Raw genomic sequence first — 144,179 nt, 5'->3', positions numbered from 1 at the left:
TAACTATGACGCCCATCAGTACCAAAGCAGTCCAGAACTGACATCTTCAAATCAGATTAGCGTAGTACATCCTGCTCCACATCTGAGGAGCTTGTCACGCGGTGATTCACGTCCAGAAAACCTCACACGCTTTATCCAATAAGTATTGACAGACACATCCACTTAAAATCTTCTAAATCAAATATAGATTCCAGTGAGCTTCTTCCCTTCCAGGACAGCTCAGCTACAGTCCCTGTGAACACCCAAGTGGAACTTCTGACCCAGCCGCTACCAATGACTATCTCCCAGGTAACGTTCTGCTGCCCCTAGTCACCCTGATGAAGGAACAGAATTTCCTGGCAGCTAAGTAGCTGAGCAGGGCTCTCAGCCCAAAACAGTCTAATCAATGCTTTCACTTCAGCCTTCCCAGGGGATCAACTAAGCAATCACTCCATAGCTAGCGCATAAGGATTTGTAAGACTGAATAAGGATGCGTGGTCTAAAGAGTGGCGGAAAACCACTTGTCATCAGTAATAAACAACAAAAGGAAGCCAAACAGAAACCAGCTCACAGTAGCTCACGGTAGCTCACGGTAGCTCACGGTAGCTCACGGTAGCTCACGGTAGATCGGTGCAATCCTCAAAACTAAGACCGTGTCCCATGAGATTTAGAAGATATATTTTTTAAATAAAAAGAGGATGACAGTACCTCTCCATGCCTGATATTAAAAAAAATTATTAAATGCTTCTAGTCACTCTCCGAATAAGGCAAATGAACCCTGCTTTCTGCCTGATGCCCAGTGCTGCCACGGACCAGCCTGGCTCACAGCCCCTGTCCAGTCACTGAGTTGCAGGAGCCTGGCTCAGTGTGGACAGGGAACAGGGATTTTTTTAACCTGATGTCACAGACAGCAATGAACCAGTCACTGGTTTCCTAAGCAGCTTCCATACTCGGCATTTTTAAAAATCGGGATTGTTACTAAATCAATAGATAGTAGACACGTGGTAGTTGTTTTTTTTTAAAGGACATATGTCTGCCACAAACAGAAAGTAATTATTTTTATATAATCAACGACAACAATAAAAATCACTGTTGCCAATTTCATTTTCTTCTGCTGGTAGACCAGTAGTACGTGGTCTAACTAGCAGTTTTCATTTAGTCCTTGAGAACGTCCTGTGGGTGGTGACTGTTCTATCTGTCAGCACACAGCACGAAGGGGTAACATTATTTATCCTGTAGGCAGAATTTTCACAGTATTCATTCTTAATGCATTTTTGGCTTTAGGATAAGTCCAGACATTATTGTAGCATCTGATTGATACCAAACCTCGCCCCAACTGACATTTCTTTTGTTGTTGTTGCTGTTGTTTTAAGATTGTTTGCTTATTAATTTGTTTATTTATTTTATTGAAAATAATTTTTATGTGTTATCTTCTGATTATGATTTTCCCTTCCCAAAGTATTCCCAGATCCTCACTTCCCCACCCACACAAATACATACCAAATCTTTCTGACTCACATTAGAATACAGACATCTAAAATTAATAATAATAATAATAATAATAATAATAGTTAAAATATAAAAACAAGCCAGAAATAGGACAAAACAAACCAACAGAATAAAAAAGATCCAAGGAAAAAGCACAATAAACATGTATTCACACACAGAAAACTCATAAAAACAAAATGGGAACAAATATATTAGCGAAAAAAATCTGTAAAATAGAAGAAAAGTAGTACCCATACACAGCATTGTGAGGCAAAAAAAAAAAATTTAAAAAAAATGAGTTCACTATATATTGGTCATCTACTTCTGGACACAGGCCTACCTGTAAGTGTCAAATTCCTTTGGAGAATACTCAGTTTTTCTTTGCGAGCACTTACCTTTTGGAGATAGCCTCTGTTTTAGGGATGAGAGCTTGTGTCTATCTCCTCTCTCAGCACTAGGACCCCATCAGTCCCAGACCCCTTGTGATGGTTTGTATATGGTTGGCTCGGGGAGTGGCACTGTTAGGAGGTGTGGTCTTTTTGGAGGAATTGTGTCATCATGGGCATGGGCTTTAAGACCCTCTCCTAGTTGCCTGGAAGTGAGTCTTCTCCTAGCTGCCTTCAGAGCAAGAGATGAAATTCTCAGCTCCTCCAGTCCCATGCTGGCCTAGATGCTGCTATGCTCCTGCCTTGATGATAATGGACTGAGCCTCTGAACCTGTAAGCCAGCCCCAATTAAATGTTGTCCTTATGAGAGGTGCCTTGGTCATGGTTTCTTTTCACAGCAGTAGAACCCTAACTAAGACAGAAGTTGGTACCAGAGACTAAGGTATTGCTATGATAGGCCTGGCCATGCTTTTGTTTGGATGAGTGTGGATTTTGGGATTTTGGAAAGCAGTGGAATGCTTTAAGTGGGGCTTAATGGGCTACCCTAGTAGGAATACAGAAGACTTTGTTGCTTAGGGAGACTTGAACTGTGGAAGCCTGGCTCTAGAGGTCTCAGAGGAAAAGAACTTTGGTAGATAACTCTTATGATATTTTGGTGAAGAATGTGGCTGCTTTTTTGCCCTTGTCTGAAGAGTCTACTTGAGGCTAAAGTAAAGAGATTTATATTAATTGCATTGACAAAGGATGTACCAAAAAAAAATCCCAACAGAGATTTTGTTCTCTGGTTAAGTCTCATAAAGAGTGTTTTTGAACAAGCGTAGCAAGCTTAGAAAGGAAAAATACAAAATGTATGGTTTGGGTGTTAAAGGGACACCAGGAAATAGAATGGAGCTACAGAGCAAGTTCCAGGGCAGACAAACTTTAGGCGGTGAGAGAGTTGGAAACAGAAAGCTGCTGAGGTAGTGAGAGGGATCATATTCCAGCCCCAGCGAGCATAAGAACTTGGCAGCTTTGGCCACATGGCCCTGGCTTTAGAGTCTAGAATAGAAGGGACTACTGGGACAATGGATGCTGGCCAGCTGGAGCTAAGAAATTTGCAGCGATTAAGAAGAGACCAACATCACTGAGGAGTTGGAGGTCTGACGACCACTTTGACATCAGACATGGGGATACAGAGTTTGGAGTTTGTCCAGCTGGTTTCCTGTCTTGCTTTGGGGATTACAGTTAAGTGATTAGATGAATCTCAGAACAGACCTTGATCTTTGGACTTTTAACATTGTTCAGAATGCTATAGACTAAGGAGACTTTGGAAGTTGGACTCAATGTACTTTTTTAAAATTATGCTATGGCTAGGTATGGCCCCAAAGACTCATGCATTTGAACAAGCCTTGGGGGCCACGGAGTAGAATGTGGTGGTTTATATATGCTTGGCTCAGGAAGTGGCACTATTAGGAGGTGTGGCCTTTTTGGAGGAGTTGTATCATTGTGGGCATGTTCCTAGCTGTTTGGAAGTGAGTCTTCTAGCTGCCTTTGGAATACAAGGTGAAACTCTCAGCTCCTCTAGCCCCATGTCTGCCTGGATGCTGCTATGCTCCTACCTTGATGATATTGGACTTAAGCTCTGAACCTCTGAACCTGTAAGCCAGCCCCAATTAAATGTCATTCTTATAAGAGTTACCTTGGTCCTAGCACAGTCTCTGTGAGCTCACATGTGCATCAGCCCTGCTGTGAAGTGGACAATTAAGGGTTCTCAGGAAAGTCCGTTGGATGTTGTTTTGCTGGGGCAAACACATGAAGGGGCAAACATGTTTAGCTGAAGCAGACAAAGGTAAAAGGATGTTCTGCTAAAGCAAGCATGTGAAAGGACATGTGATGGAGGATTCTTCACTACCATGTAAGTATTTGTCTGTCTTACATTGCTTAGTTGAACTACATTTGTTGAGACTCCATAGAGAGAAATGTACCAAAAACCTTCTGGTGGTGTGCTGTGGTTTCTTGCCACTTCGGTGGACTCAGGCTGATTGGCAGAGCAATGCCAGCTGAGACAGATGTACATGCTGAGGCAAGACTCATGGAGGACATGTGATGCTTAGAGGGTATAAAAAAGCCTTGATGGACAGTGACAGAGGTCGAGCTAGGCTTGTTTGTAGAGCTAGCTGTGCAATGTTTGTTAGTCTCAAGACTTTGCTGATCTTCACTTCACTGAGAGAAGCATAGCTGAGAACGTCTCCTGGCATCCCTCCTAGTGCCTCCTGCTGACTTGTGCAGAGGCTGAGGCCTGGCTGTCCTTGCTAGGTCATGCCATTGCTGGTGCTGGTGACTGGACTCTACCAAACTGGACTGCTGGTGTATCCATGAAGTGTTTGCGAGTGGATTGAGCTGGTGCTGCTGGCCTGTGAACTGAACTGCTGATTTCCAAACAACACAGACAGGAGTTTCTTCAAAACAATCATTTCAAACAGATGCACTCCCCTCGTATCCTTTCTTTTCTACTACCTCTGGTGGGTGGTGGGCTAAACGGAGGTTAATGCGTTTAATAACCATCATTAAAAGGAGACCTTGAAAAAATTAAAGCTACACTCCTGTGTTTAAAAGGCCTTGTTTTCTGGGTGTCTCCCAGCCCCTCTGCCTCTTACAATCTTTTCTCCTCCTCCTCCTCTTTTGCAGAGTTCCCAGGATGCTGAGTGGAGGGCTTTGATGGCGACATCCCATTTAGGACTGAGTGTTCCAAAGGTTCTCGCTGTTGGCACATTGTCCAGTTGTGGTCTCTGTGTTTGTTTCCATCTACTCGCTCTGTTCCTTTAGCCAATCAGTTGTATTTGGTTTCCCCCTAAGTCCATAGTCTAACTAATCTTAGGTTCCCGGCCACCGGACAGTGCCAGGAACGGGTTCTATCTCATGTAGTGGACCTTAATTTCAACCAGATAATACTGGTTACTCTCGCAACTTCTATGCTTCTTTTGCACTAGAACATCGTGCACACAGCTCACCACTGTAGGTCACAGGGCTGGGTTGGTGTTTACCAACCAACCCACTGTGCAGCAAACCTCCCAGTGCCACGACCACTAGTCAGTAGGAGTGATGGTTCAGGTGGGAACCAGCTCAATTTCTCCACGTTCAGTGAGTTGTGTGGGTGTTGTCTTCAGCAACAGGGCCTTACTATGGACTTGTGGGAAACAACCAACAGCCTTGGGAAGAGCCTGGGGTGTTTGGGGGCAACCATGAGGCCAATAGCTTGTTTAAATGTAACCTATCCCTGCCATTGGAGGTTTCCTTTGGTGGCAACAGATGTCTAATTGGGGTTGGTCTCCCCATTATATATGTGTGTGTGTGTGTGTGTGTGTGTGTGTGTGTGTGTATACATACATATATATACATATACATATATATACATATATATATATATATATATATATATATATATATATATTTCTACTGTATTTCAAAACCAAAACACATCCTTCCTCTTCCCAAGTAAGGACATCTGGATTCAAGTGTCTCCAAATTCAATCTAGGCTTAGCTCAAATTAGAAATCTGTTACAACTTGAATACTACTACTAAAGCTACTTTCTCAGCCTAAAATTTATCTTTCTGAACCTAAAATTTAGCCAAGACATAAAAAAGAAAAATCTCTTGCAAATGTAGAATTTCTTTAAAGAATCAAAAAGAAATCCTCTCATATACATATACATTATATCTAATTTTTAAAAACATAACATTATAAGGAGGGGTAATAGAGATGACTTATCGATTAAGAGTGCTTGCTGCACTTCCAGAGGACCCGAGTTCAGTTCCTAGTACCCACATCTGGCAGCACACTACTATCTGTAACTTTCGCTCAAGAACTGGCATCCTCATTTGGCCTCCCAGGGTACCCATACATAGGTGCACATGTGCACACACACATACACATGTACTCACATGGACACACACTGTCACATAAATAAAAATAAACCTTTTAACAATCATAAGAGACTGAGAAAACGAGACCATGTTTCCCCCTATAAAGCCACTTAGGACATCAAAAAGAGTTGACATTTTCGTTCATGCTTATGCTACCAGGTATGATCTCTAAATGCCCTTGTAGGACCAAGTAGCATTCCCGTGGAATACATCCTTGTCTTAGAACCATGCTTTCAACTTCTAACCTGGAGAGAGAAAATTCAGAAACATTTCTTGAGACTCATAAAAGTCACTGGTGATGGATGAAAACGCAAACCTGTCATTTTTTATGTAAAGAAATTCACTTTTGCTAAGAAGCAGTCAAGAGTGTTCTGTGCAGACCCTGTGGACAGGAAGACAGACACCTGATCCAGTGCTGGGGTATCGGGGTGTGGAGTGGCACAGGTCCCAAGTCCCTTTCAGTGTGCTCAGAAGGAGGTGTTACACAAGGAGAGAAATTACTTTCTACGTGAGAAAGTCATTTCTTGTTATTTCACAAATGCAGACAACTTTTAATCCACTACTGCCCCATTTATGGTCTTTACATAAATATGGTGCTGGTGTGTGTGTAGTATGTATGATGTATGTATGTATGATGTGTGTATATATGTATGTATGGTGGTATGTATGTATGTAGGATATCTTTAGAGACAGCTTTCTGAATCTGTCACTTCTGGTTTTGGAGGTATTAAGCAGAGGTATTGGTCCTTTCATGGTTTATGAACAGAGCATATCCATGACCATAGAGCATGCAAGTTTTAAGAGCTACAGAAAGTCATCTGGCACATTCAATCGAATATAACATTCCTTTCTACCCTGAAAGCTCTGATTAAGTGGCTAAGAGATTGAATCGGGAATTATATCTTAAAGATGCTCCAGAGGACTTTGATGAGACCGTCCTTAAGAAACACTGCTTTTGATGGTTGGAAAATGGTTGTCTCTGATTTTATTTTTCTCATTTAAGTTTTATTTTTGTTGAACTCTGGAACAAAAACGTGTTCTACTGGAGGGCAAAGTTACCTGCAAAATTTCAGAGTTAGTAAGTATGTTACCCAGAATATTTCTTTCTTTAAAAAAAAGTCCTGCAATTACAATTTCCTTTTTTTTTTTTTTCTTTTTTTTGGTTCTTTTTTTCGGAGCTGGGGACTGAACCCAGGGCCTTGCGCTTCCTAGGCAAGCACTCTACCACTGAGCTAAATCCCCAACCTGCAATTACAATTTCCATATTCTCAAGTAAATGCATAGCATCTGGAGAATGGGTCAGACCAGGAGCATCAACAAAACACGGTGCAGATATGTCCATTCCTGTGCCACCCGTGAATGCTAGCCCTCAGTCTGTGACCTAGTGAAATGACACTTGGAAGTCAGCCTCCATTTATAAAACAGAAATAAAACTGTATTCACAAACATTACTGGGATGGTGGGAAGTCAGATACAAACATCTAACAATGGCTTGCGTTCTTGAAACAAATATATTTTACATGGAGTTAAGATTTTTTTAAAATCCCAATTCAATACAGTTGATGTTGGTATTCTGTCTAAGCTCCACCACCACCGCTCCGCCTCCCAGTGCCTCCCAGTCACCTAGCAACAGCCAGCTGTGCCTGACTATGTAAGGGGCTGCTTGCCCTTCCTCCTCCCTCTCTTCCCCCCTCTTGCTCTTTGTTCTTCGCTGCTCTTGCCCCCTTCCCCATTTCCCCCTCCACACACGTGACCATGGCCGGCCACCTTTCTGCTCTTCTACTCTTCTCTCATTAAACCTTTCCACATGGAACCATGGTGTCTGCATGTATTCTGTCCAGGCACAGGCCGAGATTTAAAACCTAACAATTGACACTGTGAAGCAAAGTTAGCAGCAGGCAAGCTCCACCAACATAACTACAGACGCCAAGAAGTAAGTCCACCCCTGCACCATGCAGGAAGGTAGGAAGCTCTGGGCCTCTAAAGGAGAAACAAAGGACTGTATCAGCCATGGGAGGAGGTGATATGTTAGCAGACCAAGCATAAGCATCGCATTGGTTCATATCCCATGAGGACAAGGGGAGGTAGAGCACATGCGGCAGGGTAGTCTCCCAAGCTCAGGAGTCTGTTGCTTTGACGGCAAGCAGTAAGCAATGGTGTTTACCGGAAGGAGTCCAGACAGTGAAAAAGATCACAGTGCACTGTCACCTCTGGATTATCTCATGCACGTGGCCCTGTGAAAGAATGGCCAATGCCCTGGGACTTTTGGCACATGTAGCAAAAAGTAAAGGTGCACAAGAGATCCATAGGAGACCTAAGAGAGTCCTTCAGCATGCATGACATAATAATGCAAAAGAATGGGATGAGTGAATAGGATAAAACTCCGTGGCTCGTTTCAAAGGAGAAGATGTAAGATCGGAGTGTTACAGTGTCATTTTCACTGACTTCGCCCAGAAAAATCCCAGGAGTAAAATATGAAGGCCTGACTTCTAAGTGTCAAATTTAAAAAATGTTAGTAAGCACACAGAGGGTTAGGTATCACTGTAGCATTTTTTTAGCCAAAGTTTATTTCAGTTGGTTCTCCTCCCACCTCACCCATCATCTCTCCACCTCCCCCGAGACCTCTCCACCAGTCTCCTTCCAGTATCATGTTAATGTGTCCCTTTGCCCCAACCCACCAACATCTCTACTTTAGTCTTTTACCATCCCTCTGTCTTATTTCTAATTTCTAAGCTTTACTCACATTTACACATATACACATATGTATCAAGCCAGCTTCCATACTGGAGAGAGAACACACCGCTTTTGTCTTTTAGGTTGAGTCACCCCACTTGATATATATTTCCCAGATTCATCCACTCTCCTACAGTTTTCATCAATCGTTTTTCTTCATAGCTGAGCAAAATTCCGTTTTGTGTATGCACTGCGTTTTTCTGATGCATTTGCCTGCGTGAGGATGGGCATCTACACTGAGTGCACTTCCTTGTTATGGGGAATATAGAAGTGACGAACAAGACTTTTTTGTGTAGGTATTTTGTGGTAAGATACAGAGCCCTTTGAGGACCTATAGGTATCAGATTGACAATCGTTAAACTCTATGGGATTAGACAAAAATATTTTTAAATTGCAGAAGTAGCTGCTGCCTTAGAGAATTATCCTGAAAATAATGGTTGGTTTAATGACCAAAAAAGAGTCTATGGACCCGCTGTGGAGTCAGGTGAACGTGGCCAAGAATGAGGGATGGTGAAAAAGAGAGAGTGCATGTGGCAAGCTGGACTAGAGAGGAAGGCCCGGTGGATGGCAGGACTCCATGGAAGAGTCTGGCTTTCTGGATTTGGTTGGCCTAAAAGCATCACACAGAACACAGGAGGATTGCTCTGCATCCTGCTGTCTCTCCTTCACATCGTGAAAGTGTGGAAGAGGGCCAGTCACTCGCAGCCAGGTTCTGAAGTGCACCATTTGGGAGCCAGATGCCCATTAACGCTAATTGGATCAGTGGCCTCCCCACCCTCTCGCCGACACAAGAATGGCAAGCCGCCCCTTCCTTCTGCAGCATTAAAATTTAAGATTCCATCATCTATACAATAAGCCATAAAATATTCACACGGACCACGCTCTACTCTACATTGTAAGTCCCGAATGGTCTTTAACAGCCTGCTTAGCACTGTGAAGAAACTCTAGAACCCAATGTATTGCTCGGATTTATACATTTACTATAGGCTTCTGGCACATTTGAACCACCCGTGAGCGGAATTTCCTCAGTTTTCTTTTCTTATCGAACCTCTAGACTCAGCTATTCCACTACCTTTCAGTTAGAAAGAAGTTAGAGTATTTTTCAGAGTATAAAATTTTAATACCTTCATTTCAGAAATTAAATACCTTCATAATTATACATATGTCTATACAGATAAGGTTGTGATGTACTCTAAGAGCCCACGGACAGCATTAATTATTTATGACCCCTATTGATTGATTTTTCAGTTTTTCATCTCAACCTAAAAGGATAAGTTTGACTGAACATGAATGTCAATCTTCATTGGGTGAAATGTTGTTTAAGGAAAACAATTCCCCACTGAAATTTATAAATATCCGTAATTTTTTTTAAGTGAGGCAACACTACTAAACTTTTTCTAAGAATGAATCACGTACGAAAGGAATCGGAGACAGTTCTGGCTTGTACAGGACAGGATCCACTCTGGCCAGTTTAAGAAAGGAAGGTCTTATTATAGGCAGTAGGTAGATTTCAGAACATTTGAAAAGGCTCCGGAACTTTTTCTACTTCAAACTTCCTGCAACAACTCGAGAAACACACGGTCCATCCAGGAAGCTGGACCACACAGCTGAGCAAAAGGTCAAATGGCCATTGCCCACGTCTACCAGGAACACTGATGCCTATGCCCCTCTTACAATCTGAAAGAAAGAACAGCCAGGAAACTTCACCCTTTGGTTCTAATCTACATTGGGGTGGTAGGCTTATACTGTGAAGAACAAAAATGTCAGCGGGTACTCAGGCCAGACTATAAATGACAGCCACTAAGCATAAAGTTTGAGGTACTTTGCCTAAGATATTTTGCATGTTTTCCTGGCCGTGTATGAATGTATAACTCATGCCAGCACTTACACAATCTTTTTTGTTCTTTTATTTTGTAATTATATTTATGTACAGAAAACTTAGTGCACATTTATCCCAGTTTAGTGGGGAGTTCTTTAGCTCTGCCTTTTCTAGCTTTGCAATGCGAGCCACAGATTTAGGACCCAGGTCGTTGCCTCCTGTGGTGGTGAGAATGTGCTTGGCCCATGGGACGTGGTATTATTTGGAGGTGTGGCCTTGTTGGAATAGGTGTGGCCTCGTTGGAAGAAGTGCGTTGCTGTGGGGTTGGGCTTTGAGAGCCTCTCTCCTGGCTGCCTTCAGATCAAGATGTAGAACTCTCTGCTCCTCCAGCACCATGTTTGTCTGTCTGCTGCCATGCTCCCTGCCATGATGATAACAGACTGAATCTCTGAAACTTTAAGTCAGCCTCAATTAAATGATTTCTTTTATAAGAGTTGCCTTGGTCATGGTGACTCTTCACAGCAGTGAAACCCTAGCTAACATACCTGGTGTTAGATCTCGTCATATCTGTCATTATAATTGGTCCTAATAGCTTCCACCAGCTTAGCCAGAGCACCCTTGTCTTCCGAGTTAACTTGTGTGAAGGCAGCAGTGGTGCCTGTCTTCCTGTGGACCAGGTGCCCCAGCCTGGCCTTTCTCTTGATGATGCAGTAGGGCACCCCCATCTTTTGACACAGGGCAGGCAGGAAAACCACCAGCTCAATGGGGTCTACATCATGGGCAATCACCACCAGCTGAGCCTTCTTGTTCTCCACCAAGGTGGTGACTCTATTGACCCCTGCTCGGAGGGCAGGTGGTGTCTCAGTTGGGACGTCCCCTTTGCCAGCAGCTTTCTTCTCAGCTCGGGCCAAAAGCCTTTGCTTCTTCTCCTGCTTTGTCTCTGGGCTGTACTTGTGGGCGAGCTTAAGCAGGGAATAGCTCTTTACGTGTCCAGGGCCTGGGTGAACTGGTTAATCGCAGCAGGTTCTTTGAGCCGCTTATAGAGGATGGCTCTTTGCCGCTGCAACCTGATGTAGTGGGGCCGTTTGACGAAGCATGTGAGATCTCCTTTGGGCCGGATGTCCTGCCCAGTGCCGAAGTCCTTGGGCCTTTTCTCAAACAAAGGATTGACCACCTTTTTGGCTTCCTGTTTCTTCATGGTGGCAGGGGCAGGGCCATCTTCTCCCCCTTGGCCATCTTTCCTTTGGGCGTCTTGCTTGGCTAGAGGAGAGAGGCACTTAGCCCGTTTAAAACCTGTTTTTCTACTTTACTTATATGATCTTCCTGTTATTTCAGTTCTACACGCCTTCAAGTAGGTCTGAAAAACTTGCCGTTTAATTACTGACTTTATAACACGAATTTTGTTTGGTCAATATTAAAGGTATAACGTGTCTTTTGTGTATTTCGTTCAGTGTTTGGTTGGTTGGCTTTGCTTTTTGTTGTTGTTTGCTTCTTTTTGAGATCGAATCTCATAGGGTAGCTAGCTCAGGCTGGCCTCTCTCATACTGTGTGATGCAGGCTGGCCTAGAAACTCACGGTGATCCTTCTGCCTCAGCCTCTTATGTGCTGGGGTCACATGCTTACACCACAACACCTAGTTCCTAACATGCTTTTTGTGTCTGAAGTTCCGTTTAACTCTATGCTCCATCTGTCACCTCTCTTCACAGGGAACTGCCAGGACCAGGGGAATATTTTTGTGTCATTTGCTCTAGGTACACCACAGTCTGGTAAAGTTGGAGCTGTGTTTCATCTGGCAAATTGTAAAGATGACCTGCCTCTCTTTTGGCATAGTTGGATTGAAGAAGGAAGGAGGAAGAGGAAAAGGAAGAAGAAGAGGAGGAAGGGAGGGGAGGAAGAAGAGGAGGGAGGGAGGAGGAAGGAAACAAACACATAAAAGCTTAGAAATTGGCAGAGAAATATTATGGAACTCATTCTGATAAACAAAATAAGAATGTTTTTATGTGTTCCCCAAATGCTAGCTTTCTTAACATGATGGATACTGGGAAGTATGATCTTCTGTATGCAGAATCTTCAGAGTTTGGCGTGACCTTAATAAAGCAAAAATCCCCCCTGTGGAAAGGAGATATCACATACAGCAAGAACATGGTCATCCCAGCATCCATGAGCTTCCGCGATGCCAGGTGGCTAATGTCGGTGAAGAAGCTGGTAAACCATCGTTCCTAACTGATGTGTTCCTAACTGTGCTTGCCTGATGTGTATTTATTTACACATTGATGGGACAAAATACCCGGGGGGAAAAAACGCAATTTAAGGGAGGAAGGCTTTCTTAGCTTGTCCAGTGAGGAGACAGTCTATCGTGGTAGGAAAGTAAAGATGGCCGCTGGTCACGTGGCGTTATAGTCAGGAAGCAGAGAGATGATCGCCAATGCCTTGCTTCCTCTTCCCTTCTTCTTTAGCCCAGAGCTCCAATCCACAGGCTCTATGCATCGTTCATGGATGGTCTCTCGTTTCAACGGACCTCACCTGGATAATCCCTCACATGTGTGTGCCCAGAGGTTTGCCTTCAAGGTGGTTCTAGATCCGGTCAAGTTGACAATCAGTATTAACTACCATGCCCAGCAAACGGGATAAACCAAATGCCGGGAAAATGAAATCTTCTGGGGTCCAGGGGTCATTTCATGGAAGACTAGGAGTGAGAAGTTCGAATACGTCTTTTCTTTTCTTTAAAGCACTATGTTCTGCTAGGCATTAATATTGCATCCGACTGCTATTTTTGAGAATGAACTGCGATGGGGCTACTAAATCTTTAAAATGTTTGCATTTTTAAAAGTCTAAAAGGACAGCTCAGAACCTCTAACTTTAACCATGCACAAAGATTAACTCCACCTTCAGGCATCAGCAAGTCGGTCAGTTAGAAACTCCTAGCACTCCCATCCCATCTCAGCAAAATAGAGAATACTCAAAAATGACACCGAAATCCCAGTGAACATCGAAGCCCACGGTGGATACACATGGAACAGAGGGAAAAGCCTTGCTCTGCCACCATGTCCTTCAGGTGGGAGGAGCTCCGGACCAGGAAGGGAAAATGGTAAGCAAGAGGACTCTGGAAGACTCCATCACCACTAGATTCTGTAGCCTTAGATATGGAAGGTTCTAGAAGACGTCACAGGCTCTGAGCCCTCCTGATGGGGCTTCCTGTCTACATGTTGACCTCAACCCAGAAAAGGAGAGCATGCTGATCCCTGCCTATATTGTTGTTGCTCTAAGCCATGGGGACCACAACCATGGCTAGACTGAAGATTGCTCCAAGGGCAAGTCCCCATGTCTTGACCCCACCTGTGATGGTTTGCATGTGATTGGCCCAGGGAGTGGCACTATTAGAAGGTGTGGCCTTGTTGGAAGAAGTGTGTCACTGTAGGGGTGGGCTTAGAGACCCTCCTTCTAGCTGACTGATGATGCAGTCTGTTCCTGGCTTCCTTTGGGTGAAGATGTAGAACTCAGCTCCTCCTGCACCATGCCTGTCTGGATGCTGCCATGCTCCCGCCTTGATGATAATGGACTGAACCTCTGAACCTGTAAGCCAGCCCCAGTTAAATGCTGTCCTTTATAAAACTTGTATTGATCATGGTGTCTGTTCACAGCAATAAAACCCTAACTAAGGCACCATCTCTAAGTTTCAGTCACAGCCTCACTATGTCTACCTAGTACCACATCATCCCTAAGAACAGCTGTTTCTGTCACCCGTGCTTTAGGCCCAAGTTGATGCAAAGCCACTTCACCTCTGACTCATTCCAACCTCTAGAGTAGTCTTCTGTTAGGGGGCAGCCTGATGTGGTATCCTGTTCCAGGAATCCAGAGTTTTAATTAACTACTGGAGCAGCCATACCCTGAAACCGTAGTTAAGACAGCACTTCATGTGTTGGGGACCTGAGACCTTGTGTGTTGATCATCTCTCACCCTCTTACCCCTCAGACACTGGTGAATGAACACCTCCTTCTGAAAATGCCAACCCTCCAGTACATTAGAGCAATGCCACTTCCCAGCACCGCCGTTGCCCTGGTACTGCCTTGTCCTAAGAATCCCAAGATTTTACTGAGTCAAACAGATGCTCTTTCTGGGCCTAAACAGACAAGGTACCTTCAATCCAGGGACTCCGAAACTTGGCTGGGCCTGACCACCTCCTCCTCCATGGTAGCCACAGTGCCTTGTCTGCCTGGAAACAGGCTACAGTCCAAACTAGAAGTTCCCATCCTCCCCAGATGTTGCTGAGCAGCTCCTGGGCTCCTGAAGGCTGAGCTACATTGTTCCCAAGGCGGCTTGAGTATCCTGCTGTTGTAGTTGGCCCTGCAGAATGTGGGCTTCCACATGGCAAGGTCCAGAGTCTCAACTCTGTGGTACCTTGTTCCCTGGAGCCCAAAGTGTCATTGTGTCCCCTTGTTTCTGGGTTCTGCAGCTGCCTTCTGTCCCTTGGAGCCTAAGCATTCTGTTTCCCAAAGTCATGCCAATAGTTTGCCTCTTTTGCAAGGGTCAGAGCCACAGCTCTATGCCAGTCTCCTGGGCTTGGTTTTGCTGGGTAGTGCCTCAAAGCAGAGTTCTACACAAACTTGTTGACCTGAGTTTGATCTCTAAAAGTCACAGAAAAAAAAATGTTTTCTCGAACACACACACACACACACACACACACACACACACACACACACACACAGAAGGGGGGAAGAGGTCAGGAGAGAGAAAATAAATTTAAAAATTAAATCATTACAAATTTGAAAAACCATAAGCCACCTTGAAAAACTTGGAAGAGGTGCCAACAACACCAGGTTTGGGGAGTCAGCCTAGGGACACATGGGAAATATACCCAGAAAGGAAGGAAACATCAAAGGAACACAGACATTCTCCAGTGTCTAACCCCAAAACCAAACTATACAAATTTCCTGAAAATAAATCCAAACCAACAATTTTAAAGAAACTCCATGAGAAGCGGGAGAATATAAACATGTAATTTGATAAAATTAAGAAGGAAATTCATAGCGGGAACGAGAACTCAGAGAAGCTAGGTAATGTGGTACATGCCTGTTAATCCCAGCAGTTGGGAAGCTGGGGAGAAGGTTGCCATGAGTTCAAGGCCAGCTTCAGCCTCACAGTGAGTACCAAGCCATCCAGGAAGGGGGAAGAGTGTTTACTGTGCGCAAGGACCGGGGTTTGGAGTCCCAAGACCCACATGAAAAGCCAGGCAGGCTGTGTGCATGCGTGTAACTCCAGTGCTGGAGTGGTGTGGAGGTGGGGGTGATTCAGATGAGGATCTGATGACAGCCTAGCTCCAGTGTCAGTGAGGGATACCTCAAAGGAATAAAACAGAGAGAAACAGAGTAAGTGTCCTCTTCTGATCTATGCACACATGCATAGATCTACACACACACACACACACACACACACACACACGTGTGTGTGTCCAGTATGCACATGCAAGCATATATACATGTGCATGAATACACACACACACTTACAAAAAAGGAAAGAAAAAATGTTTTTAAAAGATAAAGTAGCATAACAAATACCCAGAGAGAAACCTTAGATGTGGAGAATTCAGTCCATTAAAAGGTATAGTTCAGAGCCTCAGTAGCTAGCTAGATCAAGTATAAATTTAAAAGTCTGTGAATTTCAGACCATATGAAGCTCAAGGAAAAGGAAGACTAAACTGTGGATGCTTCAGTCCTTCTTAGAAGAGAGAACAAAATACTCATGGGAGGAAATACAGGGACAAAGAGTGGAGCAGGGACTGGAGGAAAGGTCATCTAGAGACTTCCCCATCTGGGGATCCATCCCATGTGCAGCCACCAAACCCAGTCACTATTGTTGATGCCAAGAAGTGCTTGCTGAAAGGAGCCTGATGTGGATGTCTCCTGAGAGACTCTGCCAGAGCCCTGCTCATACAGATAAAGATGGTTGCAGCTAACCATTGGACTTAACAAGGGAACACCAATGGAGGAATTAGAGAAAAGACTGAAGGAGCTGAAAGGGTTTGTAACCCCATAGGAAGAACAACAATATCAACCAACCAGACCCCTTCCCCCAACCCCTGCAGAACTCCCAGGGACTAAACCACCAACCAAAGAGTACACATGGGGGAACCCATGGCTCCACTGCATATGTAGCAGAGGATGCCATTGTCCAGCATCAATAGAAGGAAAAGGCCTTGGTCCTGTGAAGGCTCGTTTCTCTGGTGTAGGGTAATGTCAGGGCGTTGAGGTGGAAGTGGAGTAGAGAGCATCCTCATAGAAACAGGGGGAGAGGGAGGGGGTATGGGAGAGGGGGCAAAGGGGATAACATTTGAAGTGTAAATACATAAACTATCCAAGGAAAACAAAATTTGGGGGAAAGGGGGGGGGGAAAGGAAAAAGAATCTATGAATTTAAAGATAGAACTTTCAAGCTAACTCAAAGGGGGAGTCAGTGGAAAAGAGTCCAAACAACCTATAGAGCTTGTAGGACACGATCAGACAAATAAATATCTATCCTGTGAGAGCATAGGAAAAGGGATTTGAGGAAGAAAAGTGACAAACAAGCATTCACAAGGTAATTTCTGAGAACACGGAAGTCTTAAGAGAGACACATGAAGTTCAAAGGTGTACTGTGGATTTCACAAAGAGGGTTACCTTAAGCCACATTATACTTAAGCTGCTGAAAGTCAAAAACAAAAGGAGAATTTAAAGCAGTAAAGGGGTCAGTTCACATAAAAGAAAATACTCAAAGGACCCATGGATTTCTTAGCAGAAATTTCACAGATGAAGAAAGAATGGGATGGTGTATTTAAAATGGAGAAAGGAAGGAGGGAGGGAGGGAAAAGGAAGAGGAGAAGGAAGAGGGGGAAGAGGGGACACACACACACACACAAACACACACACACAGAGAGAGAGAGAGAGAGAGAGAGAGAGAGATTGCCAGCCAAGACCATGCCTAGCCAAGCTGTCCCCAGAAACAGTCTTCTCAGTCAAGCAGAAGCTGACAGCACACACCACCATTGGATCCAGCAAGAAGAGCAGCTACAGAGACTTCCTTAGGCCAAAATAAAAGCAATTACTATCACGAAGACATAGGAAAGTACAAAACTCACCAGCAGAAGAAAATGCAGTCTAATCGTCAATGACCCAGAATTGTAAATTACACATACCCCTAGTATGAAAATTACAAGCCAGAAGAGCCAGAGGCAATTAAGTTATAACAAGCTCTTGAAATAAAGATATGTAAGTTTTGATGACACAAACATAAATTGTTGAGTTCAGGGCAAAAGTGGGGGTTTTGTGTATGACAGAAGTTATAAGCTAAAGACAGTAGATTAGAGGTTTATGTTAGTGCCATGACAGTAGATAGACCAACCACAAAGGGAAGAAATGAAACATGGCACTATAGATAAGGAAGAAATGAAAGAGACAATAAAACACCCAGAAAGCAAGCACCAGGGTGCTGGTGTTAGTCCCTGCCTACCTGTGGTGACTCTAGAGTGAAATGGGTTAAATTCATCAGTCAAGAAAACAGAGCAGCAAAAGAAATTGGAAGGAACAAAGAACCAATTTCATGCTGGCCATAAATGTCCCAGCCAAGCTGGAGGATGTGTGCAGGCTGACAGCGATATGTATGGCAACCAAGGGGTAGAAAGCAGGGTGGCTCTATGGTCTATGACACAATGGACATCAAGTAACAAAACAAAACTGCTACGAGAAATGAAGATCATTACACAACATTAAATGGGTCAACTCAAGAGAACACAGAAATAACAAGCAAACACTCCCCCTACCAATAAAAGCCCAAGACAAATCCATCCCAGTCACACTGTACCAAATATACACGGGAGTGTTAATACCAAGACTTCTTAAACCCTAGAGAGAGTACCTCCAAGTATATCTTATTAAGCCAGCAGCACTTTGATACCCAAGCCAGGTAAAAGCACCAAATAAAGAAGAAAGGTGAGCAGATACACTTCAATCTTGATAAAATATTAGAAAACTGGATTCAATGCAACATCAAGACAGACACTCATCATGACACAGGTCTATCATTGGCATACAAACATTTTTTGAGCTCTTCAAAGTAAGGGCCTCTAAAGTCAAATGCTTCCTATTTACAACAGATACGGATGGAGGCCAAATTTGGGGTTCTGAATACCATTTTCTAATGACGAATATGTATTGATTACAAGATTGGTGGACTCTAGAACTCTAGAACTCTGAGCATGGAAAACATATGGTAAGACTAGTTTATGAATGAAAGTTAATGTTAGGGAGAACTTTTTAAACCAGAGAGATGAGAGCATTTCAATGGCCAGGGCTGAAATAATTTGAACTACACAGCAAACGATAAGGAAGTGTATTAAACTCAAACCATAACGTATCTATCCTGAGCAAATGCTCATGGGTGTGGTCATGAAGTTGAACTGTATGAACAATGGAAGGAACGCAAGATACAATAGAGGGGCAGAGAGAGGAAGGGAGGGAGGGAGAACAGACAAGGGAGACAGGGGGATGATTCTTCCTAACCAAAATCTTAAATACTACATGGAGAAAGAATGCAGAAAGTAGATTGCTACAGTAGTCAAGAGTTACTGAGAAGCACTAAAATCATCTAGTAAGACTTTCACTTGGCCTTGGAGAATCACTCACTCATATTGACCAATACCTGTGGTGGTTCTCACAAGTGTCGATGAATTCTTAAACATACTTCCTCCAGAGGGGGAGTTGCTAGCCCTCAATGGGATCTAACTGCTCCAGTCACTGGGACTTAATAAACTTAAAGATACACACACAGGTCTATGTGATATGAGGGTTCTACACAAACTTAACTGAAGTCACGATTAATCCCATCTCTTTGTTCAAATTGTAAGATCATCGGTTAGCTCAGGACTGCTCATACTCGGGCAAGCATTTCAGCCCATAGCAACACAAAATCAACTGTCATAAGTATGAGCCATGGCTATCGCCACCACCCAGGCAAAAATAACGTTGGTAGAGTCAACAATTTTATGAGCAGAGAACAAAACTACCTTTGAGTTATGCCTGATGCCAAAAGGATGATGGATACTTGTAACATAATGCTTTATTTCTCAGAATACTCCAAAATGTTTTTTATCCTAAAATGTTCAAAAATCAATACTGCCTCTTACCATATTGCCAGCTAATGAAACATATAACCTCTTTTAAAGGCTAAAAACAACAAATATAAATTCAGTCTGCCTAAGCATATTAAATTTTTAACAGAAACACAAAAGGTCTAATTGACCTCTTAGGAACAGAAATCCATGTCTACAGAATGGCTCATTGGGGTTCATGCAAAGATTATAAACATTACAAAATTCTTAACAGGCCAAACACAGTCACGTAGCTCCATAAACAAACTCTTCTCTCAAACACATACCTCAAATGACTCAAAAACTGGGAAGAATTAATGGTCCATGTTTTCTTTCTCTTCAATTTTTTAAAAAAAATTTTAGGTGTCATTATTATTAAAAATTACTTCTTTATAAAAAGTCAAAGAGGGGTGAGTATGAGGCAATTGTAAAAAGTCTGAGAGGAGGAGAGAGAGGTGGACAAGAGAAGTACTACAGAGATAAGGACAAAAGATCATACATTTCATTCATCTATATATCTAGGTGTAAATATACATATTATTCTTTATATACATATGTACATAGTTAAACATATGCATAACATGAAGTCAGAAGGGAAAGTCTTTGTATGCTATGAAGTTGGTTAAACACTCACTTGCTTTACTTACTATAGCATAAGCACACTTCTCCATTATTGAAATTGTTTGCATAACTTTGATATGTCAACTAAGTTGACTGGCCCCCCCCACTCATAGATCTGCCTGCCTCTGTATCCTGAGTGCTGGGATTAAAAGTGTGCACCACCATGCCTGGCAAGGGTCAATATTTCTTTAATCAATGTTTAGAATTAATGAAAGAAAATAATTGCTTGACTAGACCAAAAGAAAAATATGGTTACCTCGTTTTGCTTATAAATCTTAAAAGTCACAGAGGATCAAATAGAATCCATAGAGATGTGAGGAAACATTGTAACATGATGTTGTATTTTGTGTTAAGTTGTTCTTGCTGACATGGTCAGAGAAGCAAAATGGTGGAGCACCGTGCTTTCTGTATCACAGAGAAACAAACATTTTCTTTCTTTACTTCTCAGATTTCCTTGGCTCCACTGCTTGGGTTGAATGTGCAGGAAATCTTCAGCATTTCAGAATCTTTGTTCTGGAATACAAAAAATGTTCACACTGACTGCATCCTCATTATCCCCACGGCCATGGCTTCTCTAACGATCTGGGAAGAAGTTCTAGCCTGGGAAAGATGAAGTGTTGTATGGTCGTAATACTGACCTTTAACTCTCTGTACAAACTTTGTTGAAATAACTTGAGGAAGTAGGCTTGCTTAAAACAACTGAAGCACCCAGTGTAGGACTCATTAGTTACGTGCAGGTGGGTGAGTTTGGCTGAGTTTGGTTATCACCAGAACTACTAAACTGTTGCAGTATGTCATATGTCGAGAACAGTGTGACTGGAGCTAACCACTGTGAGTCACCTGGATCCAGGATCACCTCAGCTCACCAGACACTCACATTTTAGGAACCTACAAAAGGAAGTTGGCATGTTCGAAGACCCTGGTGTTTATCTGCAACTGCAGATAATACAACACCCTAAACATACTGTCCTCTTTCTCAACAGCCATACATACTGATGATAACATTTAATGTATAAAGGAGCACCACAATACATTGAAAATGGTAAACCAGAACAATTGTTGCTCTCTGCAACATGAAAGGTATGTGAATATAGGCTCTTCTGTTGAGAGAGTCAAGGCAAATATTGATATTTGGAGACTAAGTTGGAAGTGGAAGAAAATAGCGCTATGGATAAAGGCACAGTGGCTGTTGATGGTGTAGAGGTTGGGAGCACTTGCTGTTTTTACAGAGGATCTAAGTGGGGTTCCAAGAACCCATATAGCAGCTCATAAGCATCTGTAACTCCAGCTCTATGGGATCCAATGCTCTCTTCTGGCCTACATGCAAATGGGAAAGCATTCATACCATAAATAAACAAACAAACAAACAAACCAATCTCCATCTGTGCCCCAGAGCTAAGGTTGAGCCACAGCTCTCCATATACAAATCCCAGCAAAAGAGAGATGATCTCCAAGGAACGCTGTCACTCCTAAGTTTACAGGTGAGAACATCATAACTGTCCAAAGAGAGATCCACCAGGAGACCACAGGGTACAGGAGCAGCTGGGGACAGGATCCTTCCAGTCTCCATCTACTCCCTGGAGTTAACCCCATGTGTGGCACAGCTCTTATGCCCAAATCTTGCCAGGAGAGAATTGGTCTCCCATGAGTGCTGACAAACTAAGATTACAGGCTCACAGGTTCACAGGCCCACAGGAGGGATAAGCTCCAGGCAGAGACAGCAAGATCAACTAACACCAGAGATAAGCAGATGGTAAGAGATAAGCACAAGAACCTAAGCAACAGAAACCAAGGCTAGTTGTCATCACCAGAACCCAGTTCTCCTACCAGAGCAAGTCCTGGATTCCCCCAACACACTGAAAAAGCAAGATTCAGATTTAAAATCACATCTCATGATGATGATAGAGGATTTTAAGAAGGACATAAGTAACTCCCTTAAAGAAATACAAAAGAACACAGGTAAACAGATAAAAGCCCTTTAAGAAGAAACACAAAAATCCCTTAAAGAAATACAGGAAAATACAAACAAACAAACAAACAGGTGAAAGAACAAAACCATCCAGGATCTAAAAATGGAAAACAGAAACAATAAAGAAATCACAAGGGGAGACAACCCTGGAGATAGAAAACCTAGGAAGAGATTAGGAGTCATAGACGCAAGCATCACCAACAGAATACAAGAGATTGAAGAGAGAATTTAAGGGGCAGAAGATACCATAGAAAACATGGACATAACAGTCAAAGAAAATGCAAAATGCTCCTAACCCAGAACATTCAGGAAATCCAGAACACAATGAGAAGAGCAAACCGAAGGATAATAGGTATGGAAGACAGTGAAGATTCCCAACTTAAAGGGCCAGTAAATAACTTCAACAAAATTATAGAAGAAAACTTCCCTAACCCAATGAAAGAGTTGTACATGAACATACAAGAAACCTACAGAACTCCAAACAGAATGGACAAGAAAAAAATTTTCTCCCATCATAAAATAATCAAAACATGAAATGCACAAAACAAAGAAAGAATATTAAAAGCAGTAAAGGAAAAATGTCAGGCAATATATAAAGGCAGACCTATCGGAATTATACTAGAGACTCTAAAAGGCAGAAAATCCTGGACAGATGTCATACAGACCCTAAGAGAACACAAATACCAACCCAGGCTACTATATCCAGCAAAACTCTCAATTAACATAGATGGAGAAACCAAAATATTTCATGACAAAACCAAATTTACATAATATCTTTCCACAAATCCAGCCCTACAAAGGATAATAGATGGAATACTCCAACACAAGGAGGGAAACTACACCCTAGGGAAAAAAAGAAAGTAATCTTCTTTCAACGTAAGTCCACATCTGACAACAAAAGTAACAGGAAACAACATTTACTTTTCCTTAATATCTCTTAACATCAATGGACTCAATTCCCCAATAAAAGGATATAGACTAACAGATTGGATATGTAAACAGAAACCAGAATTTTGCCGCATATAGGAAACATACCTCAGAGACAAGACAGACACTACCTCAGAGTAAAAGTCTGGAAAACGACTTTCCAAGCAAATGGTCCGAAGAAACACGTTGGAGTAGCCATTCTAATATTGAATAAAATCGACTTTCAACCAAAAATCATCCAGAAAGATAAGGAAGGACACTTCATACTGGTCAAAGGAAAAAATCTACCAAGATGAACTCTCAATCCTGAATATCTATGCTCCAAATGCAAGGGCACCCACATTCTTAAAAGAAACCTTACTGAAGCTCAAAGCACATACTGCACCTCACATGATAATAGTAGGAGACTTCACCAACACACTCTCATCAATGGACAGATCATGGAAACAGAAATTAAACAGAGACATAGAGAAAGTAACAGAAGTTATGAATCAAATGGAGTTAACAGATATTTATAGAACATTTCATCCTAAAACAAAAGGGTATACCTTCTTCTCAGCACCTCATGGTACCTTCTCCAAAACTGATCATATAATCAGTCACAAACAGGCCTCAACAGATACAGGAAGATAGAAATAATCCCATGCATCCTATCATATCCTCATGGTCTTCATAAGGCTGGTCTTCAATAACAACAAGATCTACAGAAAGCCCACATATACATGGAAGTTGAACAATGTTCTACTCAGTGATAACTTTGTCAAGAAAGAAATAAAGAAATTAAAGACTTTTTTAGAATTTAATGAAAATGAAGGCACAACATACCTAATCTTATGGGACACAATGAAAGCAGTGCTTAGAGGAAAACTTATATCTCTGAGTGTCTCCAAAAAGAAACAAGAGAGAGCATACACTAGAAGCTTGACAGTACACCTAAATGTTTGCTCTAGAACAAAAAGAAACAAATACACTCAAGAGGAGTAGATGTTAGGAAATAATAAAACTCGGTTGAAACCAACCAAGTAGAAACAAAAAGAACTATAGAAAGAATCAACAAAACCAGAAGCTGATTCTTTGAGAAAATCAACAAGATAGGTAAACCTTTAGCCGGACTAAACAGAAGGCACAGAGACAGTAATCAAATTAACAAAACCAGAAAGAAAAGGGAGACATAACAACAGAAACCAAGGAAATTAAAAAAAAAATCAGATCCTACTACAAAAGCCTATATTCAACAAAACTGGAAAATATGGAGGAAATGAACAATTTTCTAGACAGATACCAGGTACCAAAGTTAAATCAGGATTACATAAACCATATAAACAGGTGATCTAAAGGAATAGAATCAGTCATTAAATGTCTCCAAACCAAAAAAAAAAGCCCAGGTCCAGACAGGTTTAGTTCAGAATTCTATCAGAATTTCAAAGACCTACTACCAATACTCTTCAAACTATTCCACAAAATAGAAGCAGAAGGAACACTACCCAATTCATTCTATGAAGTCACAATTATGCTTATATCTAAACCACACAAAGACCCAACAAAGAAAGAGAACTTCAGACCAATTTCACATATGAATATCGATGCAAAAATACTCAATAAGATTCTTCAAAAACAAATCCAAGAGTACATCAAAACAATCATCCACCATGATCAAATAGGCTTCATCCCAGCGATATCAGGGATGGTTTAATATATGGAAATCCATCAACATAATCCACTAGATAACCAAACTCAAAGAAAAAAACCACATGATCATCTCAGTATCTCAGTAGATGTTAAGAAAGCATTTGACAAAATTCAGCACCCCTTCATGGTAAAACTCTTGGAAAGATCAGGAATTCAAGGCCCATACCTAAACATAGTGAAAGCAATATACAGCAAACCAGTAGCCAACATCAAACTAAATGGAAAGAAACTTGAAGCAATCCCACTAAAATCAGGGACTAGACAAGGCTGCCCACTCTCTCCCTACCTATTCAATATAGTACTTGAAGTTCTAACCAGAGCAATTAGACAACAAAAGGAGGTCAGGGGTATACAAATTTGAAAGGAAGAAGTAAAAATATCACTATTTGCAGATGATATGATACTATACTTAAGTGACACCAAAAGTTCCACCAGAGAACTCCTAAACTTGATAAATAACTTCAGCAAAGTGGCTGGATATAAAATTAACTCAAACAAATCAGTAGTAGCCTTCCTGTACTCAAAGGATAAACAGGCTGAGAAAGAAATTAGAGAAATGATATCCTTCACAATAGGCACAAATAATATTAAATACCTCAGTGTGACTCTAACCAAGCAAGTGAAAGATCTGTATGACAAGAACTTCAAGTCTCTGAAGAAAGAAATTGAAGATCTCAGAAGATGGAAAGATCCATGCTCATGGATTGGCAAGATTAATATAGTAAAAATGGCCATCTTGCCAAAAGCAATCTACAATTCAATGCAATCCCCATCAAAATTTTAACTCAATTCTTAATAGAGTCAGAAAGAGAAATTTGAAAATTCATTTGGAATAACAAAAAGCCCAGGATATAAAAAAACTACTCTCAACAATAAAAAAACTTCTGGGGGAAATCACCATCCCTAATCTCAAGCTGTATTCAGAGCAATAGTGATAAAAACTGTATGGTATTGGTACAGAGACAGGCAGGTAGATCAATGGAATAGAAGTGAAGACCCAGAAATGAAGCCACACACCTAAGGTCACTTGATCTTTGACAAAGGAGCAAAAACCATTCAGTGGAAAAAGGACAGCATTTTCAACAAATGGTGCTGGTTAAACTAGCTGTCAACATGTTGAAGAAGGCAAATCAAACCATTCTTATCTCCTTGTACAAAGCTCAAATTCAACTGGATCAAGGACTTTCACATAAAACCAGATACACCGAAATAGAAAAGATAGTGGAGAAGAACCTCGAACACATGGGCACAGGGGAAATGTTCCTGTACCAATGGCTTATGCTCTAAGATCAACCAATCAACAAATGGAACCTCGTAAAATTGCAAAGCTTCTGTAAGGCAATGTCAATAGGACACTGTCAATAGGACAAAAATGACAACCAACAAATTGGGAAAAGATGTTTACCAATCCTACATCTGATAGAGGGCTAATATCCAATGTATACAAAGAACTCAAGAAGGTATGCTCCAGAGAACCAAATAACCCTATTAAAAATGGGGTACAGAGCTAAACAAAGAATTCTCAACTGCAGGATATTGAATGGCTGAGAAGCACCTAAAGAAATGTTCAGCATCCTTAGTTATCAGGGAAATGTGAATCAAAACAACCCTGAGATTCTACTTCACACCAGTCAGAATGGCTAAGATCAATAATTCAGATGACAGCAGATGCTGGTGAGAATGTGGAGAAAGAGGAACACTGCTCCATTGTTGGTGGGATTGCAAGCTAGTATAAACACTGTGGAAATCAGTCTGGAGGTTCCTCAGAAAATTGGCCATAGTACTACCTGTGGATCCAACTATACCACTCCTGGGCATATACCCAAAAAATGCTCCAACATATAACAATCACACAAGCTCCACTATGTTCATAGAAGCCTTATTTATAATAGCCAGAAGCTGGAAAGAACCCAGATGCCCTTCAACAGAGGAATGGATACAGAAAACATGGTACATCTACACAATGGAATACTACTCAGCTATCAAAAACAATGACTTCATGAAATTCATAGGCAAATGGATGGAACTAGAAAATGTCATCCTCAGTGAGGTAACCCAATCACAAAAGAACACACATGATAAATGAATATTAGCCCAAATCTCAGAATACCCAAGATACAATTCACAGACCATATGACGCTCAAGAAGAATGAAGACCAAAGTGTAGATGTTTCAGTTCTCCATAGAAGGGGGAACAAAATACTCACAGGACATAGAGAGTGGGAGGGCTTGGAAGGAAGACAGAAGGAGAGAGGAAAATGGGTCAGGATAAGGTATGGAGGGAGACAAGATGGAGATAATATACAGAGGGGGTTTGCAACACTATAAGAAGAACAACAATATCAACCAACCAGAACCACCCACTCCCAGATCTCCCAAGGACTACACCATCAACCAAAGAGTATACACATGGGGAGACCCATGGCTCCAGCTGCATATGTAGCAGAGAATGGCCTTGTCAGGCATCAATGGGAAGAGAGGTCCTTGGTTCTTTGAAGGCTCAATGCCCCAATGTAGGAAAATGCCAGGACAGGGAGGTGGGATTAGGTGGGTGGATGGGGAAGCAGTCTTATAGAAGGAGGGAGATGGGGGATAGGATAGGGGATTCACAGAGGGGAGACTGAGAAAGAGGATAACTTTTGAAATGTCAATAAATAAAATATCCAATAAATAAGTAAATATTTAAAAATAATATTTAAGACATATGAATATGGCTGAAATTAACCTAGTTTTTAAAGCACTGGTTGAAATATATTAAGTAACTTGGATGGAGGAGGTTGCTCAGTCAGTAACATGTCTGCTGTGCAAGCAGACGGACCAGACTTTGGATCACCAAAAGCAACATAAAAAACCAAGTGCGGACAGTTCATATCTATAACCTAGAGCTGATGAGCCTACATTCAAAGAATCTCTAAAGCGCAGCCAACTTACCACAACCAATGAGTCTCAGGTTGTGGCTTACATCATGCCTGTCTCAGACAGTCATGGTCTAGATCAGTAAGCTCAACCTTGGATTATGGACCAACTACCAGGATGTTCTAGGCATCTTCCAGAAAGGAGTATTAACAGGTCCCAGAGACGACTGGAGTGTGTTTTTGTCTTGAACACCAAGAGTTGGTGAGGGGAGACGTACCATGAGAAGTTGAAGAGATACACAAAGCCAGGATGTCTGTCTTAAACCAGGTTGCCTAGGTCTGTGGATGTCATCGCTCTGATGCTTTGGCATGCCATCTCCAAACATTCTGTCCCTCTCTGAACGCTACAGCAAGGTAAAATCTTGAGTTAGAGGCTAGGGTAAAATGAGAAGGGTGTCTCTACATCCAGGAATGACCACTAGAACTGGGACTGTCCCGGTTTGCTTTCTGTTGGTGGGATAAAGGCCATGTTCAAGAGCAACATGGGGAGAAAAGGATTACCACATCTTACAGGTCTCACTCATTACTGAGGGAGCCAGAGCAGGAACTGAAGCCAGGAACCAGGAGGCAGGAACTCAAGCAGAGACCACTGAGGAACACTGCTTACTGGATTGCTTCCAAACCTATATTCAGCTACTGTTATCATAGAGCCAAAGCCCACCTACTAAGGACCGCACCATCCACAGCGGGCTGGGCCCTCCTATATCAGTCAGCAATCAAGAACTTGCCCCTACAGACATGCTCACATGCCAATCTGATGGAGGCAATTCTTCAGTTGAGAGTTCCTCTCCCCAAGTGTGTCAATTAGACAATCAAGCCTAGCTATCACACAGAGTGTGGACCTGAGGCATGGATATCCTTGAAGATCCCCTTTGAAGGGCTAATTCTAGAGCTGTGGTTTGGGGTGGTAGGTTTTGATTAAGAGCTTTTATTTTGGTTGTCCAGCTAAAGGGTGACATCATCTCTTAAATGATCCCTCTCATCAGGATGTGCCACAGTCAAGGCCGTTAGGCATGGCTTCACACCCATTTCTTCCCTGGTGAGGCTTCAATTCCCTTCAGCTTCATGGTTTTTTTTAAAAGATTTATTAATTTATTATATATAAATACACTGTCACTCTCTTCAGACACACCAGAAGAGGGCATTGGGTCCCATTACAGATGGTTGTGAACCACCATGTGATTGCTGGGAATTGAACTCAGGACTTCTGAGAGAGCAGTCGGTGCTCTTAACCACTGAGCCATCTCTCCAGTCCCACATAGCAGTTTTGATCAATGATGGACAAAACATGACAATGATCCCATAAAATTATATTATATAGCCTTGCTGATGTTGTACCAACCTGCCTAATGACACTTCCAAGACAGCATGCACTCCTGTTGGTAAGAGATTCCTATTTTAGGAGTCTTGCTTCTATACTATCCCACTGTGCTAATCAAAAGGGAAAGTCTCCTGCTGTCCGTTTGAAGCCAGTGGCTGCATCGCTAGTTGCCAGTGAATGCATAAACCTTTGAAAACTCTACTATAGCAGGTGGTCATCTTCAGTCAGGTTTCACAGAAGCCCGAGGCAAGCGTTCTGATGCAATTGGTTTGAGAACTATGAAGAAGGTGATCAGGCCAGGGAGAGGCAAGAGGTGAAGATGTGAGTAGGATAGCATTCCGGTTTAAACCTGACCCTCCCAGGGGCTGGTGACAGTAAAGTGTGCTTCTCTTAAAGCAGTAAGACTGGCTGAATAGACCCCCTTCCCTGTCACCACCTTCTTCTTCTTCTTCTTCTTCTTCTTCTTCTTCTTCTTCTTCTTCTTCTTCTTCTTCTTCTTCTTCTTCTTCTTCTTCTTCTTCTTCTTCTTCTCCTTCTTCTCCTCCTCCTCCTCTTCATCATCATCATCTTCTTCTTCTCCTCCTCCTCCTCCTCCTCCTCCTTCTTCTTCTTTGGAGCTTCTTCTTCTTTGGGTTGGAGGACCGAACCCAGGGCCTTGCGCTTGCTAGGCAAGTGCTCTACCACTGAGCTAAATCCCTAACTTCTCCCTGTCACCTTTTAGCTAAGCATCACACTACAGTCAGTCTTGAGACATAACTTCCTAGATATTCCACAGCAAGGGCTATTCACACTGAAAGCTGTGTCCTATTGGAAGTCTGGACTGAGAAGCTGAATGGTGGACCCCCGCTGATGAGAAAGGGCCCTAACGACAAGGAACGCGTGTGCTTGGTTCGAGTTTGGCTTTGGCATGCAGTAGCCAGCGTCTCAGTCTCCTTATCTGTAGAAGGAACCAGTGAGAGGAGCTGCTTTGCACACGCCAGTCTCTGTACAAATTAATGCAAGCACTTGAGGTAGCCCTTTATATAAAACCGCACACGTACTTCACTTAGAAGCCCTGACAGCATGAACACTTACCAAACGTTAGTGCGATCTGTTTGCTGCTGTGCTGTTCTGAGAGAGTTCCACACCAGCTGGGTTATTAAGCAATTTCTAGTTGTTCTGCATAGCTGGATACTGAGGGGTGAGATTATCACCCCAGAGATAAACTTAAACATAATCTAAAGAGTCCATATCTAGGAAATTGCTGAGATTTATACCCTCCTTCTTTGGATTTAAAATCAAACAAGATTAATCGTCCATGCGTTTCTCCTTGACGAGTGGGGATGGAGACTGTTAGGTTTCCATGACTACAGCAAGCATGTGAGATGAATCAATTCTTAAAGCCTCCTACATCAATCAGCAATCAAGAAATTGCCCCACAGCCGTCCCACAGGCCAATCTGATGGAGGCAACTCTTCAGCTGAGGCTCCCTCTCGCCAAGTGTGCCAATTTAACAATCAAGTTCAGCTGTCATGTGGAGCATGGCCCTGAGGGACAGACATCTTTGAACATCCTGAGCAACAATCTATGTTCACTGGACCCTGTTTTTCCGGGTCTGGGTTGGTCTGGTACTGCACAGCAGATGCCCCAATGGAGAAGGCCTGTTCACCTAGTGCAGTCAGGGAAGCAGCCAGAGGTATCAATACTCCCTTCCAGGTTCTACCCCACTAGGTCTCACTTCTTCATAGCTCCATGACCTCTCAGGGAAGCCACTTGCTGCAGATTAAGCCTGCAACCTTGGGAGCTGTTGAGTCAACTATATTTACAGAGTGTTTGCTGCTAACTGGTGCGATTTGCTGTGTAGACTCTGTCATCCTTTAGCTATGATCATACCGGAGAGTCTTGGGGATAACCCTCAAGATATTCCCTAACGAGGCAGCTTCCCACGCCAAAGGCAGTTTGTGGTAGAATCTGCCGCTGTGTCCCATTGGGATGCAGGAGTCAGGACAGCTGACGTAGGTGGGCTCCCGCTGCTGGGAGTTAAAGAACTACATTTGTGCCAAGCTATGGCAACACCGGATAAAGTTTTGTGGAAGTTCTCGGTAGGTGGGAGATTCTCCATGTGATCCATGGCAGGAAAAACTACGCAATATCAAAACACTAGAGGGCCTGTTCTTGGGTCTTGCGCCCTCCCAAAGCTAACATGGCAGACCAGGTTGCTGCACTTCTGCTCTTACTTACAGGGAGTTGAGGAGAGGATGCAATTTGGGGTCTCTGCCCCAGACACAACTAGAGAAAGTGGGGTGGGTCACTAGGTAGCAGGCAAGGAAAGAAGCTCTTTTCCTACTAAAAGGGGGGGGAGCAAGTGGGGAAAGCCCACCAATTCCGGGATTCGGATCTCACAGTGATGGTTGAGTCATTTGCATCCTCAGAACCTGCTGGTGGGTTGATAACCAGATCCTGAGCAAAGTAGCACTAGGCAGAGGTTATCAAGATATAGGTGGCTGTCGAAGCTCCCCACTGCTCTAGGCCCTAGATGGGGGGTGGAAGGGAATACCTCAAGGAGCTGTGGTGTTTGGAGAGAAGACCACCACCTTGGCGATTCCTCCACAAGTGCTGTCCCTGGCACAAGAGGATTGAGCCCTCCTGGGAAGGACCAGAAGAGGGGGACTTTGGGGGTCACATCCCTTAGATTGAAAGATCTGGTAACCAGGTTCTTCCTCCGTTTTCCTTGCTGGAGCTGGGGCCACACTCTGAACCCGCAGAATGATCCGTGTGAAATGCAAATTTGTACATACGGTTCTCTTCCGCTAAATTTCCTAAATGGCTCTACATCAGCCTGAGGAATGTCTACCTCGTCTGACATTAATGGGCCTTTCTTTGCCTCTCCACCTCACCCCCACCCCCTTGAGTCTTACACCCTCCTCACCGCCTCCCTCCATCTCTCGTCTCCGGCGGCACTGGTTAAATTACTCTGATTTCCCCAAGGCTCAAGCATGTCTCTTTGATCACTTAGCCTGAAACACTCTGCACTTCTTTCTTCCTGTAGCCAGTTTCTCAGAACACCTCCTACAGTGTCCCCAAACTCCACCTTGTAACCCTGCCACAGCTTTCTAGAACAGTACTTCTCAATTTGGGGGTCCTGATCCCTCGGGGTGCCTAAGACCGTGATAAAACCGGGTGGTTACATTATAATTCATCAGCGTAGCAAAACTACAGTTAAGAAGTAGCAACGAAAATGATTTTTATGGTTGGAGGCCACTTCGGGAGGAACTGCATTGACGGGTTGGGACATTAGGAAGGCTGAGACCCGGGGCTCGTGTACGGCATGTTTCTATTTTCCTTTTCTTCACCCTTACACCAACCAAACTGCCTACCTGTGTGCCAACGGAAGCTGAATGTGGAAAGAGCCTGAGCGTTCCTGTCAGAGGGACCTCGGCTCCCAGCCCCGCCCTGCATTCGCCATCTGTGCAAGGCAGCAAGTCCCTCAGCCTCTCTGCCGCTCAGTTCCCGGTCTGTAAAGGAGACCATCGTAATGGTGATCAATCAGGCAGTGTGTGTTCAGTATTTTGTGTGTCACCAGGCACTTAGGAACTAGTCATCACAAATAGCTGTAAGACTACCTCAAATCTCCTCTTGGCCTAGACTCTTCTCAAGGCAACTACATGGTTCTTATTGTACCAAGTGAACTCAGGAGACCGAAACCATGGTTTTCCCAACCTCAGGAAGGTCCTTTATCACTTGTTCTTATTCAGAGTGGTTATCTGGTCTTTCGGATGCTTCCGTTTCTTTAAACGACCTTGTGTAATTACGGTACTCAGGAAACCATTTTGAACAAGCATGCGACACTAATGTGGCACCATCATTGTTTCTTGAAAGATGTGATTCTAAAAGTATTTGAAGCTGGGCTGGCAAGATGGCTCAGCTGGTAAAGACACACAGTCTGCAAGTCTGTAGGGCTGAGCTCCTCCCCAGGAGAGGACCAAGTCTTTGCATTCTGATCTCCACATGCATCCCATGGCACGCATGCACACACACACATACACACACACATACACACACTAATAAGTAAATATAAATATGTGAAACTAACTGAATGCTGGGAGAACATTACTAATTTAACACAATTAATGTTCACTTTTAGCCAAGACCCTTAACATTCCCTTCTGTATTCTTTCACCAGAAAGGATAAGCTGTCAAATAAGTTTGTCCTAGTCAGGGTCTTACTGCTGTGAACAGACACCATGACCAAGGCAACTCTTATAAAGGATGGCATTTAATTGGGGATGCCGTGCAGGTTCAGAGGTTCAGTCCTTTATCATCAAGGCAGGAACATGGCAGTGTCCAGACAGGCATGGTGCAGGAGGAGCTGAGCATTCTACATCTTCATCTGAGGGCTGCTAACAGAATACTGGCTCCTAGGCAGCTAGGATGAGAGTCTTACTTCTCCCACCCACAGTGACACACGTACTCCAACAAGGCCACACCTCCTAATAGTGCCACTCCCTGGGCCAAGCCTATACAAACCATCACAGAGTTATTAGACATCTCACCACTCTCTCTTCTCCAATTATGTATATATATATATGCTGGTAAATTAGGGGGAATTTATATTTTGTCAAACATAGCCTTCCATGACTGGTCTTAGGGGGGCTAGTTACATCACTACTACCAAAATTTTAGGTGCTTAGATCATTAGAGCTAGAAATATAGAGTTCCAGAGAAAAGAAGATTGAGAGATTGAGCTTGTGGATGAGCTTTCCCAAAAATTAACAAAATGATTACCATAAACCATACAAGGTGAGAATTGGAGAAAGAACATTGTGAAAATGTAATAAATTAAAAATAGTGAACAAGGGATAATTGACTCCTGTATGGTACTTTTATTTTTTGTTGTTGTTGTTGCTGTTGATAAAAATAGTTTTACCTATGGGATGCAACGTGACGTTTCCATACAAGAGTATCTTTGTGGAACCATCGGGTCATGTGATTGACACAGCTATTTATAATGTTTTTGTAGTGAGAATATTTACCTTATTCCTGTTAGACTATACAGTACATTATCATACACTATAATCGTCATGCTGTACAGATGTCATCAGAGTGTCTTTCCCCTACCCTACCCCACTGAAGACTTCTATTCTTCTCAATCAGATGGCTGACTTAAATCTCAATCCTAAACCTGTAAGGAGTCAGCTAAGAAGAGGCATCCTGGTTTTCTACTGAGGATCCTGGAAATCTCTGGAATGAGTAAGCCACACCAGAAGCAAAACTAGGTTGACTAAAGGATCAGGCAATGTGGTGGTTTGAATAAACTTGGCCCAGGGAGCAGCACTATTGGGGGTGTGGCCTTATTGGAGTGGGTGTGGTCTTGTTGAAGGAATTGTGTCACTGTGGGAGTGGGCTTTGAGAGACCTTCCTTCTAGCTACCTGTAACTCAGTCTTCCCTTAGCAGCCTTCAGATGAAGAGTTAGACCTCTCAGCTCCTCCTGCACCATACCTGCCTGGATGCTGCCATGTTTCCACCATGATCATAATGGACTGAACCTCTGAACCTGCAAGCCAGCTCCAATTAAATGGCGTCCTTATAAGAGTTTCCTTGGTCATGGTGTCTCTTCACAGCAGTGGAAACCCTAACTAAGACAGACAATGCCAGGTCTGTGCAGCAAATTGCATCCTTCTCCAGCCCCCAGACACTGGAGGCTCATGTGCTAGAGACAGAAAACAGGCTTTCTGTTGAGGTATGCGAGGCACAGGAGAGGGGCTACTATGTTGTAGCCAGAATTATGAACACAACATTACCTACTGCATTTGAGAGAATACCTCACCATCCCCAATCCCTTTTCTTGAAGAGAAAAGCATGTGCATGGGGTTGTTTCCCCCAAGTGGATAGTGAGAAGATTTGTCCCTAGGTCAAAAAGAGTAGCCTAAATCTACCGGTATGTGTGGCGATGGCCACAAAATGTCCCTGGAAATCACACTCCAGTGAGTCCCATTGTCAGCAAGCACATGGTTTCCAGATAGCTCAGAGCTCTTAAATATGAACTGATGGCCAGCATCATCAGACACTTAGGGTAAAAACATAGCCTAGAAGAGGGACTGACACAGAAGACCAGGATGGGAGCAACTCCGAAAAACAGAGATCACTGTATGTGTCAGGTACTGTATGTACTTGGATAGAAAATGGCTTTTTATTCATAAAAAAGTAGCATCCCTCCCTTCTCTGTGTGTGTATGTTTTTCAGTGCACATGTGTACAGGTGCGTGTGGATGTCAGAGGTTGACTGTTGGATATTTTCTTTAATGTCTCTCCACCTCATTCTTTTTAATACGTTTTGTTTGTTGAGGTTTGAGATTATAATATAATTTTATCATTTCTCTTTCTCTCCTTCCAAACCCTCCCATGTACATATGCAAAAATCTTAGTTTCAATTGATGACCCCCCTTTTTTTTATTGTTACATGTCTGTGTGTGTCTCTGTGTGTCTATATGTGTCTGTCTGTCTTTCTGTGTGTATGTGCCTCCGTGTGTCTATATGTGTCTATATATGTGTCTCTCTGTGTGTATGTCTGTATGTGTGTGTGCATGTGTATCTCTGTGTGTATGTCTGTATGTGCGTATGCATATGTGTACGTGTAGGTATCTCTGTATGTCGGTATGTGTGGGTGCATGTGTGTACATATGTGTGTGTATCTATGTGTGTCTGTATGTGCATGAGCATGCTCACTCCTGTTCTTGCCTTGCTGCACCCGTGGAGGTCAGAGGACATCGTTCAAGAACTGGTTCTCTCCTTTCCTTTGTGAATCTGGAGGATGGAGCTCCTGCAGCCAAGCTCGGTGGCACATGCTTTTACTCACTGAGCCATCTTTCTAGACCCAAATATGCCTTTAAAATAAAATTTCAGGAAACCAAAAATTCTTGTTAAGTTTACATTAAAAAAAAAACACCCTACAGAAAGGAGAGAAGACAAAGTGAGACAAATCTGTCCAAACCGATGGACCCGCTGACCACAGGCTAACACCTCTGTAAGCCAAAGCTGAAATAAAGCCTTCCTCCTTTAAGCTGATGCCCCTGGGTATTTCAACACAGAGAGGAACAGAAGGTTAACACAGAAGAAAAATCTAAGTGGACATACATAAAAGCTGCATTACCCTCCAGATACTTTGCTCAACAATTCCAGTTCTGACTGAACAACTCCACTTCTGAGTATATACGTCACAGAGTCGTGACACTGTCTACATTTAAAGAAAACAGAAAACAAGTGTTGGTGAGAAGATGTCAAAACTAAAACTCTTCTGCACTGTAGACAGAAGTGTGAATACCATATGGTGCCATACTTTGTTTTCTGAATCTCTCCTCAAAAGAACAAAAGAAAAGACTTAAGCAAGTATTTGCACGAACACGTCCAATGAAGCTTTCTTCACAATAATCAAGAGCCAGAAATAACTTCCTTGCCTACTGACAGAATGACAAACAAAATGTGGATTATAATGGAAGGCTCCTCAACCTTTGAAAGAAGGAGGGATTGCTGGTCCATGCTACAGCGTAGACAAACCTTTAATACATCGTGCTAAATAAAACAACCCAGTCATAAAGAACAAATGCCACATAATTTCACTTAGATGAGATATTTTATGTAGTTAAATACATAGATCCCCAAAGAATGTTGACAGCTGGGGTCTGGGGCACAGCAGATGTCCAGTGGATATGGACTTCCCTTTTGAGAGGATGAAAAGGTGAGGTGAATAGAAGTGACTGTCACACGATGAGTGGCACTCCCTAAATGATGAATCTTGAGTATGTTTTCCCATAAGAAAAACCAACAAGTGAAATAGACAATTTACAAGAAGCAAGAAAGTTAAACAGCTCAATAGCTGGGAGTGGAGTGTTTTCCTCCAAGCACGGCAAACACCTTCTTGTCTTCCTTTCTTTTAGTGTGTGTGTGTGTGTGTGTGTGTGTGTGTGTGTGTGTGTTCATGTGTGCATGTGTGCATGTGTGCATGTGTGCATGTGTGCATGTGTGGTTTGTATCTACTTTTTAACATGTTCTCACTGTGCAGCTCTGGCTGGCCTGGAAGTTATTGTGCAAATAAACAAGGCTGGCCTTGAACTCCTAGAGATCACCTGCCTCTTTCTGCCAAGTACTGGGATGACAGGAGTCCAGCAGCACACCTGGCAAGGACAACTGCTTTTTCAAAGAAGTTTGTAGATGATCTTTTTAACCTACATACACAGAAGTCTATATTGCTACAAACAAGTAACATGAAGGGATTATTTAGACAGCCAGTCTTGTCATGAAGAAGGTAAGGTTACCTTAAAACGGTGGGGTCACAGTGAACTAGACTGTTGGGGGGAGGGGGACTATTGGGGGAGGGTGGGGAGGGGAACACCGATAAGAAAGGGGAGGGGGGAGGGGGATGTTGGCCCGGAAACTGGGAAAGGGAATAACACTCGAAATGTATATAAGAAATACTCAAGTTAATAAAAAAAAAAAAAACGGTGGGGTCAGAGTTCAGCATCCTTTCACATTGGCTCTCATAATAGTCTCTTCTTGCAGGCTTGAAGTCTCCTTCAATTACTTGTCTTCATGTTTTATTAAATGCCTAATAACACTGCCGATTTCCCCACCTTGCCTCGTACGGCTGGTTAATGGCGTCCCATGCACACTTTTGAACTAACGAAGTTTTCCTGGTTGTCCCCCCTACTTCGTAATCAAATCAAAGCTGAAGTATCAGGTCCTACATTCAGTGCTGCTTCCCCACTGACTGTAGAGACTTCGTATTTAAAGGATCAGACACACCTTTTTAAAAGTGGAGCTGACCAAATTAACTGAGTCCAAAAGCCTGCCCATGGCCACCTGCCTGGCTGTAGAAAGCTTCTCCGTTTCAACTCAACTCAGCCACCAGTTAAATATTAATTTTAATGTTAATATTTTCCAGTAGAAATATGATATCGTTATAGAGAGCAGTTAGGCTGAGCAATGATATATAATTTACCACGCTTTGGTCTTCAGAATAAAATCTTCATATTCACAGTGCTTCCAACAATACCCCATTAGTTAGCAGCTAACATATATTAATGGGAAGCCATAAAATAATTTTTAAAAGAGCCATCAGGACCAGCCATCAGCATATCCTCCAACACTGACAGAGTGCTTTTTCCCAGAATAGTGCTCAGCAAGTCATTAATCTTAGAACACTAAATAAAATTCCCTATGCTTTTAAGGCACCACTGATTATTACAGCAGCGTTGAACGCCATGCGTGCCTTCTCCTCTGATGTCACTGTCTCAACCAGACGGTGCACTTCCCAAGGACTACTGACATAAGAAGCACTTGTGAAGCATCTGTAAAAGGGAACCAATCAGAAGGTGGTCTTGGGATGCTTAGGCTAAAGCCAGTCTTTTTTGTTTTTTTCCAGAAAAAACGAAGTTTTTATTTTCCCTTGTCACCCAAGGTTGGTTGATGTCAAGTCTGATATCAGGAACCGGTCAGTTAATCATTCATATTCTCAGTGTTGATTTTGAATTAGAGGAATAGGAGCAATTCCAACTCAGTGGGAGACACGAAATCATGCAAACAGAGCAAGTAGCTTGTGTGCAAACTGCAGCCCAAGCTCTGCCTGACAGAGACGAGGGTGATGTACAAGGGTCAGATTCTTGAGCACTCACCAGGCTAAGCAGGTCTCTGATCTGCATTGAAGCATTCGTGAACCTCAAAAGACCACCAAGGAGCCGTTTCTGATGTAAGCACGTTAGGGTCTCAATATTACAAACTCGAGTTTGAGCTTACCGCCAACCCACAGGATGGTTTGGTGAAGCAGCCCTGAACTCTCACTGGGACAAGGTTTGATAGAAAATGGAGGCGAGTGAGGGGGCGTCCAGCCTGGCAAGCATCTAATTGATGGCCATTGTGAGCCGACAGGTGGGTGCTCTGAAGCAAGTCTGTATACAATCATGAGCGGTCTGAATCTACATCTGAAACAATCAGACTAGTCCTTGATTAACTGTTGCTAGTAAGCAGCTAGGGAGTGACTCTGGCCAATGACAAGTCGAGGCTGGGCATCCTTCCTGGTACTTGAGTGAAGCTTGGGCCCAAGATGGAGTAGGTTTGGCCTCTCAGCTGCACAAACCTAGGCAAATGCTGAAAGTTGGGAATAGCATGGACAAGCGAGGTTCCAGACATTCACCAGGCTGGACAAACACAAAGACTGTGAGACCCAGGCTAGGCCTGGGGGTTGAACAGCTTTGGCTCTCTAATGTCGTAAGGACAGAAATAAAGATTCAGTGAGACGAAGAGACAGATCCAAGATCTCAGGTAAGAAAAGACCTAGAATGGAAACAGGCACAGGGCTGTTCTCCCCACCTTCTGCTTCATATTTAAAAAAGACCACTATGTCTGGTATACTGTAAATTTCTGTTCTGCACAGGTTTGCATGGAATCATTCAAGTCACTGAAAGGTCCATTTCTTCCCTCACTTCCTTTTATACTGTTGATTAAGTTTTCATTGTGGAAAATTTCAAAATACACCAAAGTAGTAAAGAGAAGTATAAAACACCCCCACGTTTAACAGTTGTCAACGTTAATCAACACTTGTTAGTTTTATTTCAGTTCACTTCCTACATGCAGTTTTCCCCCTCTCAAATGTTTTAGGGCAAATAATTTCAGATCAGATATGTAAAAGAGCCCAATCAAACTGACTCTAGGTGGTACTAGCTAACATCAAGACTCGGCAATACCGTGAGGAAGTCCAGGTCAAAGGAAAAAAAAAAAAAAACAGAACCAAACCTTCACCTTCAGTCAATATTAAGCTACAGCCTCTGCTTCTAACCCATTCTTTGACAACTGGTGTAGCAACTCGGGCTCTAGGACTGTACAAACCTGGGTTTTGCACCAGCAGTACGATCTTTACGCCCCTGGAGCCTCAGGGGACTAGGAGCAGAAGGAGAGACCTAGCTGAATATGGTGGGTTGCTTTCTCTGAGGCTTCCTGCCCCTGTCTCATCCCGGTAGGCACAGTGCCTTCCTGTAGCAGCACTAAGACCTGTTTATAGCTTTTCCCAGCGATTGCAAAACTGGAAATTTCTTCCGCCATATCCTCATCAGGATGAGTTCACTTCTACATGGGTGAGTTGAGGGGCCCTTGTCCCAGCCCCAGGCTCCAGGCCCAGGGTTTCAGGTGGGGAGGGATCAGAAACAGCTTACCCAAACAGCTGAGCACTTCAATGATTTAATCATGTCAACCTTTAGCTCCCACTCCCATCCCAAGTAGGACGGTCCTTGCTTCTCTCAGAGGCTTCATTCATGAAGCAAGGGTATTTTCGTCTTTTTAATGAAAGGCCTTTTGGGTCCAGTCAGTTTTTTTTTTCTAGATAACCTTTGTGTTTTTGTCTCTTGAGAGACCTCTCTGATGAACATGGCATTTTAGGTTCAAGCCCAGCACTTTGGATTACATCAGAGTTTAATAATTAATTAGTAGCTTGAGAGATACTGTCGAGGTTGGGGACAGGTTTGTATGGAATCATTAAAGTCATTAAAAGGTCTATACAAGCAAGGAGATTCAGCCTCCTGCGTGCCATTCTCGGGGAAATGGTACTAAGTTCCTGGCACCTGCAGATTTCTCAACTCCAGTTCAATCTTTAAGACATCAATACCAGAGACACATCCAAGTATCTTCTGTCAATAATGGCCATGACACATCTCTAACATTATGAAAATGGAGAGGCCTTCAAACACACATACAGTGAAGAGCATATATTCTGCCTGGTTGGAAAGCTCCCAAGACATTTACCTTCCTCCTGGACTCAATCATGCTTGGTGAGTGTCTTAGTTTCATTTCCTATGGCATTGATGAAATAGCCCGACTGAAGCCACTTACAGGAGGAAGGGCTGACTTGGCATACAATGCCAGTTTACAGTTCATCATTATGTGGAAGCAGAAGCGGTAAGAACTTGAAGCAACTGTGCACACCCCATCCACAGTCGAGAGCAAAGAGAAATGGATCAATGCACATATACCAGTGCATATCTCTTCTTTTAGTCCAGGGTAGAGCTCATCACACAGGGCTGCCTACAGTCAAGAAAGATTTTCCCTCCTCCATTAACCCAGGTGAGAACGTCACCAGCAGGCCAACCTCATCTAGATAATTCCTCATTGAGACTCCTATCCAGGAGATTCTACATTGTGTCCAGTGGACGGCCAAAGTGAATCCTTACAGTCTCCTTCCAGAAGACGGTAACTCACTTAACCTCTGTTTTGTTGTCAGCTAGGGTTATGAATTCTGCTTATCCTGCCTATCTACAGGATTACTCAATTCACTCAGTATTGATCATCTATAGGCAAGGCCTTCAGTACCTATCCCAAAGAATACAAAGAAAAGTCAAACATGGTTCCTGCCCGAAGGGAACTTACAAGTCATTATTATTCTATGTATCTTACAGGCAGTTAATGGCATACCAGCTAGCAGACGCAGCTAGTAGCTGAGAGTACAGCAAGGCCTAAAGTGCAGTTTCTTCCTACAAGGGTGTAACAATTGAGCAGGGAGAGAGACCGAGACGGAGAAATAGATAGGGTGGGAGAGACAGAGTTGGAGAGATGAAGACAAAGATGGAGAGACAGAAAGATAGGGACAAAGATGGAGAGACAGACAGGGAGGGAGAGACAGACAGACAGAGACAGAGATGGACAGACAGGGAGGGGGAGACGGATAGACAGGGACAGAGATGGACAGACAGAGAAGGAAAGACAGAGACAGAGAGACAGACAGGGAGGGAGAGACAAAAGGACAGAGAAAGGCAGAGGGAGGACAGGGACATGAAGAACAGGGCTAAATGTGAACAAGGAGAGTGAAGCCAGGCTTGCAGTCAGCTACTCTAGAGGCAGGAAGATCATGAGTTGAAGGCCAGCCTGGGCAATCTATGGAGACTTTGTCTCCAAATAAACAAGCAAACAAACAAACGAAATGGGTTGGGGTGAGAGCTCGGTATAGAACATTTGCCTAGCATGCACAAAGTCCTAACCAATCCCCAGTGTTACTAAGTAAGGACAAAATGAATCAGCCTGGCAGTTGAGGAAATCAAGACCTCATTGAGAGGATCAGGTGAGATTGGTGGATTTGACATTTGATGGTAAGCAAAGTTTAAAGACTGAACAAAGCAGGATGTACCTGCCCTTTCAGGGTGCCCAATGGCAGGCTGGCTGATGACACATGAGCCGTCGGTAAACTCACTCAGGAGGACAAAAGGCAGAAGTGGAGTGTACTAGAGTGGGTAACCACCCTCAGAGAGAACCAGCAGAGGGAAGCTGTCTGCAGAGACATGCTAAAGCATGACCCCTAGGAGCTTCTACAGGGCAATGGGAGAGCATCTCTACAGCACAGCGTTCTGGGGTAATTGTGGTTGGGCTTATCTTGTTTAGCAACAGACAGGCCTTAGGAGGTCGGCTGTCTTGGAGTCAGAAATGGCTTCTACATCCACTGCCTACCTAAAGTGGCATCCACACTTAGCAGTTGACCACACTTAGCTTTCTGATGAGATTACAGTCCTGCTGAGAGACAGCAAAGACCTGCCTTTGAGATTCCCCGCTCTGAGGCAGAGCAATTTCGCCCTGAGGGGAGGCTGTCTCCACACAGCCACCTGCTTGAAAACAGCACTCAAAGTGTCCAAGGAGTCTGGGTAGCTCACAGCTGCCTGAAGGGGCGTGGAGCTGTCAGAATCAGAGAGGGGCCTGCCTGTGAGTGACAGAGGCTTGGAAAACTCTTGGGCGTGGTTATGTTTGGGAATGCAGGTCACTCATGAGGCTGGATCTAGGGTGAGTGAGTGCACATGGTCTAATTTCAAGTTAAACTATGAGTAGGAAAACACATTTCCACAAGGCTGTCTTTTACACTTGATCTTAGCCAAAAGGCCGAGAAGCGATAAGGCAGCCTTTTAAATATAATATGCTGACAAGAGACTTAAAGGTCGGTAAAGCGCCTGGGTCAGAAGACGGCTGCCATGAGGAAGATGATTCTGTGAAGGAGTTAGCCCTGCAGGGTCATTGAAGTGTTAGATTATAGAACATTAAATAAGCGGTCAATAATATTTCCTTAAAGCAGGGCCAGTACTCAGCTTTAAGTTCCTAATGTCTGCCACAGTGATGCATACCTAACAAATATCGGGAACCCCAGTGTCTGCGGGATGCTCAGATGGTTGTAGACCCTCCCTGAGCATATACCTAGGAGACAGGACAAGCCTCAGCTTCTTTCAGTAACCTGTCAGTGCTCACTCTCTCAGGGAGATCTGCTCTACTCCCTCAGACAAACACAGGTGGACGTTTCAGTGCATGGCCTGAGCCCCCTTTAATGAAGGCAGGCTGACAGCAGACAGCCGTCAGGGATCGCTTTTTCTAGATGATAAGAAAACCTTGAAATCTTTCAAAGGAAATTAAAGGTGCTGAATGAATAAAAAGGAAGTAAAAGGTCATAACTGCTCCCAAGGGGTTGCGGGTTTTATTATAGGTAAAAGGGAGAAAACAATCCGAGGCAGAGACATATGGGAGAGTCCACAGTGGGCATGGGTGGGGAAGAGGGGACCCAGGAGCAGTGACCAAGAGGGCAAAAAAGTCTGTGTAACCAAAATGACTGAGTTACATAGGAATCAGAAAGGCTAGGGGAAGGGAAAGTAGGGGGCAGCCTATGCCAGCCCGGAGGAGCCTGAAGGGACTGAGGGATGCTAGGAGAACATGGAGACCAGCATTGGCTTTGATATAATAGGTACCTCAGTTAGCTACTTTGTCCTGGGTTTGAGACCTAACAGGTAATAGAAAGAAGAAGAGGACTGGGATGTCTGCTGTGAATAAATTCATCTCAGAGAGAAGAAGGCAGAAGTTTATTAGGTACACTGGGCCACAGCCACAGCGAGCAAATCAACAAAGGGAAGCCGTTTGCAGAGCCAGGTTCAGGATTACCTAAAAGGGAGCCACTCAGCGGGGCAATGGTCAGTGTTTCTCTTTCTGTCTGTCCGTCCATCTCTCTTCTCTCTCTCTCTCTCTCTCTCTCTCTCTCTCTCTCTCTCTCTCTCTCTGTGTGTGTGTGTGTCTGTCTGTCTGTCTCTGTCTCTGTCTCTCAGTGTAAACAATGAAAATACCAGTTGACAGAGGGGGAAATCTGAGAGAGAGGGAGAGACAGAGAGAGACAGAGACAGAGACAGAGAAGGAGAGAGAGAAAATCAGTCTTCTACAGGAATGAGCCTCTACGTAACTATCAATACCAGCCCTAAAAATATATACTTATGAGCAACATTAAATAAACACAAAAGGATGTATGTATAAATTATTCATTTATTCATATGTAAATAGACATTATATATATGTATGTATATAAATTTTTAAGAGGCCATTAATTTAAGAGGGAGTTTGGGAGGAGTTGAAAGGAATGGGGGGGGTGTAAACACAGCACACAAATATGAAGCATTAAAAATAAATTCCATATGTAAAAACTGAAAAGTGAGTGCTCGTTATTTTGAAGCAAATGTACTTTATTTTATAATGAATATTCTTGAATTTTCAAGAGAAGCAGTGAATTCACACTTAAGGAGGTGAAAGACAGCACAGCTCACAGGGTAGAGTGGTGGCGTCAGGCACGGCTGTATCCAGGAGCTCCCAGAGATGCCCACGGGATGCTCTGTCCTCATCTGTCTCGAGTCTCCTTTTCTCTCTCTGCATGAGCTCATCCTCTCTTTATTCTATACTGAAAATAGCCTCTCAGTTATCAGGGACACTGGCTTCAGGCAGTCCCTGCTCACTTTACACTTTAAGCTCCTGATACAGTAGGAAGAAAGAAGAGAAAGGCTGTCTTTATTTTTTTTTCTAGAATATTTTTTTTTAAAAAAAAAATCAGAGAGGACAATTATTGGCTGTACATCAACCAGGATCAGATGGGGTACGGAAGCCCAACTGCTTACCTGAACAGGAAGAATTTAATATATCCTATTTCTAACTAGAAGTGGGTGAAAGGTTCTTTACCTGAAAGTTAGTCCCTCCTCCTCTATTTTTTGTGACACCAAAGTCCCTAAAAGCATAGGAAAAGACTCATAACAGCGTGGAGAAAGTGGGTAGAAATAACCATCTCCTAGCTCCAGGTTCCAGGTATTAGAACCACAGAAGACAGAAGGCTGTGTGCTCACTCTCACAAGCTGAGTCAAGCCTCTAACTGGTAACTATGTGTCCAAGTGGGAGTAACCAGGAGCGAGGCCAGGAAACTACAAACGGCTCTTGAGACTAGGGCGGGATGATGAGGAGCAGGGTGGGACGGCAGGAAAGCTAAGTAGGAGTTAACACTCGGTGTGTAAGAGAACAACCAGGAAGTGGGGCAGGGAGGTAGAAAACGCCAAAATGAAAGAGGAACGGAAGCTCCGGGGTAAAACCTATTACTTGACAATCTAATTTGATGATGATATGATGAGGATTTAAAGATCCTAAGGTACAAAAGCCAAAATAAAAGATGACGGAAGAAAGCTGGAGAGCCTTCGAAATGGTGCAACTACATGGAAAAGAGGGCACGGCCAAATAGGAAGCATTCGCTGCTGTTGGTAAGGACATTTGCCACAAGACACAAAGAGTAGTCTTCCTATAAAGAAAGGCAGCTTGCTATTCTGGGAGGGCATAGCCGAGATGAGCTACACTGGGTCCGCAGAAGTAGCCACCCTGGCCGGAGATTCTGCGTAATCAAAGTCTATGGGATAAGGTTACTGATGGAGTGACAGTCACATGACATGACACCCACCCAACGCTAATGAACTCACAATGATAGCTGTCGTCAGTTGGAGCCATTTGGCAGGCACTAAGAGCCTCACAGATGTTAGCTGATTTCATCCTCCTGACCCTAGAGCCAGCAGAGGCTGTAAAGGGAGCTCCCGCTGGACAGCTACAAGGCTCTCACTACCATGGTAACAACAGAGGGGCAGAACTAGAAGGCTAGTTATCATGTTTCCTTACAGGGCACTCAATCCAAGTCCTCCCAGGCTTCCTCTCACATTCACGGCCTCTTTAAAAAAAATGTACTATTTTAAAGTTATGTACACGTAAAGTGAATATATGTGAATATATTCTCTCTATATATATCTAAAAGTGAATAAATGAATAAATCTATAAATACAGAGGTGACTTACCATTCTGCTTGCAGACAAAGCCAAATTCTAGGGCTCAGTGTCCAGGCCTGGCTTACATATTCGTTGCTATGGTTAAGCCCAATGCAGAGCCAGCCTCAAAAGTGGAATGGCTTCTTCCTGGGAAGGGGGTTTCTCCCACAGGCAAGGGAAGGAGGTTAGAGAAATACTGGGCTAGTTGGTCCTGATTGAGCTCCTTAGTTAAAGAAAGGGGAAATCAAAGCCTTTAAGATCAAAAGCCCTGTGTCCATTCACTCAAGGTTTATTAATCAAACCTGGCTAGCCCTGAACCATTGACATGCCCATGGACTCAATCGGAACTGGGAAGTCCAGACAAGAGAGGACCACTGAGAAGGTTATGCTGAGAACTGGTACGTCGGGAAGCTACAAAAAATTACAACTGCTCCTTCGGGTTTCTGAAGAGGCTGGTCCGGCCATGATTGTTTCAAACAGCCTGCACACTTGCAACCATTTCTGCCCAGGTGGGGTCAGATAGAAGTCCCCATTGGCCTAGTGGGTCAGTTGTGACTGCTGCAAAAGGTATCCTGTCATAATTAGTGGGAGTTCCTACCTCTGTCTGACTAAAGCGTCACAGTAATGGTTTATCTGGCTGGACGATCAGACTGCCTCACATGGTGAGCTGGCTGGAAAATACCTTCCCTGTGCTGTTTCCCCTAGTGTTACAACCCTCCAAAAAAGACTCTTTTTCTCTTTCTCTCTCTCTGACTCTCTCTCTCTCTCTCTCTCTCTCTCTCTCTCTCTCTCTCTGACTCTCTCTCTCTGGACCTGAGTTCTTTTCTCAACAGCTATATGGCAGCTCATGTAACTCCAGGTTCAGGAAATTCTATACCGTTTTCTGGTCTCTATGGTCATCTTCAGGTATACACACACACACACACACACACACACACACACACACACACACACAGAGTGGGGGAGGTGTGGGGGGACTTAAATCTTAAAAAAAAACTCAAGTGGTCTGCTTCCACCCCTACCTTTAATAGTGTGGTTCGAGCTACTCCTGTGAAGAAAGAGCTGCAGCCCCAGGTGAAGAGAGGACAGAGAGCGGCTGGCATGGGTGACAGCCAGATGTTCATACCTAGACCCAGATGCTACAGCATCAGCTGCTGTGGAGGGCTGAGGAATCTCAGCCTCCCAGGTCTACGCAGAAGCCTGTGCTTGTAGGGCCATAGGCACAAACACTCCAGGCGTCTACAATAGCAGAATTACTTGTTGCCGAGGGTTGAGGCTTCTGGGTGCTTAGCTCTGGAAACCCACTGCCTCCGTTTCCCTGCATTCTAAAGGAATTAAGATTAATTATGAGATAAGAATAGTAACATAACAAGTAGTATTAGAATGCACTCATTTGGAGTCTGGCCAGAGGAAGAAGAGAAGGAGTTCATTCTTATTCCTCCCCACCCTACCTGGTGCCTGTAGCCATCTTGCAGTTGGGATAAAGCCCTATAAGACAGAGGTCAGGATGTAAATAAAGTCAGATCCAAACTGGTCCTGTCCTGGGGTTATAGGACCCAGAGCCCAGGCTGCCTTCATGTCTCTGTTCCCTGTTTATTATTAGAGACACAGTATCATCATCATCATCATCATCATCATCATCATCATCATCATCATTCATTCATTCATTTATTCATTCATTCAACTCTAGTCTAAGGAAACTGGGACAGACATTAAGCCTTAAAGATTTCCCATTTTTGAAAGAGAAAAGAGTCTTGGGAGTTTTGTAGAGTGGTAGAAGTAAAAGCCTGACCTGAGACAGGCCTGGTAGCTCTCTGTCCTCCTGGGTCTATTTGTTTGACAGGTTCACAGTGGGAGCCCGCTGTATCTTTGCATGGGAAATCACCTTGGCCTTTGACTTTCTTTTGAAAGCTTTTGAAACACTTTAACATTGCAAGTGAAAGTGAGCATTAATCCGATGAAGGGAGGTGTGGTGCATCTCTCTTCAGAATTCTCACTTTCCCAGCAGGGCTTCAAGCATAAGATTCCCGTTAATGCTGACAGGCCAGATAACTGAGACCTGCGGTGCCTCACACCAGGGCACCCTGCCTGCTGCTGCTCTTGCCTGTCTACTGCTGTTGGTGACATTTGAGGAGATGCAAAAGCTGCCAAAGGCTGGCCCTGGTTGAGCTTCCTCTTGCCTTCTGCCTTGCCTTTGTTTCCTGATGCTGCGATGAACTATCCCTTTAAATTTTTATTTTTTTATTATATTTTATTAATTTGTGGAGGGTTTTTTGGAGGGGTGCATTCAAGCTGGTCACATCCAGTCAATAGCAGAGAGCAGCTGAATTCGCGCAAGCCTGTGCACAACTCACTCTCTTCTTTTCTGTGGAGTCCAGGACTCAAGCTCTAGGAATGGTGGGGCCCACTCTTAGACCGGATCGGCTAACATCAGTGTCTGTAAACAAGGCAGACGCCCCCGCCCCGCGGGCATGGCCACAGAGCCACTTAATCTAGGCGATCCCTCACTGAGACTCTCTCCCCAGATAATTACGGATTGTGTCAAAGTGACGGTTAAAGTAACTCCGCACAAAAAGACCCCTAACTGCTGGCTGCTAATCCGGCAAGGGCTTTAATTCTCAGACTTTTTAAGCAAACAGATAATTGTTATGCTTGCAAATGAAAGTTAAAAAAATTAGCAAATCAAAACAACCCTGAGATTTCACCTCACACCAGTGAGAATGGCTAAGATCAAAAACTCAGGTGACTGCAGATGCTGGAGAGGATGTGGAGAAAGAGGAACACTCCTCCATTGTTGGTGGGATTGCAGACTGGTACAACCATTCTGGAAATCAGTCTGGAGGTTCCTCAGAAAAGTGGACGTTGACCTGCCTGAGGATCCAGCTATACCTCTCTTGCCCATATACCCACAAGATGCCCCAACATATAAAAAAGACACGTGCTCCACTATGTTCATAGCAGCCTTATTTATAAGTGCCAGAAGCTGGAAAGAACCCAGATGCCCTTCAACAGAGGAATGGATACAGAAAATGTGGTACATCTACACAATGGAATATTACTCAGCTATCAAAAACAATGACTTTATGAAATTCGTAGGCAAATGGTTGGAACTGGAAAATATCATCCTGAGTGAGGTAACCCAATCACAGAAAAACACACATCGTATGCACTCATTGATAAGTGGCTATTAGCTCAAATGCTTGAATTACCCTAGATGCCTAGAACTCATGAAACTCAAGACGGATGATCAAAATGTGAATGTTTCACTCCTTCTTTAAAAGGGGAACAAGAATACCCTTGGCAGGGAAGAAAGAGGCAAAGATTAAAACAGACACAGAAGGAACACCCATTCAGAGCCTGCCCCACATGTTGCCCATACATATACAGCCATCCAATTAGACAAGATGGATGAAGCAAAGAAGTGCAGGCCGACAGGAGCCGGATGTAGATTGCTCCTGAGAGACACAGCCAGAATACAGGAAACACAGAGGCGTATGCCAGCAGCAAACCACTGAACTGTGAATAGGACCCCCGTTGAAGGAATCAGAGAAAGAACTGGAAGAGCTTGAAGGGGCTCGAGACCCCTTATGAACAACAATGCCAAGCAACTAGAGCTTCCAGGGACTAAGCCACTACCTAAAGACTATACATGGACTGACCCTGGACTCTGACCTCATAGGTAGCAATGAATATCCTAGTAAGAGCACCAGTGGAAGGGGAAACCCTGGGTCCTGCTAAGACTGAACCCCCAGTGAACTAGATTGTTGGGGGGAGGGCGGCAATGGGGGGAGGATGGGGAGGGGAACACTGATAAGAAAGGGGAGGTGGGAGGGGGATGTTTGCCCGGAAACCGGGAAAGGAAATAACACTCGAAATGTATATAAGAAATTCTCAAGTTAATAAAAAAATAAATAATTAATAAAATAAAATAAAATATAAAAATAAATAAATAAGTAAATAAGTAAATAAATAATTAAAATATGAAAAAAATTAGCTTGGGAAGCAATTAAATCAAGATTCTACACATGAAGGAAAGAAAACCCATTTTGTAGTCTCTGAAAAGGGCAATGTTGAGCTTAGCCCCCGCGAGCATAGCTGTAGCCATTTTGATCCAAGCCCGCCGGCTATTCCATGTCTTTGCCGCAATCTGCCTGCCAATCATTGACGCAGAAAAATAACTTGACTGAAAGCAGGGTCACGCTAACCACACACCTTGTTATGTTCTGTATGTGATGAGGTTTGTTAATCTGAAGAAATTCCACAACCATAAGCTTCACATAGGACCCATCAAATTAATGGTCAATATGAACTGTCATGTCTAAAATGGCTTGAGTCGGCGCCGACCACCGGGCAGCACTTCCTGCACCTGCATATGAGTCCATTTATGGTTTTGGCAGTTTTAGCCTTTATAAGCTGGCCCTGAGCAAGGTACAGCACGCAGCTTTCAGCTGTTGCCCTGGCTGATCAGTCTTTAGGTGTGTGTTCCTTAACCCTCCCTGTCTGACCGAGATCCGGTGGTTTGTGGAGTGACTCCTGGACCCTGGCAGGCAGCAATGAGGATGAAGTAACCTGGACGGTCTTCACAGTCAGAGTTCATTGTTGACTCCTCTAGTTGTCTTTCAGGAGTGAGCATTCGGTTCCACAGCTGACACTAATCTCCAGAGGCTACTTGCGAGGAGAGCTTCTGTCCTGAGTAACTTGGCTCCCTCAGCACCAGCTGGGCTGTGTCCCCAAAGCCATAGGCTTTGCTTCTTTAACCACGGAGATGGGCTGGCTCGTCCTCGCTAAGGCAACAACCTGGGAGGCTTTTAAATGCCACTTTTCTCTGTCTTCCCCTTACCCTCACTGACAGTTGCAGAGCATCTCAGGAAATAAATCTTCAGACTAGAATAGTATTCATCTGTGTGGGAATAACGCTAAGAACCCCTATTAAATATTGCCGACATCAGCGAATGTGTTTACGTATCTCTTTAGTTTTCTATAATCTTTATAATTTTAAGTTTCAAATGTCTAGGGGTTGGGGATTTAGCTCAGCGGTAGAGCGCTTGCCTAGCGAGCGCAAGGCCCTGGGTTCGGTCCCCAGCTCCGGAAAAAAAAAAAAAAAAAAAGATTTAGCTCAGTGGTAGAGCGCTTGCCTAGCAAGCGCAAGGCCCTGGGTTCGGTCCCCAGCTCCGAGAAAAAAAAAAAAGTTTCAAATGTCTAGTGTCTTAATTTCTCTACAAAATTAAGGTCTTAACATTTTTCTCTATTTCTAGTTTCCTGAGTTGTTCCTTGCAAGTGCTTTTAAAGTTTAGGATTTAAAATCATTTAACTTGGACGAAGTCCTCATGTAGTTTTCTTTCAGAATTATTCAGGATGTTAACGTGTTTAAAAACATTTAATATGCATTTATCATCTTTTCCTTGTGTCTGCAAAACAACTGACACTACCTATGGAAAACATAGGAATATTCAACACAGTGCAAATTTACTTCTGGACACAGTTGATAGAAACCATTGTGTTTTGGAATGTGTGAGCAGCGTGTAGCAGCACACCTGTGATCCCAGCATTCAGGAGACCGAGTCAAAAGGATTACCACAAGTTCTAGGCCAGCCTGGGATACATGTCAACACTTTGGTTTAAAAAACAAACAAACAAAAAAAAACAAAACAAAACAAAAACAAAAACAAAAAAAACAAAGAAAATAATAAAAAAAAACCAAAAAGACAAAAAAAACACCCCCCCCAAAAAAAAACAGAGGGCAGGCAAGATGGCTTAGCTGTTAAAGAGTCCGTTGCCAAGCCTTATGATCTGATTTCCACCCCTGGGACCTACACGGAAGACAAAAGGAAATGACCCTTGAATGTACCCCTCCAAAAACCCTCCACAAATTAATAAAATATAATAAAAAAATAAAAATTTAAAGGAAAAGATGGGAAGCCATATTTACCCCATGAATGTGTTTGCCTCTTGCAACTAAAGATCAAATGGTGGTCTTGATCTTGATATTGACCTTGATAATGATATTGATATGTGTTTGGTAAGACTGTCTACTCCTACTGTGGAAATGTGTCACTGCAAAGTCACTCACGCAAAGAAAGTATTAAATGTCCATTGCATGACTCAGCTCTCGGCACCAAGATGTAAAGACCGTCTGCTGAGAAACATTTACTGCGTTAAAGGAAAGAAGAACCAAAAAGGGATGCTTCTTCCTCTCTGTCATAGCAGCCTAGAGGTCAGAAGAAAGGCCGAGCTTCCACGAGTGGATCTGGAGACTGGAGAGCACGCAGGAGTCATGTCAGCTCACCTTAGGACCTGAGGATCTCTTGTCCTTAGAGATCATGGAGTCATGAGTCACGCTTCTGCCACCTGCCCCTGAATATGCTACCACTTCACGTTCTGTCTACCACTGAGCTACACCGTGCAAAATCTAGCTTAGCTTCCCTGCCCTTCCCCTAATTCATAGACCTGGGGGTGGTACATAGTGTCCTGATAAATACTTGTCAGTTGAATAACTGAACAGTCGAAAAATCTCCATCAGTTCTCTGCTCATAGCAAATAAAGCCCGAAGGGTTGACCCCACATCAGAGGCACACACTTTTGCCTTGTTCTATCTTTCATTCTTACCTTCTCCATTCACACACTCTGTGACTCTGGAGAGTATGAATATCTCCTATTCACTCCTACACCCTGGATTAGCTGTGCTGCTTTAACAAAATACCAAACATTGGGTAATCTTTAGGGAACAGAATTTATTTCTCACAGTTCTGGAAGCTTGGAAGTCCAAGGTCTAGGAACCCGAGGGTTCAGGTGTCTGATGAAGGAGTACTGCTCCAAAATAGGGGTAGGGGTGGGGGAGAATATGTTTTAGGAGGGAAGAACACTGTCTTCAATAGGCTGAATGTCAGGGAAAAGACATAGAAAGCTTCTTTTCTAGAACCCGATCTCTTTCATAAGGGGGGAAGCCCTTAAAGCTACCATTAAAGGTACCACCTGTTAGATTTCCGAGGCAGCATCCAGAGACAGAAGGCAAAAAGCAGCCTCAGCAGACAAGACAGTTTATTTCAAACAACGAAGGAAATACACAGCCGAAAAAGGGGTTCCTGTCTTTTTTTGGGGGGGGTTCTTTTTTTCGGAGCTGGGGACCGAACCCAGGGCCTTGCGCTTCCTAGGTAAGCACTCTACCACTGAGCTAAATCCCCAGCCCCAGGGGTTCCTGTCTTGAAGATTATATTGGGGTTTGGGAAAAGTGCAGCTGAAGGGGACTACATGGGAGTCTGCAGTCTCTCCTTCCTAAAGTTGGTTGTCCAGAAACAGCCTTCTGTGGTGGCACACACCTGTAATCCCAGCACCTGAGGCAAAGGTAGGGGCAGGGGCAGAGGCAGGGGCAGGGGCAGGGGCAGGGGCAGGGGCAGGGGCAGGGGCAGGGGCAGAGGCAGAGGCAGAGGCAGAGGCAGAGGCAGAGGCAGAGGCAGAGGCAGAGGCAGAGGCAGAGGCAGAGGCAGAGGCAGAGGCAGAGGCAGAGGCAGAGGCAAGGTATCTTTGTGAGTTCAAGTCCAACTTGATCTGCGAAGTGAGTTCAGGACAGCCAGGAGAGAGAAACCCTGTCTCAAGAAACAAACAAAAACTAATAATAATAATAATAATAATAATAATAATAATAATAATAACAACAATAATAAATATAGGAGGCGGAGGCCTTGGCTACCAGGATGCAGTCCACAGTGGATGACCGAGTTTGGCAATGGCAGTGAGAGGCTGGAATTTCGGCATATGGCGAAGGATTCCAGCAAACCTTAGGGGAATAGAAAGCTCCTTGGTCAGGGTCTAGTTGAGTTTGTTCAAGGTTTATTCTGACACCATCTCTTAATGCAATGGCTTTCGACAAAAAAAATTTTCAAAGATTGATTATATTTATTTTATGTGAATTGATGTTTGCCCACATGTATGTCTGTATTCGACATGTGTGACTTCTGCCTGTGGATACTGGAGGGCTTAGGATCTCCTTGGAACTAAAGTTATAAATGTTGCAAGCCAACATATAGGTGCTGGGAATGAAACCCACTGGGGAGATGTTGGCATGAAGCTGTGTCATGTGGGAGAGCAGTTAGTGCTTTTAACCCAGCCCCCCACCTGTGAATTTGGAGAGGAAGCACTCCCTCTGGGTTTACTGATGTGAGGCTTCAGCTCCTCCTCCACCTCTGTGCTTGCCTACCAGCCTCACTCCAGGCCCCTCACGGGCCACTTCCTCAGACCCTTGCTGAGGAGGGTTTGGATGAGAAGGAGCCTCATGGGATGATATATTTGAATGCTTGTTCCTTAGTTAGTGGAACTATTTGGGAAGCATTAGGGGGTGTGGCCTTAATGGAGAAGGTGTGTTACTGGGTGTGGGCTCTGAGGTTTCAAAAGCCTATATTAGACTAACGCACACTCTGTCTCCTCTCTCTGTTTCTGTCTCTCTCTCTGTCCCTTTCTCTGTCTGTCTCTCGTTCTGTCTCTGCTTCTCTCTCTCTCTCTCTCTCTCTCTGTCTCTGTCTCTATTTTTCTGTCCTTCTCTGTCTCCCTATCTCTCTGTTTTTATCTCTTTCTGTCTCTCCCTGTCTCTCTGTCTCTGTTTCTCTCTATCTCTCTTTGTCTCTCTCCGTCTCTCTGTCTCTTTCTGTCTCTGTCTCTTTCTGTCTCTCTGTCTCTTTCTGTCTCTCTGTCTCTTTCTGTCTCTCTGTCTCTTTCTATCTCTCTGTCTCTTTCTGTCTCTCTGTCTCTCTGCCTCCTGCCTGTGGATCAGCTCTCAGCTACTGCTCCAATGCTATTCCTGCCTGCCTGCCGCCTCACCCCCTGCCAGGACAGTCATGAACTCATCTCCTGAATCCGTAGGTAAGCCCCCAATGAAATGCCTTCTTTTATAAACCGTGTTGATCATGGTGCCTCTTCACAGCAACAGGACAGTGATGACGAGGCTTCGTGTGGTCACCCTCCCTCTCTGCTCTTCTGTGCCGTGTTCTCGCTTTCATGGTTCAAGTACTTACTCCGTGTAACGCTCCCCTACCAGATCATAAGCTCCTGCAGAACGGGAAATCCATCCTCCCGAGAAGCAAATGTAATGAACGCTTCGCTCTAGCAGGTGCCTAAATATACTTTCGTTTGAGTGGAGGCACAAATAGAATTAAAGTGGACCCATCTAAATGTCCATTTTAAAAATAATTGAGACCCAGGGATTGGCGCAAACTCTTGGACGCAAAGGCTAGAGTGCATTGCAGGCTGGCAGAGGAAAGAGAAGGGGAGACTTGTTGGGAGCATTGGGTGCAAGCGCAGATTTTTTTTTTTTTTTCTGGGCAGTGAAAGCAAAGTTCTTAATGGAAGACGATCCCAATCAATAGCGCTAGACAGCTGATTTATATAATGGTCTCACGCTGAGGTAGTGGCCTTTCTCTGCATAGTGCTGCTGTGAGAGGGGAAAGGTTGCCGACCCGGGGACTCCCCGAGTAGATCTGTAGCCATCTGTCAGTGTTCATCAATATGATCTCCCATCAGCGACCCACAGGATAGCTCCCAGAGAGGAGCCTGCGGCAGGGCGGATGCTGAATGAAGGAGATGACGAGGGGGTTAATACCGGGTTTGGGTTGCTGAGGTGGGGCTGCCAGTGAGCAGGCACCCGCTGGCAGGAGCCTGGCCTTTTGCTACCAGTAAGAAGGGAAAGAGAGTGGGAACCAACCGGGAGGCTCGCACACCTAAAGGAGACATCTAAGCTGCAGCAAGCAGCAGCAGCAGCAGCAAGGGAAGCGTGAGCTTGAACCCAAGCTCGGGACCAGGAGGAACTGGAGATGTCATCGCTGGTGAAGGAAGACTTGGAGAAAAGACTGTTCAAGCCGCTGGCACAGAATCTCTGCGAGTTCATTGAGATCGAGGTCTCTGTCCAGGACAGGTATTACCTCTGTGTGTCAGGTGAGCAGCACTTTCTGATATCGTTTCAAAACGCAAAGAGCTCAAAGGTGCACACGGGGTAGAAGGGAATCGTGGCTGCCTCCCTACCCAACTTGGACGCGCATGGCTCTTCTCGAGGGTTTAATTAGCCAAGGAAAGGAATCTGCATTCTACAGACTTTTAAAGCACTAAAGCGAACCTAAAAACCGTGTTAGACATCATGAGCAGTTCAGAAACAAACGTGGGTCTGTACTTCTCTTGGTTGGATCAGGGGGTTTTCCCTCCAATTCTTCGTCTGATTTGCTTCATAGCATATAATTGTGTTGTATAAAGACTTACTTTTAAAAATTCAATAGCATCCAGAATATGGTTAAATGCATGGCAGAACCAATTATACAGTCATTGCTAATGACTTTGTGTCCTGGGACATAAACAAACCTCGGACTTTTCTTCCGAGGAACTATTGAGACTTCATGGTAGTTTATTTTGAAGAAAGAAATTCTCTTTTAAAAAAGATTCTCCTGCAGAATAACAATACCAATACTTTAATAATAGAAATTAGTCCACGAAGACAGAACTTTACAGATGAGGGGACAGTCCCTAATGTAGATGTCTGATATATACAGTATTTAGTAAAAAATAGATATTTCCTTCCTGGTTTTAAAATGTGTGAAGGGTTGGGGATTTAGCTCAGTGGTAGAGCACTTGCTTAGCATGCGCAAGGCCCAGGGTTCGGTCCTCAGCTCTGGAAAAAAAAATGTGTGAAAATTGTCCATGTTCTGGCTTTTGCATTAATTATGATTTTCTAAACCTTTTATGAATTTAGATGGAAATGTCGGTGTCCTTACTGAGTTTGACTGTAGCTCCCCCCTTTCCCGGCCCATGCATCCTGGTACCCTTCAGGGGCTCAGAAAAAAGTGACTGTTGAGTGTTCGTCTTTAAGGCAAACATGCATTTTCAGACAACTATTATCTCAATATACCTGATAACTGGTTTAGAAAAGCTTTTTGAAGATGTCGAGAAGAAGCCAAGCATCCTGAAAGTTCTAAAAATTCTTTAAAAGTTTATAATTCCCAAAACACGCAAAACTATGTATCCAACAATCAGAATGGTAATACTTATCTAATACCTAAACATATTTTACTACACATATGAAATATGGGGATTTGGCATATCAGCCAATAGAAAGGACTTAATCAGCTCATAATAATGAATTACATAAAAAGTAAATTAAAATTACTTAATAGACCAAATCACTGAGTCAAGAGTATTTTTATCCACTATGCTAGAGAGGACGTCCATTCTAACATAAAGTATAGGGATTTTTACCTGTTATGAGTCCTGCTTTGTCTAAGTAACTTCTCATTAGGTGGCACTGACAGTGTTTTAAAAGAAAAAATTTAAAAATAAAAAAGCCAGAATATGTTATGGATTTAATTTACCAAATGTATCTTAGTGACTCCCTTCAAAAATTATATAATTAACTAAATTTGTTCTAAGTTTAGAATACATGTACATATATGCATATTATATACATACATGTGTGCATTGTGTGTATACATATATACATATAAACATATGTATATATACACATATATGTATATATATATACGTGCCATACATATATACATATATACTTACATGTGTGTGTGTGTATATATATATATATATATATATATATATATATATCTTACATTTAAACATTTGGAAGGTATTCAGTGGTTCTGATTGTACCAAGAAAATCAAGCTCTTCTCTGAGATGAGGAAGAAATGGTTTCGTGAGTTTTGCTGTAAAGGTAACACACTATTATCCCCTTGATTTCCCACGCATCGGTCAGGGAGCACTTTCCAAAAGTGTAACTCTTTTTAAAAATGACTGTTACAAAAACTGTCAACAAAACAGCAGTTTCAACGATGCTTGACACTCCCACGCTTTACCTGCAAAACATCTGACATAAATCAAGCAAGTCATTGGCTATGACTCCATACTTGGAGCTCTGTCTGTCTACCGGGAGGAGAGTCACGTGACTGCCTCGTCATGCTCTTTAATCCAGGGGTTCTTCTTGTGAGACCTATTGGTCCAAAGTAGTTACATCCATCATGCATTTTTCTGATGAAAGAGAATGTAATTTATTTAAACATGGTTGAACTGCCTTCTTATCTGAGTAGTGGCCAAAACAAGGGTTGTCTTCTATTAAATCTTAGTAATTCTGTGACTGGTCTCAAAATAGGCCATTATAAACTCAACGTCCCTCTCAGGAGTTGGCTACAGAGTACCTGAGGAATTCATTCTCGGAGACCTACTACAACCCTTTGCGTCTCAGGCTTTCCGTGGTAATTTCTCCCTGGGACAAGTCTATCCCCACTTAAAACACCGCTCTTTCCTGGCAAATAAAGGCAGTATCTTGTGGTGAAGGAGGTCTGTCGCCTGCAGGTGGGGGGAAGAATTAGTCACATGTGTGAGGAGAAGAATGGAAGCCCGTGTCATAGCTTTAGCTACACCTAGGTGGGAAGGAAAGCGGCACGGTGGGACTCTGGACTCTGGAAACTCTGACATCAGAGCTCACTGTGAAACCTGGCCCTGGTTTGTTGCCTATCGGCTGTGAAACGGAGGATAAAATAATGATCTTTTATGGGCTCGTTGCTGACAGTTGCACACATGAACTCAGTGTGGTTATGATGGCATGTATAAGACCTGCACAAGCTCATGCTAGATAAAATCCCACCATAGAAAGGGGAGGTGGCCATGAATCCCTTCCCTAGCTGAGGAACTATTGCCAACTGATGGCTGCTGGGAGGAGAGTCAGTTCTCTTTAAGGTAGCCCTTGGTCCCAGAATGCTCTCTGGTTGGTGCTTCACCCTCTGGGAGGCCTTAGGGGCCCAGGTTAGTTGATTCTGTAGGTTTTCTGGTGGTGTCCTTGACCTCTCTGACTCCTTTGAGCCTTCCTCCCCCTCTTCCATAGGAATCACCAAGCTCTCTGCCTAATGTTTGGCTGTGGTCTCTGCATCTGTTTCCATCAGCTGCTGGGTGAAGCCTCTCTGATGACGGTTAGTCTAGGCTCAGCACGTTTAGCAGGATAGTGTTATATGCAAGTATACCATTAATACTGTCAGGGCTAGACTCTCTCTCACGGCATGGGTCAAGGCCAGTCATTGGCTGGCCCTTTCCTCAATTTCTACTCCATCTTTTTATGCCTGCACATCTTGTGGGCAGGACAAATTGTAGGCGGAAGATTTTGCGGCTGGATAATTTTTTTTACATTTCTTTTTTAATTAAAAATTGTTTTTCCCTACTCCAACTCCTCCCGGATCCTCTCCACCTCCCTACCCTCTCGGCTTCATGTCCTTTCTCCTCCACCCCTCTCCTTCCCCCCTCTCTCCCTTCCCTCTCTCATGCTTTAAAAAAAAAACAAAAAGAGATGACAAAAAATAATTAAATCAAAACAAATAAGCAAAACCAAAAACAAACAAAAAAAAACCAGTAAGACCAAAAATGCTGAAACAGAGTGGGGAGGGGAGATTCCACAAAAATACCAGAGTTCATTTCAGCTTGGCTATCCATTCCTGGGCTAGCTCTGGAGCATGGCTGATATTATACCAGTGTGACTCCATTGGAGAGAACGGATTTCTCCTTTGACAGCAGGTATCAGTTGCAAATAGGGGAAGTAACCCATGTCTGTTTCCGCCTGAGTGCTGAGACCCCATCTGTCTTGAACCTGTGCAGGTCCAGTGCCTGCTTCCACAGTCTCTGTGAAACCCTCTGCATCTTGGTGAGCTTCTGTATAGTCAGAGTGGCCATTCTGAAGCCATGGGGCTTCCCCTAGGGTTTTACGTTGTCACTGTCAACTACATTTTTATGCACTTATCCACCACAAGAAAAGAAGAAAACCATGACAGAGTAGAAACAAGAAAAGCATTTTGCTTCATAGCCTCTTTTGTGCCTCGGGTATCTTTTTGCCTGCATTATGTCCTTCCTCGTGACCTGATGTTACCCTGTCTTAGTCTCTCTGCTAAATGTTGTGCTGTACCCACATTTACGGCTGTTTACTTAGATGGACTTAGAATGTTTAATATTAAGTGAGGTAACTGAGCCTCAAAGAGATGAACAGCATGCCCTCCCTCTTGATGATCCCAGACTCTAGGGTCGGCACGCTTCGTGAGTCTTAATTTGAAAATAAGTGACACTGGGCAGAGTTAAGAAGACAGCAAACATAACTTTTTCTTTTTTCTTTCATTTTTCTTTAGAAGGGTTTCTGTGTGTAGTGTCCTGGAACTGGCCCTATAGACCAGGCTGGCCTTGAACTCACAGATGTACCTGCTTCTGCCTCCCAAGTACTGGGATTAAAGGTGTGAGCTTTAAATCTTTAAATCTAAGCATAGTTTTTCTACTCATTAGATTTTTATGTCACCCATAACATTTTTCTCTATGTCCCAAAGAAAAGAACAACTGAGTCACATCCCTTTTAAAAGAATGTTAAGGGGTTGGGGATTTAGCTCAGTGGTAGAGCGCTTGCCTAGCAAGCGCAAGGCCCTGAGTTCGGTCCCCAGCTCTGGAAAAAACAAAAACAAAAACAAAAACAAAACAACAAAGAATGTTAAATAAAATAATACACAGAGGAAGCTGCTTTAAAGCACTTTCCAGGGCTTCCTTCAGAACCTCTGTGGGTAAATTCGTGAGTTCCTATGATCTTATTCACAGAGAATGCAAATCTAAACAGTGCTAAAAACCTTCAATCTCACCAAATAGCTTAAAGTGTCCAACACTAACTTGAGAGCCGCCCTGCTGGTGGATAATTAGTGTAAGAATAAAGCATGGATACTATTTTGAAAAGTTTTCATATATGTAAAAGTGTTATCGTCACGGCGTGTAACAATTCGTGGGCCACGATATATCCAAACTGCCATGGATACCTTCTCAGCACAGCACGGAGCGCAGCCGGTCTGTGCACTGTTTTCATTCCAGAGTGAAGCTAAGAGCGCACTTGATTCTGCAAACACTATAGAAATCCGCATCCCCAACGAGAACACACTTGGAGACATCATTCTTGGACTGCCCTTCCATTGTCTGCTGTGAAAAGAGGGGATTAATACAGAGGGTTTATGAAACAAATGTACATCTTACTAAAATTACATAAAACAAGTTATCACATAACTTGGTTACAATCAAAATTATAATATATGAAATCTTGATTATCAAAGTAAATTCTCTCTATCTATCACACACACACACACACACACACACACACACACACATGGGTGTGCCTAGGCACAATCAAATTGCATATGGATAAATTTAAAGATATTCTCCTGACTTTCCAAATCAGAGTACACAGTGCAGAAAGTGATGCTCTTCTGTGTCCTCTTGTTTCCTTACAGTTACACAGTTATACAGTTACACAGTTATACAGTTATACAGTTACACAGTTACACAGTTATACAGTTATACAGTTATAGTTATACAGTTACACAGTTACACAGTTATACAGTTATACAGTTATACAGTTATAGTTATACTGTTATACAGTTGCAAAGTTATACAGTTATAGTTATACGGTTATACAGTTAGCTATACAGTTATACAGATATACAGTTATACATTTAGTTATACAGTTATACAGATATACAGTTGTACAATTACACAGTTGTTAGACAGTTGTACCATTGTACTGTTATACAGTTATATAGTTATACAATTGTTATACAGTTATACAGATATACAGCTATAGTTAAACAGATATCATCTCTGTTGGTGAAATGCTTGCCAAGCCAAGCTGATGTGTTATCTTTATCATTAAGCTCAACAATTGGGCTCAGGAGCTAGCTCAGTGGGTAACCTGCTTGCCATGTGAACATCAGAACCTGAGTTCCATTCCCAGAATCTCCATTACAGACCTGGCATGGCTGTGTGCTCTTGTAATTCCCATGCTTGGGAGGCAGAGGAAGGGCTATCCTCGAATCAGAGAGTTTTAGGCCAGTAAGAGACCCTATCTCAAAAATAGGATGGATGGGGTCCTGGAGAATGATGTGATATGAATCACATACGTGTGTGTGTGCGCGCGCGCACACACACATACACACACACACACGCAGAGAGAGAGAGAGGTTTATAATGGTGTAAACACAGTACACACACACACACACTAACCAAATAAATAAAATCAACAGCACAGAATATACCCTCATCCATCAGTTACCTGAGACAGATTTTTACATCATTAGTCGAGCACTTTGGAGATGTCAGAATCAAAATGATCTACCAGTCCAAGCTACATCATTTGCAGCATGCATAGAAACCTTAAAGTTTTGAAGAAGGAAAAAAATACATCATCTTTTTTTATGATTAAGATGAAGCAGTATGGACGAGACCAAAGGGAGAGTGGTGTGGGGCGTGCCCACGCAGGGTCAAGATTCACGTAAGGCCATTTCTATGACGTATTCCTTTTCAGCTCCATGTTGCCGATGAGGAGACCCTGGTCACAAGAACTTAGCAATTAGCCTAAGGTTCCAGGCTAACTTTATGATCAGATTCCTTAAGATTAGAATCATTCTAATTCTGAACTTAAGGTTCTTTCTGCTGTCCCACCACTTCTAACTGGGAAGACTACCTGAACCTCTTAGAGCATGCGCAGACACTCCAAGAACGTCAAGCATGTTAGCACATTGGTCACTTCTTATCGAAGTCAAATTATGGTTCCCCAAGATCACAAACCGGTAGACAACAAATGGAGACTTCAGAGCCAGTCCATCCATCCCCAACAGTTCTGCTATGTCGCTTTCAGTGGACACAGCGAGAATATTCTAGAATGGAGCCAATAAAACGGATCTGGTATAAACCCCGCTGGCACTTTTGTTCCTACAAAATCAGTTTCTTTCTCCTCCACATGTGTTGTTTTTCCTGTACATTCACCAATAACACAGGCCCTAAGTTGCTTAAAGCCAATCATTTTAATATTTTGAAGACTCACGCTGTAGTCTGAAATGGATTTTATAGCTATTTCTAGAAAATTGTATTTGAAAATAGGATTTTGGCGAAATCAACCATAGCTTTCTCAACAACCGCGAGACATTGGCAATGCAGTGTGGCGTTTCACCGAGGCTTCTAAGGAGTATTTCACGATAACTTCTCCTATTAATTTAAATGGTGAAAACCATTATATAACACTGGATTATGAAACAAAAGAGGCATCTATTTATTTAGTGCACTTCTGTGCGACTTAATTGTGAGTTCCACATTTCCTCGATCCTGACTAATTATTTTAAATCAATTGGCCAGCTCTTCTCCCGTTAGCCTCCCAAATACTGGTAGCTCTTTTTTAAAGGTGATGGAAGAATTTATTAATGACAAAGCCTGCATTAAAATTAAAATAATGATGGCTACAAAGATCGGCATTCTGAAAATATCTACTAAAATATAAAACCGGGGCGGGGGGGGGATAAAATCTTAAGCCCAGAGCAGGTTGCTTCTGAAGTTTCCCAGGGCTGTAGATATCACTCTCTAAACCGTATTTACAAAACGGATCCTCTGAGGAAGAGGAAACAGCTCTAACGCTTACACTTTATAAACACATTTGGGTTTTTAAGACGCTGTGGTGCGGTTCCACTCTGCAACTGCGTTAATGTGGAGATGGCCACTTAATTCCAGTTGGCAGCAAAGTTCAAGTACGGAGATTAGGGATTGGGTCAACTCCAGCCTCAGCAGACTCCTTTGGCTTACGGCTGGAGAACTCTCGGAACAGCCTTAGCGCTAAGGCAGGTTATTTTGTCGAATTAAGGAGGCTGTTCCCTCTTGGCCCCACATCATCTTACCTTTAGACCTAACCTTTAGACAGGCCCTGTGTTTTCTGAATCTAGGTTAAGGGGAAAAGGGCTGTTATAGATGACTGGTAGGGCTTTCTTTCTTGACATCTCTTTTCCGTCCCCTTCCTCCAACCCATCCTTTCTGTAACCTCCCAAGAGGATGTTTTAATGTTTTCATAACTGTTTAAGGTGCTGAGAAGACATGACTACTGAATGTGCGTCCCTAAATGGGCCACAAGCCCTGTGAAAGCTGAGAAACTGCAGGGAGATCAGGAAGAAAGGTCCCGAGAGCCAGAGGCTGGGCGGGCTGCTGTGGGATATGATCTTGTGAATGTTACAGGGCTGCGACATTCACCATTCACCAGCATACCACAGCTGTGGCTACCTACACCACACACACACACACACACACACACACACACAGAGGCACACACAGGCACATGCATGCACACACACAGGCACACAGGCAAACAGGCACACACACTCACAGGCGTGCACACACACAGGCACACATGCATACACATATACACACACAGGCACACACATATACACACACAGGCACACACATATACACACACAGGCACACACAGCATTAAAGGAGGAGGTGGTGCTTGTCAGGGAGAGTAAGGAAATTAGCAGGAGTGGAAAGGGGAGAAGTCAGGGTCGCGGTAATAAACATGACAAATACATTTGTACATGTGTGTGAAACTGACAAAAGTTAAATAAAAACACAGACTATAAGATATCATGTTAAACATATTTAATTTTAATCAACAAATTTACTTGCATATATATATATATATCTTCCAAATAAATCTAAAGAATAAATATCTTTCTTCATTCAAAAAAACAATAGAATGTTCTAAAATTTAAACCACAGCCTCTCCACTTTTTAAAAAACTTTCAGTGACACCCTCCATATGTACACAGTTTTCAGAATAACTAACATCTGTATCTATTCTAGTCCTTTCAGGGACTAACTCCTCCCTAACCTTCTTCCTACCAACCCGTCTACATTCTTGCTCCATGCCAACAATACCAAATGCTTGCCATGGCTCGAAAGTGCTGTGTGTTTCATGCCTGGGAACCCACACACTCCAAAAATGCCTTTATCCCTTCTTCATACTAGTAAGTTCTATTGTCTTTGTCAACTGGGATTATTACTCCCTCTGAGCCTTTCCTCCTGTGGAGAGATAGCCACGCCCCTCCTCTGCTGTCCTGGCCACGCCCCTCCTCTATTATCCTGGCCACGCCCCTCTTCAGCCTTGTCCAGGTCTCATTCTTAACACTGTTGACAGCACCCTTCACATATTTTCCTTTGAAGCCTCCGTTCTCTGCAGTCAATGAGAGCTGGGATGATGCCTTATGGGAATTCATGTCTTTTCCCCCCCAATTCCTAGCACAGTGCTTGGTTCACAAGGGACCTTTAAATATTTATCAGCTTAATGAAGTGAACGAGTGGCTGAGTGGCTACACAGCCAATCGGCTGGCTTTCCTAACTTGTAGGCTATGCCGTGGGATTTGCTCCTTCGAATCATGCTTTCATACGATGCCTAATTAGTTCTCCAAATCTCTTTACCCTCATTGTCTCTCAGTTCATTTCTTGCTAGTGAGACAGCAAGCTGAGGCAACAACAGTCCTGAGGTGGATCATCTAACTGAGTGGTTCCCAACTGCTCTAATGCTGTGATCCTCTAGTACAGTTCCTCACCCTCAGCTCTACTGACTGGTTTTGTGTGTCATCCTGACATCATTGAGGATGGAACCTTGGTTGAGGAAGTGTCTCCATGAGATCCAGATGTAAGGCATTTTCTTAATTAGTGATCAAGGGTGGAGAATCCAGCCCTTTGGGGTGGTGCCATCCCTAGGTTCTATAAGAAAGCAGGCTGAGCAAGCCAGGGGAAGCAATCCAGTAAGCAGCACCCCTCCATGGCCTCTGCATCAGCTTCTGCCTCCAGGATCCTGCTCTATTTGAGTTTCTGTCCTGTGATGATTTGTATATGCTCAGCCCAGGAAGTGACACTATTAGGATGGGTGGCCCTGTTGGAGTAGACATTTCACTATGGACATGGGCATAAGACCCTCACCCTAGCTGCCTGGAAGTCAGTCTTTCACTACTGACTCTCAGCTCTGCCTGCACCGTGCCTGCCTGGACACTACCATTCTCCCTCCTTGATGATAATGGACTGAACCTCTAATCCTACTCCAATTAAATGTTGTCTACGAGTTGCTTTGGTCATGGTGTCTGTTCACAGCAGTAAAACCCTAACTAAGACAAGTCCTGACTTCCTTTGGTGATGAACCACAATGTGGGAGTGTAAGCCAATCATCCCTTTCCTCCCCAACTTGCTTTTTGGTTGTGCTGTATTGTCGCAACCATAGAAACCCTAAGACACCAACCATGAAAGTATTTTCATTTCTCCTTCATAACCATAAGTTTGCTACTGTTATGAATTGTAATATAAATATTTTTAGAGGTGGGTGTGTACCAAAGGGGTCGGGACCCGCAGGTTGAGAACCACTAACTTGACAGACACAGCTGCCTCTGACTGGAAGGTATGACATTTCACTGCCTTCACTTCAGCCCACCAGCCCACTGTCTGCCCTCTTGTCTTCGCTTTTCTCCAAAGCCAACATCTAGGTCTATGTGCACGGATCGTCTCTGGGACTAGAGAAATATACAAGTGCAGAAACCCACCCACTTCTGTATGATGTTGGGAAGATTCTAGAGTCTCAGCCTCCATTGGCCCAAGTTAAGACTTATAATTGATGTCTTTTCCAGACATGACCCTCAATTACTTCCTTGAACCCCAAATTTGTCATCCCTGTTCTTCTCTTCTAAATCCCTATGTAGTTTACATCATACCCTTTGGATTCCGTTCTGTTAGCCACTAAAATCTTACCTGGCCCAGGGCTTAGCACTCGGTGTACATGAAATTAGTGCATGGAGCCCTCTGCAAGCCACTTTCTCCAGTCACTGTAGAGGAACAATCAGTCTTCAGGACAGGAGCCAGTGATCTTCCCCAGGTCAGATTCCTCAGGTTAGATTCAGACACATGCCTCTCTGTCTTACCTCCACAGATCCCCATGGTTGTTTTGCAAACTTCGAGCTATCTCCTTTTCCAGTTTCCACGGCATCACGCCATTGGGCCTGCCTCTCCCTTGCTCTAGCCTCTCAGCTGCCGTCTCTTTTCTGCACTGTCTCACTCTTTCCTTTGAAAACGTCCCCACTAATCTATCCTTGAAAGCCATTCCACACACACAAACCTCAGACCATTCCAAAACTATGAAACTTCCATCTCAGCCCCTTCTGAGGAACCTTGTAGATGCTTCGGTGTACATCAAAGTTCCTTATCCCACGAGTGGGCCTGTCTCCCCCACACCCTTTCCATTTGGAGTCAGTATTGTGGTCCGGTTTCCTTTCTGTAGCATCCTAACCCGTGTCACCAAAGGCTCACCTGAAACTTTACCTCCGTTTGTTGATTTCTGTTTACCAACCACACACCATTTACCCTGAGGCTACCAACATCCTCTGGCAAATGAAAGAAAACTGTCCAGCCATGAATTTCTGCTGGGCACGTTCCTGAGTCACGTGTGTGCTTTAATTTTTCCTTATGAGTCAGATTTACTCTCATGTTTTCTTCATAACACCGGTGAGTGATATTTCTTCTTTAGAGATTAATGAGCTCACGTAAACCACACTGCACTATGCCAGGATTTGGCTCTAGAACATCGAACACCAAAGCTCACAGAGTATGAGCTCTCCCAAGGCTCTTCACCTCCTTTTCCCTCTCTAATGAGATCTACACACTGTGTTACCAGAAAACTTCTTTCAGAGGGCACCATTTTATTGATCCCTGGATCACAAAGGGAGGCCAACTGTTGACTAGGGGTCACCATGTGTGATTGCCCAGAGGTCTGACACAACGCCCCAGTGTTGCACATGTCACTTACCTCAGTCTCTCTTCTCTAGGAGACGGAACCCATTTCTCATCAACTCTGTGTTCAGCTGGTCTCCTTTGGATTCCCAGTTTTAGACTCTCCAGCTGACGGATCTTAAACATCACAACTCCAGGGTGATTTTTCTGCCTCCTTTGAAGATCAAAGTCTTTCAAAACATTTTAACAACTTTCCAAACCTAGTTAATCTTATTGTCTACCATATCTTAATAGCAGCCAACCTATATAGTTCAGCTTCTCTCTTTTATCTGGTAAAATGTAGCCTCCACTGTTTCCTCATGCTGACCTTCCCCTGGGGGCGCCTACATGGTGATCCCCCATTTCCAGATCAGACGGTCTGCTCCTGCCACGCATCTATGCCTGTAACTATGTTGTAATTACTTTATATCTTCATAGCTAGAAGCTCATACATCTTAGTGTGTTTTGTGCTACCACAACAAACTACTTGTGCTTTAGTGATTTATAAAGAGCAGAGGTGGGTTTCTTAGAGCTCTGGGAGGATGAAGATTCCAAGACTGAGGAGCTCGCCTCTGGTGAGAGCCTTCTTGTTGCATGGTCTGTAGGGGAAAGCAGCCATGAAACGATGTGAGAGTGAGAACAGGAGAGGAAGCAAAGGCATTGGAGCAAGCACCCTTTCATTAGGAGCACACTCCCACAGAAGCGACCACTGATCCTTTCACGAGCCTCTGATCTTGTGACCCAATCGTAAAGGCCTCGCCTCTTAACATTGTTTCAGTGCTGATGAAATTTCCAGCACAAGAACATGGAGGATCTGTTCAGATCACAGCAGCATGCCAAAGGGAACCTTCCAGAATCAGAAGGAATCTTTCCTCAAAACAAATTCCAGTCTCACTCAAAGACACCATCAGTTTACAGCTCTCTGGGTAACACTAACCTCCTGAAAAGGAAACTTTAAGCATCTTGCCCCCTCTCCACCTCGCTATAATAATCCAGTAGATATGACCTAGGGACAGTCTTGTCTTCTCACTAAAATCCTGAGCATCTTCAGGGCAGAAGCCAGGTTTCTTACGTGTCTCTCTGTAGCATTTATAATCTACTCAGCAAATGCAAATAGAAAGGACTCAGTAGATACTCAGTAGTTACTAGCGCAATAATTTTTTAAAGGTATGTTTACTTTGGGGCAGGAGAGATGGCTCAGTGGTTAAGAGCACCAACTGCTCTACCAGAGGTCCTGAGTTCAAATCCCAGCAACCACATGGTGGCTCACAACCATCTGTAAATCAGATCTGATGCCCTCTTCTGGTGTGTTGGAAGACAGCTATAATAAATAAATCTTTAAAAAAGATATATTTACTTTATTTATATGAGTACACTGTACCTATCTTCAGACACACCAGAAGAGGGCATTGGATCCCATTACAGATGGTTGTGAGCCACCATGCGGTTGCTGGGAATTGAACTAAGGACCTCTGGAAGAGCAGCTGGTACTCTTTTTTTTTTTCTTTTTTTCGGAGCTGGAGACTGAACCCAGGGCCTTGCGCTTGCTAGGCAAGCATTCTACCACTGAGCTAAATCCCCAAGCCCTAGCTGGTGCTCTTAACCACTGAGCCACCTCTCTAGCTCTCATTGATAATTTTAATAGAAGAACTCAATATTCCAATGGGACCAGAGACAAATGATTTTAGGAGCAGGCAATTATTATTCTCATTTTGTTCACATTAAGCAGGGAAAGACTCCTTCCAGGCCTTTCGAAGTAGAGTGTGAGAATGGCCTATGCTGGGGGCACATTCCAAACACTGGACTTGGAGAGGCACATGTGAGAGGGCTGACAGCCTCAAACGTTACCACACAGGTCACTGGATGCTGTGTCTCAGGCCCTTCTGCTCAGTCTCACAGTCTAGACAGAAGTGTCAGCGCTCGGCTTGGTCACTGAACTGCTGCCCAAGCAGAGCTCTTTGCTGTTTGTACCGTTTTTTCTCATATCATCGTCCACTAAAAGTCTAACTTGGGCCAGTGAACATCCTGTCCTCCGCTAGCTGCTTATGCTCAGCCTTTCATTTTCTGCCCCAAGTTAGACGTCCTTCCCCCAAAAAGCTCAGAGTTCAAAGTGTGTTGCTTGGACAGACAATTGTCCCAAAATAAAGTTAAGTCTTGAGCAAATCTGGGGCCACATTCAGTTACACCAGGATTCATATGAGGAGTGTACTTATAAGTTGTGTACAAGGTCATTAAATAAAAGGGAGATAAATAGATACTGAAATTTGACTTGGGGGCTTTATAAAGTAAGAGTTTGCATAAACTAAGTGTTTTTTCTTTCTGTCCTACAGTAACCAAAACTGATGAAGTAAAAATCAGCATGGTAAAGCACTACCGAGTAGGGCTAGATGAAAAGTATGAAGTAACAAAAAGGTGGTCCCTGAATGATCTGCGGATGATTGACGGAAAGGAAGCAGATACGGTAAGTGTTAGCATCTTAGAAAGGCAGGGCAGGATCGATACACTGGAGATCATTACGTTCGATGTCCTACTTTATAGATCCTTGGCATGTACGAAGTGTGAAGATGACATTTTGTTGTTCTTAAGTGGTATGGATTAATTTCTTGGGGTGATCTATATTGGCTTTTATGATTTGCTTTTATGAGTTGGAATCAGAATTTTGTCTATTAAATTTAAAAAGCATCTCTCCTAAGTTGTTCTTGACAGGTTAAACGCCATCTACCAGTCAATCCTGCAACTTTCTCCAGCAGATGACATTTCTGGTGCCCCCTTTCTCAAACCCGGCTTTGGTTTCGTTTGCTTTACTGTTTGTTAAGTTTGAAGGATTCCTTCCTTCTGACAGCAAGTATACAGTCAGCAAGCTCCCTTTGACTTCCAGAAGGATTCCACTGAAAACCTACAGACTTAGCGTTGAACGTTGAACAGGGACAGAGTGGCTGTCCCCTTCTCCTCCCCTGTCACTTGGTCACAAGTGCTTGCATTTGTCTGTTGATCGAAAGCTCATTCCTCACTGCTGACCTCTGTATGTCTACAGAGCTTGCTCCCTTACTGTTAAGTCCTGTCACTCCCAGCTCTTAGCCCAGTCCCAGATTTTCCATTGAATAAATCCTACCCACAATTGCCCATCCACATAACATATTCATAACGGGTGCAAATGCATGGTTGGTGGGCTACCTCATTCCCCTTTGGATAGGAAGCTCCTAAAATTCTGGGACCATGACCTCATTCTTTATCTTGGCCTTCTGCCTAATAAAGGACTCAGTAAATATCTGTGGTGCTGAGGTTGAATGAGTCAAAACTTAAAGTAATTTGTTATGTTTAAGAATAGCATACTCAGGGGTTGGGGATTTAGCTCAGCGGTAGAGCGCTTGCCTAGGAAGCGCAAGGCCCTGGGTTCAGTCCCCAGCTCCGAAAAAAAGAAAAAAAATGCTCAAGAAGAATAGCATACTCTTAGCGCGTCCGCTGTTCTGAGCTATTGAGCGTCTTCATAGCTTGATGTTTTACCGTTGCTATGTTGTAATGCAGACTTAATACAGCCTTAAAGACTTGGTCAAGTCAATGACAAACTGGTAAAGCAGGTAGGGCCAAGCACTCACCTGTGAGGAATAGATGGTTATTGTTGCTACTGCTCTTAAATCTGTCATCAGCCATCACCCTACTAAAGAAGGGAGACAGAAGCCAAGCTAAGTATTGTATAATGTATAATACACAACTGTATTTATATAATGTGTAATTTACCACATCATTAAGCTCCATGGATTAAATTCTATCACTGCTACTCTTTAATAGATGAAGAAGATAAGAGATTAGCTGACTTGCTGTAAGTTACACAACCTTTAAGTAGAAAGTCTAGTCTCATCCTCTTTAGATCAGTTGTTTAACCCACAGGACTTTGTATACTCATTCATTCTTCACTTATGTCTTGAGGATTTATAGACTATCAGGACCTACTAGGCTCTGAGGCTACAGTGAGTATGCAGACAGCCGTAATTTGATGCTGCTGTTAACTGATTGATTGCTCCAGTCAAGATGTCTGAACGTTGTCCTTTTTTAGACTATCATGTCCTGTTACTACCTCTGTGCTCACCTAGAAAGCCCACTTTTAAGTGTATTTGAAAAGATGTTTGACCAAAGAATTGGGATATGTCATTGTTTTGGGTCCTAACTATTCACACATCTTCTGAAAATATATTTTACCTAAATGTTGAGGACTTAGAAACTAAGTGTATTATGGCATGTCTACAAGTTAGATTAATTTACAGCCTATACAAAATGTTAAACCTTCTACTTTACGTGTAAGTATACACATGTGTATATGCACTGACATATGAAACAAACTCTAATGTGATTTCCTGAGTGATAGTGATTTTTTTCATTATACTTTTCTGCATTTACCAGATGTTTGTATAGCATTGACTGTGATGTTTATCTTATCCGTGTCATGTTTACCAATCTATGGTGTAGAAATTAGCCATTCTCGTTCATTTTTAGCCCATTTGTCTTTTGTCTTTTCCTTCTCCCATTCTCAAATACTACCTACGTCATAATTATTCCTGCCCAGCTTGGCCTGCACCAGGGGACATATAAATGAAGCTTGTCAACTTGGATCCCCTGGAATCTGTTAACTGTGTTCTATTTCTTCCCTACTTTTCTTGACCTTTAATTTCATTGCAAAGTTTTGGTTCCCCCCTTTTCACTGTGAAGATCCTGGTCTTTGATAGTGGAGCAGATACAGAAGGAAAGCTCACCATGTCTGCTTCTCACGTCACGTCACAAGGACCGGCAACACTGAATTGCCGGGAGACAGACTACAATACCCAAACAGTCGTTCTCTTAAAGATTTCTCTTCCTGGATGCTTGGGAAGAGCAAATGTGCCCCTCCTTCTCTTGGGATTGGAGTCAGTACTCATTGTGATTTTATCAGCAGCAATGATAAAGTGGTCAAGCTAGTTGTCAACTTTAAAATAGGCAGGACTGACATTAAATTCAGTTTGTAAAGCATAGACAGAAGTAATCTGGGATTTGGAGAGTGACTGGTGTGAACAAGAAATGACTGGCACCCTAGCGCTGAGCTGTCTTCAGCTGACTGGGGTCTTCATTCTTGTTCTGGACTCTGCCAGGCACTACCTGGGTCACCTGAATGTCACCTCTTTGAAAACTATTATCCCAATTATACATAAAGGGTTACAACAAATCCACGAGTTCCTTTCTCAGCTCTAGAATTTTAGCAGAGAAAAAAATGGGAAGGAAGAGGGGAGAAGAGACTGTATTCTCTGCATATGCCTACTCAGCCTCAACTATTAGGCTAAAGGAAAATATTGGTCTTTTCTAAGTATTTCAAAGGCATGAAAGACTTTTTTCACAGGTTGAGATTCAAGTGTTGGGAGGGAGAACTACCTGACGGTGCAGTCAGTGTGATTCCCTTTGGTTGGGATTCTCTGTGACTGTCCAACTGTCAGAAGGACGGCTAGCAAACAGCTGTGAGGTGTGCCTTGCAGAGAGCTGCCTTGAAACCGAGGTCTCTCTATACATCGTGTATCTTTGCTTTGTTAACAGAGTCTTGCTATGTAGCTCAGGCTATCCTGGAACTATTCATGAGTATCGTACTGGCCTCAAAGTCACGGATAGCTTCCCCGCATCAGCTTCCCAGGTGCTAAGATGCACTGCTGTGTTCAATCCAAATATTAACTTTTTAAAAAGCATTGGTGTGTGTGTGTGTGTGTGTGTGTGTGTGTGTGTGTGTGTGTGCAGGAGGCTGCATGTGTACAAGTATGTGTGTAAGCACACTTGTCATGTACGTGAGGCCAGGAGCTATCCTTGGGTTCCAACTCTTTTTGTTTGGTTGGTGTGGTTTGGTTTGCTTTGGTTTTGGTTTTGGGTTTGTGTTTGGTTTTTGGTTTTTGGTTTTTGAAGACAGGGTTTCCCTATGTAGCCTTGGCTGACCTAGAATTCACAATGCACACCAAGCTGGCCTTGGACTCAGAGATTCGCCTGCTTCTGCCTCCCAAGTGCTGGATTACAGGTGTGCGTCACCACTGTCTGGCTGCTCTTCCTGGGACTTACCATTTTTGGCTACACCAGCCAGTATAGTCCCATCAGTCCCCAGCTACTGAGCCTTTGGAAGTCACCTATCTTGGTTTCCCTGCTTCTCTCCCCAGCACTGGGGCTGTAGGTGCATGTTACCATGCCTGGCTTTTTACACGAGTGTTGGGGATTTGAACTCATGTACTCATGCTTGTACAGTCAGCACTTACCCAACAAGACACTTCTCTAGCCTCTAGTGAGTACGACTTCGTTTTGTTGTTTGTTTGTTTGTTGCTTGTTTTTTGCTTGTTCTAAACATTGACTATATAAACTAAGGGAGTGTTTTAGCATCAGGTTACAGAGGCTGAGCAGATCTTAGGAAGGGACCTTCCATTTATTAAGTCGTGTACTAGCAGCTTATGTAACTCACAAAAATGTCACAGTAAACCCTTTCTAAAATGATGGCCTAATGGGAGGGTCAGATCACATAAATAATTCCCTGGGGTTATAACAGGAACTTAAATGATCTGTGTTCTCCAGTGGTTTGGACCCTGTCAATTTCTTTGTTATTTAAGGAAATGCTTAACCCCATTCCTCCACTCACAGATGCACTTCCTATCAGCCCAGCACACATCTGCCAAGAACTTAGTAGTTGCAATAGATAAACACTAGGAACACAGAAACAAAGAATTTAAACTTGTTGCCCTCCAGGCTAATTGGAACAGTAATGTATTTTGTAAATGGAAATGCATTTTGGACACTGCCACAAAGCATTTCTTATTCAAAGAGCGGGATCGCCATTGTTTTAACACATAGCCAAAAAAGATCACTAGAAACGGCATGAATTATGTCAGTTTGGGGCTTTTGTCCACGTCAGGCAAAGGATTTGCTGTCTCTCATTTTCCTGCCAAAGCTTATTCCACACTGTTAACCTCAGTAAACAGTAAAGCTATCGAGTTGGTAAGCAGTACAAATCAAAGGGTGAACCAGCTATCCTGTGTCCCCATTTGCCTGCAAAGTGGCATGAAGGACCCACTTCTTAATCCACACAGGGAGACACATATTAGGTCCTCCAGAAGGCTGCTCGTCTATCCTCACCTGTGCTCTAATATTTACTGGAAAAACTTGACAACTACTTCTACGACGATTTATTTGTACAACTGAAAAAGGCGTGCATGTTCCAAAGCCTTTGGTTCTGTTTACTTTTTCTTTTCCTTTTATTGAAAATAGATGTTTTTTCCCCGTATACTATATCCTGCTTACAGTTTCCCCTCCCTCTACTCCTCCCAGTTCCTCCTCCCCTCCCCTCTCATCCAGACTCACCCCCTTTCTGTCTCTCACTAGAAAACAAACAGGCTTCTGTGGGATAACAATAAAGTAAGACAAAAATGAGATAAGAATAAGATAAGATTAAAAACAAAGCTAACACATCAGAATTGGTCAAAATAAATAAGCAGAAGGAAAAAAGGACAAAGAGAAGGCACAAGAAAAAAGAGACTCACTCATTTCCACACTCATGAACCCCATGAAAATACTAAGAAGAAACACATAGATAATATATTATTATCACATTTATATAATTAATATACAATTATTACATTAATATAGTAACTTTTTTTAAAAAGTAGGAAGAGCCCTGACATGATATGATACAAGGAACCTTCAAAGACACCACTGAGTTTGGCATCTCCTGCTGGGCATTCAGCCCACCCTTAAGAGTGACGTCTTCTCCACTGAGGCTCCCTTGGGGGAAACCAAAGTTTCAATAGCACGATTAGCAGTCAGAGATTCTCCTTTCAACTCTGGTGCTGAGCCATGCATGCCGTTCAGTGTCTGTGACTTCATCATTCTGATCTAGAGTGCCTTGTTTTCTTAGTGTCTTCTATACTTTTGACTCTTAACACTCTTTACATCTCTGTTCCTTGGAGCTACCTGAACCCTGAGGGGAAGGATTTGACAAAGACACCCATTTAGTGCTGAGCAGAGTACTGATCTATGATTATAGCAGGATATCATCAGGAGTCACCTCCTTACTAAGTTTGGGTTTCTTGTTATGCATTTGGTTGGTTTGTTGGTTGGTTGGTTGGGTTGGGTTTTTGTTTGTTTGTTTGTTTTGTGTTGTATTTTTTGTGTGTTGTTTTGTTTTGAACAGTAATATTTAGTTTCACTGTAGGCTATCTAATCTCAGGTTCTTGGTCACATGACCAGTGTTAGGTATGGGTTCTATACTGTGGAGTTGGCCTTAAGTCAAACCAGATACTGGCTGGTGACTCCCACAGACTCTGTGCCGCCATTGCCCTAGCCTCTCTTGCAGGCAGGACACCACTGTAGATCAAAGGGTTTGTGGCTGAGTTGGTGGTTACATTTCTCCTTTGGTAGAATACAGAGTATCTTCCTACAGCAAAGATACTAGGAAATAGGGGGAAAGGCTCTGTGTAGGCACTAGCTCAGCTTCTCCCTAGTCAATGAGTTGTGTAAGTGTTGTTTTCAGCAATGGGTCCTTGCCACCCGCTGTGGGGAGTAATCTATAGTTTTGTCAATAGCTTGAGTTGTTTGCGGATTCCCATGGGACCCCTTTGGCTAACAACTCAATTTGATGTAACTTAATCCAGTACCGGAAGCTTCATTTGGTGACAAGAAATGGCCAGTTGGGGGTACATCTTCCTGTTATTTGATGATTTAATTTATATCACCTTCATATATGTACATGTTTTAGGAAGCCTCTACTGTATGAGGTTTCCATACTACCTCCCCCATGGTCCTCACTTTTAGCTGCCTCGCCCTGTAGGATCTCCTTTGATCCCCTCTTCCCTCCCTCTCTCCATTTGATCCTCCCATTCCCATCTCTGCCCCACCTCATCCATAACTACCCCTATTTCTTTTTCCTTGGGGATCTATCATATCCTCACCACCCCAGTCTCTTACTCTTTATCAAACTTCTGTGGTTCTATGGATTGTACTTTGGTTATCATTGACTTAAAAGCTAACATTCACATATGAGCGAATATATATCATAATTATCTTCAGGATCTGGGTTACCTCGTTCAAGGTGGGTTTTTTTTCTTGTTTCATCCATTTACCTGCAAACTTCATGACTTTTTTTAAATACTCCATTGTGTAAATGAATCACATTTTCTTTATCCTTCTGTTGAAAGACACCTGCATCATCTGCAGTCTCTGGCTGTTATGAGTAGAGTAGTGATGAACGTGGTAGAGCAAGGTCTCTGTGGCAGGACGAAGCATCATTTGGGCGTACACCCGAGAGTGCTACTGCTGGATATTGGGATAGATCCATTCCATCATCCTGAGCATCTGCCAAACTGGTTTCCACACAGCGTGCACATGTTTGCTTTCCCACCAGTAATGAATGAGTGTTCCCCTTGCTCCACATGCTTGCCATCATGTGCTGGCACTTGTGTTAGTGACCTTAGCCACTATGACAGGTGCAAGATGAAATATCAAGGGAGTTTTGATTGCATTTCCCTGATCACTAAGGATATTGGACCTTTCTTCAAGTGTTTGTTGGCCATTTGAATTTTCACTTTTGAGAATTCTCTGATTAGATCTGTACCCGTTTTTAATTGTTTTGGGCTGTTTTTCAATATCTAGTATTTTTAAGTCTTTATATATTTTGGATATTAGCCCTCTGTTGATACATAGTTGGTAAAAATCTTTTCCCATTCTGTAGGCTGCCACTTTATCCAAATGACAGTGTCCTTTGCAGACACATCTCCATTTTATGAGGTCTGACTCATTAATTGTTGATCTTGGTGCCTGTACTAACAATGTTTTGTTCAGAAAGGCATCTCCAGTGCCAGTGAGTTTAAGGCTATTCCCTACTTTCTCTTCTAGCAGGTTCAGTGTATCTGGTTTTAAGGTAGGTCTTTAATTTATTTGTATTTAAATTATTTGTAAGGTGATAAGCATGAAGAGTTCTATATGAATTCTTCTACATGCAGACATCCAGTTTGACCAGCATGGTTTCTTGAAAGTGTTGTCTTTTTTTTTTTTCTGGTATGTATTTCTGGCTTCTTTTATTTTAAAAAAAAAGTGTGTTAATTAATGTCTGGGTCTTTAATTCAAATCCATTGATCAATGTGCCTGTTTTTATGCCAATACCATGCTGTTATTATTACTGTAGCTCTGTAGTACAATTTGAGGTCAAGGATAGTGGTACCTCCAGTCTCTCTCTCTCTCTCTCTCTCTCTCTCTCTCTCTCTCTCTCTCTCTCTGTGTGTGTGTGTGTGTGTGTACGAGTGTACATGTGTTTCCATATAAAGCTGAAGATTGTCTTTTCAAGATCTGTGAAGAATTGTGTTGAAAATTTTGATGGGGATCGCATTGGATCTGTAAATCACGCTTGGTGGGATGGCTATTTTTACAATATTACTCTTACTGATTCTCGAGCACGGAAGATCTCCTCATCTCGTGCTGTGTTCTTTCATTTCTTCCTTTAGTGCCTTAAAAGTTTTCCCTTGCTGGGCTAGAGTTACCTCGACATTTTGTATTATTTAAGAGTTTGTAAAAGGTGTTGCTTCTCTACTCTCACTCTCAGTCAGCTTGCTGTTTTTCTCTAGGGAAGACTGTAATTCTGGGTGCTGAAATCTGGAATTGTCTTTGTCGGGTGTGTGCTTTGTTCTTTGGTTTCTGTTGCCCTCTCTGATGCTCAGGAGAGGTTGGTGGCAGTGTGCTGCCTGGTAGAAAATTCTTCTGGGATCCTAATAGGTGTGGCCATTAAGGTTTCTGATTAAAATATGTTCCTAGGGATTGGAGTTGACACTTAGGAAAGGGATGGATTAGGGATGGTTGATGGGGGTCCACAAGAGGGAGGAAAGCAAGGTGCTCTGTAGGAGACAGGGAGGTCCTTGTGCTCACCACAGTTAAAGCTCCAGGGAAACTAGGAATGTTAAACACTCACAGGTATCTCTTCAAAGGGAGATCTATACCTGTTTTCCTCCCAGACAGCTGGGAGTAGATGTAATTAATATCTGGGCGACTTTTGCACTATCTATGTGACTCAAGACCACACCAGATTCTCCCTTGGACAGGTTGCCTCCTATCTTGCATTTGTTTCCTCAGTCAATCCCTAGGGCTTATCTTTATGAAAAATGTCACTTGTACTTTACAAAACGTTCCAATGTAGTCATGTCTTAAGCTTTGCTGAACATGTGGGATTGAGTTAACTATAACCTGGAAACATTTTACCAAATTTTGCTGTGCTTAAATATGTCTAAAATAAACTAGTGGAGGTCAGACTCTCAATATTTGAACCAACACTGGCTACTGAGTCGTGTTCTACTGAACTGTCTTCTTGCCTTTGGGATAGTCATCAGCAGTGCTCCTCTGGGATCTATAGAGAGGCAGAAAGTGAGGAGAGGCCAGGACAGCTAGTTAGCTACAGAGCTGAGGATGAGACTGGGGGATTGGACAGAGGAGAAGAGGAGGAGTGAGGATCTGAAACTTCCCTAACTGCTTTGCTGGCCTATTTGCCTTTCTGGTAGGCTTGACTGGTGGGTTCCCATGGTGTGCCTCATCACGGGATGAGTGGAGAAGGAAGTTGAAAGAGAACATCTGCTTGATCCTCTGGAGATAGGGGTTGGGGAGCCACACAGATGGTCTTCTACAGAGATGGGGTTAGACTGGAGGGTTGGATTTGGAGAAGAGGAGGAAGTGGTGAAGATCTGCAGTCAGGCTACCTGCTTTTCTTGCCCAAGTGGCCTGCAGATTCCCAGGGAATGCCCACTGTAGTTGGGAGCTGGGATAAAGTAATGACTGGGCATATAGGGGTTGTGGGTGGAGTGGAAGATCTGTGTGATACATTGGAGATGGGAGGAGCCTAGAGCAGGTGGTCTGCTCCAGAGCTGGGGATAAGACTGGGGTCTGGATTCAGAAGACTGGAGGGAAAGATGAAGAGTTCCGGTTAGACTTCCTGCCTCTCTGGTTGGAGTAGTCTGTGGGTCCAGGAGTTCATCTGGAGCTGGGGGTTAGAGTAAGAGCAATGATTGCACTGTTGATTTTAAGAAGTAAGTCCATTTGTTGCCCCCAGCTTTGGAAATCCGGTTTGTAGACTTTAGAAATAAGTCTGATGGTGATACAGTTGACAGGCACACCGGCAGAATACGGGGATCCAGGTAATGTCCTTGACTAAAAAGTAAATCAGGTCCCTCTTTCTTTTCTAGGACAATCCATTTTTTGATCTACACTTCAAGAAAGTATACAGCTTGGAGGCCTACAGCTGTGCCTCCAAGTACTCCTTTGCTCGCACAGTGAGCAGGCTGAACCACGTGTACCTTAAGAAGGACTTACACATCGTGAACTTCGATTCTACCTACATTAACGATGACTCCATTTGGTCCTCCAACAACAAAGACTGCCTGGTCCTCATGAGAATATGCTTTTATGCTTTCAATCTTGTGTGCTTGTCCTTGTGTCCCCTGCCACTTTGAAGATGTAACCCAAAGTCCTTCATCAGTGTCTGAAGAAAATGCCTCCCCGACTGAATACTGATAGTCAAATGTTTGTTTTGCCTCTTCACTGAAGGGTATTACTTACACTGAAATAAGACAAGGCTTTGAGAATTGAAATAAAATGTGTTTTAGTGCAGTCCTTCAACAGTTGAGACTCTTGGTCCACTGTGTTCTTTAGTAACTTTGGAAGGTGGTGTTTGGTTTGAGCTAAATTAGAGTCAAGAAAAACCTTAAAAGATATCCTAGGTTCATAAATAAGAAAATGTCATCTTTTCAAGATATCAGTTCTGTTCAAAAATGTTTTTCAGATCCAAGATAATTCCTCTAGAAACTTTAATAGTCTGTGTTGTAAAAATGGAAAAGTCCTATTTTCAAAATTCATTCAGAACTGCAAGCAGATCAAAATATGAAAAGAAGCAAACAAAAAACTTAAAAGTAAGTATGAAGTTGGAAGACTAGAACTTCCTGCTTTTGAAACTCACTCCAAAACTATTAGAGATAAAACAGCATGGTATTAGCAGAAGTACAGTCCCAGAGCACAAAGCTATCGAGTTCGTCCAAGGGAGAAGGAATAATCTCTTCAACTGATAAGGCTGTGGTAACTGGACACCCACACAAAAGAACTGAGCTGGATAAGTACCTCACACCAGGTCAAAAATATAATGAACCAATAACCTACAATAGTAACTAAAGCCATAAATTATTAGAATGAAATATAAGGATAAACCTTAAGGACTTTGGGATTGACAATGGATTCTTACAGTCCTAAAAATCTATAAACAAAAAAGAAGGGAAAATTAACTAAACCAAATTTCATAAAAAGAAAAGATATCTTTGCACCAAAGAGTGTTACCAAGAAATTGAAAACAACAAAAGCAAACAGACCTTCAAATCATCTGTCTGAAAAACTTAATACCCTCCCACACAGAGAGAACTCAGTGGCATAAAACAACCCCTTTAAAAAGTGGGCAAAGGATGTTGACAGCTATTTCTACAAATACACACATAACCAAAGAGCATGAGGAAGATGGTTAGCACCACTAGTTCACTGGGGAATGTCAATCAAACCCCAAGTGTCAAGTCAGTTCTGCTTTTGCATTTGCTGGGATGACTAAATCTTTAAGAAACCAATGTGGGAGGTAGGAGTTAATGAGGGTGTGGAGTGGCTGGAGAGCTGGAGCCTCTTCCATTGCTGTTGGGATGCAGATACTACTGCCCTGTAAGAAGTGGGTTTGACCGTACACTGGAGCAAGCTACTCCCAGTGTATGAGAACCAGCCCCAGGGAGTCATGGGAACAAAGAAACAATGCAGACATACCCAGGGTTGCAGAATACAACCTACTGGGGACCTACAAAGAGGAAAGATATCTTTGCAATGAAGATATTACTGTAGGTCTTGGTGGCCAGGGAACCATTCTGCTCCCTGCCATTTGGGTGAGGACAAAGTGAATTCGATTAAGCTGGAGTGTACCCTATTAAGTCACACTCAGTACTAAAGTGTCCCTTAAAGTACTTGTACTGATGGCCTCATCATTCTGGGTTCAGTCATAAAACACATCTTATTACTCTATGACTTGTTTATTTATACTTTCTGGGAAGCAAAGAGAGAACTGAACAGCGCTATTCAAGGACAGTTGTGAACAATTCAGGATGGCTCCTTCCATAGAGGCATTTCCTTTAGAGGCATTACCAAATGACTAAATGGTTAGCTCCTAGGTGCAGGCCCAAGCACATTCAAAACAGTGATTTGAATGGGCAGTTGTATTCCAATACAATATTGTAAGTTTCTTACCAACATGACATTATAAGTTGGCTTATAATTGTGTTTGCACCATTCTTTGTAATACGAAAAGAAGAAAATGCTGTGTGTCCATCAAAAGATGAATGAATTAACGAAATATGACAAATAATGGAGTATTGTTCAGCATTTCAAGGAATAAAAGTTTTGATGGACGCTGCTGTGAGATGATGTCACAGGTGAGGCAGGTACAAGATAGAAGGAGGCCTGACATTGGACAAGAAGGAAGGCTGGGCAGAAGAAAAGTTTGAAGGAAAAGGAGGAAACTGGAAAGGAAAGGAGGAAGAGACAGGAGGGACAGAGAGAGGAGCCGAGGGACAACAATGGAGGCTGACGTTAAGATTCTGCTCTGTGTATTTACAGGTTGTTATTAATGTTCTTAAGGGATGGATGTATACAGGTTTTTGTATGTTTAGGTGGGCAATTATATCTTATCAATTGGGCCAAAGGTTATTGTGCTGTGTGTTCTTTCATGTGTAGATTTAAGTGTAATGGAGTGTGGGGCGGCTGGTCTGGGCCACCATGGAGTTTGGGATGTGTGTTTCTGGCATGGAAACCTGCCTTGGGAGCTAGATAGGTAGGTATTTTTTTTATATATATATTTTTACAACATGCTGCAATGTGGCTAAGCTTTGAAAACATCGTGCTAAGTTAGATCACCCACAGAGGAAAGGGCAGCTGCCGCATGATTTGACGTTACAAAGTATTTGGAGTAGATGCATTCAGAGACGGACTGGAGGGAAAGCTAACAGACGTGAGGGGAAAGAATGGAGATGCTTCTTGTTTGTTATCCAGCTTCTGTGATGAAAAAAAAAAGTTTTAAAAATGGTTGAACAACTCAGCAAATGTGACTTCTCCCACCACCTTCTCCCGCCACCTTCTTGTACATTGGTTAAAGTGGCCAGTATAATGTTATAAATTGAGCGTGACTAAAATAAGTGGTGAACGAACAGTCTATACTGCACACTTTACATGGGTAGGTTATCGGTAAATGCGCTGGACAATAATAAAGATATAAAAGGAAAAGGGATAGCTTTGAGTCTGCTAGATGGAAAATATGTGAACTCTGTACAAATTAAGAGTGGGGAAATTTTTCCTGGATATTACTCAAAATCTGGAAACATGGTAAGTAATATTAACTATATAAAATAAAAAGCAATGTTACACACACGCACACATACACACACACACACACTGCAAATCCAAAACAAATTGCAACTTGTATAAAACATGTATCTATGTACTCCTAAAGTTGAAGAGTTTTTTTTTTTTAAAGACCAGAAACAAATTGGAAAATGTATGAGCAGACAGCTCACAGGAAATGAATTATAAATGGTACTGGGAAGCTTAAAAAGGTGCTCAAAGATGCTCAACCTTATCCAGGAGAGAAACTGACATTATATCTGTGGGGTGAGCTCACTTCTTGTCTTATAGGAAAAAGCCCAAAATATTGATAGTGTTTCACTGAGGTGGCAAATTAGTCCTTGTGTTTATTACTGCATAGAAAAGTTCACATTGGTTTTCATAGTGTGTGTGTGTGTGTGTGTGTGTGTGTGTGTGTGTGTGTGTGTGTAGTGTGGTGATCTTGAGCCCAAAAATGTATCGGAGCAACTACAAAATGACATGTATGCACATATGTCTTTAGAAAAATGTTTACATGAGCTCAAGTATACAACATTGGAAGATGAATAGAATAAACTATTACATATAAAATAAAACTGTGTGCAGGTGAAAATAGGGAAGGCTTCAGAACACACTGATTGGGGGTGGGGATGGGATAGATAATTAAAAGCAGAGAATCTTTTTTATTATTTAAAATTATTGGGGTTGGGGATTTAGCTCAGTGGTAGAGCGCTTGTCTAGAAAGCATAAGGCCCTGGATTCGGTCCCCAGCTCCAAAAAAAAAAGAAAAAAATTAAAATTATTGTTTATTTTAAAAATCTAAGTTTATTATTAAGACTTAAAATGTGGTTGTGAATCATTTGAAAAATAGTTACCATTTCAATTGCTTAAGTATTTTTATAATTTGTATGCTAATTCTTATTTATTTATTTATTTTACTTATTCACTTTACATCCCACTCACTGTCTCCCTCCTGGTCAACCTCTCCCACAATCCTTCCCCCTCCTCCATCCCCTTCTCCTCTAAGCTGGTAGGAACCCCTTGGGTACACCCCAGCCCAGAAGTAAGGAACTTACATGATTACTTAGGAATACATATGTGGGTTCTTCAGTTTGGCTCTAAGTTTTAAGGAGAAGTCAAGAATTAGAGAAGCCATTAATTATTAAGCCTGGCTCTTGGTTAGTTTTCTCGAATATGTAGTACGCATGGTGGATACGTGCATGGACTAAGTACACATGGTGGATATGTGCATGCACTAGTTACTGCACATAGCATGCTGGTTCCTGGGCTGTGTGCTGCAGGTTGTAAGGCAGAGTTCTGTTTCTGTGTATTATCTGGCCATTGTCAGGATACTAAGAAATATCCTAGTTAGGATGGTAGTTACAGCTATGTATATGGTTTTGGTCAAACCTAAAACCATACTCAGATTGTGGTGGTTGAATGAGAATCCCCTTTACGTGGAACTTTTGGAAAGATTAGGAGGTGTGGCCTTGTTAGAGGAGGTATGTCACTAGGGGCTACCTTTTTAGGTTTCAATCTCTCTCTCTCTCTCTCTCTCTCTCTCTCTCTCTCTCTCTCTCTCTCTCTCTCTCTTTCTGCCACTATCTTACAGATCAGGTGTAAACTCTTAGCTGCTGTTGTGGACAATCATGCCTGTTGTGGACAAACTCTTTGATATTAAACCCCAAATTAAATGCTTCCTTTTAAATTGCCTTGGTCATGGTGTCTCTTCAGAGCAGAGAACAGGAACTAAGACACACAATAACATTCCCTGGCTCTGTTCACTGATACTCTGAAGCAAACTGGTCAGTGGATACTGTTGAACATGCATCTTACCATGTGGGGTGGAGTGTGGGTCCCACTGCATACTGCCCTCTTGGAGAAGCTCATGACCACCTAGCTGGTGAGGATGTTTAGTCGCACCCGCTTTGCTTAATGATCAACAGATCTGGGAAATGCATGAAATTCACTCACATTAGTGAATTTATAATAATGTCTACAATTAAAATGCAGCAGCCTGGGGCTTCCTCTCCTTTGACTGTCTGTCTTTTATTCTCTCTCTTACCGTTGGTTCTTAATGACACTAATATTTGCCATATGATTTATCTACCATACCCCCTAACAAAGCCAAAGTGTTTACAATGTTAAATCCTATTCATATTTGTACATCTGGCTTGGGGCACTTCCTCTCCATCCTGTGCTCATCATTGTCACCCATGCCACGTTCCTCTCATCCAGCTGCTCCCAGGCACTCTCTCTCTTTATGAGAGACAGGGAAGTCACGTGATCCTCAACTTGGTTTTCTTTTCTGGCTCTGTCACACCTACCTCACCAATTATTTGAGTTTTTTTTTCTTCCTGAAGATGTTCCCTTTCTCAGCCCTCTCATCAAAGGGAAGCACAACATATCCAGTCACGTTTCCTCTGTTCATCCATGTCTATCACAATGATGACAAATAGATTTTTTAGTATTATAAGATCCAAGGACTTACATGTGGCCAAAGACAAAAAGGAGAAGCCTATTTTTCAAGGACCTTTCAAATTCCTGTTCATGTCAGATCTACTAGCAACCCATCAGTAAAAACAAGCAAGTCAAGCCCAAAGTCATCCACCTACCGGGGGATGGAACCAAGACTGTGAGCAGACACCGTTGGGCAAAATCTGGGCCAATAGATTATCAATTGACACAATTACTTCCCAGATATTATAGAGCTGCATAAATAAATAGTTACTTACAACAATATTTATAAAATTCTCTATCCCAAAAATCCTATTGAAAGGAAATACCATACATGCAAACAGAGAGCAGGGAGCAGGAGAGGGAAGGAGACTGAAATGTGGCTGTGACTTGGAGTAAAGAAAATAGGGGAAGTTGTTTTTTTGGATACAGAGCTTCAGTTTGGATACAGTGTTTCAGTTTGGATACAGTGTTTCAGTTTGGATACAGTGTTTCAGTTTGGATACAGAGCTTCAGTTTGGATACAGTGTTTCAGTTTGGATATAGTGTTTCAGTTTGGATACAGTGCTTCAGTTTGGATACAGTGTTTCAGTTTGGATACAGTGTTTCAGTTTGGATACAGTGTTTCAGTTTGGATACAGTGTTTCAGTTTGGATACAGAGTTTCAGTTTGGATACAGTGTTTCAGTTTGGATACAGTGTTTCAGTTTGGATACAGAGCTTCAGTTTGGATACAGTGTTTCAGTTTGGATACAGAGCTTCAGTTTGGATACAGTGTTTCAGTTTGGATACAGAGCTTCAGTTTGGATACAGTGTTTCAGTTTGGATATAGTGTTTCAGTTTGGATACAGTGCTTCAGTTTGGATACAGAGTTTCACTTTTGTGACATAAGGACCCTTCTGAAGTGGATAGTGATAACATCACACAATATTATACATGATATCATTGCAGTTTTTCTCTTGAGACAGGGTCTCACTCTATATCTCAGCCTGGCCTTGAACTCACAGAGATCTGCCTGCCTCAGCCTCCTGAGGGCTGGGATTGTGGTATGTGCCTCGGTGCACAATGAATGTACTCAAAAACCATGCTGAATTCTATGAAAACAGGGGACTAAATTGAGGTCAGGTGTAGTTATGCATACCTTAATCATAGAACTTTGAGGCAGAGGCAGGTGGATCTCTGTGAGTTCAAGGCCAGCCTCATCTACACATGTAGCCAGGCCAACCATGGCTTCCAGGTGAGACCCCATTTCCAAAAATAAATAAATAAATAAATAAATAAAATAATTAAGCGAATAAAATTGTTAGATTTTGTTATATAAATTCTAACACAAAAAATGAAAAAAGAAAACACAGAAAATAAACAATGTATTGTGTTTTCATTTTTTCTACCCATAACCAAATGATCAGTTAATAGAAAAACTGTAAGTTCTCCTAAAAATTAACATTGATGAGACTATTAAGGCAGTAAAACCACATAACACATAACTCTCTGCCAGAATGGATACCGATAAACAAATGGAGCCTATAATTTAAATTTCCAGATGAGGAAAATGAGGATCAGAAAGGCCAAGTAACTTAACTGGTGGCTGCTGACAGTAAAGACTGAAAGCATATCAGAACCCACAACTGTGTGATGTCGTGGACCACGGAGTTTCTACCCGGTTTTGGTCTTTTTTGTTTGTTTGTTTGTTTGTTTGTTTGTTTTTCCCTCCTATAATACACTTTTTAAAAAATGTTTTATATTTTTAAGTAAAATTTGCAGAAAAGTAAATTCATAACGATCAGAAATGGCTTATTTCCACCACACTCTTGGATCCTTTCTAGATGATTAACTTTTTATTGATGTTTTGTTCTGATCATGAGATTTTGGGCAGCTCTCATTTACCTGTTCTAGCTAGGAGGGTTGGTGTATAGGCCGGGCTCTGATTTTTGCCTAAGTATGTGCTGATCCATCTGACTGTTTAATTCTCCACGTTGGCTCACTACTGACTTTCAATATTTTTCCTGAAAGACTTGAGTCTGTGCAAAATAGGTTTCAAGCTTTTACAGAATTACTAGATTCACATCAACCCTAAGGCAACTATACTCCTTAGGATGCATCTCGCCTCTCTCCTCTCTCCTCTCTCTTTGTGTAGTTTAAATGCCACATTCTATTGTTTCTATTGTTTAAATGTGGGTTACTGAGTTTATAGGAGACTACATTCTCCAGCTGAATAATATACAAAACAAATCATAATTTAATTCCTCTTGGAATTAGGGGGGAATTTAAGCTCAACATAGTTAGCATACTTAACATGAAATCTGATTTTCAGTAAAAATTAATATGTTGGCTTGCTTACATTTCTAGGGAGTGGATCTGGGCTGGCCAGTGGCATCATTACCAAGTTCCCCATGTGCAGATTAGATCAAATGCTGAACCATGTGTTCGATCCAAGTGTGACCAAAGACAGAAAGTCTAGAGGGACATGCCACAGAGAAATCCAGGAAGGATGCGGAAAGGCTGGAGAGTGGTTAGATTCAGCGAGCATCTTGGTGATAGAACAAGATTTCAAGAGTCACCAGATGTAGAGTGTGAGAGATAAGTCCAGGATCGGTTTGGGCAGCTGAAAACATGGAGAAACCATTACTTCAAAGAGACACTGAGGAACCAGCAGTGTCTATTTCCTTGAGTGTCACTAAGCCCTTCAAGCTTCTTCTCTTAGTCTAGGTATCTGCTGCAGTGGTCAGTCACAAGCATCAGTTAGCGTCTCTCAAGAGTGATATGACAACAATGTGCCTCTCTCACTTCCTGCTGTGTCATATTGCAGACAATGCCCTGGCTTGGAACATCTGCATGGTTCAGCTCTGCAGTCACATGAACACTGAAGTATGTGGTGAAATAGTGACTGGTGGCAGGGGAAGCGACAGATAAACACTTCTCTTTTTTCAGTTGTGTGGAATTGTAAGATGATCTCTGAGGTTCTCAGAGAGTTCCACAAAAAAAAAAAAAACAAAAACAAAAAAACCAAAAAAACCCATAGCTAACTGTGATAGTTAGAGGGCCTCTGGGACAGTGGAACCACACTGCAAACTAGGCTGAACTCCTGCCCAAGTGTTTAACCATAAAAGAAACAGAAGCTTAAGGGTTAAAGATGCTCCAAGCTAAATTAGCCGGGGAAACACCCACCATCTACATCAAAGCCTAGAGAAGTAATGGGTCTTTTGGATTCTAGAATGGAGACGTGGTATAGACTCTGAAGGGACTCTGGCCTGCTGGAGTGTGGTAAACATGCCTCTGGCAGGCCTTGCTCTTCTCCCTCATTCTGTCTGCCTTGCCAAACTGGTAGATTACATTCCTGCAGTGAGCCACCGAGGGCCATTCCCTTATTTGGCCATTTCCTCCTCCTCAGGCTGACTACCAAGATGCAGCTATCAAAGTATTGAAGTCCAGCAATCGAAGCCCCTCTTAGCTCACCTAATTAACACGCCCAGTTAAAATTAAACACCTCGTCCTAGCACAGGTTTCCCCCTTTACCTTTAGAAGCCGCTATCTTCCTATACTCTCTGCCTCCTTTCCATTCTGAGGCAGTCCTTTGCCCGCTCTGGGGCAAATACTCCTCCTCAGTGTCCTTTGTCCATCCCTTTCCCCTCCTTCTCTTGTCTTTGTCTCGTATTCCCTGTCCCTTGTCCCTCTGGGACAAGTAAATCTCCTTTGTGCTGAGAACTTGGTCTTTGGGGGTGGGGGTGGGGGTCCTGAGCCAATACTTTTCCCTTCAGATTTCACACTCTTAAACGCTCAGTTTCCTTGACTTCAGTGATTTTTTTTTCCTTTTGACAATGAAGAGCAGACTCCACCTGTCTCAAAAAGTTGCAAAGAAAGTTGCAACAAAGTATAACTTTGCTTCAAAGTATAACTCTCTTTCCAGTTTCTAGCACATTTCTTCCTGGTTACCTCAATTCCACAGCCAAGCTAGGCAAGCACAGCCTTTGTGAGAAATTGCAACCCCTGCTCCAGAGAAAGCCACAGCAGAGGCTTCTCCCTTCTGACCACTGGGGCATTTGGGGATGGATAGTTCTTTGTTGTGAAGGGGCTCTCTTTAATGTTATGGATTGTTTAACACCAACTCTGGCTTGTATCCACTAGATGTCAGCAGATCTCTTTTAGTAATGACAACCAAAATATCTCAAAGCATTGTCAAATATCCCCCCCAAGGACTGAAAAAAATCATCTGAGGTTGAGAATCACCAAACTATGTTAACTCAAAAGATACTGCAAAAATGGGCTAATTGGTGCCAATAGGAACACACAGAATGTACATAGAAACAAACAATGAAAGCGTTAAATCAGAAGAATAAATACAGGTGTAAGGCTGGACAGAGAAAGCAGATGACGTCAGTGGATTTGCCGTTCAATGTTTTGGCAAGGACAGGTGGAGTAAATTCTAACACACAGCCTTTGTGCTTCCTGGTGATGATGACCTATGACAGTTGTGATTAGGAAGTGAGAACCGTGCTGAGAGTTAGAACAATGGCGAAGCAGGAGTGTGAGAATGAATTTACTCTGTGAAGAATGAAGAAGAGTGACTAGACTGTTTCCCAGAAGGAAGAATGTTGGAATGAACTTAATGCAAAATTATAATATTCACCACTTGTCTATGTGAAGGGATCTCATACAAGTTGCCCTACTACCCGACCTTTTGCCCCAACAGATCTGAAGACTTGGGGTCTGTGATGGATAGAAGCGCTGTGTGAAATCTCCACAAAACCACAGTAAGAGTTGCTACACAGGTCCTCACTGTTCTGCAAGAGATGCTTTCTGAAGCAGGGAACAATTCCCTATAGGAAAATGAAGGTCATCTCTCATGAGGCGGATATATTAATAGTTCCACCAACTCCCCGGTGCACAGTTTTAGAAACAACCTGTTGAAGTATGAAAATGGCATACTTGGGGTTGGGGATTTAGCTCAGTGGTAGAGCGCTTGCCTAGGAAGCGCAAGGCCCTGGGTTCGGTCCCCAGCTCCGAAAAAAAAGAACAAAAAAAAAAAAAAAAAGAAAAAAGAAAATGGCATACCGTCAAGTCAAGCAGGTTCAGAAAACACACATAATTTCGAGACCAGATAGTTCCCTAGCCATATAAGAGTTCTTTATGCCTACTAAATACAGAACTAAGGATTTGATTCTGCGCCATAGATGGGTTGACACATCACGTTAACTGATTAGTGACATTGAATTACTACTGTCTGTTACTCTCACTCAGGGATAGCTCTTAGAAATATTTGGTATACCCAGGGAATCTTTCCTTTCAGCAGAGGTCATATAGACATAATTTATTATTCATTTTTATGTAAAGGAAGGAGTGACCTGAAGCATTCTCTCATTAATTCAGCCAATGTCCACAATCACCAAAACTATAGCTTCCCCGATCACTATTACTTCAACCTACAAATCCTTTTTACAGCACCGTCAGGCTGAAGACAGAACTACAAAATCCCTGGACACCACTGTCTTAGTCAGTGTTCCACTGCTGGACACCTTGACCACAGCAACTCTTAAAAAGGAAGTCATTTAACTGGAACTTGCTTACAGATTCAGAGGTTTAGTCCATCGTCATCATGCCCGGTCATCTGAAGTGACTTGTGTAGGGATTTAAATCCAATAGACGGCATTAGCAGATAGAAGGGTGCAAAAGACTGGACTGGAGGGGGCACAGTCTTTGTGCTGTTAGCTCTTCAAATTCTTTCATTACATTTGCTGTTTCCAGCAACCTGTTCTGAAGAGGTTTTATTGAGCTCTGAACAAATGCAACACTTGTCCCCTTGTCCCTCATTCCTGTGTCAACACATCCTTGATGTGAGTGTAAGCTGAGACTCGCAGCTGTGCAATTTCAAACGTGGAGCAGTTAAAGATGGGGGTGTTATTAACTTTTGGTCAAAAGAAGGGACTGATATGCAAATATTCCTTTGTTCTTGCCTGTAGCAGACAGTTCAGAGATTCATAATGTTCTTTTTTTTTTCTTTTTTTTCTTTTTTCTTTTTTTCTGGAGCTGGGGACCGAACCCAGGGCCTTGTGCTTGCTAGGCAAGCGCTCTACCACTGAGCTAAATCCCCAATCCCTCATAATGTTCTTAAAAGGCCTTAGAGATTCAGAAAATATCCAAATATGGTGATGATCAACCAAAACTCCTCTTCTGACTGCATCTTTTTGTAATGTTTCATTTCTCCTCTCATTCCCGCCCTCCAGGGTCAAATCCCCAAACAGAGAAAAATCCAAGGGGAACAGAAGGAGAATTAATATAATTATTAAATATGATCTATTTTACTTTTTACATAAAATAGCTTATCTTTTATATAAATAGAACATAACTTATATAAGTATGTAATTAAATTAGTTAAGTATAAATATAATATAATTTAATATAAACATTTTATTATCATTATTATTACTGCTGTTCTGTTATCCAAACAGAAATATCAGAGGTGGAGAAATAGATACACAAATCTGGAGTTCAGGAGAAGTCTAGCCTTCTAGAATACCACTCACTTCTCAACTCTGAGAATTGTAACATACGGGTAAAAAAAATCAATTAAAAAGACAAAATGACAGCAAAAAAAAACAAAAACAAAAACAAAAACAAAAAACCAACCCACAATCCACCCCCTCCCAAAAAACCACCCAATGGGATTGTCAGTTAAGACATCCAAGGCAAACCCTCTGGAGCTCAGAAGGAATGACATGAGAAATCTACCCAAATATAGAACTCGATCCTGTGAGATTGCTCTCAAATATCTTTGATTAGAAGATAATAATCTCAGTAACAAACAGGTCCCTATTTATTATTTCTCCTAGTTTTCCCAAAAGTCTATCTTTAGACAAATGGTGAAAATACTGTGCATAGCTCATCTCTCATTTTCTTAAGAAATCCATCCTGTGCGCCTAGTCCTAAAGAGATGTGATGTCCCAGGGTGGGTTGGGATCCAAGGGGGTCTTCCCCCTTCTCAGAGAAGGGGAGAATAAGGGAGAGACTTGGAGGTGGGGAATGAAAGGAGGGGCAGGCTGTGATTGGCATGTAAAGTGAATAAATAAATTAATGAGAAAAAACAGCAAAGAAGAGGGGTAAGGGGAGGGCGAGAGAGGGAGGGGGAAGGGGAGAAGGAGAAGGAGGGGGAGGAGGAAGAGGAAAAGGAGGAGGAGGAGAAGGAGGAGGAGGAGGAAGAGGAGGAGAGGAGGAGGAAGAGGAGGGGAGGGGAGGAAGAGGAGGAGGAAGAGGAGGAGGAAGAGGAGGAGGAAGAGGAAGAGGAGGAGGAAGAGAAGGAGAGGAGGAGGAAGAGGAGGAGAGGAGGAGGAGGAGGAGGAGGAGGAGGAGGAGGAGGAGGAGGAGGAGGAGGAGGAGATGATCATCCTGGTAGAGTATGTTATCCTGCCTTCGCAATCACCTTTTCTAGTTCTACCTCATTATGAACTCATTCAGTATAGAATTAAAGCTTGAATGGCCTTTGTACCTGGAAATCAAAGTTCCCAGCACTCAATCCCTGCCAGGGATGTGGCCTAAATGAATCACTTGTCTTATAGCTCACAATCTTGGCATCATTCATGCCTCTCACACTGAAACAAGTATCACCTTTAAAACAAAGATTCTGTTTCAGTATCTGATGTGAGCCGGCGGGTGCAGTTTCTAAAAAGCACCCAGGAAGGTCTGCGCAGTCCGCCCGGTAGAGTATGAAGTGCGTAAGTGACATGGTTCTAGACCTAAACACGTTATGGGAATTAAGTGGGGAGAAATTAAGGATACTAGTGATGTCTAGGTTCCTCTCCCAGAGATTCTGACTTAACTCATTGAAGTGCTCCGAAGAATCTAGAGTTAACAGGATTTTACATATGCAAAGGAGAAAACATTTAATGAGCTCTCAAATGATTTGCCACAAATATCAGAATGGGTACATCTAGAAAAAGAAAATACCACCATTATCAACTCCTCTAATCAGTGGTTATCTATGCTAGTGGTTCTCAACTTTCCTAATGCTGCAACCCTTTAATACATTTCCTCATGCTGCAGTGGGTCCCAACCATTAAACTATTTCATTTCTATTTTATAACTGTAATTTTGCTGCTGTTATCAATTGTAATGTAAATATCTGATATATGGGATATCTGATATGTGACCCCTATGAAGGGATCATTTGACCGCGAAAGACCCACAGGTTGAGAACCACCAGTCTACGAGCTTGCGGGTTCGGTCCTTGCCTTTTCCACGCCCACTGTCTGGCCCGGTCCCACCCATCAAGGCAACGTTCGACCTCCTCCAAGTCCATTGGTCAATCTGTTCCCTTCCATTGTCTCCGTTTCCGGCTCCACAAGATCAACTTCCGGTACAGAGCGGCACGTGACCGGATACGGGAAGTGGCGGCTTCTGGCCGCTTCTTTTCCCAGCTCAATGAAAAGCGTTTCATAGCTGCTCTTGCTGCTGGCGCCCTTGTAGAGTCCGTCTTGGAGCACCAACCTCGGCCGGCCGGCCTCGCGGTAAGCTTCCGGCCGGGGACCGGCGGTCCTGGAGGTGGTAGCCTAAGTGGAGGCAGTGTTCAATCTGCGTCAGGTCGGCCACTCCCAAGTGACACGGCCCACCCACCCTGCTGCCCTCCAGGGCTGCAGAACCGCTGCTGCAGAGCCCGGACTGAGTCCTTACTTCTTCCTGTCCTGGGCTCTGGGAGAAGACGGAGCCCGGAGGCAGCCTAGGGTCAGTCCTCAGTTCCGCCCATCCGGGACAGATTTCATTTTTGCCAAATTAGCGTGGTTTGGGAGAGGAGAACGTGACCTGGCTTCTGCCGGTCCAAATCAACAAATATGTCCTTATAAATCTTCAAAGGGCGTTGCCCAGCCTCTGAGCAGTTTTCGTTTTTTGGACGACAAGTCTTGAGATGTCACTGCAGTAGATGGGCCCAACCCACTAAGGCACTTGCACTGACACACAGTGTAATGATGGCCCTATCAAGGTGCAGGAAGTAAGATACGCGATGAACAGAGGTTAGCTGCCTCTGTAACGGGCAGCCTTGAGGTTTTAGAAGGCGAAGAACTAAAGAGAACCCAGAATATGGGCGTGGGTTTTAGACTTGGTAAATAGTTGTGAAGGCCACTATTAATAATACTGGCATAATATAAAGTTCTGTATAAACATTGGAGAATTCATCACTAACCCCAAAGAAGACTGACTGTCACAATTCTACATCATCCCATTCATGTCTTTCAGATTCTCCACTATACCCCCAGAGTGCTACCTGGCACTTAGTGAATAGTAATATTTGTTGAATTACGTCTAATTTCTTTTATGAGTTATAACCAGTCCTCTGCTGTTTGGCTGTTTACCATGCACGGAGTCTTTAGTATGGTGAATATTGGCCTGAGTTAATTGTTCTGTTTACCAGTTTTTACTGTTTCAATAAAACAGGTTACACCAAGAGGTTGTAGTAAGTACCCAACACACAAACCTGTGTTAGAGCACCCTTCCTCCTCCTCTTCCTCCTCCTCCTCCTCCTCCTCCTCTTCCTCCTCTTCCTCCTCTTCTTCCTCCTCTTCCTCTTCTTCCTCCTCTTCCTCTTCTTCCTCTTCCTCCTCCTCCTCCTCTTCCTCCTCTTCTTCCTCCTCTTCTTCCTCCTCCTCCTCCCAAGAGATGACTGTGGAGACCTAGGAGATGATACTCATGTCCCCATTAGATAGCAAGCACTTGTCTCGTAAATACAGTAAGTACTCTAGACATTTGCATGGGAAGAGCAATGAGGATTAAGACTTTTACTGAGTCAGCTTCATCCAAATGGAGAAATGTACGTTTGAATAGGGAAAAGATAATCTGGCCTGCATGGGAAAGTGCTTAACCAAAGATTTCAAGTCAGAAACAACACAGTGCTTTGAATGCAAGGCATGGCTTGAGAACAGTGGTATAATGAGGACTGGTTTAAAGTTATTTACTAGTTTTTCAGGGAACTTGTAGAAACTTTAAAAAAAGAAAAAGGTAACAGGTGCTATTACTTAAAGGCAGTAAATCTTGGTTGCTTGGTAGCCAGATGGGGGAAAAGTAAATTATATGTAGATGGAGAAGTCACTGCGTACGCTAACAGATTTCACGTTGGCATGGAGGAAGCAATGAACTAGGGCAGAGTTTGAGTCTGGGTTGTTTTCTTATAGATTCGAAAGTTGGAAAGAGGTAACTTGGAGGGAACTATCCCTGGTCTGTTGTTGAGTGCAACAGTATTTCCCTAAATGTTTACTAAGCACTCGCTGTGTGCCTCGTGGCAAATGCTAGGAATATAAAGATGGATAAGATGAGATCCTTGCCGAGAGAGAACTGCTTTTAGTAGGGTCTAGAGTGCACTAGCTAGAAAACACTGGTTGGAGAGCTGCTGCCAGTAGAGGTAAGCTGGGGAACAGAAGAGGAGGAAGGCTTCAAAGAAGATGCAGTGTGTTATCAGAATGGTTGAGGGTGAGTTGGAATTTGCAGTGACAAGAATTTCAGAATGAGGAAAATAGTGAACAAAGCCCAGAGACAGTACAGTAAACTGCAGTGTCCACTTGAGTTTGAGGATAGGATAGAGTATCGCTTTAATGTCACACCTGGGCCCTAGGGCACATTAAGGGGTGTGCCACAAGCTAGAGTCATCTGAAAGAAGGAAACCGCCATTGAGAAAATGCCCCCGTAAGATCCAGCTGAAGGGCATTTTTTAAATCCGTGGTTGACGGGGGCTGGATCATAACAGCAGTTGCATGCCTGACTTGCAGAAGGGACTGCAGGACTGTTCTAAAGCCTCCCTGCCATTTGTGATCCTCCCAGCTGGGTGGGGGAGGCCCCTTCCTCATTGCTTACTGCTGTGTGTCCTGTGGGTTTTTAGCCTTCCCAGCAGTTGAAAGTAGGATTCTTGCCGCAGATGTCAGTCGTATTTCCCAAGTGGTTGATGGTATGAAACCTTTTGGGTTTCTGGTGTGCATCTTTGCAATAGGCAAAGGGCGGCTGCACATGTTTTTCCTTAGCACCATCCACGCCCCCTTTTCTTGTGCGTGGTCTCTCACCAGATTGGCGCTCCAACCATAGGTGAAGTTGTCTGCTCAGTGCACTCCAGGGATCTGCTTGTCTCTGCCTCCCCAGCATGAGGTTGCAGGCAGGCTTCCCCATGCACTGCTTGTTAAATGAGTTCTGGAAACTAACAAGATTGGACTTGTGTCCTCCAATTACTAGGAAACACTTTTCCAACAGAGCTGTCGCCCCAGCTCTATACCGAACATTTTTTCTATATTTATTGGCTTTTTGCACGTGTCTCTGTGTGTATGCTTGCATATATGTATATATGGGTGTGTGTGTGTGTGTGTGTGTGTACTGGTTTCTCTGATTTCATTTCCAAACTTGAAGCTCCATGCTTCTATGTTATAGATGTATTAATATGTTTATGTATTTATTAAGAATTTATCATTCGAGTCATAAATGGAACACTATGAGGGGGGCGGTGCTTTTGTGAATTAGCTCAACACCTTCTCCTAAATGCTTTTCAGCTGAGAGAAGATGACAGCAATCAAGCACGCACTACAGAGAGACATCTTCACGCCCAACGACGAACGCCTGCTGAGCATTGTGAATGTCTGCAAAGCAGGCAAAAAGAAAAAGAACTGTTTTCTGTGTGCCACAGGTCGGTGTTTATTCAGCAAAAATGTGTACTAGATACTTCAGATTTTATTGTGTTTTGGTCGGGATTGCTTTTAAGCTATCATTTAAGTTGTAGGGACTTGCGTTTTTTAATGATGTTTGTTTCCATGAATATGCTTATTTTCTGTGTTGGTAAGCCTTGCTACTTTCTTTTTAAAGTTTTGCACCTTTTTATATTTGTTACAAGGTATTCTTACGTCTGTGTGCTGTTACCAGTTATAATGTAAGATATGATGAAACAAAATTGTATCTTTTTTAAATACACTGTTAGCAATATACTGGTTTAAGACTTTGCTTCCATGTTCTTTATTTGTGTGTAGTTTTCCTCTTGCTACCTTCAGCTGGTTAGCCATAGTTATTAAATAACCAGTGCGTGCCCCTTGCCTTCTCACTAGAATGGTTGTGTGCTTGGAGTTATTCTCTTCTTGAAAACTTTGCAGGAGAAGCAGGTGGCAGTGCTGGACCAGTGTGGGGAGGTGGGGTGATGACACATTTTTGCCCAGCAAGTGCAGTTTAGTGGACATCTTTTCCAAATATTCCTAATCCTGTTACCCTTTAACACAGTTCCTCATGTTGTGGTGACCCCAATCATAACGTTTTTCTTGCTGCTTCGTAACTGTAATTTTGTTTTTATATATCTGTTTTCCGATGGTCTTATGTGGCCCCCAGGTTGAGGACCTCTCCTTTAGTCCGTTTGGGTATGTTAAGGTCTTTAAGAGAGTATTGGGGGTTTGTTGTTTGTTGTTTGGAAAGCCATTGCTTTTTAAATGTATCAGCATTCATTTCAGATCCAAACTCCATTCTGTTGCCAGTCATGTTTTGAAAGTAGAAACTAGAGCATGTAACTTCTCTAATGGCGTCCCTTGCTACCTCCACCGCAGTCCTTGAGAAGCTGAGCACCCATCCTCTGTAGTGACTTCATTCCTGGCCATCTTGTCTTTCTTTGTGCTGTCAGGGTTGACTACCCACTGTTGCTCTTTGTGATGGTGTGAGGCGCTTTCAGGACTCTAGGGACTTAATGTGTCAGTCGTTAGATTTCTCCTCCTGCACTCTGTGAAAGAGGCCTGCAGCTGTACCTCTCAGGCATCTCTCTGCCTCCAGCCCTCTAATCTGACTCAGATGATTCCTTTAGGAGTCTCTGACCTCTGTCCAGGCCCCCGAGAGCCACATTTACAGGAAGACTGAGTAGGTGACTCATGCTAACAGTCGTGTCTGTGTGCTCTGTTCAACAGTGACAACTGAACGCCCCGTGCAGGTGAAGGTGGTCAAAGTCAAGAAATCTGACAAGGGAGATTTCTACAAAAGGCAGATTGCTTGGGCCCTGCGAGACCTTGCTGTGGTAGACGCCAAAGATGCCATCAAAGTATGTTTTCCACAGTCCTTTCTCTTGTGTTCAGGCAGTGTCTTTGCTGTTACACACAGCGTTGTGTGCTGAGGTGATCTAAGCTTTTCTGTGGCTGTAGATCTGCCACCTGCTAGTAGAAAATGCATTCATCTCTACTTCTTCAGCCCCGCTGTTAGACCACTTACAACAATAATAAAACTATGTACATGTGCTGGGACCACTTTTTTACTTTATTAAAGCTACAGTTATGTTTGTGTTCAAACTACAAACTTAGAGACTTAGAGTTAAGTCTCTAAGATAGTCATTGTTTTGGTAAGACTAAAGCATGTCTGTAAGGGAGGCTTCCTTTTTTTTTTTTTTTTTTTTTTTTTTTGATGTTTTTTTGTTTTTTTTTTTTTTTTTGGTTCTTTTTTTCGGAGCTGGGGACCGAACCCAGGGCCTTGTGCTTCCTAGGTAAGCGCTCTACCACTGAGCTAAATCCCCAGCCCCGGAGGCTTCCTTTTTAATCTTCCCGAATGGGGTGAGGAGTCAGCAGCTGATGGAGCCAATCTGGGTATTGGACATTTGTGGGTCAAATAAAGGAAGTGAGACAGGATTACTCACCTTATTTTGAGGTGATTAAATAAAGTTTTAAGGATATAAGCTTTATACCTTTGTTTGTTTGTACTCAAACTACGAGGACATAGCATAATTCAGTAATCCCATTAAAGGGCTACCTGTGTTCCTGGCAGCTCAAGGCAGTTGTCAGCAGTACCCTGTGACAGTCACTAGCGCTCCCTCTCTTCCTCCACTTCCCTGCTGGCCAGCTATGCCCTGGTCACTGCTGTGCGCCTTTGTAGCACAGTGGGCACCGCAGCGCACCCACCGTGCATTGGTGGGTGGTTCAGAGCAAGGCCTGCACCAATGTAACTGTCAGACCTCTGCGGAACTCCACAAGTCACGCCTGCTTGGCAGAAGGCACAAAGAAGAACAAAATGGTAGTGGCATCTGTACATTTTTCTGGTAAGAAAAAATTTTAGTAAGGTAGTCTTTTCCTAAGAAGCACACAGGATTTAGGGAAACGTATAAAGTGGTTTGACAAGTGTGGAGAGGAAGAGGGAGGAGTATTTGAAAAGAAAGTAGTGTCTTTTTAAACTTCAGTACGTGGTTTCTGATCCTGGGGTGGCAGGAGGAGGAAACGTTCTGGGAAGTCTGAAGAAGTGCACAGGTCAGCAGCTTTGCAGACATGCGCCGTGAAGTTCACTCAGCAATGCCCAGCACGGCTCAGACAGACTTCTCTCTGCTGGCTTGTCTGTGTCCTGGGTTTTTGTGTGTTTGTTTCATTTATGTAAGCATCTTGGTGTGTGTTTACTGTAGATGGATATAAAATGGGGAATCTCCATGCTGAGCCTGGGAGTAGCCGTTTCGGATCATGCATTGATTGGTGTGGATGCCACACTGAACACTCGGCCTCATTACTGGCGTGTGGGACTTTGCCAGTGCTCTTGGATAACTTTGTACATAGTAAAGTGACTCCTTTTCATCATAAATACAAGTTTTCACTTAAAATTAGTTTATTCCATTGGGGTGGGGCACATGTGCCATGGTGGCGTGCGTGTGGAGGTTAGCGGACAATTGGTGAGAGCGTCCTGTCCTTCCACCACGTTCAGTAGGTTGTGAGATTGTCAGCCTTTTCCTGCTGAGCCAGCCCACCAGTTCAGGTTGTCAGCTTCTTGGATGTGTAAGCTCTGTTTGTTCAGACGTACGTTGAATACATTGCTAATTTTACCCCTCTCTTATATGACTATGATGTGAAAAGTCAAGTCCTATCCCTTAAAATACCCCATTCTTCAAAGTAATGGTCTCATCTAACTTTTCTTTCCTTGAAAGTCTATTGACCTCCCCTCCCCCTTATCTTTGTAGCCTATAGACCATTAATATGTTAGAATATATTACTGTCCTATCCTGAAGTGCATTTGAGTCTACATTTCAATTCTTTGGAAGTGCACAATACTATACAGTCATGATTGATTTCCACAGAATACTCAAGTAGTCCTAATTGAGAAAGACATACTGCTGTACAGTGGCTGTTCTGGTTAGTTTTTGTCAACTGACACAAACTAGAGTCACCTGGAAGGAAGGAACTTCAACCGAGGAAGTGCCTCCATCCAGTTGGCCTCTCGGCATATCCGGCATATCCGGCGTATCTAGCGTATCCGTATGGCATTTTCTTGCTTGTTGATTCAGGTGGGCGGGCCCAGCCCACCTTGGGTGGTGGCATCCTGGGCAGTTGGTCCTTGGAGGTGTACTAAAGGGAGCCGAATGGGAGCAGGCCAGTCAGCAGCTTTCCTTCATGGTCCCTGCCCTGACTTCCCACTGTGGGAGCTGTGGGATCTTCCTTCCCGAGTTGGTTTGGTCAGAGTTCTATCACAGCAACAGTGAAGCAAACTGAACTGACCCGCAGACTTGGAGCAGGCATAATGTGACTCAGGCTGCCTCGGTCCCCTACACAGCTCTCAGGTGCACTGACACTGTTGCCTTTTGAGAGCCCTGTAATTATTCCATGTTCTCAGAGCAGTAAGCGCAGCCCTTGTTTCTCCCCTTTGGTCTTAGGAAATATATAAGACTTTAGATTAAACTTTTTTCCTTATGTTTTAATCAGGTATATTCTTTCGTTGGGAGTTAGTATCAAAGCACACGTTATCAATGAAATTATGTTACCAAAATTTCATACACAACTTCAAGAAAAAGATACCCATATTAAAGCTAGATAGCATCGCCATGTTACCACGGGGAGACTGAACACAAAGCCATTAAGTGTGTGTAACCCGGCCTTTCACTCCTACACTTTAAGGGCACAGAGAGAAAGTGGTCACTGTGGGATGTTGTCGCTTGGGATGTTGTCGCTTGTTCAGGTTTTGCTATAAATCATATTCCCTAAGGACTTGAAGTCATTTTGTTGATGTGTGTGTAGGAACCAAGCCTGGCCCTGGTACATGTGAGGCAAGTATGTCCCTAGCCATTTACAAGATAGCGGATGGTCTTTTTTGCCTCCCAAGAACAGCCCATTCTTACTTCTTCAGTAGACTTTATAGTAACAGCGAAAGCGACGGGAACAAACCTGTTTCTACACCCTTCATTCTAGGAGAGCCCTGAGTTTGATTTGCATTTTGACAAAGTGTACAGGTGGGTGGCCAGCAGCATCGCAGAGAAGAACGCCTTCATCTCCTGCACCTGGAAGCTGAACCAGCGCTACCTCCGCAAGAAAATCGATTTCCTCAACGTCAGCTCGCAGCTCTTGGAAGGTACAGTGAATGAGAGTCCGCGTAACCCCTGATCACGCTCGACCCTCACCCATCCCGGGCGTAGTGGCACAGGCAGCAGTCCCTCCCTACTTGGGAGGCTAAGGCAGAAGAGTCACAAGTTCAAGACCTGCCTCAGTTCCGAGCAAGCGCAAAGCCAGAGTGAGTCTTTCGGGCAGCTTAGTGAGACACTGCCTAAAGATCAGCAGTGATGGGTAGAGCGCTTGCCTGTGCAAGGACACTGGGTTCAGTCTCAGTACTTAGACAATGCTCACCTGTAAAGGTGCTCCTTGGAGACAACTGCTGTTAACATTTTGACGTATATATTTTTTTCAAGGCTTTTTTTCTATGAATACCTAAATAGAGAAGTTTGCACTTTTGTTTCTTAACATTCTTTTTTCATAGAATGAATTCAGCACACAAAAAAAATTACTAAATACTTACTCCAAATTTCTGTTTAAAGAGCTGTGGGGTAAATGACCCTACAGCAGTACTTTTATGCCTAGCAGTAGACTAACACAATTCTGATGTTATATTGCCCGAGTTTAAATTCTGGCTTTGCCAGCTATGTCCTGGCTTTACATAGTTAATGCAGCCTCAATTTCCCTTATTTGCAAAATAGAGATGATGACAGTATGTAGCCTACAGTCATTATTAATAATACACTCCTTAGCATGTACACATGATGAGACGAGTCTCAGGTGGATAGTAAATGCTCAGTAAATCTCATCTCTTCTTGGCAACAGAACCCTTGGACAGGAGGTTGATGGGGGCATCAGTGATTTGTCTGCCTTTGCAAATGTTGCTGTGGACTGTTTTGTGTGGCAAGACAGTATTAAAGACAGTGTGAAGTATTAAAATGTTCAGTGAGATCTCATACTCTGCACGGTTCTTCCCTAAGGGTGTAATTGATCTATGGAAATGGTTCTTAATGCCCCAGGGATACCTGTGCATATCACAGAAGAAACCAGCTCATTGTTGTTTTGAAGCCGGTGAAGCCCAGGCTAACTTGGAATTCACTGTGTAGCCTGGGTTAACTTTGAATGCCTGGCAGGCCTCCTGCTTCACATTCCTAGTGGGCCATCACGCCTGCCTTTAAACCTTGTTCATGTGTTTACTGGAAGGAGGACATGTGCCTTCCACTGCACTGTGTGGAGACCAGAGGAAAATGCTGTGAAGTTGGTTCTCCTTCCAGCTTTATATGGCTTCCAGGGACTGAATTCAGGTCACCAGGCAAGCACCTGTACACACTGAGTCAGTCTCTGGCCCAGTATTTAATAATTTATGATATACTTTGGAGCAAACCACTTATCTAGCTACTTGCCTCTTTATTGGTCCTCTTTTTTTTATTTGGCTGTGGAAGTTTCTCCCTTCAAAGAGATACCTCTTTCTCAGCAGCTCTACTCTCTCTGGCCTTAGTGCTTAGAAGTGGCAGCAAGCTGGCAGATACATCTGTCAGGCCTGAGCAGCCCCCAGCCCCGCCCCACCGAGACACTGGCCTGGCTTAGGGGCATCAAGGGGCTGCCATGGCCCCAGGGCCTCGGCTGGGTGTGCTGAGGAAATGACCCCCTAGAAATGTGTGGTGGTTTTCCTTGCCTCCAATTACAGATTCATTTGCTTAGAATGACTCTGAAGATTTTTGTTTTGTTTGTTTTACCAATTTAAGTAGGAATATTCTAACTAGCTAATCATCATTGGAAAGCAGGCTATTCTGTTTTCTTCTTTTTTTTTTTTTTTCTTTTTTTCGGAGCTGGGGACCGAACCCAGGGCCTTGCGCTTGCTAGGCAAGTGCTCTACCACTGAGCTAAATCCCCAACCCCTGCTATTCTGTTTTCAAATATTATGTTTCTGGATGTTATGTATCCCTAAGATATATTTTAAGTTGATGTATTTTCAATAGGACAACTATATGAAAAAACGCATACTCTATCACTAAAAAACATTACCAAAAGAAAAAATATTACCAAAAACTATTGCTGATTTTAATGATAAAACTGAACTTTTTTTTAAAGGTACTTAACTTTTCAGTACATACTACCAGTGTTGATGTTTATAAGGATGAGCTCCAGTTGAGACTGGTTTTGAGGATGCTAAAAGTCCTTCAGGATGTCATTTTGGAAAGCATTTCCTGTTGACCAGTAACCATTGTTTTGGTTTAGTGTTCTGGGAAAGCTTTAAAAATGTCTGAAACTAGTTCTCATGGGCCTTCAAGTCACAGCCATTAATCCAGTTTTTAAGAAGTAAATGTCTCCAGGCTTTGGATAAGGAGGGAAACCCTCACTGCAGCCTGCTTTGAAGAGCTAAATAAGCAGCCAAGCCAGTTGGTGCTGTGTAACGCTCGTGCTGCAGCTGCAACTTTGGTAGTTTCCTAAATCACAATGGGTGCTGGAGTCTGAGAGGTGGAGGGGGAAGTTCTTTTTGTCTTAGCCTTCTCTTTTTTTTTTTTTTTTTTTTTTTTTTTTTTTGGAGCTGGGGACCGAACCCAGGGCCTTGCGCTTCCTAGGTAAGCGCTCTACCACTGAGCTAAATCCCCAGCCCCAGCCTTCTCTTTTTTATCCTTTGACTTGCAGCCAGAGTTTTAAACAATCTTCCATTTGAATCCTTGAATGCCTGCTTGTACTACAGTCTCCTGTGTTCGTTTCTTGCCTCCCTCAGTCTTATTCTTTGAAACAGTGTTTTGTGACTAACCCTTTGTGAGGGAGTGTCCTGGCAAAGCTTTGGGCCTTGAGTGAAAATAACTACACTAAACGCATGAGTCAGAACTGACCTAAAAATAATCCCCAGGAAAGGATTTGCTTCCCAGCTTTCCTCTTCAGGACTGGTCAGCACTGTTTCCGACGGACTGAGAGGGACAGGGACATATATTTTGAGACGATGAATAAGAAAACAAACCTGCACGTTTAGCTTCTCAGGATCTTCACGGTGTAGTTGGTCTTGATGTTACCCTGAGACGCCAGGTTTAGCATGAAGTTCAAATGCAATGTGGGTAGTAGTTAAGTTTTAAGTCTGTGTACTTTTCTACCCAGCTAATACTCTTTGCTTCCTTTCCTCTGCTTTCTTCATCCCTTTACTCCAGAACTGCCTAAAGTTGCAGAAGGTGCGTAAGCCTCTTCTTCTATTCCGTGTGTGTGTCACCCACTCTGTCACCCATGGGTTGTATAGTTCATGGATAAATTTATTACCAAGTCCATATAGTAATAAAGCTAATAGCACTACTCACCATTAGCTTCCAAAAGACTGTCTCAGGGAAAGGAAATACTCCGAATGTAGTTTTGATGACGTAAAGCACTTGTTTTTCCCCAATGTTTAGTGTAGTGCACTGTGGTGGGCTATTCAGGCAGTACCTGCCCTCTAGTGGTTAATATGGAATTACATCTGAGAGTTGAGCATCTGCACAGGGTACGAAATCGTCTCAATGAAAAGAGAAGGAAGATAGCCATGTTTCTCTACAAGTATTTCTAGAGTGCAATCTATAATTGCTTATGTCAGAAATTTTAACCTCCTTTCCCCTTTAAGACATAAAGAAATATGCCTAATATATTTTCTTCTTCAGAGTAAATATTGTCTCACTTAGAATTAACAGGTTTTTGTTTTGCGCCAACAAATGTACTTCAAGTCATGCTGACTGGAAATACTCACTCACAGTAAGTTAACAGACACTTGGAGCATGCCGACTTGCGGTTTAACTCCCGCCACAGTCAGCTTAGAGAATCAACAGCTTTTTAGAGCTATAATTAGGGCTAGAGTGATTTCCCTTTCTCCTCTACCCACACACTGTGTGCTCCTTTCCCCACAGTGGATCAAGATGAGGCCCATCGGGCTGACTGACCTCTCATTTGTTAGGAAGCTGGGAACTACACGGTTTTATAATTTCATGTCACCATGTTGCTGTTCTCAAGTTACTTAAGGAAACCCCTGCAGTTTATCTTTAGCTATTCTGTCTGTGCATGTGAAATTTTAAAACAACAAAAAATAGAAAATACAGTCAATATTTTCAGTGTTCACAATTTCTTGTGGCTAATACACCTCTCACTTCAAAGTTATTTGAAAGGGGTGTGTGTGTGTGTGTGTGTGTGTGTGTGTGTGTGTGAGAGAGAGAGAGAGAGAGAGAGAGAGAGAGAGAGAGAGAGAGAGAGAAGGGGGAGATTTAGAAAAAGATGGAAATAGCAAAAATAACAAGAGGAAGTGCTACACGTTCCCATGTTCACAACCCATCAGTGTTTTGTTAGAACAGCTCCGGGGAGAACAAGAGAAGTTAGATTCATTTCTTCATGCTTTCTAATTGAATTGTGTTGAGCGATTGTGACTAAAGCCCATGCTAATTAACACTCGTAAGTCCATGAGCGCACTAGGCTGCATGCTTTCCATTACTCTTAGGACCTAACTTCACATCATTGTGATCCTGTGTGAAAATGAGGTGTGAGACTTCTTTTCATACATTCTGAATCATTTTTCTATCCTTCTTCATCTACTAAATGTGTCCTGTGTGTATAATCGGTCTTAACTAGCTATCATTTCAACGTCCTTGTTATAGTTCTTCACATTTTTTGACCTCTTTCCTTCCTTACCTTTTTATCTTAAGAATCTGTTCCAAGCGGAGAGAATCAGAGTGTGGCAGGAGGGGATGAAGAAGCAGTAGATGAGTACCAAGAGTTAAATGCAAGAGAAGAGCAGGATATCGAAATAATGATGGAAGGCTGTGAATGCGCCATTTCTAACGCTGAAGCCTTTGCAGAGAAGTTGTCCCGAGAGCTGCAGGTGCTCGATGGGGTAAGAACTCCTCATGTGCTATAAATGACTGCTGCAGGGAATTGAGAGGCTGGCCAGCTCAGGCTTTCTGCCTCAGCATGTGAGCTCTGAAGTGGGGTTACTGTGTCTCTGTAAGCTGTTAGCAGCTGTTTAAAAGATGAACCAGGTGCTGAGGAGATGACTCAGTGGCCAAAGCGCTTGCCATGCAAACTGAGGACCAGGGTTCAGACCCCCAGACTTAAGTAAATACCAGGGGGGCATGCAGTTCTTCTGTTGTCCCAATGCTTGTAACTCAGAGATAGTGAGTCCCTAGGGCAAGCTGACTAGACTAGACCAATCAGGGAGCTCACACACACACACACATACACACACACACACACACACACATCTCCCTCCCTCCCTCCCTCTCTCCCTCCCTCTCTTCCTCTCTTCCTCTCTTCCTCCCTCCCTCCTTCCCTCCCTAAAAACCATTTCCAATGAAGACATTTGGCTAAGGCTAAGATTTTAGATTTTGGAATGTTCTTAATATGCGATGGTGGAAGAAAAAAGGTAACCAGATACCACCTTAGGGGTTAATTCTCCTAGGCTCTGAATAGTTCATTATCAAAGAGTAAGCATTTTTTGTTGTTGTTGTTTTTAAGAAGGTAAAAAGGACAAATTATCACGAGAGAAATGTAGCTGAAATAAATGTGGGGAGCAGGGTAAATGTGGGAGAGGGAGCGGGATCTAGAGCTTCATTAGAACAGAGCCTCTGATATCTGCACAGTTTCTGAAGCATGCTCTCAGACCTCAGTGCAGAGGCCAGTGAGCCTTCTACACTCTGTGTAGAGCGTGAACTGGAAACTTGCTGACTAGACGCACAGAGCTCTGGCCGCCCTTCACCTCTGCTCTCGAACACAGTCAAACAGCAAGAGCTGCTCAATTTTCTTTTACTTTGTAGGCCAACATTCAGTCAATCATGGCCTCTGAAAAGCAGGTGAACATCCTGATGCAGTTGCTGGATGAGGCCCTACAGGAGGTGGACCAGATTGAACTGAAACTGAGCAGTTATGAGGAAATGCTCCAAAGTGTAAAAGAGCAAATGGACCAGATCTCCGAAAGCAACCACCTGATCCACCTGAGCAACACGAATAATGTGAAGCTCCTGTCTGAGATAGAGTTCCTTGTGGTAAGCGTCTTCATAGGCGACCAGGGGGGCAAAGCAGGACGACTAGTAATGTCGTGTAAAGCTCATGTATGAACCAACCTCCTTGTGAGATCAGGATTTAGAGTCATTGCAGACTGAGTGATAGGCTTGAGTAGCGAGCGCCCTGCCTCTATTTCCCCCACAATTACACGTGCAAGTGATATGTTTGAATATGTTCCAGAACCACATGGACTTGGCCAAAGGTCATGTAAAGGCCCTTCAGGATGGAGATCTTGCTTCTTCCAGAGGCATTGAGGCCTGCACCAATGCTGCTGACGCCCTTCTGCAGTGCATGAACGTCGCCCTTCGACCAGGTGTGTGCTGTAGCCATAATAAAATCTGAGAACCCAGACTAACACTGGGACTTGGTAGAAATACTTTGACAAGAAGTAACTTGGGCTAAGTGATTTAGGGTTACTTTATTAGCTATACAAATGGGTTTAACAGATTCTCCAACAGATTTCTATTAACACTAACTTTTTCATTTCAGTTCCTTCTAGTGGACCATCTTACCTTCACAATCTATCATTCTGATCTATCTAGTTTTACTTTTGGTTGGGGGCTTAGCATCTCACTACATAGCCTAGGCTGGCCTCAAACCTACAGTGCCCCTGCTTCTCAAGTGCTAAGAGAGCAGGCAGGCACCACCATTCAGGGCTTTACCATAATCCTGTTTAAAATGTGACTTTATTATTGAATGTGTACACACATATATGTGCACGTGTACACTGTGTGTAACAATGTACATGTTGAGGTCACAGGGCACCTTTGTAGAGTCAGTTCTCTTGTTCCACCTTTACGGGGCTTCTTGGGGTTGACCTCAGGTGTCCAGGTATGTGCAGGCACCTTCACCTGCAGAGCCATCTCACCGCCCTGTCAGTCTCTGCTTCTTTAGCAGAAGCAGGCGAGCACACGTAGACGCTGGGCCAGGGCAGAGAAGATGGGGTTTCCTAGGCAGTGGTTCCAGAACCTGACTGTGCAGTCAGATCAACTAAGCACTCATTGAGAAAGATTACCAGGCAGATGCTGAAGAAGAACCAGTATGTTGTGTTACTTTTCCTCCTTTTTAAATTTTATAGAGCAAATAAAAAAGCTTTGGATTCTTCAAAGGTTAAGTCTGGGTATCATTAGCATAGTATAGATCTGAGCTACAGCTCAGTGAGAGACCGTTTGCCTGACATGCACAAGGCTCTGGGTGCCCCGGGGTCAGGGGAGGATGGGCATGGAGGGATAAGCATGGAGAAAGGCCAACAAAATGGTCCTCAAGAAGAGGGGTTTGCTGGACAGCTGGGTGACCTGAGTTGGATCACTCGAACCCATGCAAAGGTGAAGGCTGAGAAGAGAGTCCACAGAGTTGTCCTCCGACCTCCACATGCACACTGGGAGACTGCCTGCACGTACCGAGTCACTGAGGGACTGTTGTTCTGACACAGGCCATGACATGCTCCTGGCCATCAGGCAGCAGCAGCAGCGCTTCAGCGAGCTGAGGGAGCATTTTGCCCGGAGACTGGCCAGTCATCTCAACAATGTTTTTGTTCAACAGGTAATTTTAATTTACTATTAAAACTGACATGTTTCCATTGGTCATTTATATGTTACCCTAAACTGAAATTCCCCCAAATATCGAATGTGTTCACTGGGGCTATAGTGTATTCCTTCACACGTGTCTGTGGTTTTAAGACTTTGAAATCTGTGCATAGTTCCTCACAGAAGTACCTTGGACTTAGGTGAACCTTTACACAGACGCCAAGCTCCTTTCAGCAGAAACTAACCCTAGGAGTCAGGTAGCTCCATTCATAGTTACATAAACAGTTGGCAGGCACCTGTTAACTTTCAGCCTTTGTGTGCTTCAGTGTTTCAAGGTGAGAATCAGACTTGGGTCCTTATCTTTAATGTTTCATAGGTTGTGTAGTCAAATACGGCATGTTCATGTAAGCATAACAGTTCAGCTGTGAATTTTAGTTGATTAAGTCTCCATATTATAAACTTGCCTCTCTTTTTGGAAAGAGTTGTTATAATTATCAATATGGGAGTGATATTTTAATAATGCCACGGGCACCTTATAAAATTTGAACAAAAGATATTTTAATAGTTAATATAATTAGATTCTTGTGGGGGTTTTTTGTCTTTTATATTACCCATATTGAACAGAAAAATCAGGAGAAATCTTAATAATGAATAAATTCTCTCTGAAGACATCAGCTTTTCTTTGAGGTATCCTGAAATGATTGTCTTTATTATATCTTATTTCCAACTAGTTCACTCAGGCCCTCCTTCAGCTCTATAGCAGGTCCTACTTTCTTTCCGTTCCTGTGAGTACATCAAATCCGCTCAAGCTTCTGTCATTTGTTTTCAGATGTCTATAAAGTTTGCCAAAGTTAGCAGCAGAGTATTTATGCTTTCAGCTTAACTTACTGATTGAAGCTACCCATTAACTATAATTGTAATGGTTTTTAAATGTCCCATTTATCCAGACAGGCATTAACCACGTTCTGCTTGCCCTTCTCCCTGTCTCTCAGCTCCTTGGTTTTTTCAGTAATTACTTGTTGGTGGTTGAGGTGCAGAGTGGACACTGCTTTGGGATAAATGCTACTGATCCTGTCCATGAGCAGCCCAACATGCAGGGCAGGGAGACAGACACCCTTGGGAATGCAGCTGTCACTGTGGTTTTATTAAGCATGGGAGGGGGAGATTAGGGCAGACGCCCTCAACATTTCACTGAACTTGAAAGTGGCAAGAAGTCAACTGAAAAGTCACATAGGACACATTTGTCTTAGTTTATTGTTTTTAATGATATTGGCAGTGATGCTGCCCATGTGTGTAATGATGACAAGAATGTCTGTCAGCTGACAGTGGTCCTTTTGCATCCTTAACTATTGGTTATCAAGTGCAGTTATTCATTCCCTCTGCTTCTTTGCCTTTTAAACTAATGGCTTTGTATAAAATGAATGCTCCTCATTCCTGAAACTCTAATATGAAATGTTAACATGTGAGTGGTGCATGTTAAAAATGAGAATGTTGCAACAGCCTGTGATGTGTTGTTGAAAATGGCAAGGAAGATCATCTCTGTCAAAGTTAGTCATCGGGTCACTAGCAGAAGGGCTAAAGAGCATGGAGATTTCCATTCCAGACGGAGGGAAAAAATTGCTGGGAGGTTTGGACTAGCATATGATGGTGTGCCTCTGTCACTCCCACCTTAGTTGCCGTGTAATAACAGACAATGAAAGCATACTCCACTTGGACTAATATTTGGCTGTAGTAGGTAGCTCCGTGGTAACTTTTATTAGAAGTTCTAGTATCTAAGTGGATGCAGGGCACATGCTTTTAATCCCAGTACTTGGGAAGCAGAGGCAGACAGTTTCTGAGTTTGAGACCAGCCTGCTCTACATAGAGAGTTTCAGGCTAGCCAAGGCTACATAGTGAGACTGTTTCGAAAACAAGTAAAAATTATAGTATTGTGTGTGTGTGTGTGTGTGTGTGTGTGTGTGTGTGTGTAAAATCTTATAGCTAACCAAGTGTTTTTAATTTGAATAACCTGTGAACTACGTTAGTCATAGAGTTGTCATCATTTTAGATGAGAAGTACATTACCAAGGATATTGTATGGATTCAAATTCCTGCATGAAAGGTACCTAGGCAGCGGGCACTCAGTAATTCTGTAATTATTGGTGGTAACCTTTTATTTTATATAATAGAAACCTTTAAAATGTTCAGTGTTTTTAAGCATGAAGAGCAAAATTCTTTATATTTAGTGACTTATATTTGATAATTTTTGTAATATTGATTAAATTAAGCAACTTAAACAATTTTACAATTTCATGTCCTTATTCTGGAACATTTTATCTAAAATTGTATTTCTAATAAATCCACTCTATCCTGACAGTAATAATTAAGGGTAACAATAATAGATATGGGAAACACCAGTTTCTTAGTGTTTGAGACATGAAAATGCTGAGAACATTTAGCATAGTAACATCTGCAAAGAGCTTTGTAAACTGAGAGGTCCTCCACAGGATTGCTAATAATTAATTCTTCACTTCCCAGGAGAGATTTTTTTAATCACTTAAAAACTTTGTCAACTTGCAACAATGTAACTTAACATTCAGTAGATGGAGTAAACAGTTATACAAATGTAACTTTGTGTCTTGAGTCACTGAGAAAAGTTATGGAGAAGAATATTTTGGGTGATGAGAGCATTTGCCACAGGTTGCCCATTAGCACAGTATTTAGGACATTTGTGAAAAGGAAACTCTCTTCTCTCTGTCAGCACCACTCGGTAGGTAAGAGACACCAGGACACAATCCTGAACCTGTAAGCGTAGAGTTTATGAACACCTGTGTCTTCAGTGCGATTCTCAGAACTCTTCTGTAATGTGATATTCAATCAGCCATGACAAGTGTAGAGGTGGAGACAGAACAGTGGTTCATAATAAAGTGTATAAATTACAAGTGATAAATCTTTCAAATTAAAATAATTTAATTCTTTAAACTCAGGATGTTAACCAAACTATTGTATTTCAGCTAGTACCTTAGGTGACTTCACTAAGAAATTAATTATCCAGCTCCTCTCTCTGACTCAGCAGCCTTTGTAAATTTAATAGTTTCCCTAAATACAGAAATAGCCTCTAACTAGGCAGCTCAAACGAACTGATGAACACAAATGTGGCTTGTTTGGCCTTTGCTTGCTTGGTGGGAAGTTGTTTCGAGTAGAATCTGCTCTGCAGCTCCTCATCTCTGAGGTGCTCGCTGACTTAAGTCCATCACGTAGGCTGACTGAAGAGGAAGAAAGAGCTAGGCCGTTCAACAGAGGTCTGAGATGTTACATTTGTATAGAGAGATACACACACAGCCATTGCTATAGGCACATACACTCAAGAGCTAGCTGGTAGTTATCAAGTTTTGATTCTGACTCAGTGCTTTTGTTTAAAGGATTGTAAAGGAGGACAGAAGTTAGCCTTGGTTGAGCAACACTCCAGGTACAGCTTTCCTTCTGTGTGAACCGAGTCACTCAACACCCTGAGCCTCGGCTTCTTCCAGAAGATAGGGTTAATCGGCCAATAATCTAGCAGTCTGTATTTTTCTAAAGCAAAAGTTAAGACATAGGATCTAAGACTGTTATTAACTTATTACCCAAAAATGTCAAGGTTTGAAATAGTCATATGCAGTAATTTGACTAGCACATCACTTTAATGGGAAAAACAGAATTATATTGTTATTAGGGTTTATCATAGAAAGCCCAAGGTATGGCCATCTGGAGTCCTTACAAACTTTAAATTTCATATCTTGTGCATTGTTTTATCTGTTGAAAAGTCTAGTTCTAGTGGGAATCTCATTAGACTGTTTTGGAAAGACTTTGGTATGGTTCCTAACACAGTCTGTACTGAGACGTTTATTTGCTTAGTAAGTTGTAATGTGATGTAGAGATAAGCTTTAGACAGCATCCTCAATTCTTCTGCAAAATGAAGTCAGTGAGGCACGATCCCAGCCACCCTTGCCTGTTTGTGAGTATTAATGGTGCTAGGATTCCGAGGATACACAGGACGGTAGAAGTGGACAAGTAAGTACTCAGTTTTCATTTTTCCTTAATTGAGAGGTTTTACGATTACTTGGTCTGTTTAGGATTTCCTGTCCTAACAGTGTTCCTGAACATTCCGTCATACTTACTCACTTGTTTACCCTAGGGTCACGATCAGAGCTCAACCCTTGCTCAGCACTCTGCTGAACTGACTCTGCCCAACCACCATCCATTTCATAGAGACTTGCTCCGCTATGCCAAGCTGATGGAGTGGCTAAAGAGTACAGATTATGGAAAATATGAGGGACTGACAAAGGTATGGATTTGATGGCAGGTACTCACTGGACCTATAGTAGAGTCTTAGGTTATATGTTTTGTTCTTTAAGTTTGAAATACTAAAGAATGTTTTTGACAAAGCAAAAGATAATTGAATTTCTGAGTGCTCATATGTTTACTCAAATAAAAAGAGACAAACTTTGAACTTCACTGTAAAATAGGATTAAGCCATATTATAACTTGAAATATTTGTCTGTTTAGTCCAGTGTTGTCATGAGCAATGCTTTTTTCTGTTTTCTTTTGTGTGGATGTGTGTGCGCATCTGTGTGCACTTGTGCAGAGGTCAGAGGATGACATTGGGTATCTTCCTCTGTTGCCGTCTGCCTCGTTCTGTTTGGATGGGGTCTCTTGTTGAACCTGGGACTCATTTTCACCTAGGCCGGCAGGCCAGCAGACCCCAATGATCTTCCTGTCTCTGCTTGCCCCTACCACTGGGCTACATGGTCCCAGCCAGCTTTTTTTTTTTTTTTTTTTATTGTAGATTTCTTTTTAGTTCCATGTATGTGTCTGAATATGCCAGCATGAGTGCCAGGGCCTACAGAGGTCAGAAATGGTGCATCCTCGTGGAGTTGTAGTTGCAAGTGGTTGTGAGCTACTTGGCGTGTGCTGAGAACCAAGCCCAGCTCCTGTGGAAGAGCAGAGCGTGCTCTGCACTGTTGAGCCATCTCACCAACCCAGATCTTTGCCTGGATGCTGGGTTCTTACGCTTACACACATAGCAAAGCGCTTTTACCCACCGAACCATCCCCTTCACCTCTTCTGGGTGATCTTTTTTATAGACATTTGGAAGTATAAACATATGTAAGGGAATTCTTTACCTCCTCAGAATTTCTCACCTGTTGGGGTTTTTGTTTGTTTGGTCTAAAGAACAGGTGGTGGTGGGAATATCAAGTAGAGGAGCAGCTCCAAAGTCAGAAGAACTGGGATGAAACTGAACTCGGCAGGATTGGTCACTAGAACAGTGTCATGTACTCGTGACTACAGTCCGGGCATCTGAATCATTGACTCAGCATATTCAGTATCTGTGCTAACATTGTTGAGTGTTGGAGATTTCTCAGTGAGAGAAACATGCAAGCACTTGCCCTGTCAGAGTGCATATCCTAGCAGAAAGACAAAAAGACGTTAACTGTGTAAGAAAGCAGCACTGCGAGCTTCTGGAGAGAATTCGGGAGATGCCTGCGTTTGGAGAAGGGTTGGCTTTTCAGTACAGTGGTCAGAGACAGAAGGCGGGGCGGTGTTGGGCACTGATTATAGAGGTCAGAGAGGAGTGAACAGTGGTTCTGCCACAGTGCATGCCCAGTGCCCACTGTGGTGGCAGCAGTTGTGACCTGGGGATGGAGCCTGTGTGGGCCAGCAGATTTTAAGCATCAGAGGGAGTGGTCTTACTGTGTGACATTGGAGAGGGACGAACAGTGTGTGTTAAGGAATAGAATGATGGATCCACCTTAGGCTTAAATAATCCATCAGCAAACTAGTTACCTAAAGCCGGTAGTCTCTGGCATGTATGTATCATCTTCAGAACCTGGATATCAGTGTCATTAGAAAGGCAGAGAAAGAATTGTGATCTACCTGTTATGATACTAGCAAACCAACCCCTTCACGCTGTCATCCGACACCCCTCCCTCACTGTCACAGTCTCATCTGACACCCCACACACACCATCACACTCTCATCCGACACCCTACACACACACCATCACACTCTCATCCGACACCCTACACACACCATCACACTCTCATCCGACACCCTACACACACCATCACACTCTCATCCGACACCCCCCACACACCATCACACTCTCATCCGACACCCTACACACACCATCACACTCTCATCCGACACCCTACACACACCATCACACTCTCATCCGACACCCCACACACACACCATCACACTCTCATCCGACACCCTACACACACCATCACACTCTCATCCGACACCCTACACACACCATCACACTCTCATCCGACACCCCCCACACACCATCACACTCTCATCCGACACCCTACACACACCATCACACTCTCATCCGACATCCCCCACACACACCATCACACTCTCATCCGACACCCTACACCATCACACTCTCACCCAACCCCCCCCACACACACCATCACACTCTCATCCGACATCCCACACACACACCATCACACTCTCATCCGACACCCCTCACACACACCATCACACTCTCATCCAACACCCTACACACACACCATCGCACTCTCATCCAACACCCCACACACCATCACGCTCTCATCCAACACCCCCCACACACCATCACACTCTCATCCGACACCCCACACACACACCATCACACTCTCATCCAACATCCCACACACACCATCACACTCTCATCCAACACCCTACACACACACACCATCGCACTCTCATCCAACACCCTACACACACACCATCACACTCTCCTCCGACACCCCTCACACACACCATCACACTCTCATCTGACATCCCACACACACCATCACACTCTCATCCGACACCCCCCCCACACACCATCACACTCTCATCCAACATCCCATACACACCATCACACTCTCATCCAACACCCTACACACACCATCACACTCTCATCCGACATCCCACACACACACCATCGCACTCTCATCCAACACCCCACACACCATCACGCTCTCATCCAACACCCCCACACACACACCATCACACTCTCATCCAACACCCTACACACACACCATCACACTCTCATCCGACACCCCACACACCATCACGCTCTCATCCAACACCCCACACACACCATCACACTCTCATCCGACACCCCACACACCATCACACTCTCATCCGACACCCCACACACACACCATCACACTCTCATCCGACACCCCCCACACACACACCATCACACTCTCATCCAACACCCCACACACACCATCACACTCTCATCCAACACCCCACACACCATCACACTCTCATCCGACACCCCACACACACACCATCACACTCTCATCCAACACCCCCCACACACCATCACACTCTCATCCAACACCCCACACACCATCACACTCTCATCCGACACCCCACACACACACCATCACACTCTCATCCGACACCCCACACACACACCATCACACTCTCATCCGACACCCCACACACACACCATCACACTCTCATCCGACACCCCCCACACACACACCATCACACTCTCATCCAACACCCCACACACACCATCACACTCTCATCCAACACCCCCCTACACACACACACACACACACACACACACACACACACAGGCACACACCATCACACTCTAATCTGACACCCCCTACACACACACACACACACACACACACACACACACCATCACACACCATCACACACCATCACACTCTCATCCGACTCCTTCCTCTTTGGTTTCTGTTATCACAGTTTTAGGTTCTTTTGCAGTGAGTACCACTGGGTGGGTTTGTTGGAGAAGATGAGTTTGGGTTTGATGGTGAAATTGAGTCTGCTTACACTTCTTGTTTCCATTATCTGGACGTAAGTGCCAGCTCATCTTTTTCGTTTTAAAAATAAAAAAAAAGTATTTTGACTTGCTGGTGACCATTTAAAACTTGGTCTGCAACTCAACCTTTCTCTTTTGTTAATTAAAAAAATTGGTTTTCATACAATATATTTCCTTTTCCCAACTCCTTCTAGATCCTCCCCAACTCTCCACCCCTCCAACTCCACTTCTTTTTCTCTGTAGAAAACAAAAGGGAAGAACAAAGCACAACTTAGAATTTTAAAAAAAAGAAAACCAAAAGAAACAAACCTATATGCACATATGCACACACACAAACAAAACCCATAAGAACAGAACATTGGAAACCGTAATACACAAACAAAAGTCCAGTAGGACAAAACATGCTCTTACCAAGCAGTAGGAGGCAAAAGGTCTACACAGACACCCCTGAGTTCATGTGATGTTAGCCTACCCTTAAGTTTAGTTAAGATACTCACTGAGACGCAATTGGGGAATTGTCCTTTGCAAGTGGATGTCCATTTGGAGGTAGCTTCTGGGTTAGGAGCTCTTGTACCCTTTACCCTGCTGGGATCCATCAGCCTCAGACCTGTGCAGACCCTGTCCATGCTGCCACAGTCGCTGAGTTCCTGTTAGCTGTGAGCTCCTGCTGTGTCTGGAAGGTTTTGCTTTCTTGCTCTGACCCATCATCTCTGGTCACAACAGTCTTTCCTCCTCCTTTTCTCCATGGTCCCCTTACCCCGAGAGGTGGGGCTTGATGAAGACATCCCATGTAGAACTGAGTGTCCCAGGGTCTGTTCCTCTGTGGTCACTGTTCAATTAGGGGCTCTGGCTTAGCTCTGCTCTGCTGTAAGAGGAGGCCTCAGTGTTGAGCCAGACAGGGTGGTCAGGAGCTGCTTCACTGCTGTTCCTCTGTACAATGGTCATGTTTTGTTTTCCCTGAAGCCCATGGCGTAGGGTCTCGGCTTGGCTACCAGAAGAGTGTGAGGCATGGCTTTCACCTTGTGAGTGGGCCTGAAATCCAAGTAGAAATTGTCACTTACTCTCACAACATTTGTGTCACTATTAAACTGATATGTCAGCAGGCAAGTCACTGTTGTTGAAGTGCAGGGAGTGTGGCTGAGTTGGTGTTTGCCTTTGTCCTCTGGAAGGATGCAGAGTGCCTTTGAGCACCAGGAATGCTAGTCCCTCGGGAAGGTTCTATAAGCGCCAGCTTGACTTGTCCACGTCAGTGAGATTTGTGAGTGTTGTCTCAGCAACAGGTTCTTACCATCAAACTGAGATTTCTTACAAAGGGACGATAAATCTGGTAAGCTAAAATGTATTTTCAAACCATAATTTAAAATGTCTTTCAAGGGCTGGTGAGACAGTTCATCTAGTAAAGGTGACTGGTGCCAGTCCCAGCAGCCTGAGTTTAGTCCCTAAGATCCATAGGGTAGGAGAAAACCAACTCTGACCAGTTGTCTGTTGACTTCTTCCCGCTTTCACACTCTCAACTTCTTCTCCACCCCCACAGGCTGTGAGTGCACACAGAAAATTAAAGTGTTCTTCAGAACGAGTTTGTATTCCCTGAAGTGTCTGTGTGCATCCAATCTGGCATGGTAGTGTGGGTACGACTGGTTTTGTTCCTCAGAACGAGGCTATTGAGTGTTAATGCAGTTCTTCTGCTGGGCTATTCTGTTTTATTTCATTCAACAGAATTCTGATTTGAAGGTATGTTAAGTAAAAATATTTATAGTACTCAAAGTCTTTCCTTTTTGAAGTTTTAGGACATTAATATTTTAAATAATTAAGTATGTCATCTTTAGAGTTTCATGCCAACAAGTGGTCTGTCCCTAGTGACCATTCAAATAAGTAATCAATAAGCTTTTTGCCTAGTTGTGTTCTCAGATATTATCATCGGGTCTTTATGTACTATGCAGTATTCATGAGTGTGAGCCAAAGGAAAGTAGGCGAGCCCCAGCCTCCTGATGACCTACTCTCTGCTCTCAGTCGTTGTTTTGTTTTGTTCTTTGTTTGTTGGTTGGTTATTTTGGTTAGAGAGGGTAATTTTGAATGGCACTACTAATGAACTTTTTAAATGAACGTGACATATTTCCCGTGGATGTTACATAGCCTTTGTTTTGATCTTTGATGTACTCGTGTACTCTCACACGCACATACTCCTTATGTGGTCAACATAGTTGCTAAAATATTGTAAAAAGTCAGAAGTTTTGTTTAAAAAGGAAAGGGGAAAATGACCTAAGAACAAAGAGAACCCTAATAAACACAGGCAAAGCCTTGTTTCTGTAAGCACTTGGCTGGTGTGTACAGCTCCCACTCGTTGGAATGAGGAGGAAAGGCCTATTCCAGGGTCTCGGGGGATAGGCTTGTACTTGCACCATCTCTCCCAACTGGACTGAGGCAGGATCTCCACAGTCCTTATTTTGTTTTCATAATTTGGGCCCTCGGAAGACAGGGGCTTTGGTTATCCCATCCGCCTGCTCAGACCCATCTCTCAGGCTCAGCATCTATCTATCTATCTGTGTTTCTGGGCTGTGACTATAGTAGGAGGTGGCAAAGTGTGAGTTTCCCCTGCAGTAGCAACTGAGCCCGTCGGCCTTGAAGATTCTCAAGCGTATCTCGGTTTCTGTTCCCATGCCAAGGTCAGCAGCACATACACTAAAATCGGGCCAACCCAGACTAGGAAGGGCCCTGTCCATGCATAAGGCTTCATACTTTCATGATGGGAAACGCCCCCACACGCATGGATAAGCAGAATCAACTCTGTGAAGGAGCTGTATTACTAGCTCCACATTGAGGAATGTGCATGGTTGTATAAAGAGATAAAAAAGCATAAGAGATCGCGGGAAGACATCTTGCATCAGCATGCAGCATGATTGAAAGGCTGCCTGGGACAGCAGCATTTATACACAATGCAGACTCCAAGTCTGTTAAAGGAAATCCATTTTGTGTGTATTTTAATTTTATGTGCTTCTGAATGTATACAAGGACCACAGGAAATGACTGCTCAGTTGAGTACCTCTTCTCACAGACGCGCTCTACACGATGCAGAGGGGACGGCTCTAAAGTATGTTTGATCCAGCTATTGTTAACAATAGTTCATAGAGCCTGCTCTATAAAATGATAGATTTACCAGAGATAAAGAATCTTGAAGCTAAGATTCTGCCCTAAGTTTAAAAAAGAAAATGACTGGGAATAATTATACTGCTGTCAGTTTCTTTAAATTTATATACTGTGTAACTTGGGACCTGGAAAGACACATGATCCTTAACTGCAGAGTTCTTACTGGGGCAGAGAATTTCATGAAGAATAGACAGGTGTGACTTAAAAAGTCTTTGTGCTAAATAATACATGTTTTCATCTAAGGCTTAATAAATCAAGTCTGCTTTAAGAAAAATTATTTAGAAAACTCTGACCTTTGGGATTGCACATGAAGCTGACACAGGTTCAGTGAAATCAGAAGGTCTCCTGCATCATCACTGGCACTGCTGGGCAGCCTGGTGGTGTGAAGGCAGAGGCATAATGATGCCCGTGGCCTCGAGCCTCATCAAGATGCCTGGACTCTTCCACCCGGTAATCCGCCCATGGGAAATTCCCAAAGGACCTGAAATCCGCAATACCGTCATACCAAACACAGACACGACTTCAGGGTCCTTCGTTAGGGAAGTCGGTTAATGATTATGCTGCACCCCACATAGGACACTATGCTGCCACTCTGGTTCATGTAGCCTAGCAACTGTGGCGGGAACCATAGTTAGAATGTACCAGGGTCACACATAAGTGCGATTGCTTGACTTGATGTTTCTGTAAATTGTAAAGATGTGCCACCTATGTATGTGTGATCTGTTTTTCTCTGCTTCTTTTCAAAGAGAAAATAGTCTAACTTTTATATTCTCTAAAATACATGGAGGTTTTTACAAGCATGAAGGATTTAAGGGGAAGATTATAAAGAAAATTGTTAAGTTAGTTTACTGATAATGGCTTGTTCCATTTATTTTAAGAATTACATGGATTATTTATCCCGACTATATGAAAGAGAAATCAAAGATTTCTTTGAAGTTGCAAAGATGAAGATGACTGGCACCACTAAAGAAAGCAAGAAGTTCGGTAAGCCTGGCCCTGGGCCCAGGGTCTCCCGCTGAGAGTGTGGCTCTGAGGCCCAGGGTCTCCGTTGGGAGTGTGGCTCTGAGGCCCAGGTCTCCCGTTGGGAGTGTGGCTCTGAGGCCCAGGTCTCCCGTTGGGAGTGTGGCTCTGAGGCCCAGGGTCTCCGTTGGGAGTGTGGCTCTGAGGCCCAGGGTCTCCGTTGGGAGTGTGGCTCTGAGGCCCAGGGTCTCTGTTGGGAGTGTGGCTCTGAGGCCCAGGTCTCCCGTTGGGAGTGTGGCTCTGAGGCCCAGGGTCTCCGTTGGGAGTGTGGCTCTGAGGCCCAGGTCTCCCGTTGGGAGTGTGGCTCTGAGGCCCAGGGTCTCCCTTACTGAGGTGTGGCTCTGAGGCCCAGGTCTTCCTTACTGAGGTGTGGCTCTGAGGTTTTTAGAACACTGGGAGGAAACACATAGCTAGAAGGCAGGCATCGGCCCACATGTTCTTTCCAAGCCAAGGTTATGTAGTGTGAGCGTCCAGCAGCATCTGGACACACGCTGTGATGTGAGGTCACTGTGGATGGGGACATCAGAGGTGAATATGACAGTGGAGCTGCTAGAGAGGGTTAGACCAGGGTCAGACCGGAGACTGCTGACTGGGGTTCTGATCCAGAAGACTGCTGCAGGTGGAGACAAGTCATTGCTCTCTACAGAGAAAGAACTAGGTCATTCCTGGCTTCCTACTTCTCACTGGCTGCTTTGAATTTTAGAAAAGTGTTTTTTTTTTCTCTCTGTTTTGCCAAGGGTATATAAAAATGTCACCAGAATCTCCCTTGTAACTGTATCTTATTTTTTTAAAGCAATATATTTGGGGCCTATTGCTTCTTTTCCCTGATATTAAAAGGGACAAGAACAGTGTTGAGAGAAGAGCCAGTGAAAGTACCAAGCTACGAAAGGAAAGCTGAGGCCACGCTCTGCTCTTGCATGTACCCATCTCTGGAGTTCTCTTTGGATGGAGTTCTGTGCCTCGTCAAATCCAAACCTGGCCTTTAAGGGCTACATCGTGCACTCCCTGGTGTGTCTGCGGACTCCCTTTAGAACACTGAGTTTAGCATTGACTGTTGAAAGGAGCCTGTGCCCTAAGCATCTACAGGAAGTAGACAGCATCGTTGAACATCGCTGTCCTTAGATGTCCTAATTTGGGACCCACTGTATTAATTATTGTGATCTGGAAATAGAAATGGTTTGGGTTTGTCTGTTAATAAGCTACCCTTTGTAAAACACTGTCTTGGACAGCAGGCTTTTGAAAACAGAAATGCTAACTCATCCTAAAGGCTAACTGTCCTTACACAGCAGTATGTCTATATCCTTGTTGGTGTTCACTGTGGACATGCTGTGCCTTTGGGGGCAAAGAGCATAAGACACTGCAGTTACATGTTTGATGTTTCCATGAAGTATATCTGTCATCACTTGTTAGTGTGCCATTAATGCTGGGGAAGCCCTTCTGTATGTGAAAACAAGCCGGATACACATAAGACAAATGAAATACAAACACAATAGTATCTTTATAATATCATCATGTTATCCTAGAGCTTAAGCCTTCTCTTTTCCTACCCTGAATTCTTAAATTACCTTGTAAAAATGTTTTAATTTACATAATATAGATTTAGAATGCATTTTATAATTTTAAACCAATGTCTTAACAAAATGATAAATTTTCAATATATCTATTAAATATTGATGGATAAGAGTAATTTATGATAATTCATTATAGAAAATTACAATTATTTTGTTATACAAGAGAAGGAAAACTACAGAGAGTAACAGTGGTTTATTCATCTCTTGAGATTGACTCATTAACATTTTAAATTTACATTCAGGTTAAACACACAACTTCAGAAATTCTGAATTCAGTAGGATGGAGATTTTCCCCAAGAGTTCTTTTTCAATGATCCAGAATTTTAATAGTAATTATAATTAAAACTGAAAGCCCCGCATTGGGAAAGTTAGCTTTTCAATGACTCGGAGTTAATGGTTCTAAACCAAGCTTCTGCTTTGAACTTGCTCTGGAAATCCTGCATCACAGGTCTTACGTGATGTAATGGACATTATGAGAAGGGGGCGGCTCTTGCTCTTTGAAAACTTGATTTTATCTTTAACATCACTTACTTCAAGAAAGTCAAAACAGGTTAAAGATGCCAGGAGGCGATCTCTTCTTTGTGATAGGATCTCTATATAAGTTATTCCCTTCTTTGATTAATAGTTTTATCTCGATACAGTCAGAGGCATAGGATTTTCCTCCTGGGATTGGCACTTTGATGGAGTCTTCTGCTCTCTTCTCCAAATGTACTCAGTGTGATGGAGGCCAAGGAAGTTGAGTGATTACTTTTACAGTTACTACTTTTACTGGTTTTTTTTCACTTCCTCACTTAAAATGGATACCTTAAAGACAGATGTGTCACTAGGGCAGCAAAGTAGTACTTATACTTGGGTCTAGCCTTGGTTTAGCATATATATCTTAACTATAGTAAACCAGCTGAGTTATCTGCAAAAGATACAGGGCTTTTTATATATATATATAGTTACATAATTACAGTGTTCCTGCTAATATTGTAAAATCTTTAATGAAATGTCTAAAATCATCTTACCCTTGTTTCTCACTCTAGCTAAGTAGGCTTTTGATTCCAAAGTAGTTGAATGCAAGACTGGATTAAAGGCTTGGTGGAAGAGTAATAATTTCCACTATACAAATGAGCACAGTTCTGTACTGGGGCACAGGTCCTACCCACTGCTGCTATGTGTTTGTCACCTACTGTGATGACTTAAAGATACCCAGGACTTTACAGGAGAATCTGCTGCTCAGAAAGAGTCTAGACATTATAACTAAGAGGCAGTACTGGTAACTAGTCGTGATCTAAGAGGCAGTACTGGTAACCAGTCGTGATCTAAGAGGCAGTACTGGTAACTAGTCGTGATCTAAGAGGCAGTACTGGTAACTGGTCGTGATCTAAGAGGCAGTACTGGTAACTAGTCGTGATCTAAGAGGCAGTACTGGTAACTAGTCATGATCTAAGAAGCAGTACTGGTAACTAGTCGTGACTGTCCGCTTAAAAAACCCAAATCCTCTGAAATAGACTGCGTTGCGCAGGTGAGGGCCGGGGCAGGGGTGCTTGCCTCAGTGGATATCAGCTGCACTGTGGGGTTTGCTGCACTACTGTCCGGGGCTTCTGGTTTCACGTCCCCTTGAGCTTCCAGGGTGGAAGGTGGGATTAGAACAGCACTGGAGTCACCAGCTCAGGGTGTGTCTGGCGATGCTGTTGCCAGCTGACACATCAGTCTCTGTTTTCAAGACAGTCTTAGGTTATAGTTTATTCTTTAATCATATTATGTGATTTATTTCTTACTGTTCACCTTAACTTCTGAGTTTGAGCTCAGAATATTTCGCAGCATAAGCTCTGAAGTTGACATATAGATATTATGTAGAACAGAGTTTGAGAGTAAAAAAAATGCCAATGACCATAATAGAGTTCAGACTTCCCTACTCCTTTGTCCCTCAGCCTCAGTCTTCCACAGAGCTCCTGATTGCTGTTTTCCCACTTTTCAGCCTTCTGTTCATAGGCTACTCACCAAGAAATCAGCGTGACATTTGACTTTAATTATAAAACTGTCTTAAAGCCCCACTGACATAATCTTGAACAGATAGAGTAAAAGATTAGTGTGCTGAAGATGTCCTTCCGGGGCTTTCAGAGTACAATTGCTGTGTCAAAGCTACCCCTTCATTCCGTACTGTATTAAATTACTTGAACTTCATTTTTCTCAGGAAACAAAACCTTATGAACTCATTCTTTTAAACATAAGTGTACCAACTTCCTAAACTAAAACAATAATCCCATACATTTAAAAGGTTGGGGGAGAGGACTTAAACCCTGATATTTTACTTGGAAAAATATGAGTAGAAGTCCCACATTTAAGGTCTGTAAAACTTCTCATACTTTCTCAATAGTCACTGAGTAACTACACACGTGTTTGCACTTCCTGTTAGTCAGTTCTCATGGTTCTTTGCATGTGTCTTTTAAACTAGAGCTTTAACTGCCTGTTGTGCATGGTTTGTGCAAATTGCGTTTATTAACTTGTCTTTGTCTTTGATGCTTGCAACCTAATCCATCACAGCTACACTGCCTCGAAAAGAAAGTGCTGTCAAACAGGAGACAGAGAGTGAGTATGCGTACCATGCTGGGAGGCTCTCAGTGCATGGTGTTACTGTCTAGATGCTAGCTGTTTGTCTTGAGAAACATTAACAGCAGATACGTTCATTGCACCGAATCGCCAGGTATTGGAAAAAGAAACCCAGCATGGTGGTTGTCTGTACATCCAAGAAATAAGTGACGTGGTTACAGTTACACAGTGAGGAGTGAAAGCTTTGTTGTCAGAAATGTATGGAAAACCTTAACACCGCACTTCTGTTACAGGTTATGTTTAGAAGAGTCTAACTGTTACTGGAGGGAGGGCTCAGCAGCTGAGAGCACTCGGGTCGGGAGGCTCACAACCCCTGTAACTCCAGCTCCAGGGGATCCCATACCTCTGGCTTCTGCCCACACCCACACGCGCGCGCGCACACACACACACACACACACACACACACACACACACACACACGCACATTAAAGGGATCTGGTAGTGGTTTGTATACTGAGGCCAAAGCTGGAATTGCCCCTGTTATAACTATTTTCCCTTTCTGCCATTACTAAATGGTGTAAATTAACTGAGTCAAGAACTACGGGCTTTCCAAGTGTCTTACTGTCTACATTCTGAGTCCAAACATTATATGTTCTTCTAAGAAGGAGCCATTAGTTCCTTAGTGTGGGTTTCTAGACTCAGGAACATATTAAATTTAATAATAAATGATGGACTTTGATGGGAAATTTGTCAAGAAGTGATAGTGTGGGTCACCTTAATGAACTGCTGTTTAAGACAGACAGTTACTACTCAGCTTTGGGTTTTCTTAGGAATGTCACAAGGTCGGGTCAGCTGCAGTGTTAGCACAGTCCTCAGTGACCCTCATCGGTGCCCCATCTGCTTTGGCTTAGAGAGCACCATAGCTTTACCTTCAGGGCAGGATCCAGTCAGTAAGGTCCTTTCCATCCTGGTCCATAGCTGCATGCAGCTTTCCTTACAGTGTTCTCTGCAGCAGGACCTGGTGTTAAGGAACAGCAAGGACTCTGTAGAAGATGTAGTAGAATCTGAGTCCTGGAGGACAATACTCTAGAAGGTAGCCCCGAGGCAGATTATAGGTCTTTTCTTCATGAGACACAACCTTCAAAGTTCTGTTGTTTCTTAGGTCTCCATGGAAGCTCTGGGAAACTCACTGGATCAACTTCTAGTCTGAATAAACTCAGTGTTCAGAGCTCGGGCAGTCGCAGGTCCCAGTCATCCTCCCTGCTGGACATGGGGAACATGTCCGCTTCTGACCTCGATGTGGCCGACAGAACCAAATTTGATAAGGTAAAATAACAGGCAGTTCTTAACATTAACACTGTGATCGCCTGAAGTGTTTTCAGAGATGCAGGCCTTGTCCTTCCAATTCTGGGTTGGATCTGAAAAATCCCAGTCCAAAGGGCAACTAAAATTTGATTTATCAATTCAGTAACATAAAAGAGTCATTGGCATTTACTTGTTAGAAATATGATGTGTAAATAAAGTCACACCTAAGTTGTTTGAAGAATGACAGAATCCAGAGTTTGAAGAAATGGCCTCACTGTCGGCTGCCATGGTACAGGTAATTTTCAAAGTGTGTCTTCCTCCTCCCAGATCTGAACTGAGGAACTGTGAGTTTTCTTTTCAGTGTGTTTCACTCCAATATTGAATTACTCTGTCAGTCTTGGGAGCGTTGTCTGTGGCACACTGGGGGATCCTAGACTGGGAGATGATCCGGAGTGAATAAACGTGCAGTGTTGTCAGGAGCTCAGAGCTCCGGGCCGTGCTGTGACCGTCAGTGGTTTGCTTTCTGCAGATCTTTGAGCAGGTGCTGAGCGAGCTGGAGCCGCTGTGTCTGGCAGAGCAGGACTTCATAAGTAAATTTTTCAAACTACAGCAACATCAAAACCTGTCTGCGTCAATGGTATGGCTTACATTTAACTGGACAGTATTTATAGTCTAATATAGTTAGCCTAGTTACTTTTGTATTCTGCACTCACAGTTTTGATATCCAAACAGGAAAGGGAAGGCTATCCAATAAGTCAATCTTTAAAGTATTTGTTATTCACAAAATACAGAAAGCAGGAAGGTAGTTGGTTTCAGATTTCTAGGATTCCAGAATTCTTAAGCTGACAACCTCTAAATTAATAAGACAGGAAATGTCTGCATTTATTCTGTAGAGAACTTCATTCAAAAAGCCATTTTAATTGGGGTGTGGTAGCTTGTCTATAATCCGAGCACTTGGGAAGCTTAGTAGGAAGACTGCATGAGTTCCAGGCTGGCCTAGGACACAGAGTATAAGACCTAAAACACCAAAAGTCCTAAAAATTTTAATATTTTGCTGTTCTCAAAGAAAAGCTCTGACCTAAGAGATAATGACACAGAGGGTCAGGGGCCTTAGCTTGGAGTCTGGACACTGTGGGTGCTGCCCGTCCCCAGTCGCTATTAGTGTGGTGCAGATGCACTGCCTGTGGACATGAGAATGGATGAGAGGACTGGAGCCAGTTTTGAAGAATCAAACCACACAGGGAGCTGCGCCCTAAGGCATGAGAAACTCCGCTGCGGGGTAGGAGTGCCGTAAACTTCTCACACAGCTTCAGAAAGGATTCATGACAGCGTTTAGATACTTATATTTATTGTAGGTATTGTGTATTATTTTGCCTGCATGTATGTGTGTGTCCTGCATGTAGAGGAAGCCAGAAGAGGGCGTAGTATGCTTAGGAACTGGAGTTGCAGGTGGCTTTGATGAGCTGTCATAGGGATGTGGGAATCCAACCTGGGTCCTTTGGAAGAGCAGCCAGTGCTTCTAACTACTGAACCGGCTTCTAACCCGACAGCATTTTCAGAGCTGAATTCTCATTCTAAAGTTGTTGGATGTTTTCCTCTGTGTGTGTGTGTGTGTGCGCGCGTGTGTGTGTACGCGTGCACGCGTGCATCTGGCCTCATGCACTTTCTCTTCCTCTTCACAGCCATAGTGTACACATATACAACTACAACTTTTTACCTTATAGTACTTCTCAGGGTTGGGGTGCAGGGGTCTAAAAGCAGGCTGAATAAGATGGGTCATTGCTGAGCAAACCTGTGGACCTGAGTTTTATTCCTGGAACCTACAGAAGAGTGAAGTATATAAGAACAGACTCGGGGCTGGGGATTTAGCTCAGTGGTAGAGCGCTTACCTAGGAAGCACAAGGCCCTGGGTTCGGTCCCCAGCTCCGAAAAAAAGAACCAAAAAAAAAAAAAAAGAACAGACTCCATCACAGTCTTCTGCCCTCCACACATGCACTGTGTCACTTCCCTGCACACATAGTTAACAAACTGTTAAAATCTAAGAACAATGTATTTCATGAAATTTTCTTAAACATACAATATTAAGTTACTTTAATAGTAATAAAATATTACTATTTTCTAGAATATATTTTCTTGTAGGTGTTTTTAAAAGTAGCCTTTTGATATATAAACTTGTCACTGTGTTGGTCTTATGTGTGAGTATTTTTCAGGCTGAAGCAGAAGACCTGGATGGAGGCTCATTATCACGGCCACAGAGTTCTGGCTCCCTGCTGCCTGTGTCCTCTGAGTATGTATTTATTACTCTGCATGTCTGGAAAACATAAACTTTGAGACATAAGGAAGTGCTTCTCATTAATTTCTGGTTACCTGCTGGTCCCCACACAGACCTGTGTGCGATCCTGGTTATCCTTCTGTTGGTGTGGTGAGGGAAACACTGATAGAAGCACAGAGTTGATCTTGGCCTGCAGTTCAGGTGGAGAAATCAAGGCAGCAGGAACTTGAAGCCTGTGGTCATGTGCCATCCCTTGTCAGGAAGAGCAGAGCAATGAATGCCTGTGTTTAGCTCTCTTTTTCCTTTTTATACAGTCCAGAATCCAGCCCAGGGAATGGTGCCACCCATAGTAGGAAGATTTTCCTACATCAAATAACAAAGTCAAGACAATGTTCCCCCCCCACCCCGCGCATGTCCAGAAGCAGTGTAGCATAGGTAATCTTTCACAGTTATAAATGAATGCTTGTCTCCTGGGTAATTCTAGGTCCTGTTGGGTTGACAATGGGCACATGTGCTAAGGGCTTGTGAACTCCTCTGTCTGGTAATCATAGGTGGATTTGTCAGTGCTAGTGTTTGCTGCGAGAAAGTAACCTTCAAACTGTAGTGTGGACTTCTTAGCAATAGAAAAGCATAGTTTAGTGCCCAGCTTTGGAAATTGAAGCAAAGCTAATCAGAATGATAAAACTTAACTTTGGTCGGCCAGTTTTATATTCAAAACTGCTAAAGAATGATTCATTATAGTTTGATACTTTTACTTGTAGTGCCAATGTTTAGCTGTGTTTTTATATAGTACATTACAGTCACAGTTAAAGGTGAATTCAGCCAAAGTTTATACTAACTATATGTTTTTTCATACTTCCTGAACAGGAAAGATATGATTCGCCAAATGATGATCAAAATATTCCGTTGCATTGAACCAGAGCTGAACAACCTCATTGCATTAGGAGACAAAGTTGATAGCTTTAACTCCCTGTACATGCTTGTCAAGATGAGCCACCACGTGTGGACGGCGCAGAACGTGGACCCAGCCTCTTTCCTAAGCACTACATTAGGAAACGTTTTGGTGACTGTGAAGAGGAACTTTGACAAATGCATTGTAAGTTGTAAAAATCAACCCAAGAACAAGTCCTGCAGTGTGGCTAATTCATTTAATCTGGGGTTTGCTGTGCGTGACTTGCAGAGCTGTGAACCTGAGAGCATCGCCCACTGGAACAGAGAAGATGCAGAGTCTGGCGACAGCTGCTGCCTGAGTGACCCTCTGGGCTCCTCATGACGCAGGGTGTGATTTAATGAAGCTGTTGAAAGGCATTTGGATTTATTCCTATTTTCATATATTCTAGTAAAATTGATTTAATTTAATTGATGACTTTATTATAATTTTATTTAATAGTTTACAAGGTTTAATAATCGTGCTTCTTTTTTTAAGAATCAGTTGCTGTGGCTTTAGTCCCAGCACTCCAAGGCTGAGGCAGGCAGATCCCTTGAGTTCAGGTCAGGACAGCCAGAGCTACACAGAGAGACACGTTGCTAATAACGTCTTCACCCATCGGGTCTCTCTCACAAGAAGCAGCATAAGTAGCTTTGTTGTTCCTGTTAGACTTTGGCAATTTGCAGGAATGAATTGGGGTAAGCCCGGTTCTTTAATACATTCACTTTATTAATGCATTTTTGAATTTTTATCATTTGAATGTTTCTCATATATAGCCTATATCTTAAATATTCATAGTATAATGGCAGATAAAATATTAAGGGCAATTAAAACCTATGCATTTTTTAACACTTAAGAAAATAGCACTCAGGGCTGGAGAGATGGCTCAGTGGTTAAGAGCACTGACTGCTCTTCCAGAGGTCCTGAGTTCAATTCCCAGCAACCACACGGTGGCTCACAGCCATCTGTAATGGGATCTGATGCCCTCTTCTGGTGTGTCTGAAGATAGCTATGGTGTACTCACATACATAAAATAATATCTTTTTAAAGAAAGAAAGAAAGAAAAAAAGGAAAGGAAAAGAAAGAACAAAATGCCTCTGGATTGGGAGTCTGTTCAGTACTGCACGGCTTGCCTGGCGTGTATAAGGCTGTCGGCTCCTCCAGTCACACAGACACCACACCATTCTCCGGAAGCATTGTTAACCAGGAGCTTCTTACTACAGGAAGACATTTGAAGGAGAAGGAAGAGCTAAGAAAGGTTGGGATGGCAGAGTGAGTGACCCAGGTGAAAGCCGTAAAGGATTGTCATTTCTACCAGCACACTGCCTGGCTGAGAGGAAGCGTTCAGTGCTGTTAGCCTGTATAATTCACAGAATTTGCACAGTCCATCTCTTCTCACATCACTCCCGCCTGGGGGATGGTGTTGAAGAGGCAGAGTTAGAGGGTGCCCAGGCTGCTGGACAGACCCACAGGCCTGGTGGCAACACTGCAGTCCTCCTGCCTTCTCAGTCTGCCCTAACACTGCACCCTTGGCTATGCGGATGAGGTGGAGCTTTGGGAAGGAGAAGCCCAAGTCACTACTGAGCTCACAGAGCTTGTTACTCCAACACCTGCAGTCTAGAAATTACCATCTGACCCTCTGGTCCATTCAGCATGTAGATCTTCAGCTTTTCCCCCAAACCTCAAAACTGAATTTTTAGGTAGGAATTGAAGTGATTTGACTATGTAATACTTATGTGAGAAGTACATAGAATTGTACTTGAATCCGTAGATCTTTCCAGACCCCGATAGCTAGAGTCTTAGAATAACGAAATGCAACTCTGTTAATAGAAATCAGTGTCCCTCCTCTGGTCTGGTCTTGTTACACACCCACCATGCTCCCGTCCCTCCCCCCATGGAAAATTTGTTGTTTAAAGTTTTACACGAGTAGGAATTGGAAATGGTTACACTTTCCCAGCTTAGGCACACGGCTGGCCACCAAACAGAATAACCTAGGGACATCCTCCGTGCCCAGGCCTTGGTTCTGCTCTAGCCTTACTGGACACCTGCCTTGTCCCTGTCTCTCACGAATGATAGAATTATAATTGTTGGAACACAGACTTGAAGTTCAAAATCCTGATTGCATCATTTTTTAATAAATTTAATTCTTTTCCTTTTATTTTCTAAATAAAATACAGCAGAGTATTTCTATTCCAGAGGACTGGTTTTCCTCACCAGTTGTAGTTCTGAGCCAGCATCTGTAATCCCTGGGCAGGCACTGACGTGTGCATTTGGTCATCTGTGGTTTCTAAGTTGCTTGGCTTTTTTTCTCCCCTTGCTTTCTGCCTAATTGTAGAGTAACCAGATAAGGCAAATGGAAGAAGTAAAGATCTCAAAGAAAAGTAAAGTAGGAATTCTTCCATTTGTTGCTGAATTTGAAGAATTTGCTGGACTGGCGGAGTCAATTTTCAAAAGTGCTGAACGCCGTGGCGATCTGGACAAAGCATACACCAAATTAATCAGAGGCGTGTTCATTAATGGTGAGTTTCCATGGTTTTGTTCTAGGAATGCTGTGCCAGTTTCCATTGTTTCTGGGTAACTGGAGCTGGGTAGACATGCCCACTGCACTGTTTTCAGTAGTCTGAAATGCAAATGGATCTTAATAAACTCTATCAGTTATTAACAATAACCTATCCAGCCCCCCAGTAATCAAGGCAGAATCCTACGGATGCCTTTGATTAGCTTTAGCACAATTCCTGGGGAAATAGTCCGCTTTATTTTTCTAACGCTAGCCTGTTGATTCCCAGCTTGCTCCCTGAGTACTTGCTGCTGGAGTCTTGCTGGGGTTATTTCTGCTCCATCAGTCTGTCCGCTCCATCAGTCTGTCCTCAGGAGCATCCACTAGGACATGTGCTCCTGGTCCACCAAGTCTAATGGAAACCCCTCGTTCTCTCCATCTTTCTTTATCCTTCTTCCTCCTCCTCCTGTCTCCTCCTCCCAGCCCAGTAACTGAAACTACACCTCTTTCCATTCTCCCCAGTAATTGGCTGTATCTATTTTTATTTAACCAATAGCTTTAAATTTGGGAGCAAGGTTTACATAGCATCCCTTTGTATAATTGAGGGTCTGCAACCAGATCTTGGGGGCCAGTATTTAGCACTCGAATACATAGCAGCAACAGGACCACCCCCAACGTTGCATCCCTTTGGGCTATGTGAAATTGAGCATCTCTTTTATTTTTTCCTAATTTAAGGATGTCTTTAGTTACAAGATACAAATACTTCACATTTAACAAGAATTGAAGGGCTTAATTTTACAATGTTTTCAATTATCTGCCTTTATGGTCAGATATACTGATGTTACACTATTACACAGCATGTCCAAGTATTGTATGTTCATGACACTGCAAAATAGGGATGTTTATTTTCACATTAGCATCAACTATAAAATTCTGATGTGCCCTTTGAAACTCAGTAAACAAGTCAAAAGAAAAAATAAAAATAAGGCTTAATTTTTTAAGTAAATTGTCAGTAATACCAGTTTGGTTTTATGTATGAGTGATTACATGACAAAGATACCTATTAAATATTTGAGTTCTCATATTTCATAATACACAGTACAATTCTGTCGGAATAGTCTATATGATGTCTTTACCTGATGTATTTAGTGTTCACTTATTAAAATATACTAAACTTTGATTTGGTTTTTATATCAAGTGGACTGCAATGAATTTTAGGGCAAAGTATGATCTTCATGTAACTTTCAGTGACGTCCCCAACTCCAACAAACAAACTATCTTATAGAAGCCATTTTTTTTTCTTTTTCTTTTTTTTTTTTTTTTTTTTTTTCGGAGCTGGGGACCGAACCCAGGGCCCTAGCAAGCGCTCTACCACTGAGCTAAATTCCCAACCCTAGAAGCCATTTTTTATTTTACCTTGAAATATAGAAAAGACGCAGCATTTTGGCCATTCCCTTGACTTAGAAAGTTTAATGTCCACAAAGAGTAAAGCAGTTCATTTTCTCTGCTCTGTTGTATCCACTGTTATACATTTCTGTGAATTGAATTCAACATGAAGGCTGCCATACTGTCTTGCTGGCTTACCTACCCCATTTCTTTACATTTTTTATTAGATATTTCTTTACTTACATTTCAAACGTTATTCCCCTTCCTGGTTTCCTGTCCATAAGCCCCCTATCCCTTCTACTCCCCCTCCCCCAAGCAGGTATTCCCCGTATACATCCCCCTTATTGCCCCCCCATATTCCCCTGCACTAAGGGTCCAACCTTGGAAGGACCAAGGGCTTTCTCTTCCACCACTGGTGCCCCAATAAGGCTATTCTCTGCTACATAAGCAGTTGGAGCCCTGGGTCAGTCCATGTATAGTCTTTGGGTAGTGGCTTAGTCCCTGGAAGCTCCGGTTGGTTGGCATTGTTGTTCTTATGGGACTGCAAGCTCCTTCAACTCTTTCAATCCTTCCTCTAATTCCCCTCCCCCCCAAGGGGGTCCTGTTCTCAGTTCAGTGGTTTGCTGCTAGCATTGACCTCTGTATTGGACGTGCTCTGGATGTGTCTCTCAGGAGAGGTCTATATCCGGTCCCTTTCAGCATGCATTTTCTAGCTTCATCAATCTTATCTTTGGTGGCTGTATATATATGGGCTACATGTGGGTCAGGCTCTGAATGGCCATTCCTTAAGTCGCTGCTCTAAACTTTGCTTCCATATCCACTACTATGAATATTTTCCCCCTTTTAAGAAGGAGTGGGAGCATCCGCATTTTGGTCTTGAGCTTTCTGTAATCTGTGGATTGCATCTTGGGTAATTCGAGCTTTTTGGCTAATATCCACTTATCAATGAGTGCATACCAAGTGTGTTTTTCTGTGCTTGAGTAACCTCACACAGGATGATAATTTCTAGTTCCATCCATTTGCCTATGAATTTCATGAAGTTATTGTTTTTGATAGCTGAGTAATATTCCATTGTGTAGATGTACCACATTTTCTGTATCCATTCCTCTGTTGAAGGGCATCTAGGTTCTTTCCAGCTTTTGGCTATTATAAATAAGGCTGCTATGAACATGGTGGAGCATGTGTTTTTGTTGTATGTTGGAGCATCTTTTGGAATAGCTGGGTCCTCAGGTAGTGCAATGTCCAATTTTCTGAGGAACCTCCAGACTGATTTCCAGAGTGGTTGTACCAGTTTGCAATCCCACCAACAGTCTTCCTCTTTCTCCACATCCTCGTCAGCATCTGCTATCACCTGACTTTTTTATCTTAGCCATTCTGACTGCTGTGAGGTGGGTTGTTTTGATTTGCAGTTCCCTGATGACTAAGGATGTTGAACATTTCTTTAGGTGCTTTTTGGCCATTCGATATTCCTCAGCTGAGAATGTTTTGTTTAGCTCTGAACCCCATTTTTTAATAGGGTTATTTGGTTCTCTGGAATCTAACTTTTTGAGTTCTTTGTATATTTTGGATATTAGCCCTCTATCAGATGTAAGATTGGTAGAGATGTTTTCCCAATCTGTTGGTTGCCGTTTTGTCCTAACCACAGTGTCCTTTGCCTTACAGAAGCTTTGCAGTTTTATGAGATCCCATTTGTCGATTCTTGATCTTAGAGCATGAGCCATTGGTGTTTTGTTCAGGAAAATTTCCCCTGTGTTCATGTGTTCAAGGCTCTTCCCCACTTTCTCTTCTAATAGTTTTAGTGTATTTGACTTTATGTGGAGGTCCTTGATCCACTTGGACTTAAGCTTTGTACAGGGTGATAAGTATGGATCGATCTGCATTCTTCTACATGTTGACCTCCAGTTGAACCAGCACCATTTGCTGAAAATGTTGTCTTTTTTCCAGTGAATGGTTTTAGCTCCTTTGTCAAAGATCAAGTGACCATAGGTGTGTGGGTTCATTTCTGGGTCTTCAATTCTATTCCACTGGTCTATCTGTCTGTCTCTGTACCAATACCATGCAGTTTTTATCACTATTGCTCTGTAATACTGCTTGAATTCAGGGATAGTGATTCCCCCTGAAGTCCTTTTATTATTGAGGATAGTTTTCGCTATCCTGGGTTTTTTGTTATTCCAAATGAATTTGCAAATTGCTCTTTCTATCTCTATAAAGAATTGAGTAGGAATTTTGATGGGGATTGCATTGAATCTGTAGATCAATTTTGGTAAAATTGCCATCTTTACTATATTAATCCTGCCAATTCATGAGCATGGGAGATCTTTCCATCTTCTGAGATCTTCCTCAGTTTCTTTCTTCAGAGACTTGAAGATCATACAGATCTTTCACTTGCTTGGTTAAAGTCACACTGAGGTATTTTATATTATTTGGGACTATTGTGATGGGTACCTACACCACTTTTTTTAAATATAGGAATTAACCTTGTAAATGTTCCCTGTGGAATTTTCTAAACAAGAGTACCTCCTGCCATCAGAACTGTTTAAAGCAAACTAATTCCATGGTACTTCAGGGTCACTGAGGAGCCACTGATGCCTTCTAAAAACCTCTATTCAAAATACTTCCAGAGTTCATGATTCTGGGTTTTTGGGGGGCTTGTGAGGTTTTTGTTTGTTTCCTCCTCTTTGTTGACATGGAAGGGTTTCCCTCTGCAGTTATTTTCAGATATCATGTTTATGTCTAAAGCTTTGAGTTATTCAGCGTGTGCTGTCCGCAGTGCTTTCTTAACCGTGGTCTCTGTGTGTTGTTATGGCAGATGACATGCGTAAGAGGAGTTGAGCATCTCTCAAGTGTGAAAAGCAAGCACCTCCTACTGACCTGGCCTGCCAGGGTCTTACTGCTGTGTAGAATTGCAGGCCTTCCTGGGGTACAGAAGCATTTAGTGAGGGTCTTCTGAAGGGGGTGGGCGGGCAGGGGTGCCACCATGCCCTGGAGGTCAGTCCCCTTCAGCCTCAGGGTTTTAATCAGTTAGGTTCCACAGGGTGCTTTAGTACTGTGGGCAGGCCTATGTGAGAGTCCACTCAGGAACATTCTGAAAGGAGATCAAGGGGATACAAAATGGAAAGGAAGAAGTCAAAGTGTCACTATTTGTGGATGATATAATAGTATACATCAGTGACCCCAGAAATTCTACCAGAGACCTCCAACAGCTGATAAACATCTTCAGCAAAATGGCTGGATACAAAATTAACTCAAAAGAAATTAGTAGCCCTCCTTTATACAAATGATACACAGGCTGAGAAAAAAATTAGGGAAACAACACCCTTTACAATAGCCACAAATAATATAAAATACCTTGGTGTGACTCTAACCAAGCAAGTGAAAGATCTGTATGATAAGAACTTCAAGTCCCTGAAGAAAGAAATTGAATAAGATCTCAGAAGATGGAAAGCTCTCCCGTGCTCATGGATAGGTAGAATTAACATAGTGAAAAGTAGAAATGGCCATCTTACCAAAACAGTCTACAGATTCAATACACTCCCCATCAAAATTTCAACACAGTTTTTTATAGGCCTTGAAAGAACAATTCTCAACTTCATATGGAAAAACAAAAAGCCCCAGATTGCCACAATAATCCGGAACAATAAAAGAACTGGGGGAATCACCATCCCTGGCCTCAAGCTGTACTACAGAGCAATAGTGATAAAACCTGCACAGTATTGGTGCAGAGACACGCTGCTTAAAACTGTCTGATTACTTACACTTAATGATTTGATTTCATAGCAAAAATCAACAGAAAGTTAAATCATGCCATATTGCACCAAACTCTGTGTGTGTGTGTGTGTGTGTGTGTGTGTGTGTGTGTGTGTGTGTGTGTGTGAGTGTGAAGGCAAGCCTAGAGAAAGGTAGATAAATCTTTTAATTGGGTGCTTGGTGTTAAAGGGTTAACTAGTTTAGCTGGAGGCGTGGCAAGATTGCTCCACAGGTCCAGAGCCTGTGCTGCCCTGCAAGTTCAGGTTCCAGAACCCACCAAAGTGGCTCACAACTGCCTGTAACTCTAACTCAGGATCTGATGCCCTCTTCTGGCTTAGGTAGGTACTACACATACCTATAGACTACCATATCATAGACGCATACATATGCCTAATAAAAATAGTTTTATTTTATCTGGTTCTAAAAATAAAATGCTAATATTACAATAACAGAAAACAAGAAAACAGGCCTTTTTACGTTAAGAGGGAAAGATTATTTGTAACAATGTTTCTATTTATATATTTGTCCATGCCCCTCTCGCTGTCTCATACATACTTTATGTGTATGGTTTTGTAATTGAAGTTGTTTAGTTTAATTTTCCATGCACTAGAACTACTTGACTCTATAATCCTTAATCTTTCCTTGTCGGTTGATATAGATATCTATCCTAGGTTAATTTTTTCCTGTTGCTTTGATAAAATAGTCTGATAAAAAAGGAACTTGAGAAAGATTTAATTTTAGCTCACAGTTCAAGGTACTGTCATGGCAGGGAAGGGAGGTCATAAGAAGCTGGATACAGCTGTTACATTACGTCTGTAGTCAGAAGAAGGTAGCAATGAATGTGTGCCTGTTAGTGTTCAGTTTCCCTTCTCTATGCTTATATAGATCCCCTGACCAGGGAATGGTACCACCTAGAGTGGGCAGTTCTGCTCACCTCAGTTAATGTAATCAACCACTCACAGCCATGCTCCAAGGCCCATTTCCCACATTTTTCTATATTCTGTCAGGCTGACAATACTAACCATCACAGTGTCTGTTAATCATTTTAATGACCTTGTGGTTTCTGTACATCACTATTTACTTACTGAATATGCCATTAGAATGGGTTAGTTTGTTTCCAGCCAGAAATACAATTGGTTTATGTATATATCGAGGCTTTGCTAAGTTATGGTGCTAGTGCAGAGAGCTTATACCAGTTTAGTGCTGTGAGCATTTGGTGAAAGTTGAATTGCTCTGTATATTCTGCAGTGCTGGCCATTCCTGCCATTCTGTCTTTTTATCCCCTTCTGGCCAACATGCCCAAGATGTTCTCACTCAGTTCACTGCACTTTGTGATTCTGTTCGTGGTGTTCTTGTAAGAGTTTCCAGGTTTTGTGTCATCCTTTTCTTCAACTCCTGTGTTTGAGTCATTCTTTAGAAGGTCATGCTATCCCAAAACCTGATTTGTAATTAGCTATATTTTTCTTGATGGTTACGATCCTGTTGATGCTTTTTACTTACGTACTTGAGCATTTTAGAACCTTCCCGTGTGAATCATTTGTCCTGACATAGAGGTATAATTCACAGTTTCCCCACTGACTGGAAGTCACCTTTGCTCCACACTGAATTTCCACGTGTGCATGGTATTGTTTGGGGATGACCCACTGTTTCAGGAGGCTTGGAGGACCTTGTGATATTAAAATACGGTGTTTAGTCCTGAACTATTTAACTCACCTCAGAGAGGTTTTTCTTTCTTTTCTGCATCGGTTTCAGTGGAGAAAGTAGCAAATGAAAGCCAGAAGACCCCGAGGGATGTGGTCATGATGGAGAACTTTCACCATATTTTTGCAACGCTTTCTCGTCTGAAAATCTCATGTCTTGAAGCTGAGAAAAAAGAAGCCAAGCAGAAGTACACTGATCACCTTCAGTCTTACGTCATTTACTCTTTAGGACAGCCCCTTGAAAAACTAAATGTAAATATATTTTTATTCCATGTTTTCCTGGTTTTGAACCCTGCATCAGTTTATATCAGAATACGTTTTCTGGGTACTGACACGGGAATGAGGCTTGAAGGAGGTGCTTGAGGAAGCTGCCAGCATCCAGACATTAATAGGCGTCTGGATCTGTGGTTTCTTTTCATTTGTAAATTTGCAGTCCACACTCTCTAATCCCCATTGCCTAGAAAGCAGAAACAAGAGGATTATAACTTACATTCAGTGCCTGTGTGGGCAACTTAGGAGAACTCTGTCTCAAATAAATAATATACAATTGAACAATGATAGGAACGAAGATACTATTATTCCATTTTACAAACACAGAAACTTGAGGGTGAACCTTGACTGAGTTCTTCCCATTTTTTTCCTCATAAATGGCCAACTTTTATGTAGTTTAGGGGAAGATTTCAAAAAGATTTGTCAAGGTAAAAGAGGATGGGAAATGATTTGAGGGTAAGATGCTTGCTGAGTTTCTAATGCCCCCAGAAAAGCACGCCCCAACCCTAGTTCAGATCCCAAGGGCTTGCTGGCAATAAATATAGCCCTAGCAGGGGGTCCCAGGCTCAGTGAGAGATCTCACTTCTGTAAATAAGGCAAAGAAACAACTGAGGAAGGTATCCTAATGTCAACCTCTGGCCTCCACACCTACCAGTAGTGGGGTGGGTGGGTGAGTGTGTGTGTGTGTGTGTGTGTGTGTGTGTGTGTGTGTGTGTGTGTGTGTGTGTTCATTCATTCCTGACTTGAGTCATTCCCCTGTATAAATTATAAAATTATAAAATTAAGAAATGATAGTTTTGCTGGGTATAAATGTTTGTGTTTGTAATCCCAAATGCAGGAGGCTGAAAGAGATGGAGAGAAACCCTGAGTCTTTAACATGAAATAGCAAATGGAGCATGTGAGATTATAGTTCTCTATGCTCACGTTAGAGAAACAGAAGGCAATCCAAATGTCCCCAGCAGTTCTCACTTGTAGCGTGGAGATACGTGACTGTTTTAACATTTGTGGGCTTACATGCATTGAAACTTTCTCAGGAGTTCGGGTGATAATAAAGTAGCTCTTACCCATCACTCCTCTCCATTCCCTTGAAGCATTTCTTTGAAGGGGTTGAAGCTCGAGTAGCCCAGGGCATTCGGGAGGAGGAGGTGAGCTACCAGCTAGCATTCAACAAGCAAGAGCTCCGCAAGGTCATTAAGGAGTATCCCGGCAAGGAAGTGAAGAAGGGTCTGGATAACCTCTACAAGAAGGTTGACAAGCACTTGTGTGAAGAGGAGAACTTACTTCAGGTAGGCCGTTCTCAGGACCGCCTGGCTTTGAAGGCTGCTGCTTCTCTGCACAGCCCGCCCCACACACGCTCTAGTTTTAGTGCCTGAGAGAATCCCCATAGCCGCGTGGTGCACGCCTTCCCCTGCACTTGAGAGGTGAGGCACAGGATCGAGGTCATCCTAGGCTACATAGTGAGCTTACCGGATAACCCGGGCTACATAGACCCTGCCTCAAAGAAGCCAAACAAAAGTAAACTAAAGACAAATGAAATTGTGTAGAGCACAGACAGGGTGGTGAACTGTAAGCAGGGTTCGTTATGTGCGTGTAGTCATTTCCTCTTCGATGTTTGTGTTCCCCACGGTGAGGCATGGCTGCTTTGGTGGCTGAGTTTCTGACTCACTGTTTGAGTGAGCTCAGTGTTGCTTATCATGGAGCCATGGCTCTGAGCGGGGTGGGGGTAGAAATGGATCTGGAATCCTGAATCACATTCAGCTGCGCAATCTGGGCCAAGTTCTTGAGTTCTGAGCTTCAAACTGAAGCCTCCCGTGGGCACCACTGTTGTTCATTTCCTGGATAAGGGAGTGAGACTAGAGAGGTGGGCTAACATGGCAGCAGGCCTAGCTCTTGTGCAGTGGGGCCAGGTTTGACAGAGTGAGGCTGTGTTCTTTATAAACTTTGCTGGGAGCCCAGAGATGGAGAATGTGTGATTTCAGCCTCGTGGAAGCGCCCACCCACGGGGCTGCATTTGTGCTCACTTCTCAAGGCAAGCCCTTGCTCACGAGTGGCAGGCATGATGCTCAGTGGAAGAAGCTAAGTGAGGAAAGTAGAAAGTGTGGGCGATAGTGCCAGGTCTTAAGTTGACAGCAATGAGGATGGAGGAGGTTCAGTAGAAACCCCTAGGAGAGTACATTCTGGGACGCGGCCATAATTCCACCCTCCCCAGGTCCTTGGGAGACTTAAATTGCACTGTGCTGATACAGGGTAAAGCTCAATGACTTTAAGCCCTGACATCACCATGTCTGGAATTCTGTCTTGAAATTCTTTACACGTCTGCCCCATGGCTAGGTATGTTATCACACAGTTGCAGGTGGAGGGAAACCCTGGATCATCATGGCTCCCTCCACAGTATCAAGCAATGCTCTGTGCCATTGATTCTAGATGAAAAACCTGAACCATGACTAAAATGGAACTTAAATGTTAGCATTGTACTTCCTGAACGGTGGTCCTGCTTCCACATATAATTGTGCATCTGTTGTGGATGTTAGAGTTTATGTAATAACAGCTAAAGCATAATGGGCGTTTGCTCGTGCGAGACCTGGCCTTCCTAAACCTATACTGGATCATCAGCCTCTTGGCTAACTCAGGAGGGAAGACTGTTGCATCCACACCTTGTTTACAGACAGGACCAGTGGCATAGGCAGAGGTCCCAAGTACAAGGGCTGAGGGCATTGGCATCAGAGTGACGTTCCTACTGCCATGCATTCAGATCCTCAGATCTGTCTCATAACCTGTGCTCCGTGTGCGATTACGGAGTCGTCCCTCACAGGGCTCTGACCTTCACTTTCTGTTTTGCAATAGGTGGTGTGGCACTCCATGCAAGATGAATTTATACGCCAGTACAAGCACTTCGAGGGGTTGATAGCGCGCTGTTACCCTGGATCTGGAGTTACGATGGAATTCACCATTCAGGACATTCTGGATTACTGCTCCAGCATCGCACAGTCCCACTAAGCTTTATGACAGAGAGAAAGAAGTGAGCATGCCCTTCAGCCCACCAAACACTACGTAGAAAGTAAAGCACGTGCTTCGAGCAGCCAGACTCCAGCCTCTGTTACTAATGTCAGATAACTGCAGGAAGCGGCTGCAGCTCGGGTTTCTTTGGCCTGCAGGTGGTGTACGTAAGCTTTTCTCTCATCATGAGAAGCCTTCAGCACTTTGCAGTGACAGGGCAGGACATCCTTGACTGCCCCCTGCTTGTGTTGCAGTGACTGTGCTGAGGGGATGGTGGGAGCTGTCAGCACTCACATGCGCCAGTGGCTCACAAATCATGGAACTGTGAACACTGTACAGAACTGTTTGTCCCCGTGTCTCACCAGTGTGCATATGGGCAAGGGAGCTGATGGGGTAATCAGTTACCAGCCTGGATTTTAAGGATGATGTAGCTCTGTATATTAAATAAAGGACATTATTAAAAGTTGATATTTGATAATATTCTTAGGTATTATATATCTTACATATAAAAGCAAATTCTTACAGAATCTGTATACCAGAACTAATTGTGAGGCCTCTACCACAGATCACTTAGAATTTTAACAATAAGAAAGAGAATATTAAGAAAAAGATATAACAGCATCAAAAATACTTCATATTTAGGACCATACTGAAACAACCTGAATGTCCATCAGCAGAGGAATGGCTGAGTACAGCCGTGTTCACCCCATGGAGCAGTGATAGCAGAAAGGAAATGTAGAGAAGTGCTGGAAACACGGTCATGGGAAAAGGGCATCACCATGGACACATGTATGTGCCGGGATTTTTTAATATGAAACTTTAAAACACATTAAGCCATTGTAGCTTAGAGTTACAAGTGGAAAAGCAGAGGTTAATTGAAAATTTCTGGTAAAATAAGGCAGAGGCATAGACGATTAAAAAGTCATGTGGCAGTACATACCAGTCATCCCAGCACTTATGAGGCTAAGGCAGGAGGATTGCTGATTTGGGACTTTTGCTTGGTTTACTTGTCTCTGTGATCAGCTTGGCAGCAAGGGTCAAGGCTGCCCCACTGACTCATTGTCTATAGCAGTTCATTCCTTATTGAGTTCTGAGTTAGAAAGTAGAAGGAAACAGGCTAGTTCACGGAAGGCGGGAAGAGTTGCCTTAGCCATGCCTGCAGCATCGGACACAGACACAGCTTCCACTGCCTGTGATGTCAGACACCACCACTACCCACACCAAGGTTCCAGTCGGCTGGAGGCCAAGCCTGCCCTGCTGAAAATCCAGCACTCTTAGGTGTGATCTGAGCATTGTGGACAGTGAGACACAGAGGTTCTCAACCTGGGGTTTGCAACCCCTTTGGCAAACATCTATCTCTAAAAAATAATTGGCATTACGATTCATAACGGTAGCAAAATTACAGTGATGAATAGCAACAAGACAGTCTTATGGTTGAGGAACTGTATCTGGGTCACAGCATGAGGAAGGCTGAGAACTACGGGCTAGGAATTCTTAGAAAGCCACTGACCCTCAAGGAAGAGGAAATGGGCACATAGTTCTTACCCTTTTGTGCAACCAGTGCAGTTTAAGTTTGATGAAAACCTGGAGAATGAATTAAATTCATGGAGGAGCATCCCAAGTGAGTCATGTGCCCTGTACGATTCAGCTCTGCAGGAGAAGGGCTGTCTATATATACCTCTGTAAATTTCTCTGCTAAGACTGGGCGTGCCCAGTCCTCACTAACAGACTTCTGCTTTGCCTGATAGAGACTGGCCCTACAAGTATAACAGCCCGACTGGCACAAGCCATTGGCTTTCAACCTGCTACATATTAAA

At 43.1% G+C, this 144,179-nt stretch overlaps 2 protein-coding genes, 2 long non-coding RNA genes and 1 pseudogene across 34 annotated transcripts in view; 2 read left to right on the top strand and 3 right to left on the bottom strand.

Annotated features, from left to right (window-relative positions):
• The window catches only part of LOC102556008 (uncharacterized), a 66,569-nt gene extending 64,629 nt beyond the window's left edge, over positions 1–1,940 (bottom strand). For all 3 annotated transcript variants that reach the window (XR_015637388.1, XR_015637389.1, XR_015637390.1), the window contains exon 1: positions 1,863–1,940. This is a non-coding gene — a long non-coding RNA (uncharacterized LOC102556008). The remainder of the gene's footprint in view (positions 1–1,862) is intronic.
• Positions 1,941–10,860: 8,920 nt separating this feature from the next.
• Positions 10,861–11,507, bottom strand: LOC148001303 (large ribosomal subunit protein eL8 pseudogene; annotated as a pseudogene).
• A 33,590-nt stretch (positions 11,508–45,097) lies between these two features.
• Positions 45,098–80,217, top strand: Exoc1l (exocyst complex component 1 like). 3 transcript variants are annotated; one of them, XM_087584358.1, is made up of 5 exons: positions 45,098–45,412; positions 46,249–46,359; positions 54,726–54,814; positions 69,905–70,035; positions 79,778–80,217. In XM_087584358.1, the coding sequence occupies exons 3-5, from the start codon at positions 54,790–54,792 to the stop codon at positions 80,042–80,044; spliced, it is 423 nt and encodes a 140-aa protein (XP_087440484.1). In that variant the 5' UTR covers positions 45,098–45,412; positions 46,249–46,359; positions 54,726–54,789; the 3' UTR covers positions 80,045–80,217. The 3 variants fall into 3 exon arrangements, with proteins under 3 accessions (XP_087440484.1, XP_087440485.1, NP_001386480.1); XM_087584359.1 differs by lacking the exon at positions 46,249–46,359; NM_001399551.1 differs by lacking the exons at positions 45,098–45,412; positions 46,249–46,359; positions 54,726–54,814 and adding an exon at positions 55,588–55,882 and having other exon boundaries at positions 79,778–80,215.
• A 13,591-nt stretch (positions 80,218–93,808) lies between these two features.
• Positions 93,809–142,828, top strand: Exoc1 (exocyst complex component 1). Of its 24 annotated transcripts, none has more exons than XM_087582963.1 (21): positions 93,809–93,939; positions 96,952–97,085; positions 98,335–98,465; positions 101,572–101,731; positions 104,805–104,825; positions 106,311–106,498; positions 107,418–107,645; positions 107,845–107,977; positions 109,097–109,206; positions 109,922–109,975; positions 113,343–113,492; positions 121,010–121,115; positions 125,255–125,299; positions 126,423–126,586; positions 127,095–127,202; positions 128,776–128,852; positions 129,705–129,933; positions 132,101–132,284; positions 139,148–139,347; positions 140,457–140,651; positions 142,210–142,828. In XM_087582963.1, the coding sequence occupies exons 2-21, from the start codon at positions 96,962–96,964 to the stop codon at positions 142,360–142,362; spliced, it is 2,760 nt and encodes a 919-aa protein (XP_087439089.1). In that variant the 5' UTR covers positions 93,809–93,939; positions 96,952–96,961; the 3' UTR covers positions 142,363–142,828.
• Positions 131,879–142,363, bottom strand: LOC148001302 (uncharacterized). Of its 4 annotated transcripts, none has more exons than XR_015637384.1 (4): positions 142,187–142,363; positions 139,429–139,552; positions 139,109–139,258; positions 131,879–132,385 (listed from the first exon to the last, which is right to left on the bottom strand). It is a non-coding gene; the product is annotated as an uncharacterized LOC148001302 (long non-coding RNA). The 4 variants fall into 4 exon arrangements; XR_015637386.1 differs by lacking the exon at positions 142,187–142,363 and adding an exon at positions 140,430–140,602; XR_015637387.1 differs by lacking the exons at positions 131,879–132,385; positions 142,187–142,363 and adding exons at positions 133,713–136,733; positions 140,430–140,602.
• Positions 142,829–144,179: the final 1,351 nt, after the last annotated feature.

This window comes from Rattus norvegicus, chromosome 14 (assembly GCF_021556685.1).
Source record: "Rattus norvegicus strain SHRSP/BbbUtx chromosome 14, alternate assembly SHRSP_T2T, whole genome shotgun sequence".
Taxonomy (NCBI): domain Eukaryota; kingdom Metazoa; phylum Chordata; class Mammalia; order Rodentia; family Muridae; genus Rattus; species Rattus norvegicus.
Note: the sequence above shows the minus strand (reverse complement) of the source record. Positions and strands in the feature narration are given on the sequence as shown.

Excerpts from the sequence above, each read along its gene's own strand:
- Exoc1 (XM_087582963.1), top strand. The coding sequence starts at position 96,962 with ATGACAGCAATCAAGCACGCACTACAGAGAGACATCTTCACGCCCAAC. Across the intron at positions 121,116-125,254 it reads TAAAGAAAGCAAGAAGTTCG|CTACACTGCCTCGAAAAGAA; the intron begins GTAAGCCTGGCC and ends AATCCATCACAG. Across the intron at positions 126,587-127,094 it reads ACAGAACCAAATTTGATAAG|ATCTTTGAGCAGGTGCTGAG; the intron begins GTAAAATAACAG and ends TGCTTTCTGCAG.
- Exoc1l (NM_001399551.1), top strand. The coding sequence starts at position 55,762 with ATGTCATCGCTGGTGAAGGAAGACTTGGAGAAAAGACTGTTCAAGCCG. Across the intron at positions 55,883-69,904 it reads GTATTACCTCTGTGTGTCAG|TAACCAAAACTGATGAAGTA; the intron begins GTGAGCAGCACT and ends TCTGTCCTACAG. Across the intron at positions 70,036-79,777 it reads ACGGAAAGGAAGCAGATACG|GACAATCCATTTTTTGATCT; the intron begins GTAAGTGTTAGC and ends TTTCTTTTCTAG.